Source organism: Lygodium microphyllum, chromosome 1 (genome assembly GCF_053477565.2).
Source record: "Lygodium microphyllum isolate KBCC chromosome 1, Lygodium_microphyllum_v1.1.10, whole genome shotgun sequence".
In the NCBI taxonomy this organism is placed as follows: Eukaryota; Viridiplantae; Streptophyta; class Polypodiopsida; order Schizaeales; family Lygodiaceae; genus Lygodium; species Lygodium microphyllum.
In genome coordinates, this window is record NC_141135.1 from 149,923,409 (window position 1) to 150,067,587 (window position 144,179).

At 41.8% G+C, this 144,179-nt stretch overlaps 1 protein-coding gene across 3 annotated transcripts; it reads right to left on the reverse strand.

Moving 5' to 3' along the window:
- Positions 1-2,332: 2,332 nt before the first annotated feature.
- Positions 2,333-121,208, reverse strand: LOC148041815 (sulfatase and phosphatidylinositolglycan class N domain-containing protein). Of its 3 annotated transcripts, XM_087682741.1 has the most exons (18): positions 120,897-121,207; positions 90,038-90,229; positions 89,063-89,218; positions 88,057-88,350; positions 80,177-80,394; positions 79,848-79,922; positions 79,604-79,670; positions 79,125-79,453; positions 47,972-48,205; positions 46,966-47,153; positions 46,036-46,180; positions 45,830-45,938; positions 10,901-11,003; positions 5,093-5,285; positions 3,940-4,038; positions 3,765-3,823; positions 3,204-3,309; positions 2,343-3,104 (listed from the first exon to the last, which is right to left on the reverse strand). In XM_087682741.1, the coding sequence occupies exons 1-18, from the start codon at positions 121,075-121,077 to the stop codon at positions 2,946-2,948; spliced, it is 2,907 nt and encodes a 968-aa protein (XP_087538867.1). In that variant the 5' UTR covers positions 121,078-121,207; the 3' UTR covers positions 2,343-2,945. The 3 variants fall into 3 exon arrangements, with proteins under 3 accessions (XP_087538876.1, XP_087538884.1, XP_087538867.1); XM_087682750.1 differs by lacking the exon at positions 3,765-3,823 and having other exon boundaries at positions 2,333-3,104; positions 3,204-3,297; positions 120,897-121,208; XM_087682758.1 differs by lacking the exons at positions 90,038-90,229; positions 120,897-121,207 and having other exon boundaries at positions 2,341-3,104; positions 88,057-88,315; positions 89,063-89,213.
- Positions 121,209-144,179: the final 22,971 nt, after the last annotated feature.

The window sequence follows — 144,179 nt, forward strand, 5'->3', positions numbered from 1 at the left end:
TTAGGGAGACCAATGGTCATTCTTTCTTAATAATTTTTTTTCATTTGATTATGGATGCTTTGAATCAAGATATTGTCCATGCTTTTGTTCATAAATTCTTCAAAACACATTCAAGTGGTGCATCTAGACACGAAAACCCTTTTTTCAAATTCCCAAAGTTTATTATCATCGACTAGTTTTCCTTCTAAAAAGAAGGCCCAAGCTATCAAATCCAAACTTCAACATGTGTCCCCAATAAAGCAACTTCAGAGTGTGCTCCAAACTAGTTTTTCTTTTCATATTATAGCCTAACATAGTTATCAAGTTGATGATGGTTGTGTGCATGTCTTCCATGCATGCTTTGTGTCCTTAGAAGGACTTTATTATCCATGGTATAAATTAAGCTATCCATGTATTAGCATGTGCATATTCCAATGTTCCTGACAACCACTTAAATCTCTTTTCTACAACTGTTAGATTATTTGTTAGGGCACAATGGTGTCGGGTTATTCAGAAGAGCTCAATTGAAGGCTTTGGTGTCTATTCATGGAAAAGAGATATTGGGGACGTATTTTTTCTAACTTTTCCTTACCAAAGTACCAATAAAAACTATATGTTGCTTTTATCTATTTGACATCTTCTTTGCTTGTTGGCATCTCAAGCCAAGAAGGTAAAGGGGCGAGCTAACACATGAGGAGACCACCATTATCAATGGAGCCCTGGATCTCATGTTAAAGGTGGTCATCATTAGGGATTAGTGCCTTGATGAAAAAAAATCTATATTAAAGTTTCTAATAATACATTAGTACTATATTACTAGCTCAAATACAAAGCAAATTTGCATTGAAGCTTCTGATAAGGTATGAGCACTCTATGATTGTCTCTCTTTCACTCTTTGATCTATTTTTCACATCTCAAGATAATGATGGGCAATTGGAAGAGTTTAGGATGTTTCCAAGTAAAGATAAAAAGTAAAATGTTGATGCAATAGATTCACAACCAATTGGAAGAGTTTATGATGTTTCGAAGGATTAAAGATGTAAGATATAATATTGCTACAATAGATTCTAAACAATTAAGCCACCATTATGTTATAGTGTAAACAAGCTCAAACTCTTCTCCAATTCTTTACGCCTTGCAGATATGCATGTTCAATCTTATCATTGGCAACAAATAAAGGCCTTCAACATGTCAATTGAAAGGCATATAGAAATAACAAATGTCCAAAGAATAGCAAGGCTCACTAGTGCCCATCCTTAAGGAAAAATAAAATTGTAGAGGAAGTATCAATGGACAACCAAGGACTAACAGTTCATATCCTAAATAAGTAGTGGTATTGATATTAACTATTGTTAAAGAAGTGTTTCAAGCATACAAGTTAAATGAATAGCTTATGACTCATGGTGACTTTAAACAACTATTAAGCTAGATGTCCAAGTTCCATATGCTAGATTTCTTTAGCATGTTCAAAATAAATAGACCATGATATATAACATATGCTATATTATATTAGCAATCAAACATTGAGATATCCATTAGGCTTGTTAAGGAAGCCATGCAATCATGAACATGTATTTTTCTTATTAATGTATTTTGTGTACCTAAAGACATTGTTAAAATAAAAAGATAATTCTCCATGGATCCGCAAAGCCAATGGGCAAGTTTTAGGCAAATTTCTAATGCACATGTCAAATCCCAACTTTGGTCATTGCACACCTATGAACCAATCATGTCACAACTGCCAAAATTACAACTATTGGTAATCAATGTCAAGCATGCAAAGTAATCTAAAGAAACACCAAAACAGGCACAAAGCTTTGGGACCACCAAGTGTCAAACTGTGATCCAAAAGCACTCTAGTTACAATCACCTACAGTTTTCTATTGCTGAATTTACTATTGTGCTGAATTAAGTATTTGCTAAAATGTCATTTGCTGCACTGGATTTTCAACTATCTACCCATTATTGTGATTATCTCAATCAACACAATACGCACAGCCTTGAAACATCCTATTGCATATTTGAATGGGTGGCATGTTTCATTGAAGTTAGATTTGATGATTTCACTTTCTCTAGACCCTTAGTACATCCACATTGAACCCTTCATGAAGCCCCCAGAAAGTTCTATGTTTTGTGAATCACCAAAGGAAAAGAAGCCTTAGATGTATTGCTTACTAAGCTAGTATGCCTGGTTTGCCAATATGCAATTGATAAAACCACTTTGGCAAAGTGCAACTAACAGACTTTGTATTTGTTAAAGATAACTACAGTTTTAGTTAGTTCTTTACATGTGTAGAAAAGCATCTTTTATTGTGGCTATGCTCAAAGAGTACCCTTGCACAACAAATTAAAGCCAAGCATACAAATTAGAATAAATAAGATAAGATGGAATCATTTAATGGCCTCATAACAGTAGATAAAACTCAGATACCAAGCTGAGATACTACTTGGCTGTTACAAGCTCGAGAGTTCTTGAGATAGATGAAGGCATCTAGTCAGATTATTCTTGAAACCTGGTGGGTACATCTGATCTTGTGACACTGGCAATATCTCAGTAAACGTGAACATAGCACTTTGATACCAGTACTCCATAGCAGTACAATATGACCATAAAGAGCGTCACTCACCTGATTGAGGTGGCATAAAAAAGTACTCTGCTACCAGACCAGCATCACTACAAATAAAATCATTCATCGAGCTGGGATGACATGATTTTCTTTTTAAAAGAGCATGTCAAACAGCCACTACACAAGAAAACCTTCCAATCATCAAGAACGAGAAGTCTGCATTAGTTTTGCACAAATGGGATTAAAGAATTTTGTTAAATACACAGAAATCATAATTGCATACAGGGTGCAATGGGCCATTGCTCGCTCAAAAAGCAATTCCTTGCCCAATTCTGCAAGGAACAGTGATCTCAGTTCCTGGTAAAATTGTGATGCCCATTGCAGGTCAAATTTTTGAAGCTATTTTACTTTTAATTGCTCCCTTGGGTAGACAACAATATCCCTTGTGTACACATTGGTAATTGCAAAAAGAAGTAATACAAATACAACTTGGGCACTCATTATGCCAAAGTGGCTGATACTTTGTCCAATCTCCAACCAGCTTCCTGTATTTCGAACCTAAACACAAAACAAAGTAATTACTAACAGGCATCTCTTTAGAGTCTTTTCTATTTAGGAGAAAAAAACCTTCAAGTTTGCAAATGAATTGTTACTTACAAGAAAGAAAAAATGTATTGTCATAACATCGGAGAAGAATATAACAATAAAGTAACAGCCTAGTCTTGGCAGCTGGAGCAGCTTTGTGACCGCACTGAAAGCACACCTGCATTAAAAGTCAAAGTGATTAAGTTTATATCTCAAGGGCATCTCTTTTCTATATTTTTGGCATTTCATATATTTGTGGTTTCTTGTATGTGAACATGATGAGCCTTCATTGTACCCAGATATGCCACAAAATGCATTTACAATTGGGGTCTCTATATCCTATAGCTACTAGCTTGTAGACATAGTGTTGAGGTGATGCATGTAAAGGCTAGCTTCCATACGACAGATTCAGGCTGTGCACTCAGCTTGCACTTCTCAAACTTAGAAGCAAGCTCCTAGCCCATAGACTCCCACTAGATTCACTGGGTACAATATGAGCCATAGATATGTGTTTGTGATATCCATTTATGTGCTTCTAAAAAGGGTTTTTTGACATTGCTGTTTCTGACTTCTTACAAAATATTGAACAGTGTATACTTGCAGAAGGAAAATTGGGCAAAAAGTAACACGTACGTCACAAGGATAAATGGTATTAACAGCTTCCAAAGCAGAAGAGCTGCCATGATGAATGGCTGCCATCAAATCCAAAAAAGAAAAACAAAAGTCACATTACTCTCAACTATAAAGCAATTTGTTAGTATTTAGTATTATATCAACACCATCACAATTGAGTTTTGGTGGTACTTACACTGAAAATAGTAATAAACCTATACACTGATGAAATCTCAAAACTGGCAACACTTGCAACATTCCCCGTCCCAAAAAAAGCAACATTTATCAAGACAATCTGCATAAAAGGAATGGTTTTCATCAGCTTTTCTCAATCAAAATTATCATGCCAGAAATTGTAAACAGCGAATAAAGACTGCCTTCATTCATCATTGAGATTTTGTTTTATCACCCATATTCTTGTGTCTAAAACAGCATACAACTATGAGCAAAGTGGGAATGTACATCAGAGAATCCTCCTGCACATTATGTTGCGATGAACTTCGATTTCCAACAAAGGAAGAAAGCAGAAAGGCAATCATGCAGTTACAGATTTCTTTTGGGGAGTGAGGGTATGATACAACAGGGAAAGGAAGAGGAGAAAAGATGGCTACAGGGGTAACCCTGAAGAAAGGAATGGAGGGAGGGAGGACCCATGTGTGCACTAATTTGTATTCGCACTACTAGTATACATGACAAACATTAGTCACTTCTGAAACTTTCTAGCACTATTTGTGACAGCATTCCTAACATTATGATTATTAGAGTATCAATAAACTCTAGGGGTTCTCAGAAACAATACACCACTGATTTTCATGCATTTATTTGATAGTGTGCTAAATGGTTCTATCATGCAGCCATCATAATGTCCAGTCATACAGTCCAAGGCACTGATATTTGAAGTTTGTACTTTCTGGCCTGTACTTTTTTCTCTTGTTCTTAAATTTTATCAATTGTTTGTGGCCGACCATGCCTTCAATCCTCAAGCACATGCCATGCTGGAACACAATTAGGAAGAAGAACAGACACAAGGAACAGAATCTTCCCAGAAAGTCAGAGGAGCTACAAAACAGAGTTCTACTGGGAAAGGGGCCAGAGACTGTTTCCCACGAACACTACAAGAACCACAAGTAACCCCCTCCTAACAAAGGGAATTCTCTATACTAGTACATAGTAGTCTGAGAGACTTATATACACCAAGTTCTAACCACAAATCCTAACCATGGATTCACTACTTCATGCTTTCTAATTCAAAACGATAATTAAACAACATACTCTATCAGAGAAATGTCATTTTATTGAAGAGATCAAGAAAAGATTCAAGCACAGAAAATGCAGAGTAGAACACTTACAAAGCTTAGTGCCACACGTATATCAGCAAGTCTTAGGGCTCTAAGCCCTTTTGAAGTGGTTTTCAAATCCCAGGACAAAGAGACAAGATTGAAGTCATAAGTGTCCAGAATTGTAGAAGAGTTCAAGGAAGCTTCCACCAAGATCCATGACACTAACACAAGAGCCAGAGCACTATAAAAGAAAGCCTCATACCTGCAATTGCCATAAAAGACGTAAATGAACTACCAATAACCAAGTGGACCCTAACAATCATAAACCAAAGATAGACTTATCAACCAATTGATGTGAAACATTTTATCTGCAGTACTACCCAAAGTCAATTTTTTTCATTTCATTGAGCTGATTCGTGGATTCTTGTCATTCATTTCTACTTTGATGAAAGGCATTAGCTTGTTGACATACGAGGGGTTCATACATAATTAATGACTATCTACTTAATCCTAAGTTTCTACATTAGATTTCCATGTCATATTTCAGAAATCCGCAATACATAAACTTGAAAGTGATGCCACGCACATCCATGTCACTAGAAGAAGCACAAAGGCATAAACAGGTGGTTCTGAAGGGACAAAATGACTAGGCAGTTGAAAGTAATTATTTGTGCCTGTTAGTACTAAGTAGGTGAATGAAAAAGTTAAAAATACTGGACACAGAAACACCGGGTCAAGATTTGGAGAGGGAATGAGGAATTATTCATTGCACAAAACACTTACACTTGATTTGATGCTGCAAAAACTTCCATATGAAGATTGATGAGGTTCACAATCTACATAATGATGGGGCATTGTATGCTGTAGCACCACCTAGACATACAGGACAGACATTATGCATCCAGTGCCAAGTCCTGCAATAAAGGCCTGTGCATACCTTAGTTTTTCAGCTTGGATGGATTACCTTAGTTTTTCAGCTAAGATGGTACTAGAATTTTGTTTCCTGAAAACACATAATAGGCTACCAAATATACACTGGGAGGGATGAAGTACAACATAGCAGGCCATATAACTACGTCAAGGTTCAGCAAGCTTGGTGCTGGGACAGATGATGAGCTCATGGTCAAGTATCACAACCATTATTGTTGCCAATGCCAGCATAATGGTAGCATAGCAATTACATGGTGCAACAGCAAGGTCAGGAGCCTGCCTTGCAGGGAACTAGAGTGCTCACATAGCCAATAAAAATGGGGGCAGTGTACTTGGGAAAGGGTTATGGCCAGAAGCCCGCCTTAGGTAATGGGCCTAATCCTTTTCAAAGTTCTTCAAAGAAGGTTGCGATTTGTATAATCAGATGACCATTAAGCCCTTGCTCCCTCTATCTTTGAGGCCGTAAGGTTACTTAAATCACAGTGATTTTCGATGAGCACTTAAGACTCTTTCACTCCTGTTGCACGCAGTTTTCAAAATTCATTGTGCACTGATCTTGTATCAGGGACTGACATTTTTTGCATTCAAGCATTCATGCTGAACCTCTGCTCTTCCATTATTCCAGAAAAGTTGGGTTGTGTTCTCAAATAGCTAGTGGCAGCGGCAGTGGTTGAATGTGCAAGTCCCCAGAGTTCACTAACAGCAATGAGTTGGAAACATGACAAAATGTATGAGGGAATGTCATCACCCGACAGGCCCATTATCATTGTGCATGTGGATTTGTCTAGACTTCTCACCTTGATCTTCATGTCACCTGCATATTGCTTTCTGAATTGTTTTAATACAACTACCCAATGTGATTTTCAGCTTGAATTTCATCTGTAATTTTCAATGCAAATAGTTCCCACTTTGTTACTATGGATGAGAGATTTTCTTGATCAATAGAAGAGATCGCATAAAATTTTCATGAAACTTCTTCCCCAAACTTGGGGTTTCCCAAAAACTCCCATCAGCAGTTGCTCGTTAAAGATCTTCAACAAATACCACCACAAAACTAACAAGGAAAGCAAACCTTTTCATGCTCTACATTGACATGAATGCCCCACAAAGTTGACATCATGCAGCACCCATGATTAGGTTTGAACATCCATCCTCTAGTGAAGGGACAGATGTACATGGTCAAGCAGTCAGTCACATTTAGTTGAAATAAGGTAGGGGAATACTTGTGGACGATTTGCCACCACTGACCGTAGAAGAATACCTTCCAAAAGCATTAGGAACTAGTTATCACAACCAAAACACACTCCTCCAATACAATTCATGCAGCCTAAATTCTTCCAAAATGAGTAACTGGGCAACTCCTGAGACCTTAGCATTCCACTTGCAAGGAATAAACTGTACTTGTTTACTCAAAGTATGCCTGCAGGGCATAGTACATTTTTTAAATTCGCTCCTCCTTCAGCAATCCCTTTACAAATCTCATGAAAAAGGCATATCCAGATCAGGCAGCATGATAAGATACTGTCCAGTTAAAAAGTAAAACAAACATGATGCTTCACATACCATGGACGTCTTGCTTCATAGTGGCTAAAAAATGCCTTATAAATCATCTCCAAAGCACACCTGTGCAATGATGCCCTCCACCAGGCACATTATAAGCCTCATGTAGAATGGATCTGTACAGTAACCGCAAACAATCCTTGTGATAAAGCAACTCATGAATTTGAAGGTCACAAAGTGCAGTTGGAAGGGGTGCCCTTCTGCAACATGAAAATTTTTGTTGAAGCTGTATCCCCTGCATAAGAGCCCTCAGAGACATAAAGAAATCACTTTTCATGGCATCCAACACACATTGGAAGTTGTTGACAACTTCTCCCATGGGCAGAGGACCAAAAAATTTGCCATTGTGGCATGTCGTGCCAAGATTAAGTACTTCATATGTAGTACAACGTGTGATGATTGATATCCCCCGATACTGAATCCCTTCCCAATAAGATCGTCATGCCTCCAGCCCAAAGCACAGACAACTGCAAGTGACTCCTAACCATAGATAGGCTGCACTTTCCATCCTTTTTAATTCCTTTTTTCATAAGTGGCAAGCCAAAACTTCCTCATTGCACACATTTTAAATAACCAAGAATGAGTTGTTCAATTTTAAAAAGGAGGGAATAAGTGGCTGAATAAATGTTGTCACAGCAATAAAGAAATAGTCCAAGTTTATGGCACTGACTGAATATCAACTTTGTAATGTGAATTTTGCCAACATTAAACTGCAAAAACACGTCTTGCAAAACCTTGACTATCAATGCAGGCTGCGTTTTGCAAAATGTAAATAAGAAGTCTAGGCCAGCAATCACAAAGTGATGCTTTTGTCCCAAAGCTAAGCATGAGAAGATCCTGGTGCATGACCTACAATGAACAAGACAACCAGGAAACAGATAGACAAGAGAGAGTCTGTAGACAAAAACATAGCTTTGTACAACTTCTAAACCTTATGATGGTTGCTAGCCCAGATAAATGGCCTAGCCATAACTCTCAGCTTGCAAAAAAAACCCCATTTCTTGGGAACTCCAAAGAGACTTATCCTGGCTTGCACAGCCAATATCCCAATAACTTTCTGAAACAATAAAATTTAGTTTTCCTACTTAGAATGGCATGCCTTTGGAAAGACAAGCAAGAGAGTTGCAAGATTCATTCTATACAGGGTTGGCATAACTTAAGAGATTTTACAACATATTGTATAATATATCCTGTCTAATTCATGATTCAGAAATCACACTTGCAAACATTTCACTAGAGACAACAATGGAGGGAGCGCCCCCTCAGTGGAGGACAGCTACAGACACATCTCAAACATAGACAGATCTCTTCATCCAAGGATAACGGTCTTCACCTTCAACGTGGAGGAGGATGGCAGCCTCATGAGAGGATTTGGGTGAGCCAGGGGATGCTCTTATTAGAGAATCAGAGTGATGGCTCACTAGGATAGGAGATGGTATTTAGACCTGGATCTGGTGACTTGCATGATGGATGGATAGAGACATTGGGCCCACCAAAGCACACCCCTACAGAGACTTTGATGGGATCCAAGGGAGTGGGTTTGGAGAGATCACTCTCTGAATAGACCCTACGACATGACATTTCCTTTTCTGAATATACTATCAGGTTGGAGAGGATACAGATGAGCAGGATCAGAGCAGTGCCAGATGCTACTCAAAATTAGGACAGACATGGTCCCTCTTTGGCCTTCTTGGCTGACTCTCTCTTCTTGTGGTTAGTAACACACAAGAGCTTGGCAGTCTGCACTTCACTTGAGTACAGCAGGTTCCCTGTGGCTTAGGTTAGATGTGAGCCAGAGGAGACACAGTGACACTACTTGACTACCACAGGCCCTAGGAGTGGAGGAGAGCCCTCAAGGTAGTCATTCATGGTAAAAACTCCAACTTGATGGTGACATGGGGGACAGTACCTTTGGTCATGGATAGAGGCCCTGCTTGCAGATACGAGGATTTGTAAAGAAGCCTGTCCTTCCTCATTTCTGGCAAACTTTTGAGCAGGATTCTCAAGCCAAACTTCTCACAGCCAAATGCTAGCAATGTTGTTTGATACATTTGGGCTGCAAGATGCAGGGATGCTATAAATTTACACAACGTTTCTACTGCAAAGACTCACACTAGCATTTGCACAAAGATTGTCACGCACTCTGCGGGAGATGGGAGAGGCTACAGAGCAACTCTCAGTGCATGAAGAGAAGGAGAGATGCTTTTATTAGCATTAGGGATACGGGCACATTCTTCCATCAAGAGTCACAAATGATCAGATTCCAAACTGTCTGAATTACTGTTCACCCAGCCCTTCTATTAGGCTTCTTTTAGTGTCATGGGAGTTCTTTATAGTACCATTTTGTATCTCTGTATTTACCTCAGGATATTTATTTCAAAGGTAGGTTTTTATAAATAGACCTTTGCCCTTTTTTATAAAAAAAAATTAGACAAACTGAAGGAAGAAGCTATAGACTGAATAAGCCATATTTTCTGCAACTAGGAACCCCATACTACTCTTACAGGTTGACATCAGGTCAAAACTCTTCCCTTGAATGAATGTTTTAAGCTTCTTTTTTGTCAAGTTTGCCATTCAACCAGTGCAAAGTTACATTTAATCTTGTTGCTTCCTCTTCCTAGATGGTACTTCGCTATACAGTCAGTGATGCAATGTATTCGGAAGTACACGAAATCTCAGATGATGTAAGTAAAGCTCTTTCAGAATGAATAGAAATGCACATATAAGGACATTCAGCCTATAAAGCATGCAAAGACTTGGGATAAAGTAAATGCTCCAACCTAACAGTTAGCTTGTGCTCTCCCCCTTGTGGGGCAGGTTTGGATTCCGTTGGCAGCAGTGGCAGGGATATGCCAGTTTTCCCTACCATGACTTGTCGCTCTTGCCCTTTCAAGGAAATTCCATGCAGTGGGCAAAGTAACCAGTGTTATAGCCCATGCTGATCACATGCATGAGTCTCACACCTCTTCCTTGACCCAAGCCAATGTTTGCAAGTGGATAGAACCCTGCCCTTGTGAGTACTCTGTGTGTGAACCAGAGAAAAAGAAGGGCTGCACATCTCTTGGGCTTGAGAACATTGATACCATCACCTTCTCACATATAAAGAGGAGTATGTACAAACGCCAAAGAGGAATCTCTTAAATCAAGTTAGTGACTGTTGTTCATGATCCACAGGGCTAATGTACAAGTTTCATACAGAACTGAAGCCCTTACTTTTAAAAAAAACAATCGTAATATGAGCTTTAATAGATTTTTCAACCATAAATTATAATACTGTGATTTAAATACGGCCAAAAAATTTCAACAAAAAAAAAAAACTCCATTTAATAACTAATACTCAGCATCATTTCAAATCCCTGTAACATAACAAAACCATTCTGCTCTTACCCTATGGAAAGAAGTAAAAATGGAGGAGCAAAGCCTAAAAAGACAGAAGAAAGTCTTCCAAGAAGTCCAGGAGAGGACAAGGTTGGTAGTAGGACAGATATTCCTGCTCGAGACAGTAGAATTGTGATTAGAATAAAGCCAATGTCTGTGAAAACACAAGTTATTAATACAATCTTTGTACAAAATAGCTTTCTCAAAAGAGAGAGATCCTTTCATTTGTTGTAGTGAACTTACACATTGCAGAACAAGGAAGTAACCATATCTGAGACACTCCACAAATTTTACGCTAAGCATTCTCATGTCTGCTAATAAAGCTAGTATTCAGACAACCTAATAAGTTTACCCCATGAAATGCAGAAACCCAGAAGTTGTCTCTGTAACGGCATCAGAAACATTGTATGCAACCAACTTTAAATAGTCAAACAGCAAACACATGTTGGTCATCTTGCAGAAATCTGTCATCAGAAAAAAACACTGCTGGTCTATAACTGAGGAAATATCCTGAAACAAGGATATCAACCACATATCCTCAATACTAGCAGTCCGAAATCAAGGACAAAAACCGGTATCAAGAATGGTTCTCTGTAATATGAAGCATCAAAGCAGAGTTCACCTGTGTCCTCGCTATTTGGCAAACCTCAGAAAATGTGCTCCCAAATTCACAGACTCGATATCAATCAAGCAGTATTCAACATCATTGCAATATGATATCTTTATTCTTAATTCATTTAATCTAGGATAAATTAAGACACACAAATCCACCAAATATGCAAACCATAAGTCAAGAACCAATTGTGAAGTCCATCAGCTTTTATCCCTCACATGCAACTACTTTTTCTGATAATTTTCCTGCAGACCAGGACACAAAAACAACCATATAAATGCCTTGCACAACAGTATATGCTTAATAATCTATCATATGGATGTCTGGTGATTTGGTCCCATGCCTGGCTTCAAGAAGTTTCTTCTATTAGATTAAAAATAGAAGCCTGTAAGAAAAGAGCATGTAAGAAAAGTATGTGTATTGTATATAATCCACATTGAATTGTCCATATTGTCTGAAGTGCACGCTATACAGAAAGACCCAAAAAAAGTTGCTTCTTTCCAATGGGATTCCAAGCAGCTAGAAAGAAGGATCCCGGCAAAAAGAATCCCATTGCAGAAGGAAAACTTCAAAAAATGTGCATGAAGTAAGAGCTTTTTCACTATTGGATATGCATAAGACATTTTGCTGGGATATTGATACTCTGTTTGACCAAGAAGGATATCCTTTTGTAACATAGATCATACATGTTGATGCTTAGTAGACCCCAAGTGCATGCACTCACAATGGGATATCCTTGATGGGGACTTGCTCAAAATTTAAAGTTGTTCACATCAATACGATATGAAAGTGTGTTTCACTTTTAAAGAATGTTTGTTATGAGATGAAGACTACTTTGTGTTGTAAAGGATCTCAGGACTAGCATTATGGTGACTCCCATAATCCACCTTTTTCTGGCCATAGGGGTTTCACCTCCAACATTTCTTTTTCCTCTCATTCATCAAATGTTATCTGTGCTTTTAGGCACACTGATGTTCACCAATTGGCTTACATGTCCATTTATCATCATTTGCACATATGTCCCAACAACCTCCTAATTTTGTCGCACAATGATCAATATACAACTGTTGCAGATGGATAGTAAGCGGCTTGTCACCTTTTAGTGCAAAAAGCCTCTTGAACCAGCTCCATCACAGAGTGACGCTATCTTCACAATTGTGGACCACCTTCAAAAGATGTGTGTACTTGTCCCATGATCACAAGGATCACGATGCTCTGCATATTCCCATGTGTGTGCTGTAGCTGCTGTTAAATGTAGAGGTTTTTTTTTTTGCAAGTAAAATGTGGCTAATTATATTGCTCAAAAGGCTGATTACAACGAAGTGCACGTGCTCAACAGACTAGCTAGAGCTGATGCAAATCACAAATCCATCAAGTATCCAAGCCTCATGTGCCAAAAGCCAAAGGAAATACGACACCCTCCTCCGCCTCTAGCTATCCCATAGATGAAGCCAGAAAGTCCAACGGAAAGCATTTGTAATGCTGTGCTCCGCCCAGTATCAGCTACGCGAAGGTGCCCAATCCATGTCCTCCTGCATCAACGCACGTCTACCAATCCTCGCTATGTACTCCAAGAACCTCATGGCGATCGCAATGGCCAGCCATAGCCACTCTCCAGGGTCCCACTCTAGCTCATCAAGTGGCCTGGTCTCCCATACCCAAAGGCGCCACTCCCAAAACTCCTCCCAGCGCACATAAGGGTCCAGTCGCCAGGTCTTCCCGTGGAGTCCAACCACACGAATCCTTCTCTAAAGGACAACAATCTCCTCATCCTGCTCCCCTCTGTCAAGAAACAACCGCCCCCCATCATGCATGGTGAAGAAAGTCCCATAGGGGGCACTGCCCACTCTACCTACCACCTGTAAGGGGATACGTGCCAGTGAGAATCTAGCAGCCCACACCTCACCAAGCTCCATCGGCTCTCGGATCACGGGGTCTGGCCACTCTTGAGGAATCACCGAGTCAATCTCCCTCCTCCTCACCTCAGCTCCTCGTTGACAACCTGATGCCCGGTGCAACACCTCTTGATTCGCCATCCTGTACACCTCCCACCACGTCTTGATAGTATGAGCAGGGCCAGCCTCCCAACCAGCCCACTGGATGTGGGGGCGCTCACGAATCCGTATCCCGTCCCGATCTCTGACCTGGGGGTTCTAGACCACTGGTTGGCGGTCTATCTCCTCCTGACATCCTAGGGGCCTCTGAACTAGGGCCTTGCAAAGGCCCTGCCACACTCGAAGTAAGTTGCAAAGAAAGAAAGATCTGGGTGGCGTGATCTGGGCACTCGTGAAGATCCATCTCAAGGATGGCCTCCATTCACCGCCAAACCTCGGTTTGCACTCCTGGAGACCCTCTTGTAGGACTTTCCAAGTCTACCCACCTAGTATGAGACCACCGACGATTAGCTTGCCCAAAAGGGCTAGCCTCTAGACCTTTGGATTGATAATCCCAAGCCCTCCCTCAGACTGATGCCCGGATGATGGTTGCCCACGCCACCTTGGCCCAGAAATCCTTGGAACTGTCTAAGCTAGCCCTATAGTTGTCAGGTACGAAAGGTACGATACAGTACGGTACGATAAGATACGGTACTAATTGGTACCTTATGATTTTATAAGGTACGGTACGATATTAGAACGAAAAAAATTAAGCTGATTTTTTAAATTAAAAAACCATAAATAATTAAATGATAGATCATAGAATACATGTTTAAAGTGGAAATAGCCATTTCATTACAAAATAAGATGAATACATGAGGGTGACCATCACGGTTGCATGGGCTACGCAAAGCATGCGATACAACTACAATCTAGTATATCTAATACAAAAAAAAAGAGACCTATGTCACATGAATGATGAATCTATGATGAGGCATCACTATCATCATCATCATCATAACCATCTGAGTACTCATCAAGAGAGTCTGAAGATGACTCCTCGGCATACGATGATGAGACACACTCATACTCATCCTCGCTGATGAGGTTACCATCATCATCAAATGATGGCTCCCTAGGTGGCAACTATGTAGGCAAGGGGGGGATGTCATCATGAGGCACAAGATGTGAGCTACTAGAGCCCCGTCTTACATATGTCTGCAAGCCACTCGAACCACCCCTCCTCGATGATGGAGGGCGTCAAATGACCATGCCCTTGCTACCACCTACTCAAACTCCTCGCCCATGAGCACGCTGACTGCGAGTGTCACGAGTATCTGCTGCTATAAGCTTTCTATAAAGCTCTGCAAAAATCATCTCCTCCTCGTCCACCTCCTTATGTACACTCGAAAGAGTGTCGCCCATCAACTTGAATATATCAACATTCACCTATACAATGCAATGATGCACGTAAGATTGATCATTGTAAATGCTTAAGTCTAAATTGTAAAGTATAAAGTTCAAGTCTAAATTGTAAAATTTTAAAGTTAAAACAACAAATTTTAAATGTTATGATTAAGTGTTTAAACTTTACCTGCTTCGGACTACCCACGCTCATCATAGCCCTCATCATCCGTAAGTTAGTGCGGCAATAGACTAGCCGCTCTAACTGTCGTGTGCTAAGCCGATTGTGAATCTTTGTGCGAATGAGAGAATAGGCACTCCAATTTCTCTCACATGCACCCGAAGAGTAATCCTAGGCAAGGACCCTCATGGCTAAGGGCTGAAGGCTCTCCAGTGCGTATACAAAGTTTTGCAACCAAAATAAAGGCTTCACAAGTGACTCTCTCCTTCAAGTGGGAGAAGCAAAAGCCACAAGCCCTCTCTAATCTGCGTAGCATCCTAGATCCTCTAGCACTACATTGTGGTCATAGTTGTCAGGTACGAAAAGTACAGTACGGTACGGTACAATAAAATACAGTACTAAATGATATCTTAAGATTTTATAAGGTACGGTACGATATTAGTACGAAAAAAAATTCACTTCATTATTTTGAACTATAGATGATAGAACAGATATTTAAAGTCTAAATAGCAATGCTATTGGAGTATATAAGATTAATATTTGAGGGTAACACAGCAAAACCTATATGGCATATGCCGCATGCGCAACATGCGCTACAACTTAAGAGTACATACATAGGAGTGGATACATCATACATGAATGATCATACAAATAAGAGGCATGTATGCTTGAGAGAGAGGTTGAGAGAGAGGGAGAGGCGAGAGAGAGAGATAGAGATGAAATGACATGAGATGCTTTATTAACATCTACAAGAGGCCAAAATGACTTGTGAGACCAACAGTTACCAAACAAACCACCAAAGGTTTTGGTAAAAGATTTATGAATTTTGTTATACTTTTGTTTGGCATTGCTAAGGCTAAAGTAGCTACCGATGGTACATTCACTAATTCGTGTACTCTCAGAAGGTACATTAGGCCAAGCTATCCTCTGGCCTAGTTTTATTAGAAATGTGTACTAATGCTTTGGGTTGGGTGGTACAAAATGAGCTGTGAATAAAGGTAAAATCAATAGGATAAAGCTACTTGATGATTCTCAAATGGTACTGAATTTATTTATTGATGACACTAACATATTGTGAAAAATGATGGGACATCAATTAGAAGCGTATAGAACTGCTTGAATACCTTATGTATGGCCTTTGGCTCTAGGATAAATCATAACAAAACATGTATGAGGAGTCTAATCAAGCTTCCACCCCCTTTCTTGGTTGATCGATCAAGGCTACAAAATCATCACCACAACAACAACAACAACAGTCAACAACCCAAACCACCACCAACAACAACAACCACGCAAAAAAAAGCTTGTTTTTTGGTAAGAATTCGTACGGTACGGTACGGTGCGAACCGTATAGTACGAACCAGTTCGTACTACATACGAGGGCAACTATGATTGTGACCATCAACAGGGACCACACGAGTCAAATAAGCAAGCTGTTCTGAATGGCACTCTCTATCATCCATGACCGCCAATGACTTGTAGGCCGGATGTACCAATGCAGCAAAACCATGGATGGGCTTATGCATCCACGCTCATCTCCTCTCTGCTATCTCTAAAACATGTGTACGCTCTGTCTCTATGATCATTGTACAAGCACGTGTCTCTGCCAATGCCGCTCTAAAGAAGTGAACGAGAAGGCCCATGGTAGACCCCTTGCAATCACTCATACGTAACACCCTATAAAAGGAAGTCACAATAATGACAATAGCACAGACTTTTTGCCAAAACTGCTCATTAAGGAACAAGCACTGCATGGCTTTGGCCTCCTCTATCTCATACTCATCCCACTCATTCCATAGAGTGGACACCACTGTCTAGCGCAAGACGGACCACACCACCTCATAAAGGTGCTCCAGCAATAACCACATGTAAGCAAAGCGAGTTGAAGAAAACTTCTTCAACTCCACTGTACTATGCTCATAATACATCGCAAGCACCTTTACCTTTACCGTGAATAATATGACAATTGATGTAGCTTTGCGGACCACCCTCTTCACCCACTTGAGCTTCCCAATGTCCTCCATGAGCAAGTCCAAACAATGACTTGCACATGGAGTCCACACAATTGTAGGGAACTTGGCCTTAAGCAAACGGCCCATGCACCAACAATTCGATGCATTGTTGGTAACAACTTGCACCACATTTGAGGGGTCCACCTACAACCACAATTTACAAATTACAAGTTATGTATAAATCAAATTTCAATTATGAATCGTTATATTATCATAATGAAAGAAAGTGAAACAAATTTAAAACGCAAATTGCAATGTATATCTCAATGATAGCTTGTCGAACGTGGCGGTAGATGAATGCGCCCGTCGTTTTTCTCCCCCTCTTGCCGGTATCTACGGCCCACAAAAAGTAAGTGCCATGTGGACATAAGATGAGTATGTTGATGATGCTCCGTTTCTTACGATCACTCCATTCGTCAGTGAGAATGGAGCAACCATATTTTATCCATGCGGCCTGAATAGGATCAAGGACTCTATCAATCCTCTCCTCTTCATCAATCTTTCTTGTCCTCATATCCTTGTATGTGACACTAGTCCATCCTTCACATGGACCCACATTAGCAATGGCTTTTACCATCTTCTTCCATTGCTCTTGCTTTACGACATTGAATGCAAGATTGCACCCAATCACCGTGCGTGCAATTTCAATGTCCGCAAGTCGTTGTCTTTCTCTAAGAAAGGCAACCTTAGAGAAAGGCAACCAATCCACCCACATGACCGAGAGCTTGAGAGAGAGACGATTGTCTCTCCGGCACTACATGAGCCTCCACTCTTTGTCTTTTACTGGAGCTGGATGCAGATGTGGAGCCCCCACCAACAATGGTAGAGGCCTCTTCCTCATCGGTTGAAGATACACCACATTGGATACTTCCTCGTTAGTAAGCATAGGAGTTAGTGCCGATAAGCCACTTCTTCCTCCTCTTGTGGATCCCCCTCTCTCATCTTGGCAAGAATCTCCTCCGCAATGTTTTGAGGGATCTCCTTGCATGGAGCAACTTGCCCCCCCGTCTTGGAAAGATGTTGGAGAAGCTAAGTTGCACCACTTGTATAGCGCTTCCTGCAATACTTGCATGTCCAATGGTAGGAGTTGGACTTCTTTGTATCCCTCTCCACATGGATCGCATGCAAACTAAAGGCCTCGTGCTTCTCACGAGTCATGGTGCCGATGACGAATAAAGAGGCTAGAGAGAGAGAGAGAGAGAGAGAGAGAGAGAGATGATCGTGATGGCGCCGCCTGCCCCTGCCGCCCTGCCGACGGTCGTCTGACCTGTCGGCCCTGTCCGTCACGCGTCGCCGTTTCGCCCTACGTTTCCTCCTGCGCCCGTCTGGCCCGTCGGGCGCCTGCTCGTCAGCAGTCGCTGTCGTCCGCGTACCCTGCGGGCTCCGCGCCTGGCTTGCGCCCGTCCGCCCTGCGCGTCAGGGTTTCTGCCCGCGCCTGATCCCTGCCCTGCGCCGTTGCTGCCTCGCCCGTCTTGCAGTCGGACCTGTGCCCTGTTGAACGCCGCCCCTGCCTTGGTTCGTTGCCTGTCCAGCCCTGCCGTCCTCTGCCCCCCCTGTGGTTCGCCCTCTTGCACGTGCCCTGTCAGGGTTGTGCCCTGTCACTCGCGATATTGGGACAGGCTACGCCTGAAGCCGCTTCTCCAGTGCATGTCCTGTTTTGCCTGAGAAGGCGCGAGAGAGAGAGCGAGAGTGAGAGAGACGCTGCCCTCACCCGTCAGCCACCGTGGTGGTTGCCCCAGACTTTTAACGCCTGCAACCTGTCCGTGTGACGTCCTGCGGGTCGTCCTCCGCCGTGTGCACAACCAGCTTATAGGGGTGCAGCTTTCTAACGCAGCCGACACTGATCTGCACTGTCGGTCAGTCCTTCTTCGAGATCAGCTCGTCATACACGATGGCTGGTTTGGATCTGGATTTCATAGACCAAACGGTGGCAGCACTTGGCCCGGACTCTGATGCTGAGGAACCGGAGGATATGGTTCCGTGCACTAAAGAATTGCCCCCGGGTCCTGACATCCAGCCTGCGGGTAAACGTACCAAGCATACCCCGGAAGAGATAGGTGTTACTCCGGATCGTTCCTATGCGCAGGTTGCTTCGGATTCTGTGGACTCTCAGGAGGTGGACTGGGAGCATCTGTTGGAATTTGCCAACACTCTGCTTGGTGAATATGTTCAACATAATCAGGAAGCCTTCTCTGACTCTGCTCCAGACAATGTTCTGGAAGCTACCGTCGACCCAAAAACTGTCCTACGCTCCTTTTCGGTATTTTATGATCGCGCGGTGATACTCTTCTTCACTGGTCGCATCCTGCCGCTTTCCCGTATTCGCCAATGGCTGCAGAGTCTGCTACAAGGGGAATGTGTTGAAGAGATTTTTGTTGGATCCCGAGGTTTTTTTGAGGTCCTCTTGAAAACAGAGACGCACCGTGCTGCTCTCCTGTCTAAACTGCCTTTGTTTCTTTATCGTCGGTTGGTTCATGTGGTTCCATGGCGCCTGATGGCAGATTTCCAGCGCCTCCTGCAACGTGAATGCCCTGTGTGGGTAGAAGTGGAAAATTGTCCGGCTGTTTATTAGCCGCTATTGAAGGATGCTATGGCCGCTGTGGGCACGGTTCTGGTCCCTCCCAGTCTCAGGGCTGTGAATCGCAACCGCTTGTGCATGTTATGGGATACTGCAAGGAAACGGCCTGCTTGGTTACGCCTCAATTGCTCTGGCATGCATCCGTTACACTTTCGTTTGAAATGGAGCAATTTTGCAGACCATTGCTTTTCCTGTGGACAATTGGGGCACTTTATGGCTAAATGCCCAGAGCAACAACACGTTTCAAATGCGGGTCATGTTGCTCCGCCCATGGAAGATATGGTGTGTGATGCTCCGTCGCTGGATACTATCCATCCGCCCCAAGTTCTGGCCAAAGGTAAACAACAGGTTTCGGGTCTGGATTCCCGTGCCACTGATTGGGTTGAAGTACGTGCCAAAAAAGGCAACAGGATTGGTGCTGGCATGGAGAGTACTGTGCCTACTACCTCATAAGATTCCATGCGAACATATATGCGCAGGAAGGAAATGATGTCTTCCGACCGCTCTGCTCTTGCTATGGTTTCTTCAGCTCCCCGTCATGAGCCCGCCAGGAAAATGTATTCGGATCGTCTAAAGGGTCCACCTGCACAGCTGTCTTTTGATACCAGAGGCAACGTCATTACTCCGTGGGACCGTCGTTACCCACGTTCCAACCCCAAGCAAGCAGATATGCCGTCTATTTCCAAATCTGGTCCTCAGAACTCTTTTGCGGTGTTGGCGGATTTCTTGGATGAGGGAGTCCTGGACATTCTCGCCGACAAAGTCAAATCGAGGCAAGCTGTGTCTCGTACCTGATTGTGTTTTGTATACACATGAAAATAGCCACGTGGAATGTGCGAGGAATTTGTTCTCGCCACAAGCAACATGCCATGTGGACTGCATTGTATGAGAATCAGTGGGATGTCCTGTGCGCTGTTGAGCACAAGAGTCACGGTGACGCCGGTAAAGTTGTGGATTGCCATGGCTTTCGTTTGTTCTATGCAGGAACACAGGCCATGCATTATTCGGGTGTGCTCATGATTGTACATGCCAAATACCAGCCTGTTCTTATTAAAAATGATGTTCATGGCCGCTTTTTGGTGGTTGAAATCTTATTCGAAGGGGAAATCCTATGGTTACTTGGCCTCTATGCTCCGAATGATTTGTTATCTCGCCGGGAGCTTTGGCAGACTTTGCAGACTTCCTTGTCACTTGGCAGACGGGGCTTCTTCATGGGGGATTTCAATATGTGTGTTGATTCTTCCCAGTCTACATCGGAGCACTCGATCATGGATGCGCCGGAAAGTCGTATGTGGCAAGAGTTGGCTCTTGCTGTTCTTAAGCAAGATCTTTGGTCTTGGCTACACCCGTCTTCTCCAGGCTTTACTTTCCATTCGGCCCAGTATGCCACAACATGGTCGCGGTTGGACCGTATATATATCATGCAGAATGATGATTTTCTGCCTGAGATGCTCGAAATAAAAGTGTTACAGCAATATGTCTTGTCGGACCATTTCCCTCTGCAGTTCGAGTTGCTTGCACAACCCATTGCCCCTTTCAAGCAATTTCTGGAGAGACTCCCTTTGCGTTTCAACTCGTCCTACTTAAAGCATACAATTTTTCAGGGCTATATGCAGCAATTGCTTGATAGATTCTTCTTGGACTTTTCCTCTCAGGGCACTGCGTCATTTGAAAGATTGCTCTCTAATGTGCAGCGGGTTGCTCGGCAATATGGGATCTATCATGCCTCTCTTTGTCGGCGCCGTCGACAGGCAGCGGAGGACCTGCTGGTTTTAGTTCGCTCCCTGCTGGTGGACACTCCGGATGATGCATTTCTGCTTGCACTGGCCATGCGGGTGGCCGATCTTATTAAAGAATTCCAGTTAAAATCGTATCAACACGCCAAATTGCAACATCTGACAGAGACTTTGCAAGATAGTACATGTCAGACCCATAAGTTCTTTCGAGCTCTCCATACCTCCCCTGCTCGAGAGAATATGACCAGACTCGAGGATGCATAAGGCCACCTTATCCTGGATCCACAAACTATTGTGCATATGTGCAGGAATTATTTCCGTGACCTTCTCGGTTCCGCTTCTCCACCTTCAGCCCAAATTACTCAGGCCCGTTCGGTTTTTTATGACCTGGTCCGTAATCAGCTCCCGCAGGACATGCAAGCTACTCTGGAGTCAGATATTGGTGAAGCAGAGATTATGGATGTCTTGTTACACTTGCCCAAAGATAAAAGTTCGGGTTGGGATGGTCTCACCAATGAGTTCTTTGAAGCCTTTGCTACCCAACTAGCGAAACCATTGCAGGCTTTGTTTCAGCAGGTGTGGGAAACGGGGATCATGCCTCCCTCATGGAAACAAGGACTTATTAAACTGCTTCCAAAAGTTCCTTCGCCATCTAAGTTGACACAGTGGCGCCCCATTTCTTTGATGGGTTCAATGTACAAAATCTTTTCCAAAGTAATGGCGAATCGGCTCCATAAGCATCTCCCTGCCCTTGTGCACCCTCTCCAGTATGGTTTCATTAAGGGCCGAAATATTCTACACAATGTTTTGAATGCCCAATTGGCCATTGATTATGCCCGGCATTCTAATCAGGAGGTGGTACTGATTCAACTGGACCTGGAAAAGGCTTTTGACTATCTGGACTGGTCTTTCGTTGCTGACCTTATGTCTGCTATGGGCTTTGGTGCTCGGATGTCTCGTCTGATCTACACCATTAGTGCTGCGGCGTCTTCGCGAGTCATGCTGAACGGAGGTGTTACTGAGCCATTTGTCCTTGCCCGTTCTGTCAGACAGGGGTGCCCTTTGAGCCCTTTATTCTTTGCCCTTGCGACACATCCAGTTCTTTCCATGTTATCACATATGGCCGCCTCTTCCCAGTTGGCCGAACTGTCGCTTCCTACAGGACAACACTTCATTAGCCAATCCCTGGCGGATGATACTTTTATGATTTTGTGTGCGGACAAGGATAACCTTCGAAAAGCATTGGATGTTTGGGGTCTCTTTGGGCAGGCGTCAGGCCTTCATATCAATGCCCTCAAATCAGCCATTCTAAGCTGCACGGAGTCGGATTTTCAGTCCTTGGACTGGCAGGGTCTGGTTGTTCCTCGAGGTTCCATTGTCAGGCATCTTGGATACCCTTTGGGTGTTGATGTTCCCCCAAAGCAGCTTCTGCAGTGGATTTCTCAGAAAATGGTGGCCAAGTTTATGTATTGGAAGTCTCAGGCCTGGCCTTTTCATGTTCGCCTCAAAGTAGCCCAGATAATTATGTTGCCAATGCTCACATATTTCTTGCCATTGTTGCCTTGGACTCCTACGACTCTGAATGCTCTCACTCAGTCTATTCGCTTCATGCTATGGAAGGACTCATTGCATGCAGGTATTTCCTGGATCTCCTGGTCGCATGCGTGCACCCCCAAACGCATGGGTGGCGGAGCTATTTTAGATGCCCAAACTCACATGCAGGCGCTTCGTTGGTCCCTTTTCCGCACCATGTGCTCGGATGATCATCATCCGTGGGTCGCTATCACCCGTTATTTCCTTGAGGGCCATGGGCTTCAGCATGGCAATACCCAATTCCGGAGTTCTTGGTGGCACGTTCTTAATGCTGATTCGCGGTTTTCCAGTTCTTCTTCATCGCTGCTTACTCATTTGGTGTGTTCCTGGAAACACGTCCTTCAAAAGGCTCAGTGGCACCCAACGGAGGATCGCTTGGCTACTAACTCTTTTCAATTGGAATTATTGGCAGTCTCGCATTTACTTTCGTGGGAAGGTAAACATGAGCTTAGACCACAATTCAACCGGATGGCACGTTTGGGCTTGTCTTCAGTTGCGGATGCCACCCTTGCCAGTCGCAATGTGCTTATATCGTTTCGTACTGCTCGGAGGCTTTTCATGATCCCTCGTGGATATAGGCCTTTATGGGAACAGCTTTTGACGGTGCTCCAGAGCAGACAACCCTTCCCTGCTCTTGCTTCGGATCATCCCTGGCAGGATTGGGACCTACAAGGCCGGCTGCATTTGAGCAAAGCTTCTGCTAACCAAGTGTATCATCTTCTGATTAAAGATAATCAATGGCTAGTTACTAAAGCGAATGCTTTATGGGGATTGCGTAAATCCCGGTCATGGTGGAGGGCAACTGTGATGGAGGGCTGGGTCAACAAGACACCCTTTAAATACAAAGTCTTTCTTTGGAGAGTGATGATTGGGGGTCTTCCGCTTGCTTCGGCTCTTTCCAAGCGACGAATCTCCAATGGCACCTGTTTCTTTTGCACCACTACTATGAAATCCGCCCGCCACCGATTTCTTTCTTGCCCCGTCGCTCAGAAAGTCTGGTTATTTTTGTCGGCCGTTTGGCGAGGGGTGGTTGGTATCACACTGCGCCCCTTTGATTGGGTTTTGGGCCAGCCCAAATACCCTACTCCCGCACAGCCACATATGAAGCTCATGTATCACTTTCTTCGATACTGGGGCTGTTGGCATAACTGGACCATTCGGAATGCTTTTCTGTTTGACTCCACCCATAATGTTCAGCGGCATATTGTGAGGCTGAAGGGCCTCTTGTATTGGCAGTTAGCTCTTCTCCATCATTCTGATTTGCTCTCTACGGAGGACTTCCGTCCTTGGCATATGGCAATTTCCTCCGGATCCTTGCCATGAAATTGTAACTTGTAGTACTTAGCACCTCTTCACATGATGGCTTGGATTGTCGTCATGTATCTTGTAATCAAGTAATCTTGTATTTTTTTCGTAATTAATACAATTACCTTTTACGAAAAAGAGAGAGAGAGAGAGAGAGAGAGAGATGCTTGAGTCTCGACTCTTGAAGCTTGAGTCTTGAAAGTTGAAAGGGAGGGAGACTCGAGAGGCCCAAGGGTTGGGGTAAAGTTGAAAGAGCAAGAATGAGAGAGAGGGAATGGGAGATGAGAATGGCAAATACTTTGATAGGGTGTGGGATAGAGGGGATGGGAGATGAGATTTGAGAATGGCAAATGCTTCGATAGGGTGTGGCAAAGAGGGGATGAGAGGTGAGATTCGAGAATGACAAATCACAAGTCCATTCAAGAATCAAGATCCAAGAGAGGAAGATGAGAATGGTAACTTGTAAGTGCTTGCTGAATCGGTGTGGAAGCATGGAGGAGAGGAGCACCTTTTGTAGATGAGAGAAGGGTCAAAGTTCTAAGTTCAAACAGTCAAAGAGAGAAGGAATCCAAAGAGAGGGCTGCAAGCTGGAAGAAATCCAAAGAGGAGCACCTTTTGCATGGCTGGAATTTGGACAAGGGGTGGGATGAGGAGCACCTTTTGTAGATGAGAGAAGGATCAAAGTTCTAAGTTCAAACAGTCAAAGAGAGAAGGAATCCAAAGAGAGGGCTGCAAACTGGAAGGAATCCAAAGAGGAGCACCTTTTGCATGGCTGGAATTTGGAAAAGGGGTGGGATGAGGTATCCAAGGCTTCCCACCCTCCCAAAAAGTGCAACAGTGCTAAAAATGCGGGACATGAGGGCGCAGGAAACGCGGAATGAGGACGCGCAAGCCAAGTGGCCCAAACAAGCCTATTTTAACGTACGAATTCGTACCGTACAGTACCGTATGGATCATACCGTATAGACTATTCCGTATGTCGTACGGAGGCAACTATGGCTAGCCCAGAGAAAATTCCGCACTAGGCAGAGAAACCGAACCACACAAGATGAGAAGAAGCACCAATAAGAGGCGGTGTACCAAGCTCTCGCTAGGAGGACTTAGTTAACTACCAAGGCTCTGCCCGCTAAGGAAAGGCGGACTATGCTCCAGTAGAACAGCTTCCGCTGCCTAATAGAGTTGAGAACTGGAAGAAACTGTTGGGCAAGAGTGATGTCGAGTCCCACCTGGAACCCTAGATATCGGACACTGTGTCCCTTGCTCACCCATCTAAACCCCAAGTGGACACCCCACTCTGTGCTAGAGTCCGAATTTGTAAAAAAACCAATCGACTTTCCAGTTGACTTTCACTCTAGCTGCACTCATAGTTGTCAGGTACGAAATGTACGGTACCTTACAGTACGATAAAATGCGGTACTAAATGGTACCTTAAGATTTTATAAGATATGGTATGATATTAGTACGAAAAAAAATTTTAACTTCATTATTTTGAACTATAGATGATATAACAAATGTTTAAAGTCTAAATAGCAATGCTATTGGAGTATATAAGATTAATACTTGAGGGTAACATGCCAAAACCTCTATGGCATATGCCGCATGCGCAACATGTGCTACAACTTACAAGTACATACATAGGAGTGGATACATCATACATGAATAATCATACAAATAAGAGGCATGTATGCTTGAGAGACAAGGTTGAGAGAGAGAGAGAGAGAGAGAGATGAAATGATTTTACGAAAAAAAAAGAGAGATGAAATGACATGAGATGCTTTATTAACGTCTAAGGCCAAAATGACTTGTGAGACCAACAGTTACCAAACAAACCACCAAAGGTTTTGGTAAAAGATTTATGAATTTTGTTATGGTTTTGTTTGGCATTGCTAAGGCTAAAGTAGCTACTGATGGTACATTCACTAATTCGTATACTCTCAGAAGGTACATTAGGCCAAGCTATCCTCTGGCCTAGTTTTATTAGCAATGTGTACTAATGCTTTGGGTTGGGTAGTGCAAAATGAGCTGTGAACAAAGGTAAAATCAATAGGATAAAACTACTTGATGATTCTCAAATGGTGCTGAATTTATTTATTGATGACACTAACATATTGTGAAAAATGATGGGACATTAATTAGAAACGTTTGGAACTGCTTGAATACCTTATGTATGGCCTTTGGCTCTAGGATAAATCATAACAAAACATGTAGGAGTCTAATCAAGCTTCCACCCCCTTTCTTGGTTGATCGATCAAGGCTATAAAATCACCACCACCACCACAACAACAGTAGTCAATAACCCAAACCACCACCAACAACAACAACCACGCCAAAAAAAACAAAACAAAAGTGCTTGTTTTTTGGTACCAATTAGTACGGTACGGTACGGTACGAACCGTATAGTACGAATCAGTTTGTACTATGTACGAGTGCAACTATGGCTGCGCTGCAAAATACCTCCAGAGCTCTCACTCTCTCCAACATCAGCTCATTATCCTCTACATAAAGAATAGTATCATCGGCATACTTTGAGTCCAGTAGCTCAGTCTCCTCCCTCACCGAAAGTCGAAGGCCACGTAGCCCGCTCACACGTGAGTGAAGGAAGTAGGGCATCGCCTGCGCAAAGAGTAAGAAAAGATACAGGGCAAGAGGGCAGCCTTGTCGGACAGATCTCTCTAACCAAAACCCCTCCCCCCTCCTGCCATCAATGAGAACCCTGCTAGTGGCCGATCTATAAAGTGCAAAAACCCCACTGATCCATGCTTTGCGGAAGCCCAACCTCGCCATCGTGCCCTCTAAGAAGTCGCAGTCAACCCTGTCATAGGCCTTCTCAAAATCCAAGAGTACTACCAATCCCTGACCACTGTGCTGAGCCCACTCGGTTGCCTCGAAGAACGTGAAGACATTGTCTAGGATGCTCCTATCATGGACAAAACGTGTCTGGGTGTCATGAATGATGTCTGGAAGCACGGGGTGGAGTAGGCTATTGATCATCTTGGCCAGTGACTTATAGGCCACTAACAACAAGATGATCATTCTCCACTAGGACAGTGGAAATCAATCTCCCCCTTTGGGAAGGAGACTAGAAAGACCTACCAATAAACTCCCTAGCATCCGTCCTGAGCTGAAAATCTCCTGAAAGGCCAGTAGTAGGGGGTCCTTCACCACCTCCTAGAAGGTAGTGAAGAAGGCCTTAGAAAGACCATCCTCTCCCAGGCATTTCTACCCATCCTGTACATGGAAGGCCTCAACTAGCTCCTTCTCTGTGAAGGGGTCTAGGAGGGAGTGTCCCATCTCCTCTATGACAAGGGACGGAATGCAATCCCAGACCTGCTATCTACAACGTTGTACTCAAGATGAGACTGCCTCTTGCTGAAAAAGTTGTCTGTAGAAGTCAGTGGCAATCTCCATCGCCTCATCTGGGCTAGAGCGAATTCTCTTGTACTGATCACGGAGCTGCGAATCTGATCTCCTAGGGTGCAAGGCTGATGGACCTAGAAAAACTCCTTGCACATCGTGCCCCCCCATTCACGCCCAAAGGGCCGTTGAGATACGGAAGGAAAACTCAGAGCGCCTGTCCTCAAGACCGGCAAGGGCTGCCCGTGCATGCACCTCCTGCGTGTGGAGAGTGGGATCCCCTGGTGCCTCCTGGAGTAGTCTCTGAGTGGCTGCTAGGTCTTGTCAAAGTGCTCTCTCCTCCTCCCAGCCCTATTGCCTGGCCTGTAAGGCTACCTCTTGGCAGATCCTGCTCGTCAACTTGGCTAAGACCTCTGCAACCTCCTCTACGATTCGGTCTTCCTTGGCCCACTCCCTAGTCCAGAGCTACTCAAACTGCCTCCTTACCTTCTCCCTCCTCCCATAGATCGACTCAAGGATGAGCACCCCCACTCTCCCACATAGAACCGGTCCAACTAATCCAAAAGAGCTCCGCCTAGCTACTTGTATCCCCAAGAGAAGTCCAATGACCTCTCCCTCGTGTGAAAACCTGGGTCTTGCCAAGCACCACATGCTCCTACTGCGAGGAGGAAGACCTCCCATGCCTCTTGCTCCTCCCCTACCATACCACCCTAGTAATCTTTGTCTCTGCCCTGTTGATCCTCTAAGGCCTCCAAGTTATTGAAGTCTCACCCAACAATCCAGGAGGCCTCCAGGTTGTTGAAGTCTCCTTCAACAATCCAAGAGTCCACCTCTAGAAGTCATGCTGCAATCTCCATCCAGAACCTGCTGCGTACCCTAACCTCAGCAGGAGCATAAACATTGATGACTCCAAGGCATGAGTCCCCTAAATCAGTCTTATCCATAGGACCCTCCCTACCACAATCGTCGCGTGGTCTCGCACACAGGCGGTAAGGCTTGAGCCAATAGAGATGCATACGCCTCCACTCTTGCCATGGGCACCAATGCAGTACTCCCAGCACGTGTGTGAGCCGCCTGGAAGTACCTTCACCACCCGATGGGCCTAGGAGGGGATGAGCTTATGCTCCTAAAGAAGTAAGATGTCAATCCGTTTGGCAAGGGCAGACTGCAACTTCTGCCGAACAATCAATTTCCTGGAACCACATGCTCCACTGTAGTGTAGATTGTTCACGTTCCAAGATGCTAGGTGTAGACTCATGGGGAAACCTATGGCTGACCGAACAAGCATCTGTTCGCTGTGAAAGCTGCTAATGAAGAAGAAGAGCTATGGGACATGCAAATGCACTTGGCCACAGGATTGGATGGTGAACTCCATTCCCCCATGGTGCGTGTCGGGCAGACCATGGGGGTGATAGATGCTCCAGGCAGTACAATCGTGGCGTCCATCAGCCAAACTGAGATGCGTGACTCTGTGCACATGTAGAAGTGGACAGCCTATGCGAGGGGCCACTTGATCACATCCATCGATGAGCTCCACTAGGTAGGGGCTCAAAAAATAATACTCAAATGTGGGACCTCGGCTCCAACCCACCAATTAATGTCCATCATGCACCCTGGCAGACCATGGGGGTGATAGATGCTCCAGGCAGTACAATCGTGGCGTCCATCAGCCAAACTGAGATGCGTGACTCTGTGCACATGTAGAAGTGGACAGCCTATGCGAGGGGCCACTTGATCACATCCATCGATGAGCTCCACTAGGTAGGGGCTCAAAAAATAATACTCAAATGTGGGACCTCGGCTCCAACCCACCAATTAATGTCCATCATGCACCCTGGCCACTGTTGGGAGAAGAGTGCTAGCCCTCCTTCACCCATCCATTGGGAGATGTGGTATGCAACCTGGACCCTCAGTTCCTCCTCTATCTATGTCATGGTCTAGTCTCCTGAATGAGAGGTCTGAAAGAAGAAAGCATAGTTTGGTCCATCTCGTGGTGCTAGTAAATGGACCTTGCCGCTCCTTGACTTACGGACCACTAAGATCCCCACCTCTAGAGGTAGTGGAAACTCTCCGCACTCCACAACTCTTAAATAGAATCATGGACCACTACGAGAAACTCCTATGGGAGCAACTACGCTTGTCGAGGGAAAGTGTAACAGGCAGCTGGGCTAGATGAGCTAGTGGCTATGTGGCGGGGGGGGGGGGGGGGGGGGGGGGGGGGGGCAGTTTTGTTGTGCTAAGAAATGCACTTAACCACTTAGACAGCCCCAAAACATGCTTATTTTAGCCGAAACCCTAAAACGGGGAGCGGATCGAGAAAGTCAAGTGGGAGAGGCTCTAGAACCCTAATTTTCTATAAATTGGCAGCCAGCCCTCCACTCTTTCACAATCTCGTTTTTGCAGGTTTCAGGTGTTACTAGCTTGCTGCCCACACCCCGGTCACGGAGGACATCTCAGCCCTTGCTGTCCATCACTGTTCCCTACAGTCTGGCGCCTATTTCCAGCCCTCCACACGCTGATTGCTGTTGTTTATGCCTGGCGACTAACTGCTATTCATCTGCACTGCTATCGTACAGCCTGCCACACCAGCAAACTGCTGCGTTTGGAGGCTCGAACTACCACCCTAACAGTTTTCTCTCTCCTACAGGCTATCCTGACTGCGTTTTTAGTCTTTCTCTCTCCTGTAGGCTCTGTTTTTAGTCTCTATCTCTCCTGCAAGCTACCTTGCCTGCGTTTTTAGTCTTTCTCTCTCCTCACTGCTGTTTGCATCAGATCCAGTTTCTCACTGCTGCATTTGCTGGTGTTCGACATCCGAAGGCTGCCTTGCTGTGATTCGGGATCCGTTTGAAGTATGACACACTCTCCAGCTCATTACCCCTGCCCTGATCCTAGAGATACAAGGGTTCGAGGTTTAGTATTCATTCACTACATATTGTGTTTGCTGCATGAGCATCATATTATTAGTAGTCATATCATTTCATTTATTCACTGTGTTCATTGTCTCTGAGTTACTCTAACCCTAACCCTAACTGTGTTCTTTTTATCAGTTTGTGCTTTGTCGTACAGTTTCTGTTTATGTTTCTGTGTTAGGGTATTTTTCTTTACATGGTATCAGAGCCTGGTACTCTCTGAGAAACCTAGGCCTTTGATCTGAAAGCTCTTTGCAAGAAGCAAGAACAACAGTCGGTTCAAATGACTTTGAACACATTAATACCGATTCAGTCTTCAGATCAGCCTATGCTGAGAACCGAGCGAGAGTGGGCCGATTAGCTTGCTCCACAAAGTTCCAACATGGTGGGAGAAACATCTGAGTACATGGAAGAAAAGATAGACAAGCTAACCTTTGAGGAATATAAACTAATCATAGCCTATCAATAAAAGAAGATTGAGGAGCTCAACCGAAGGATTGCCCTTCAAGAAAAGCTTCTAAATGAAGGTATGCATGGATTTCACTCTTCAAATGTTGCGCGTAAGTCTGATGATGTTGTAGGGCCATCAAGACCTCCATCAGGGATGGGCCCCCCTCTTGGAGAGCAAGATTCAGAGTATGTTTCATTTTTTCAGACTCTTCCGTCCTCTCCGGTGCAAGGTACTTTTGATTCGTCTTTTGTGCCTTCTTCTTTTACCTCTTCTGTTTTACAATATACTGGTAGAGATCATGTGGAAGAAAGAGTCCAGTCTGTTGACTACGGAAAAGGTCCTCTAGAGAACCAATTCTTGTATATTGACACACGACGCGGGGATTATAAGAAAAAGCCAATAACTCTTCTTCTGTCCTTCCTTCTTTTCCGTCTACTTCACATAATCAGAATGAATTTGGTGTTCCTTTCACTTCATTACATGGTGTATCATCATCTTCATAGTTTCATTTTCAATCTTTAAATTATAAAAATGAACAAAAAGAATCTGCACCTCATACACCTCACTTTCAAAACCCACCCATCCCACCACATTCTTCCGCTACTTCACCACTTCCATTTACACCATTTACATTTCCCTTTCAGACATCTCATATCGCACCGCACATCACACCAAGGGGTTATGGAAACATAGGCACATCCTTTAGGATCTCATCCTTCCCTCAGCCAGATGGTGTTCCACCTACCTCATACACACTTTCAGGATCATTGTAACCTGGGTATCCTACTCAGTCTCTCCCGAGTGTGGATCAATTGCCTCCACAGTTTGCCTCCATGGCATTGCCTAGTGGACCTTCTGGTCATAATGTTGTGTCCCAGCCTTACTTTGGACAAGGCTACTGTGTCCCAGTGCCTCCACCTACACCGGCACCTTATGGAAACATTCATGTTCCAGTGCCTCCGTATCAATCGGCACTCATTGGACACTCACAGCCTACTTCTGCCTACCCACCTCTTCCCCCTCCTTATTCTTATCAGACACTCTCAGCTCCACCATCTTTCCCACCATCATCTTACTACACCCACTCGACACCTCATGGTTCTAGCTCATCTTCTGCCAAGAATGCTTTTAATGACAAGACTTGTTTTAACGGGTCAAACTTTACTACTTCGTCGAATTTGATGAGACATGTCCTTGATTCACAGATCCTATGGGATCTAGTGCAGGGATTGGAACCCCAACCCAATCCCGCATTTGTTCCATACGAGCTCGTCCCTTTCATGGAATGCTAGGAATGCCTCCGCTATTATCGAGCTAATGCAGGGCTTATTACCAGAGTTTCATTCTCAGCTTCAGCATTTTGACTTAGCGTCAGAGCGATGGGCACACTTGACTAACCGCTGTGCGGCTCAAGATGGGACCCATCGTATTAATCTTGACCATGAGCTTCAGCTTTTCAAAATCACTGACCGAGATGACTTGAAAGTCAAGTTGGTTGAGTATCGGCGTCTCCTCACTGAATTCTCCACTACGGGGACTCCCAAGTCCTCTGACGATCAAGTCACATTGTTTCTAAATAAACTCCCCTAGAAATACTTCAATTTTGTGGAAGGAATAGTTTCAAAGCCTACCATACCTACATTCTATGAATTTGAGTGTCAGCTGTTGCATTACGCACGGTTGTTCGATCAGTTTCATATGAATTCCTCTTCAGAGGGGGCTCTTCTTGCTCATTCTCAGAAAGGGCAACAAGGGAAGGGCAAACCAAACCAAACCTCCACTCAAAATCAAAATCAAACTTAAAAGCTAAATCAATCTAGGATTCTTAAGAAAACTCCCAGTCACAACTCAAACCTGGGTGGCAGAATGTACCTAAAAAGAATAGGTATTGTCAAATTGTCAAAAGGCTGGCCATTTTGATGACGAGTGTCGATCAAAGACATGAGGCACAGCACCAAAATCTAAGTCTCAGACCCCCGCCCCTCAGTTGGGCAACCCCCAACAAGGGAGACAGGGTGATGGCAAGGGGCAGTTTAAAGGTCAGACTCACACTGCCACCGCATAATCATCTCAGTCGGCAACGTTCTCAACTCCAGAGGGCTTGTCTGACTGGTCTGCAGAGGCCCATATCGTCTCCATAGAGACATCAGATGCGAGTCTCATCCACATCTGTGAGTTGCCTCCCAACGAGGTTACTGCAGAGGCCCACTCGTCACAGCCGAGCACTTCAGCTCCAGTTTGGATTGTGGACACTGGAGCTACATATCACATGACTCCTATAGAGGACATTTTCCGTACCTGAGCCCCTGCAACCGGGCAAGTCCGTGTAGGAAACAACTCCTCGGTCAAGATTCAAGCTCAGGGTTGCGTCAGTTTTACCACTGACAAGGGTCCGGATCTCGCTTCTCTGGACAATGTATATCACGTCCTTCAACTTGGGGTGAACTTGTTACCTGTTCAGCAACTTTGCCGATTGGGGCGAGAAGTTTTCTTTACAGCGACCACAGTCGAGGTCCTTGACTCTTTGACTGGTTTAGTGATTGCTCGCGGTGAGGCACAACCTAATGGCCTATACCACATGGCACACTTTCTAACTGAGCCGACCGCCAAAGGCTCCGTGTTCCATAGCTTCCAGGCCTTAGCCACATCTCGAGAGCCTACGCACAATGAGCGTCTTTGGCATTTTCGCTTAGGGAAACTTGGTTATGACTCACTTTATGAGTTGTCATGCCGTGAGCTAGTTGAGGGCCTTCCACGCTTGAAGCTAGCTTGAGATGTCTGTAAAGCCTATCAGCTCAGGAAGCAGCACCATACCCCATTTCCTCAGCAGTCTACACATAGAGCTGAGGATCCTCTTAGACTGATTCATGTTGATCTTTGTGGGCCGATATCCACTGCTGCTTTGAACGGCGCACTGTACTTCTTTTTGATAGTGAATGATCATTCTCGATACATGTGGGTGTACTTTCTTAAGCATAAGTCAGATGCTTTCACATATTTTTCTGCTTGGGTGCTGCTCGTTCATAACCAGACTGGTCATCGTGTTGGGTATATGAGGAGTGATAGCGATGGTGAGTTTATCTCCCACGAGTTTTCCGAGTTTCTACAGAAGCATGGCATTTCTCGCCAGCTCATCTCTACCAACTCCCCCTCTCAGAATGGAGTCGTAGAGCATAGGAACCGCACAGTCATGGAAATGGCACGCTCTATGCTGTTCGCAGCAGAGCTTCGTGAGCGTCTTTGGGTCGAGGCTGTTAACACTTCGGTGTACATCCTCAACTGGTGCCTGACTGCGGCTCTTCCTCAGAAGACCCCGTGTGAGGCATTTTTTGGCTCTCGGCCTGCTATTTCCTATTTCAGAGTCTTCGGGTGTCGTGCGTACACACACGCCTGATGACAAGATAGGAAAGCTTACTCCCCGAGCTAATCTCCTTATTTTTGTGGGATATTTCTCTGAAGCGAAAGCCTATCATTTGTTTGATCCTCGGACAAACAAGGTGATCGTTAGGCGGGATGTCGTCTTTAACGAGAGGGATATTGCGTAGTCTTCTGCACCAGATTCCGATCCGCTTCCTTCTTCCACATCATCAGAGATCGTGCCTATTGAGCCTGGTCTACTTTCCACTCCTGACATTCCCGCAGTTTCTTCACCTCCCAAACCCCCTTCGCGAGACCCGTTACCTCACTGGTACCAGCAGACCATGCGGGATTCAGGGATCCTACCACCGGATTCCACTCCAAAGGGACCTAGAAGATCTGCCCGGCGTGCTCCTCAAGCATCATTTGCATCGCTGTTTACAGCTGATTACATAGCACATTCTGAGCCAAATACCTGGCAAGAGACTCTTCAGCACCCTCAATGGCGAGAGGCTATGGAAAGGGAGCTAAAGAGTATTGACCGAAATGAGACTTGGACATTGGTGGATCGTCCAAGCCACAAGAAAGTCATCGGGACAAAGTGGATTTTTTTAACAAAGCTAAAAGTTGATGGAACTTAAGACAAGTACAAGGCTCGCCTTATAGTGCAAGGGTTTCGATAGAAGCACAGCATTGATTATGAAGAGGCCTTTGCCCCTACTGCATGGTTGACTTCCTTTAGGTTGCTACTCGCGCTCGCCGCTCACCACGGCTAGCCGATATATCACATGGATGTCAAGAGTGCCTTCCTGAACGGATACTTGGAGGAGGAAGTCTATGTGGAGCAGCCACCGGGCTTTCCCTCAGGGAACCCTAGGGATATGGTATTCCGCTTGCAAAAAGCTCTTTACGGGCTGAAGCAAGCGCCGCGGTCTTGGTTCCATAGAATGGATGAGTTCTTACAGACTCATGGATACCATTCTACCCCTTATGACCCGAACTTATATGTTCGATCCACTCCAGAGGGGATTAGCTATATCCTGCTATATGTTGATGACTTACTCATCACAGGTTCAAATTCTGCTACCATTGCGGAAATTAAGGCTAAGCTTAAAGCTACATTTGAAATGACACACCTTGGTTTGTTGTCTTATTTTTTGGGGATGGAGGTAGTACATTCTGGAGGATGTATTTTTGTGTTACATCAGAAGTACGCACTTCAGCTTGTGGAACAGTACACTTCATATCAGACACGGCCAGTGGCCACGCCTATTGATCCTACTATCCACTTGTCGAAGGATACCCTAGGACAGCCCTTCAATGCACACACCTATCATTCTGTTGTAGGAAAACTTCTTTGGTAATTCACACTAGGCCAGATTTAGCTTACTCAATTAGCATACTCAGTCAGTATTTCACAGCACCTAGGATGTCACATTGGATTGCATGTCTTCGTGTGTTGCGTTATTTGCGGTGTACTTTTTCTTATGGCTTAACATATGGTTTTGCTTTATGTTTGCAAGGATACACTGATTCTGATTGGACAGGAGATCCTCACACCCGGCGTTCCCATAGCCGCTACCTCTTTACCTTGGGCACGACTCCCATTTCTTGGTCCAGCCATAAGCAAGAGACGGTGGTGGCTTCCATGGCCAAGGCTGAGTACCAGGTTCTCTTCAATGGTACCACCGAGGCCATCTATCTGAGGAGTTTACTGGCGGCGCTTCATTTTCCATGTGACTCTCCCACAATTGTCTACTGCAACAACCAGAGTACCATTGCCCTTGTGGGCAATCCGATCATCACATCACGGACACGGCATGTGGGAGTCCACTTCCACTTTTCCAGAGAGTAGGTTGAGCTAGGCACTATTCGCCTAGAGTTTGTGCCTTCATCAGATAATTTTGCAGATATCTTGACCAAAGCGGTCAACTGGCCGGTTCTTCAGTACCTACTACCCAGGATCGGCTTGGGTATATCCTCCCCTACTTCTTCACCTTGACGGGAAGAGGTTGCTTCCCTCTTGCTTTCCCCTCCAGTTTGAGAGGGGGCGGCTCCTACTCTTGATCGTGACAGTGATTATGCTTACAATTTTTTAGACATTACATTCACTTATTCTTTTGTTTGTATTATGGGCATTTGTAACTTCATCCGCACTATCAGGATAATTGTAAAAGGGCACTTGAACAAGTGAACACTTCCCTTGCGAGGGTATTGTCCCAGTGGCACCATTGCATAGCATATTGCATGAGCATGGCATCTTGCATCTCCCTTTGCATTACCCTATGCATTGGCATTATGTTCATGTCAACATGCATCTGTGTGCATTTATCTCTTTTCGGTCTTTTGGAGTGGTTGACTCTAGGATCCACTATATTCGTAGCATAACACATGGCAATTCTCCTAAAGGCGGTTTCCCTACCCTTGCTTGCTTGCTTGCTTTTCTTATCTTACTAAGCCCACCGTTTTTTTTACCTCTCACATATTCAACACATGATTGGCACATACACTCACTTTTATCATCCTTAGGCACTTATCCTCGTAAGTGCAAGGAATTGGCTTGCTAGTTTTGTGAATAACTTGGGTTTAAAACTCTCTTTATCTTTTCCTATCTGTCACTTAATCGGTCGCTGCCCCTATATTACTTTTGTATTTTCAAAGCACTTTTCAAAAAAAAAAAAAACAAAAAAAACAAACAAACAAACAAGTCCATTGTTGATTCCATCCGTCTTTGTAGGCCTTGGTAGGCCCTTGGGCAATCGACGAGCACCCTTGATCGGATGCCCTGACCTCTGGGGTGATCACTTGGGCTCCCTTGGTAAGATATCCATCGCCTCTGTAGTCTTGGTAGGCCACTAGGCAGCCGACGTGCACCTTTTGTCCGATGCCCTAGCTGCTTTGGGGTGGGACACCTTGGGGTAAATTAAAATTTAGGCTAGCCTACTTTTCTCGCCCTATTTTGGGCCTGAGAGGGGCTGTTGTGCTAAGAAATGCACTTAGCCACTTAAACAGCCCCAAAATATGCTTATTTTAGGCTTATTTTAGCCAAAACCCTAAAATGAGGAGCGGATCGAGAAAGTTAAGTGGGAGAGGATCTAGAACCCTAATTTTCTATAAATTGGCAGCCAGCCCTCCACTCTTTCACAACCTCGTTTTTGCAAGTTTCAGGTGTTACCAGGTTGCTGCCCACATCCCGGTCACGGAGGACATCTCAGCCCTTGCTGTCCATCATTGTTCCCTACAGTCTGGCGCCTGTTCCCAGCCCTCCACACGCTAATTGCTACTGTTTCTGCCTGGCGACTAACTGCTGTTTATCTGCACTGCTGTCGTACAGCCTGCCACGCCAACAAACTACTGCGTTTGCAGGCTCAAGTTGCCGCCCTAACAGTTTTCTCTCTCCTGCAGGCTGTCCTGCCTACGTTTTCAGTCTTTCTCCTACAGGCTCCGTTTTTAGTCTTTCTCTCTCTTGCAGGCTGTCTTGCCTGCGCGTTTTTAGTCTCTCTCCTACAAGCTCCGTTTTTAGTCTTTCTCTCTCCTCACTGCTGTCTGCATCAGATCCAGCTTCTCACTGCTACATTTGCTAGTGCTCGACATCCGGAGGCTACCCTGCTGCGATTCGGGATCCATTCGGAGTACGACACTCTCTCCACCTCATTACCCTTGCCCTAATCCTAGAGATACGGGAGTTCGAGGTTCAGTATTCATTCACTGCATAGTGTGTTTGCTGCATGAGCATCATATTATTAGTAGTCATATCATTTCATTTATTCACTGTGTTCATTGTCTCTGAGTTACTCTAACCCTAACCCTAACTGTGTTCTTTTTATCAGTCTGTGCTTTGTCGTACGGTTTCTGTTTATGTTTCTGTGTTAGGGTATTTTTCTTTACGGGGGGGAGAGAAGATATGGGCGTGTGAGGCTCTTCACCCCCTGTTCGAGTAAAATATTAAGTTTGGTTCCATCCATAAAATGGCAAAGATCTTGCCTCAGAATACTTCACCCCTAAAGGCATTGTCTCCCATGGAGATAATTAACATTCCTAGAGAGAATCTTTGGGAACACAATCTCGCATTCTCAGACAGCCTGAAACTTCACCTGCTGCTGGGTTGTGGGTAATTGAAACTTCTCTGAGCTGGTCACAATAGGCATAAATGCAGGGAACACTCATTAGTGAGCAGCAGGGTGGGAATTGGCTGACCGGAAATGGGTATCAAGGTCTTCTGGATAAGGATCCAATGATGTAACAGATTGCTATAATAGGTTCCACTGGGGTAGCTAGCGGTAAGTGCCCACCCCAAACCCAAAGCAAGAAAGTAGGACAAGCCTTAGCCATGTGGCCCAACTCCCATCTTCCAGCAAACATGATTGGCTGTGGAGTTCATATAATGGATTTTAAAGAAACTAAGAGGAAGCACAAATCATTGAATCCCTTTGGTAAAGTGACCACTACTTGAACTGATTAACTATAAATACTATGGGTTGGGATTACTGTATCAAAGACGAAGCTATGTGACTGAGAGAGGGAAAATGTTCAGTATGTGATTCTGGGGATGGAAGGGTGATAGAAAAGCAAATCTCATCCATCAAAGATCCAACTAAGTGACACCAGAAGCTCAATTTAGCAGTTCAGTGCAGGCATCATCCTACACCACAGGCTTACGTTGAAACTTGGTCTAACTTAAAACTGCCACAATGAGCCTTTGGATCTGTGGATTGGACAACATACTCGCCACTTTTTAGTAAAAGAATCTCAAAAATACAAACCCCACCATTTCTATCAGCATAATGTTGGGTATCTCACACGCCTTACTTACGCCTACGCTCATATGGGAGTGTGCGGGTGATCACTAGGACACTGGGGCACTTTTTACTCTCGGTAGGAGAGGTTTTTTCCCCCAGATTATGTGTACTATTTTATATGTGCTTGTGGTGCACACTTACGGGCACTTACTGTGTTCGGGTGTGAACAGCCCCTTATAACCCTAAGGTATAAGGGTTATCATTTGTACTTTCAGCTTACACTCTATTTAGTACTATTGCATTGGGTGTCGTGCTCAACTCTGTCTCTCACTCTCACACTGTCTACTGCACTTCAGCTGCACCTCGATCCTCTCCCATCTGACATTTGGTATCAGAGCTCAGCTCTGAGCTCAGCTTCTGCTTGCAACGTGCAGTCCTGACCGCACTCGAGCCACCTCTGTTCTGCATCTGCCCTGCGCGCAGCTCCAACAGTCGGCGCGCAACACTGCCCTGCCCAGACGCCACCTGTACCTGCACTCGCCCTGCCCAGGCGCTGTCCCTCTGTGCGTCGCCTTTACTCGAGTGTCCGCCTGCAGTTCGCCCGCCACACGATTCGACTGTCCTGAGTCGTTTGTAGTCCACGTCAGCAGCACTAAGTCAAACGACGCCCGCCAGACGACGCAGCCCGTCAGCCCGCCGTTTTGTAAAGTCCACGTCAGCAGCTCGCGATTGTCAAACAGTCCGCTCGTCAACGGACCCGTCACACGCGACTGATCTGCGCCGCCAAACTGCCCGCCAAACTCCACGTTAGCTCTGCTCGCCACCTTAGCCGCCTGACTAACCAGCACACGCCAGTCTGCTTCACGCCCAGGTAACATTTTGAAAATTATTGTTATTCCAGCCCAGAATAAAATTCTGGAAGCGGCGGTTCACAAGCAGTTGGCACAGATCTACTGGAAAAGTAAATTTCATGCAAATTTCTGACTGAATGGTCAGAAATTTTGGGGCTTTTGTGTATTTGGAGGACAGATGCATTTAAACTGCTGATACAGTCACAGACCGACTGTTTTTGACAGAGATTTTGGCAAAATTTTGGGGATTTATTCATAACAGTGTTGCACTGCACTATTTGCACATTGGGAAACGTGCTGTGTCTGTCTGTGACACATTGAATGCACATTTTGGGGCTTTTGTAACAGACATTTGTGACAGAAATTTTGGGCAGAAAATTTTGGGGCTTTTGATGTTTTAGTGCTGCTGAGCACTAATTGCACCTTGGGAAGCGTGCATCAGTGACAGTTTTTTTGACAGAGTACCCTTTGCACATTAATTGCAGACTTGTGTTTGCTGCAATTTCTGGAAATTTGCAGATTTCCAGCTCGTACTGCATTGACATTGCTCTATTGCCTTTTGGGAAATAATGGCAAATCAGGGAGGAGATGTATTCACCTATGTGTCCAAGGAAGACCGATTGGATGGGAACAATTATTCCCTTTGGTCTTTCATGATGAAGAATGTATTAGTGGCAAAAAATTTGTGGGATTATGTCAGTGGAGAGGAAGCACGACCGGGAGTTGTGGCTCCCGCTACTCCTCCAGGAGGACGTGCAAGAGGGCAACCTCAGCCCCCTCCACCTCACCCCGCTCAGCCACTTCCCCCAAGAACTGCAGCTCAGAAAACTTGGGATACACGGGATGCACAGGCTATGTCGCTGATTGCATTGGCAGTTCAGCGTTCTATCATTCCTCATATTCGTTCAGCAGCTTCTTCACAAGAAGCTTGGTTGATATTGGAGCAGATGTTTGCAGGAAAGAATGAGACTCGCATCTCTTTCTTGAAGAAAGAGCTAGAGACTCTAAAGATGAATGAGGGTGATTCTATGCGGGATCATCTCAACAAAATTCAAGACTTGCGGGAGCAACTCATGAATGTGGATGAGTACTACTCAGATGCGCAGCTGATTTCTACGACATTAAATTCACTGCCTCCCTCTTACTTGGCTTTTCATACTGCCTTGAACCTCACTATGAGGATTTCGAAAGAGCCCATCACTTTCATTCAGCTTGTCAGTTTGCTTCTAGAGGAAGAGCAAACTAGACGGAACAGTGGTGTGGATGGTATAGCCTCTGAGCAGGCTTTTATGTCAAGGCAGAAGGGTAAAAACAGCCAAGGGAAAAATGCTTCGCAGAGTTCTGGTAGTAGTAACACTTCACAGACAAGTCAGAAACAGGGGGGCACGCAAGCCAAGAAAGGAAAATGCCATTACTGCAAGAAGCCTGGCCACTACATCACTGAGTGCAGGAAGCGCATCGCCAAAGAGGAGGAGGAGTCAGGGATGTCTGTTTCTGCAGCTCCTTCCACTGCTAGTGAGTCCGCGTCCTTTGTTGCAGACAGGGACTATTGTTTTTACACTTGCAGTTATGATGTCTCTTGGGCTGATAGAGCATTTAGCTCTACAGAAGATGCTGACACTTGGTTCTTTGACAGTGGTGCTTCACGGCATATCACATCTCGTAGAGATTTGTTTGCTTCTCTTGGTGCACCTCCCGTTGGGAAGTCTGTTCAGTGTGCTAATAATGCATCATACCCTGTTCGTGGTATTGGGGAGATTCAGCTTACAGCCATTGATGGCTCTATTCTCCGCCTACAGGATGCTTTGTATGTGCCTGGCATTAAGAAGAATCTGCTTTCCATTTCTTCTATGGCACGTTGTGGTTTGCAGGTCACCTTTGATGATGACCGTTGCATGGTCCGTGACAAGGAACACATGACATTGGTCTTGACAGGTTCTCTGTGTCATGGGTTATATGAGTTGGATGCTCTTTCGGTAGATCAGTCTGCATATTTGACATCCACTCTTACTCCTGCTATGTTAGAGGCAGAGTTATGGCATGCTCGTTTGGGGCATGTAAACTATGGCAGCTTGATGCTATTACAGCGTACTCAGATGTTGGATGGATTACCTCTCTTGGAGAGACCTCCTGAGCATTTATGCGAGGGTTGCATTTTGGGGAAAATGCATCGTTTCTCTTTTCCCCGTGATGTTGCTTTTAGAGCAACAGCCAGATTGCAGCTTGTGCATTCGGATGTTTGTGGGCCCATGCAGACACAGTCATTGGGTGGTTGTTACTATTTTGTAACATTTATTGATGACTTTACACGTTTGTGCTGGGTCTACTGCTTGAAAAAGAAGTCAGAAGTGTATGATGCATTTTTGGCTTTCAGTGCACTTGTGGAAACTCAGTCTGGTTGCAAGATTAAGACTCTCCGTTCGGACCGAGGGGGGGAATACATGTCCTCTATGCTGAATTCTTATTTGCAGCAGAAGGGCATTATCCATCAGTACACTACTGCATATACTCCACAGCAGAATGGGGTAGCAGAGAGGAAAAATCGGTCACTCATGGAGATGGCCAGATGTATGCTGAAGGCAAAGAGTTTGCCTCATAGTTTTTGGATGGAAGCCGTCATGTGCGCTTGCCACATTTTGAACAGATGCCCTACCAAGGCCTTGAAAACCGTCGCACCTTTTGAGACTTGGCACAGCCGCAAACCTTCTGTTGGCCACTTCCGTACTTTTGGGTGTCTTGCATATGCCCATATTCCACAGGTACTTCGAAAGAAGTTGGACAAAAAGGCTGTAAAATGCATCTTTATGGGATATAGCAGCGAAAGCAAAGGCTACAGACTTTATGATCCCGTGACCAAGAAGGTTTTTGTCAGCAGGGATGTTGTATTTGATGAAAAATCAGAATTATCCTTGGTTGGTTTTGATACATATCAGGCTGCCCGTGATGTCTTTGAAGGGCTGCTGCCCATCACATTTGGTGATTCAGCTGGTACTTCAGCAAATGAACCTAATGTTCAGCCAGCTGCTCCTATGGAACATGCAGTAAATCAGCACATTGCTGAAACTGAAATTCAGCAGGAACTTGTACACAGTCAGGAAGCAAGACAGGTACCTAGATGGTACACGCAGACTATGAGAGATAGTCATTTGGAAACACCCTTGGCTGGTCGTACTCGAAGACAAACTCGACTGCATGATTCAGCACATTCCATGGAGTTGGTTATGGCAGCATGTACTCATGATAATGAGGAGCCTGAATGTTTTGAGGATGCACGACATAGTGTGCATTGGATGGCAGCCATGCAAGCTGAATTGGATTCTATTCATAAGAATCATACTTGGGATTTGGTGTCTTTGCCAGTTGGCAAGCGTGCCATTGGTACGAAATGGGTCTACAAATTGAAAAGGAATGCAGATGGATCCATAGATAAGTACAAGGCACGGCTGGTAGCTAAAGGCTACGCACAGAAAAAGGGCATTGACTATGAGGAGACCTTTGCTCCTACCTCCCGTATGACGACCATTCGGTCTATGATTGCCTTGGCTGCACATTTTGGTTGGAAAGTGCATCAGCTGGATATAAAGACTGCATTCTTACATGGGGAACTTCAGGAAGAAGTGTATGTACAGCAGCCCATTGGTTTTGCAGTTGAAGGCTCAGAAAATTTAGTATGCAAGCTGAAAAAAGCTCTATATGGTTTGAAACAAGCTCCATGAGCTTGGTACGCAAAGATAGATGCTTTCTTGCTTAGTCAGGGGTTTGTAAACAGCCCATCTGAGTCTACCCTTTATGTACATAAAGAGGGGGGATCCATGCTGATTTTGTGTCTATATGTAGACGACCTTTTGCTCACTGGAACACGTGCTGATCAGATTTCAGCATTCAAAAATAATTTACAGCAAACTTTTGACATGTCTGACTTGGGTATTTTGCACTATTACTTGGGCATCCAGTTTGTACATGATGCTAGAGGCATTGGATTATGTCAGTCAAGGTACATTGGGCAACTTCTTGAAAAGTTTGGCTTACAGGATTGCAAGCCAGTTTGTACACCCATGGAACCTGGGCTCAAACTGTCATTACATGATGACAGTGATTTGTTTGATATCCATACTTATGCTCCAGCAGTGGGATGTCTCATCTATCTATGCCACACTCGGCCAGACATACAGTTTGCCGTTTCAGTTTTGAGCAGGTACATGCATCAGCCTCGTATGTCGCATTGGCAAGCTGTGAAGCGTGTGTTTCGTTACTTGCAGGGTACTAGAGCTCTTGGATTGCTTTATGCCAAGGGGGGACCACTGCAGTTACATGCTTACAGTGACTCTGATTGGGCTGGTGATTTTGATACTCGTCACTCCACTAGTGGCAATTGTTTCTTTCTTGGCTCGTCATGCATTTCTTGGCTTAGCAAGAAACAATCCACTGTTACCACGTCGTCATGTGAATCTGAGTACAAGGCAGCCTTCACTACTGCAGTTGATACGTATGGCTTAGACGCTTACTTGCTGATTTGGATGTATCTGTTACGGAGCCTACTCCTTTATATACTGACAGTCAAAGTGCCATTGCAGTGGCACGGAACCCTGTGTTTCATGCTCGCACGAAACACATAGAGATTCACTACCACTTTGTCAGAGAGAGGCTACATGCAGGTGATATCAGCCTTGTCTACTGTCCTACCACCAGCAATGTGGCAGACATCTTCACCAAAGCTCTTCCACGAGACAAATTTGAAGCATTTCGCGATGCTTTGAATTTGACGCCCTTAGGTGGCGGATGATCCTTGTACACTTGATCACTCTTCACTCCAGGGGGGTTTGTTGGGTATCTCACACGCCTTACTTACGCCTACGCTCATATGGGAGTGTGCGGGTGATCACTAGGACACTGGGGCACTTTTTACTCTCGGTAGGAGAGGTTTTTTCCCCCAGATTATGTGTACTATTTTATATGTGCTTGTGGTGCACACTTACGGGCACTTACTGTGTTCGGGTGTGAACAGCCCCTTATAACCCTAAGGTATAAGGGTTATCATTTGTACTTTCAGCTTACACTCTATTTAGTACTATTGCATTGGGTGTCGTGCTCAACTCTGTCTCTCACTCTCACACTGTCTACTGCACTTCAGCTGCACCTCGATCCTCTCCCATCTGACACATAAAACATCTTTTGTGAGTCCATGGACTAAAGTTGGGCTAGCTTCTAAGTGATTGGAAGAGCTTTCAACTGTGAGTCAGACATTACCCATGGACTAAAGTTGGGCTAGCTTCTAAGTGATTGGAAGAGCTTTCAAAACTGTGAGTCAGACATTAACCTAGCTATTTCCTAGCAAATGAACCGCAGAGCATCCTGCTGGGAAAAATAACCTTAGCAAGTCCACAGGAAGGCCTGGACACCCAGTAAACTTGCATATTAGTGCCTACAATCCACTCTCAGAGACCTAGTTTTCTAAATGGCCTTCATTCACTAATCTGTAAACAAAACATTGCTGAAAAGAACATCAAAAACGAAGTGTTTGAAGTTGAAGCTTATGTAACTACTCAGTACCTCGATCAACACTTGACCAGAAAGGGAAGTAGATTGCCATAGAACTGTCCCATGTGAAAGTCCTTTTTACAAGAAGTTTAAGAGATATAAGACATGGCTTAGCTAGGCACAGTGAAACAACCATTTAACAAGGATTTATACAAGATGACTTGATCTGCCAGCTAAGGTGATAGGCTTTGTTTAATCCTTCTATTATCTAAGAATGCACACATCTTTCTTCCTTTTTGAAGAATCTGTGTAGAAGGTGAAAATTATTAGCCGTGACTATCAATCTTAAAGAACAATGCTTTCACAAGAAAAAATGATTGTCTGTCTATTTTTAAAGTCTAGATGCAAGCAGATCTCTAGAAGCAACATAGTAGCTGTCAGAGCACACTGCAATCATAAATGCCACAAAAACCTTGTCTACACGTTGCATTTTTGAAACAGACCTGCAAGAAACCAATTCATCAGTTGTATAGATAATGGCAATCCTTTCTTTTGAGAACGCAAAGAAGTGGCAATCCAAACCAGTCCAGTTGACATGAATACCAAAGAAATCTGCATTAAGAGTACAACAGAATTAGGTCCAGTTAGGTAGAAAATACTTTTTAGCTGCAGTTTGCCCAAAAATCCGCACACTAGAATGTGCCAATACCTGAGACAGAAAAAGCCTCCAGGATTTAATTGGTTTGTATAAAGGTCCAGATATTATAGCACGAACAGCTGGATCCGTTGGAAAAGAAAAATCCAACCAATGACTAGCAATTCCTATAGAAAGCACCATGATTCCACTGCCAACTCTGCAATTTCCTCAGCCCACAAAACTTAGCACGTAATTAAACAGAAAATTTAGCAGGTCTCCACTACGAAGACTTCATGCAGAATCACAATGACGAGCAAAGAGAGTTGAGTTTATCATCTGAGATAATGCAGCAAATGCAGAATTGAAGAATCGAATCAGTTAAAATGCATACACTTACTCATTCAGCACCACCTGAAGTGTCTAGGAAACAGAAACATGTGTGTGATTCAACCATCCACACAACTCAAAGATTTTAGCCAAGAAATATATGCATGGCACATGCACTCTATCATGTGGAAAGAGTCTAGCCAGAACCAAGCCTTAAAAAGAGAGATTATCAAATGCCCACATTATATCACATTAACCAAGGATGCCATTAAATAGGTATAGTTGAACTGTATACACCACTAGTGCTAGTTCACATGACCTTACCAAACCACCCGTGTTTTCCAACAACAACAAGGGCAAGTTTTGGTCTTGTTCTAACTCCTTGTAAAACTGAAACTTCATATTCAACAGCCTAAACCTTTTATAGAACCATCTTATCACCAATGGGACTTATTTCATTCAGTCATGCAGATAGAGAAAACTTTTATATCAGCATACTTCAGGTAGCAATTGTCCAACATAAATGCATTATGCTTTCTCAAGACTCTGAAAGTCACAAACTGTTGCAAGAAATAACACGTTTGCTGGCTATAGCCTATTAGGTACATAGCCATTCAGATTAAACAGTAGTTTGTCAAAAACCCCACAAGAAGTCTCAAAGGCTGGGATACTTACACAAAAAGAACATTCTCTGTTATTTGCACTGGCATAAGAGTAAAGCCTGAAAGGAACCAGCACGATGCCCACACAAATGCTGGGACAACAGAAGCACCCCGAGAATTGAGACGAACTACCAATGCACCCATCAACCCTACAACAAGAAAAACCAATGTGTACACCTCCCTTCTGAAGAAGCTGAGAACCTAGTGGGGACAAGAAACAGAGAGTCAACCAAACTACAGTTAATTATTATTGGAACTTAAAGCTTGGATAGCAGATTAAACTCCATTAGACACACCTCCCAGGCTTCCTCTCGTTCATTCAATCTTTCAGGAAACACATGCACTATCTAGTCATCAGCACTTGCAGATTAAGCCTGTAATACCCCATATCATGCTGGCTTTCTGATATCACACATTAGATTATTAAATTTCCCACTGCACAAAAACTAGCCAAGAGATATGTTCACAGTTTTGTAAGACAGCTTTGATATGCTTGTGCTTAAAACCTACAGGCTCAAAGACAACTGTTAAAATAGTCCAGGAGCATAACTAAGTGTTGAAACAGCTAAATATGATCAGGACTCAGAGAACTGTTCTTAGCAATGCCAATAAAGATGTGTAAGAGAAAGGAATGAAAGGGAAGCCAATATTTTTGCATGTGTACTATTAGGGAGTTCAGATTGTCAGAAGGAAGTTCCTCATGCTAGTATAAGTAAAGACTATATCGCACAACCATCCTTGAGCCTGTCTAATGTTTCATGTGTTGCTTCGTATGTCAAACTCAAAGGACGTGCAGCAGAAGAGGATATACTTATCCAGAGGGCAAAGTTGCTATCTATACTTCCATTTGTCACTATCTATACTTTCATTTGTCATCCGTCTTACAGACTGAACCAAACTGTGTTTACAAAGTATGCATCAAAGAGCTCAACAAACAACAGCAGAGTTTGTGCAGGGTTTCTGGAAGTATAACACTTATTATATAACATGATTCATTTTACACCAAGCAAAATGCATACCAGAAGCTCCAATATCATAAAGGATGCACCAAGTGCCACACAAGTTCTTGTTAGAAAGGCCACTTTTGCTGTCCGTGTAGCACCCCAAACACTGGCAAGAATGTTCAAATCACTCAAAATTTCTGTCCAGAGAAGTAAGGCAAGAGCCAAGTAGAAATGATAAAGTACTGGTGCATGTTCTATCAAAAGAACAACTGAGCAGATACCCATCAATACCATTCCAACAATTCGAACCTATTGACAACATACAGACAAAATAAAGACGTTTTAGTTCATGTCTTTCTCCTCTGATTGAAGTGTTGCAGCAGGAAAACAAATATGATGCACACATTCAATCAAAACAAGAGCAGACCACCACATTCAGCTTGAAGAAACTTGCAAAGCACCAGGTTGAGATGTTTATAATGTGGCCTGAACTAAATACACAGTGACCCCATTTGGTCTGGTTTTGACCCCCCCCATTCAGCTCAAAGAAAACTTACAAGACACCAGATTGAGATGTTTACAATGTGGCCTGAACTAAATACACAGTAACCCCATTTGGTCTTATATACAGTAACACAGTGACAACTGTTGCGCTGAAACATGTGCAGGACAACATGACCTTGTGAAAGCTATAAAACCAATTCTTGTTTTAAAGAAAGAAACTTGCCCTCACTTGACAAATGTTCAGATTACTAATGCAGAAAGGAGAAAGGCACAAGTCTCATCTTGTCCATTGAAACAATCCTACTGATTTGACAGCAGATCAGTAGTGCCAGCCCAGGGTCCAACTCAGGTCAATGCCATAACAGGTAAGTTAGATTTTACAATTGCAAGAACTTTTTCACTGTTTTCTTGAAAGAAATAAAAGCTTCTTTCACACCCAGTAAAGTTTAGCCAACTGGTACCCAAAGAATCACACGTACCTGCATTTAACCCTACATTTCTCCAACTCCCTAGTAGTTATATCTACAAACTCACTTTTAAAAGGATGTTAATGAACACGATTCTACCTCTGGTATGGGAATCACTCCTTACAAACCCTTTCATGTCCCACCTTGCTCACTGACCAACATTGGAACTTATTGAGTCCTACTTCTATGATTATTATCAACCTTAATATGGACATGATGCAGATACCATTGCAATCTTTTCTGTTCACAAACCCCATGAACATGCTCTGGTTATTCAATAGGGTGCATGGGTCTTTTGGACTTGCACGCAAACCCCTCAAGAACCCCTAGGCCCTACACAAATCAACAAGCTCTAATCAACAGAAAAAGCTGTAAAATTCAACAAGCTCTAATCAACTCTAATCAACAAAAAAAGGTCAGAGTTCTTTATGGTGAAAATCCCCTACCTTGGACATATTCTTGGTACAAGTGTGGTTAAGGCCATCCTAGAGTTGCTGCCTAATCAAGGTCACACCTGAGCTACTTCATTACCTTCCCATTTACTCTCCAGAAAACCTTTGTTTGCAACAGCTCGGGTGGTGGCATCTCTTTGACAATTTATGGGATTGAAATGCTTCTCTCTAGCTCATAATATCAAGCTTAAAAAACCGTTTCGATGTTGCAAGCATTCAAAATTTGACAAAGTAAATACCCAACACTACAAACTCACATGGGACCACTGCAGTCATAAATCAAGCTTTATGCAAACCACCCTAATTCCATAGAGATGGAAAACAATGTTTATATTCCAAAGACGGCACCCAAAACACAAGAACAGAATATGAACTGTGTCACCAAAATGAGAAAAGAACTTACTGAATTGATTCAAATGGACTCTTAATTCTCATATCCCTAGCTCTTGGAAAGGTGACCATTGCACTAGCAGTGAAGGATTTGACATTGGAGCATGTAGTGGACAAGTGTACAGGCTGTGGTATAAGGCTAGGGCAAAGGAACAATCTACACTGTGAAACTTTCATTACATTGAAAGTTTGCACCTTACAATTGAGTAACATTGAAAGTTTTGCCCAATAAGCAGCTCATTAAGGGCAATTGAGTTATTAACCAAACCTTGAGCTCAAGTTTGGTCCAATGAGCAACTCACTTATGATTAATAATCAAGTTAGTAATTAGCCCTTGATCAAAAACATAGTTGGATTAAGGACCAACTGGTTATTCATTTGGAGATTGATCTTGGCTATTTTGGGCTTTCTCTCTTATTTTTTAGAGCACTCCAAGTTTTGGAGAGTTGTAGCAACACATGGAGGGGCATGCTTGCTCATTTTTCATGATGAATAACAAGAGGAGAGTGTTTTGCAACCATTCCGAGGTGTTGGACAGCCAAGAATCAATCTCTTTTCTTCTCCTTTCTGTCTCTCCAACTGTGCAAACTCTGTTTTACAACAAATCAGAGTTAGGGTTTGCTGTTCACAACAGATCAATGGCTAAGTTTGCAAAAAAAAAAAAAGAGAGGCCATTTTGGGTGTGGAATTGCTTGCTGAGGCATTCCAACCAAAACCCACAAATTGCCCCTTGTTTTGGATCACCAAATTATTGAAGATTCAGGGAACATTAGGAAACATGTACTCGTACACACAAGTCTGATTTTCCAGCCATTGAAGCATTAAATCCAGCATCCAATCTCAAGGCAAATGCATATCAGAGATTAGGGTTTATGGAAAGCAAGTTTATAGGTCTGAAATACTTCAATTTGAGCAATGACTTGTGAAGGTGCATCGGTTAGGGAAAAGCTCTAAGATTGTTGGACAATCGTGGCTAATGCCTCATTCGACAAATTGGATTGGTTTGGGACTCGGATTCATATGAATTCCTCATTGATTGCAATGTAGCAGCAATGAGACACCATGGATGCACTTTTCAATGTCATGTTGGTTAACATTGGAGCGATTGCAGCTTTGTATGCTTAAAGACACATTGGTTTGAGTCTCTAATTGAGACAGAATCAAGCCTCCTTGGTTGAAGGTTGGTGATAGAGACTGAGGACATAGCAATTGGACTAAAATTTGAATTTGGTCCATTGAAGAGCCATACACACGAGGAATCATTAGTAAAAGAGTGTAGGTCTGTGACAACCATTTTGATCGCACAAGCAGGTCACATGTGGTTTGTATAAAGGTTCATCTTCAATATTAAGGAAATACCAAAAGGGGCACTCACCTTGAGGGTCAATCTCGTGTCGTCTACTCTTAGCTCTTAGTTTCTTTGTGTCATTTAATTTCTTTGCTGAATTGAATAGTGTGTGTGCTGTAAGTTCATGTTCACTGCCCTATAGATAAGGACTACAACCCAGTTTCAAGGAACCATTGCAGGGAACATCACCATCTTTTCCTAAGGGGGTGAGTTGTGGTTGTCTCAAGGTGCACATACAAGTTTTGGCTTGCTGTAATTCAGTGTACAGCAGTGAATTTCTGGAGATTCAGCAAAGATGTCTCATAGGAAAAGATGTGACGACAACTCATTATCCTCTACTACGGAGTGGTTAGTGCATGGTGCAGGTTCAATTGAAGGTTATGTCAATGTTAAACAGTAGCACACTAATGCAACTAATACAACACAAGTGAATGTATGTCCTTCTAGTGGAACTTCCAAGTCACCCAAGGAAGACGATACAAATGCAAAGCTTCAGGTTAATTTGATAAAGGCAGTGAATGCATTGTCATAGGTTGCTTCAACACCCAAAAATTTATAATGTAATGCTTGAACCTCAAAAGTCAAAGCACAAGAAGAGGCATTTGCATTCTGGACATGCTAGAAGAGCACATGGGCAGCAGCCGCTATCTGTACCGTTTAATGGTCTCAAGTTCTTTGTGTCATTTATTTTCTTTGCTACATTGAATTGTGTGCACTGTAAGTTTACGTTCACAGCCCTATACATCACCAAATATATGGGCTAGTTTCAAAACATAAGACTGGGATATGTGGCAGCACCACAGCTGAACATAGGGCTGATACACGCATAGCAACACAAGTGCATGATTGTATTAGAGTGTGGAGGCTGGCTACATATGAGCAGCATGATGGTCAATCAGGGACAGCATGTGAAGAAGGGGCAGCTTAACTACCACTTCCAAGAGGGCAAGAGCATTAGCACATGAACAGCCACTAACAGTGATTAGGACCAAAGGCCTTGGGAATCTACATCATGTATGTTGGGTATCAAGCTCGTGTGTGGCTCATAGGCTAAGGAGGGGGAAGCCCATGATGAGAGAGAAAAGAGAAGAAAGAGAGACACCAAGAGACAGAAAGAGAGAGAGAGAGAGAATATCGGCTCCATAAGCATCTCCCTGCCCTTGTGCACCCTCTCCAGTATGGTTTCATTAAGGGCCGAAATATTCTACACAATGTTTTGAATGCCCAATTGGCCATTGATTATGCCAGGCATTCTAATCAAGAGGTAGTATTGATTCAACTGGACCTGGAAAAGGCTTTTGACTATCTGGACTGGTCTTTCGTTGCTGAACTTATGTCTGCTATGGGCTTTGGTGCTCGGATGTCTCGCCTAATCTACACCATTAGTGCTGCGGCGTCTTCGCGAGTCATGCTGAACGGAGGTGTTACTGAGCCATTTGTCCTTGCCCGTTCTGTCAGACAGGGGTGCCCTTTGAGCCCTTTATTCTTTGCCCTTGCGACACATCCAGTTCTTTCCATGTTATCACATATGGCCGCCTCTTCTCAGTTGGCCGGACTGTCGCTTCCTACAGGACAGCACTTCATTAGCCAATCCCTGGCGGATGATACCTTTATGATTTTGTGTGCGGACAAGGACAACCTTCGAAAAGCATTGGATGTTTGGGGTCTCTTTGGTCAGGCATCAAGCCTTCGTATCAATGCGCTCAAATCAGCCATTCTAAGCTGCACGGAGTCGGATTTGCAGTCCTTGGACTGGCAGGGTCTGGTTGTTCCTCGTGGCTCCATTGTCCGGCATCTTGGATACCCTTTGGGTGTTGATGTTCCCCCAAAGCAGCTTCTGCAGTGGATTTCTCAGAAAATGGTGGCTAAGTTTATGTATTGGAAGTCTCAGGCCTGGCCCTTCCATGTTCGCCTCAAAGTAGCCCAGATAATTATGATGCCCATGCTCACATATTTCTTACCATTGTTGCCCTGGACTACTACGACTCTGAATGCTCTTACTCAGTCTATTCGCTTCATGCTATGGAAGGACTCATTGCATGCAGGTATTTCCTGGATCTCGTGGTTGCATGTGTGCACCCCCAAACGCATGGGTGGCGGAGCTATTTTAGATGCCCAAACTCACATGCAGGCACTTCGTTGGTCTCTTTTCCGCGCCATGTGCTCGGATCATCATCCGTGGGTCGCTATAGCCCGTTATTTCCTTGAGGGCCATGGGCTTCTGCATGGCAATACCCAAATCCGGAGTTCTTGGTGGAATGTTCTTAATGCTGATTCGCGGTTCTCTAGTTCTTCTTCATCGCTGCTTACTCATTTGGTATGTTCCTGGAAACACGTCCTTCAAAAGGCTCAGTGGCATCCAACGGAGGATCGCTTGGCTACTAACTCTTTTCAATTGGAATTACTGGCAGCCTCGCGTTTACTTTCGTGGGACGAGAATGAATCTGAGAGAGCTCTTGCACAAAAAGCTGAATAGATTGATGTGATAGATTTTGATGAAAGTACAATGGTTAGAGCCCACAGTAATCAAAAAACACATTTCATCTTGGCACAAATGCGAAACCCCAAGACCAGTGAAATGTTTCATTTCATTTCACGAAACGGGGTCGCAAAACAAAACTTTTAAGGTGAGTTTTTCAATCCAAAATAAAAAAGGTTCTGGGGTACATTTTGTCTCAAACCATCCTACGGCTATCGAGAGACATTCATTCTGAATTGCACAACCCGCCTACTTCGTCTCAACTCTAACCTGTTCAGCCGTATTCCCCATCGCCCACAGCCATGGCCACCTCCTTCATCACTTTGTCCTTCAGCCACCACCTCCTTCATTGCTTTCTCCTTCCTCCTCCAACCACCACCTCCTCCATCACTCTCTCCTCCCACTCCATCGCTTTCTACTTCTCCTCCATCTCTTTTGACTTCTCTTTCTACTCTTTCTCCTCCATTTCTCTCTTTTTCTCTCTTTCTCTTCCAAGTTCTACCTCTTGCCCTTTCTCATTTTTCTACACCTTAAGGCTTCAAAGTTCGAGTTGGATTTTCATGGCTCCTCACTTTTACCTCAAATGTTTGGGAGGATACCTTGTTCGTCCACCACTATGGAACATGCGGAACAAAAATTGTGGTTTCTATGTTTTGTGGAGACACATTGTGGGGGAGTTCTACTCAGCCAAGAGTGCATTTCACATAAACAATGAGCAAGAGTGGACAGGGCTTCAAGAGAGTACCCCAAGGGTATTTTCTTAGCACATGGCAGTACACAAGAAAAATTGGTCGAGTTAGCAGTCACTCTTAAAAAGGCCTTTGACCTTGCAACAAATTGCAGAAAGAATGGGAAGAGGCAAACCGGAATCACTTGAGTGCGGGTGCAAACTCAAGTCAAGATAGATGGAATGATAACAAAGACACTCCAAGCTCTTCCAATATGCCAACAAGTACACAAGCATCACGACCATCCGATTGCGCGATTGGTGTCTCTTTACCAACAGATTCCATTGCTGTTGATCATGAGGTAACATATACACTTGCTAGTACTAGTTCTTCTCTTGCATGTGAGGGTATCTCTCTTATTGGTGAGGACACATCTCTACATACTAGGCCCTCACAAGGCTTGGCTTGCCAATCAAGAAAGAGAGGCACAAAAGGCAATCAAAGCATCTTGCAAGCATGCTTTGCTCCAAGGCTAAAGCAAGAGGCTCAAGAGTCGATTGACTAAGCATAGGTTCTTCTACCAATGCAACTTTGCATTCAACATTGCTCAAGTGCTAGCTTATACTAAGTTCTATAATGCATTGGTTGCCATAGTTGTAGTAGGAGCTACTCGCTTACATCCGTTAAGCTCAGAGTCTCTAAAGACCATTCACTTGAGTTATATTCAAAATGAATTGATTGGATTAAAGTCATATTGGCATCGATATGGCTGTAACATTGTATCCAATGGATGGAGTGATAGGATAAGTGGTAAATTGTACTTACTCAATGCTTTTTTCTAATAATTTTGCATTCTGCTCTTTCTATTTTTAATTTTCAAGTACACAAAATCATTAATTACTAGCTATTGATAACAAGAAGAGGCCGATACTCCCCTCATCGCTCTGCTGCCGAAGTCTCCAGAATATCCACCAAGGCCGACTCAACAGGTGAAGCCAATGGTGACACAATCTCCTCCTCCACTGAGGGTGAAGCCTCAATAGGCAAAGGCTCTGAAGGCACTCAAGCAAGTGCCCAACTGTCACCAAATCTCCAAGAATGGGATACTCAACACCCACCACTACAAATAGAAACTCCAAGAACCAAACATCTCGACCTGTGTACACCTCCCAAGAAGCAAGATCATAAAGTATGTATCCTTGGAACTGCGAGCTATATTCCATAAACACCTATTTCTTAGAAGCCGGCTCAAACTTATCCCTATTCTTCTTCGGGATGTGAACATAGACATCACACCCGAACACCCTAAAATAAGAGACATCCGGCTTCTATCCAAAATAAGCCTCAAAACCGGTCATACCAACCACGATTGAGATAGGGGATCAATTGAGGATGTGGACAATGGTGACCACTACTTTTGCCCAAAGACAATGAGGGTCTGCCAACACTCCATCATATTCCACACCATCTCAATCACACTGTGATTCTTCCACTCCAATATGCCATTCTCCTGAGGGATATTTGTGTTGGCAAACACCTGGTGAATGCCATGATTTGCACAAAAACAAGTTAGCTCTTGGGGGACAAACTCCCCTCCCTTGTGAATATGCACAGTCTTGAGTTCCTTGCCAGACCTATTCTCTTCAAAGATCAACCAATCCTTAAAAATATGAATGCTTTGAACCTCAAGGCCAAGAAAAAAGACCATGTCATCCTGCCAAAATCATCAACAATGAGCATGAAATACAAACTCCCCTTAAGGCACTCCGTCCTCATGGGTCTGTTAGCGATCAGATTCCCTAGCTGTACAGGCGCCTGGTCGGACTGACCAGTCGGACAGCCACGTGGCAGTCCGACCTGTACCGATCAGTCGGCTGCATTTAATGCAGCTGACCTGCTTTTTCTGGGCGCATGCTTTCTGGCTATTTATAGCCGACATTCTGCATAGTTTTCTATACTTCTGTTTGCAGATTACAGGCTGGAGATCGTGCAGACTGCAGCGTACTTCGAGGTGAACAGCAGGTCGCATCGTCGAGGTGGAGACACGCAGTCCCGCACACTGCGCCCGTGTACATATCTGCATATCTTTGTATACAGCACACTTGATACAGCAGATCTTCATCTTCCACTGTCTCTTTCTCTCTCTCTCTTCTCTCTGCGTTCACTCTCTCTCTCAGTCTTGGTCCCACGCTTCCGCATCGCTGCACTCTGACATGGTATCAGAGCAGTGAAGAAGGGCTGACTGAGTGAAGAACCTACCTGAAGAGATTCCATCGCGACACAAGGCTGCATTTCCAGCATTCGAGGGCGAGCGGGAGGGCTGCGCATCAGAACAAAGCTGAAGCGAGCGTGGGCGCGCAGGAAAGGAGTCCAGTTGGTGGATTTGCTGCTGTTTACTGCTGTTTGAAGAGGAGGAAGGCTGAGTTTTCAGCTTTCAAGTGCAGGTTTTACTTTTTTCATCGCCTCCGGCGGGTGAAGAAGGTTCGGGACGCGGAAGAAAGAGCCCTAGCAAGCTGCGTTTTCACAGTCAGAGGGGGCTGCTTTTGCATTTGTGAAGGCATTACAGGTGAAGACGTCTACAGAGATTGACTTAGAGTTCTAGACGATCATGGATCGGAAGGTGCCTGTCTTACTGGCTGTTCCTGCAGATCAAAAGCTCGATGGCGACAGTTACCGCATCTGGCGCGTGATGATGTTGGCCATCCTTGAGTCTTGCGATTTGGCGGAGCTTGTACAGGAGGAGATTGACCGGCCCTCGGTGAGAGATGAGTCCAAACTCTCTTCCAATGCTCGTGCGGAGTTGGCCAAGGCACAATCTCACTGGGACAAACTAAATGCCCGGATTTGTTCTTTTCTTTTTCTGTCTTGTACTACAGCCATGATAGCCCACATAGAGCATTGACGGTGGCTCGGGAGATATGGCTGGAGCTTGACCAGATGTATAACCGGATGACCCTTATGAAGCGGGTTTCTTTGGAGGTGCAGTTGCGAACCTTGTCCGTGAACAAGTCTTCTTCGTTGCGGGAGCACATCAACAAGCTTAGACAGCTTCAGATGCGGGTTCAGAATGCAGGGAAGCCGATTTCCTCCGAAGACATGGCGATCACACTCTTGTCCCACTTGCCGCCACAATTCGGTGCTTTCTACTCCGCCCTTATTGCTTCGAGGCGTGAGTCTACTCTTCGGTGGGAAGAGCTGGTTCCTATGGTCTTGGACCAAGAGGAACAACTGAAGGGACAGCATGCTTCCAAGTCCAAAGCTTTGACAGGTCAAGCCTCTCAAAAGAAGGAGAAGGACCGAAAGAAGGAGGAGGACAACAAGTCAAAGAAGGACAAGGAAAAAGAATCCACATGCCATATTTGTGGTAAGACCGGCCATTGGAAGAAGGATTGCCCTGACAAAGACAAGAAGGACACCAACAAGAAGGACTCGAAGGATTCTGGAGCGGTGGCTGCACCCTCATCAGCTGCGTTTCTTCATCTAGCAGTCATTGAGGACTCTACACCGAAGGCTTCTGATGCTGCGATGACAGCCCCCCAGGCTCAAGAGTGGATCGCTGACAGTGGTGCCTCCCGTCACATGACTTCTTCATCACTTGGTGTTGCCCAGTTGCGACCTTCGCGTGGGCAGATTCTCATCGGAGATAGCTCTTCGATGTCTATTGCAGGACGGGGTGAGATGCAGCTTATTCCAGATGGACGTGGTGGTACTCATACCTCAGAGGTCTTGCATGTGCCAAGTTTAGGGTATCATCTACTTTCGGTTCATAAGATTTGTTCACTTGGACTTTTGGTGGAGTTTGACAGTGATTTGGTGCGAGTCCTTGATCGTGGGTCAAGGAAGGTTCTCTCATCAGGATATGAGGAGAACGGCATCTACAAATTGACGTCTTCTACCGCTCTCCCTACTCTTCTTCTTATCTCTCAGACACAGTCAGAGCTATGGCATACTCGGTTTGGTCACCTCAACTATGATTATCTTCGGAGGGTGTCACGTGGACAGCTTGTTCGAGGGTTGCCGGACATAGTGGTGAGCCAGCAGCCATGCATCTCCTGCATTCGTGGGAAGCAGGATAGGGATGCGATTCCCAACAAAGCTTCGCAGCGGTCTACTTCCCGGATGGAGCTTGTATCTACGGATCTTTGTGGCCCTATGAGGAACGAGTCCTTGAAAGGAAGCTCGTACTTCATGTTGATCGTAGATGACTACAGCAGGATGACTTCGGCCTATTTTTTGGCGTTGAAGTCGAAAGCTTTCTCCCACTTCAAGGATTGGCTTCTCTTTGAGGAGAACCGATCGGGCCGGCGATTAAAGACCTTGCGATCCGACAAGGGTGGTGAATTTGTTTCTAATGAGTTTGCTCGTTTGTGTGCAGATAAAGGCATTCACCAGGAGTTTGCTAACACTAACACTCCTCAAGAAAATGGCATTCTTGAACGGAAGAACCGAAGTGTGATCGAGATAGCGCGCACCATGATGGAGCACTGACAGACACCTCAGTTTCTGTGGGCCGAGGCTGTGGCTACTGCAGTCCACATCCTTAACCGATCCCCCATTTCGGCCATTGATGGGATGACACCTTTTGAGGCTTACTTTGGGACTAAGCCTGATGTTTCTTATTTCAGGGTTTTTGGGTGTGATGCCTATGTTCACATTCCCAAGACTCATCGTGATAAATTTGAAGCAGCTTCTCGAAGAAAGTTGTTTGTTGGCTACAGCTCTCAGTCCCAAGGCTATCGTTTGTATGATCCCGTCAAGCGGGATGTGTACACCAGTCGAGATGTGCGGTTCGTTGAGATTTCGGCCGTAGCAACGGGTGAGAAGCATCCCATTCTTGGAGATCCAGGGGAGAATTGGGCTCCCGAGACAGTTCCTTTGGAGCCAACGCCTTTTGATTCTGATTTTGTTTCCGATACAGAGTCTACTGTTCCACCGGTCACCCCCGAGGAGTTACCACCGGTGGATATCCCAGAGTCTTCAGCTGATGGAGAGAGATGAGAAGAGGTCCGGCCTCCTCCTCGATGGGCTCGTGACACACTCCGAGATTCAGGGATCGAGGGGGTCCCTGAGGAGTGGGGACCGCAGGATGGTTCGCGGCGGTCATGGAGGCACCAGGCACATTCTACGGAGCTTGTTTGCTCTAACTATTGTTTGATGACCCGTGTTATGCAAGATCGAGAGCCCACCTCCGTGAAGGAGGCTTTACAGTCCGCACCATGGAAGAAAGCTATGGAAGCCGAGTTGGAGGCTATTGAGACGAATGGCACTTGGTATCTCGTGCCTCGCCCCTCGAATAAGAAGGTGATTGACGTCAAATGGGTCTTCAAGACCAAGTGCCTTACCGATGGTTCTTTGGACAAGCACAAGGCTCACCTTGTTGCTAAAGGTTTTGCACAGCGCCCAGGGATTGATTGTCATGATACTTTTGCCCCCACTGCTCGTATGGCGACTATTCGAGCTGTTCTTGCCCTGGCTGGCCATAGGAGATGGCTTGTCTACCAGTTGGATGTGAAGTCAGCTTTCCTCAATGGTGATTTGAAGGAGGAGATCTATGTAGAGCAGCCTCTTGGCTTTGGATCTTCAGATGGGCAAGTCTACAGGTTAAAGAAGGCTTTGTATGGCCTCAAGCAGGCTCCCCGTGCATGGAACGAGAAGATTGACTCGTTCCTTCAGTCACAGTTGGGATATCGGCGTTCCAAGGCCGATCCGCAGCTTTATGTACACACTTCCGAGGCTGGTTGTGTGCTTTTTGTGTTGTATGTTGATGATTTGATTGTCACAGGTGATCATGCACAGAAGGTCAAAGAGACGAAGGCAGCTTTACATCAGGCGTTCGAGATGACGGACTTCGGTCTACTCCACTTCTTCTTGGGCCATAAGATTTATCAGTCTCAGAGAGGGATTTTCATCTCTCAACAGAGATATGTATAGGAGCTCTTGGTTTCTTTTGCGATGAAGGATTGTCTGACCATTTCTACTCCTATGGATCCGAACTGGAAGGCCACTTCACATTCAAATTCTCCCTTGGCGGATGCTTCCCGCTACCATCAGTTGATTGGATCATTGATTTGGCTCCTCAACACTCGTGTTGATCTTTGTTTTGTTGTTGGTCTCTTGGCGGGGTTCATGAGTGAACCTCAGACGGTGCATTGGCAAGCTGCTCAGAGGATACTTCGGTTTCAGGGAGGCATCTGACTTAGGGCTTCATTATCCAGCAGGCACAGGTGGTTCAAATCTTGTACTTGCAGGTTGGAGCGACTCGGATTGAGCTGGCGATGTGGACCACAGGCGGTCTACTACAGGCTATTGTTTTACCTTGGGTGCAGGATTATCTCATGGAGTAGCAAGAAGCAGCCCATGGTAGCCCTTTCGTCTATACTGAGGCGGAGTATCAGGCCGCGTCTTCCACCACATGTGAGGCTGTGTGGCTTTGGAGATTGTTGGAGGAGCTTGGCTGCCCCCAGACTCGTCCTACTTTGCTGCAATGCGACAATGAGAGTTGCATTGCCTTGGCACAGAATCATGTTTTCCATGCCCGGACGAAGCACATAGAGATCCAGTACCACTTCATCAGGGAGAAGCTTCTGGATGAGACCATCGCTGTGGAGTACTGCAAGACGGAGGACAATCTTGCAGATTTGTTTACGAAGGCGCTTCCCCAGGCTCTACTTCGGAGACATGCCAGATCCCTCAGGCTTCTGCCCCATCCAAGCTCTGAGAGGGGGTGTTAGCGATCAGATTCCCTGGCCGTACAGACGCCTGGTTGGACTGACCAGTCGGACAGCCACGTGGCAGTCCGACCTGTACCGATCAGTCGGCTGCATTTAATGCAGCCGACCTGCTTTTTCTGGGCGCATGCTTTCTGGCTATTTATAGCCAACATTCTGCACACTTTTCTATACTTCTGTTTGCAGATTACAGGCTGGAGATTGTGCAAACTGCAGTGTACTTCAAGGTGAACAGCAGGTTGCATCGTCGAGGTGGAGACACGCAGTCCCGCGCACTGCGCCCGTGTACATATCTGCATATCTTTGTATACAGCACACTTGATACAGCAGATCTTCATCTTCCACTGTCTCTTTCTCTCTCTCTCTTCTCTCTGCATTCACTCTCTCTCTCAGTCTTGGTCCCATGCTTCCGCATCGCTGCACTCTAACAGGGTCCACAACATAAGACTATTGAAACAAGCTCCAAGGGCCCCTTAGCCCGTCATGAAGCCTTGCTGGGCATTGCATCACTATGCTGCTTGCCACGAATACAAGAGACACATGGTGGTTGGCTCACCCCAATCTCTAGCAATCCACATACCAGTTGACCACAAGCTGCCTTCCGAAGATACCCATAGTTGAGGTGGCCAAACCGAGCACCCCAAAGCTTGATCTAAGCCTTTGAAGAAAAAAGAAAAGAAGAAAAGACAGAAGAACACCCCATCTTGTAGACTCCATTCTCCTCATGTCCTACACAAAGAACCTATCCAGATAAACCATCAAGAACTCGGAAGGAGTCCTTATCAAACTCAACTCTCAAACCAAGAGCATAAATCTTGCTCAGTGAAAGGAGATGACACCCTAGACCACGCACATAGAGCACATCTAATGTGTGAGCACTACCTTGCCCATTCGAAATCACCTGCATATCACCCTTGCCTTAGATGGGGACCAAAGAACTATCACCTATACGGATTTTCCCATGCATCAGACGCATACGAGTAATCCCATCAGAAGGAGTCATGTGACAAGAAGCACCATTGTCCACAATCCACTCATGAGACTGTAGGGCCATCATGACTATATCAAGGGCCATTGGAGGAACATCCTCTATAACCTCCAAATCGAGGAAGGCGACCGATGAAGAAGCAGCCACCGCTCCTAAGTTCTTTATAGTCTTCTCCTTCTTAGTGTCCTTCTTATCCTTGTCAGGTCGATCTTTCTTCCAATGACCTATCTTGCCATAGATGTGACAAGTAGACTCCTTGGCTTTGTCACGTTTGGACTTCTCATCCTTCTTCTTCTTATTGTTATTCTTCCCCTTCTGTTGGGAAGACTAATCGGTGAAAGCCTCCAACTTGGGAGCATTCTCACCTTTGAGTTGTTCCTCTTGGTCCAAGACTATAGAAACCAACTCCTCCCACTTAAGGGTTTTTGTCTGCTCTGAAGCAATCAAGGCGGAGTAGATGCATTGAATCAGGGCGGTAACTACGAAAGAAGAGTTATCACCATGTCCTCTGAGGTAATCGCCTTCCCTACATTCTAGACCAGCATCTGCAATTGCCGAAGCTTATTCACATGCTCCTGCATAGAAAAAGACTTGTTAGGACTCAAAGCCCTCATCTGAACCTCCACAGATACCCGCTTTATCACGATCATTAAACAATGCATTTGATCTAGCTCCAACCATATCTCCCGAGCCACGGTCAAGTACTCGATGTGAGCAATGATGACTGGAGCAAGAAAGAAAGACGAAAGAACAAATGCCGACATTCAATTTGTCCCAACGTGCCTATACCTTCATCAACTCGGCTTTCTCATCTACAAAAACCTTGCAAGCATCATAGGCTATAAGACGGTCTATAGCCTTAGTCACGAGCTCCACCAAATCATAAGACTCTAGTATGGCAAGCATCATTACGCACCAAATGTGGTAATTCTCCCCACCAAGCTTTTGATTTGAAGAAAGAGCCAACAACACAAGGACCTTATGGTCCATAATAGCTTGAAACTAAGCATCAATTTCGATCAACGTAGTAAATGGAATGGCCTACACAAAAACAAGGGTAGACCCCCTCTGACCGCGTGCATGGTGCTTGCTACAGCTTCCACCACTTGTCCTCAAAGAGTTGCACCCCCCGAAGGCAATGGAAACTCAAAATCTGCAACAAAAGGCTGCAAACACGGCCTTTCCTCCTTCACCAACAGCAAGGACCTGCAAAAAACAGCAACTTCACTCCTCCGTGCGTACTTGTTCACCTCAACCTCCAAAGGCTAAAAATGCAAATTTTTATTGCAAAAAATCCTCCCGATCAGGCCTATCCACGATCAACCAGTCCTTCTACACTGCTTTAATACCATCTTAGAGTGCAACGAATACACGGAAACGTATGAACAAGACTAAAAGACAATGAATACAAGAGAAGAGGGAGAGAGAAAAGAGAAAGAAGAACACAGAAAGGTGTAGTCAATAAATGCTGAAATGAAGAGGGTAAATGTACAAGGGCTATCGATGTATATCCTCTAGCAGGATCTCTCTCACCAACACCTCAAAGACTAAGTGATGGGGGCAAGCTGCCACTGGGGCATAAATAGCATGAAACAAAGCAATAAAATAATGCAGACAGCCAGAAAACTAGATAACCTGATCATAAATATTGCCATCTTATCATAAATGAATAAAATAATCAATGATAACCATCTTGGATGCCACGTGGCATAATTGCTTGCTTGATAAGGTGCCCATACACTGTGACTGCTGAAAATGCCCACTAATGGACAAAAAAATGTATAAGTCCCTCTGAGAGAACTAAATGCACCAACTGTATCCTGAGAATGCTAGTCCAAGGGAATCTCTAACACGTTTTTCTATTACAACCCACATTTTTCTATGTCCTCCTCCTTGCACACTCCACCACCACCATCACCACCACCACCACCACCACCACCACCACCACCACCACCACCTCCTCCTCCTCCTCCTCCTCCTCCTCCTCCTCCTCCTCCTCCTCATCCTCCACCTCTTCCATGCACTCCTCCACCTTCCCCTCTACCTTGGGCCTCTCACATTATGTAGTATATGTATGTTGTAGCCTATACATTTTAATTTGCAAGTTATGAATGCTTATTTCTAAATCGGTAGGTGAAATGGATATTTTGGTTTTAGACTTTTGACTTTTGACTCTAAGATCTAGGTTAAATGAACTAATACTATATACGGATCTATTTTTCACTGTCTAAAATTAGAGATATATAATACTTTTAATTATTATAAATAATATTTTTCAAAACGTCAAGGTAGCTAATGAAACGAAATGCAAAACAAAACCTTGAAACCTCGCAACGTGAAACAAGACAAAACATTTCTAGTGACTATGGTTTGCACTCTATGTGGATGAGTCATGTTTATAGGCGACCATGCCCAAATGATCCTGACTAAGAAGGCACTTCATAAGGAGTTTGAGATGATAGATATGGAACTTCTCCACTTCTTTCTAGGCCATGAGATATGGCAAACTAAGAGGGGAATCTTTCTCTCCTAGCAGCAATTTAGATCTTTACTCATATGGATCCAAATTGGAAGACTTCGGCTCATATTGATTCACTGATGGCAGATGCTTCAGTTGATTGGGTCATTGATTTGGCTTCTTAATACTCAAATTGCCTTATGTTTTCTAGTTGGTTTGTTTCTAGCATTCATAAGTGAGCCCAAAAAGGTTCATTTGCAAGTTTCTTTAAGGATTCTACAGTTCCTATAACCAATTTTGGCCTACTATAACCAATTTTGGCCTATTTTATCCAGCACATGTAGGTGGTTCGCCTTTGGTGTTACGAGGCTGGATAGACTCCAATAGGGCTGGTGATGTTGATCACAAATGATTGACGCCACACTATTGTTTGATCATAAGTACTGGTGTTATTTCTTGGAGCGGTAGGTAGCAGCCTACAAATGCTCTTTCTTCAATGGAGTCTAAGTACTAAGCAGTGTCTTCTACCACCTGTGACCACTTGGCTTCAATTGGCTCCAGGGATTGTTAGGTAACCTTGGATGTGAGCAGCCTAGAGCCACCAAACTTCTATGTGACAATTAGAGTTGCATGACTTTGGCACAAAATCCTATATTTCATGCGAGGACAATTGAGACACAATATCACTTCATCTTTGAGAAGATCTTGGACGGCGGACCATTGATATGGAGTATTGTAAGGCAAAGGATAATCTAGCAAATTTGTTCACTAAGGCACTTTCTAATGTCGTTCTTCATCAGCATTCCAAATCCCTAAGCCTTATGTCGCATCCAAGATCTAAGAGCGAGTGTTAGAGATTTGGTCACTTCTAGGACAGGTATCAAGGTAGATTTGGGCACTTCCAACACCATCATTTTTGTACAAGAGCAGGTCAGCAGATTGGCACTTGTGACCAAGGCAGATGGGTAGCAATCTGGGTAGGACAGGCAGTCGGGCAACTGCACAGCAGTTTGGCAGCCAGATGAGTACCACATGGCAACCTGTCTGCAGTCAGCACATTTATTACTGCCGCCGGCAGATTTTCTGCTACAGTCGTCCAGTTTCTTACTGGCCCACCTGCATTCTTTTTGTCCTTTTTTATTGGCTATTTATAGTAGTTTTTGTCCCCCGTCATCATCACTTGATGATTCGTGCAGATTGAGAGATTCTAGCTATTCATACTCTCACGGTCCTTTGTACATATTCCACCCTCTATATTCAGCATTCATTCTCTGCTGTGTTCAGCATTCTTCTGTCTCTTTCTCTCTCTCTCTTCTCTCCATGTTCACTTCTTTCTTTCAGTCCAACCATACACTTCCGAATCGCTGCACTCTAACACTATTTATCAAGGCAAGAGAATAATGTATTTTGCTTGCTCGGCTTAATGGCAATTGTTTCCCTTATGGTTGGAGCATATAGTCATGCACATTGCACACATAGTCTATATTAGGCAAAAATCAGTTTAAGGATCTGAGTCATTGAGGTAGATGTGGATCCAAGGCAAGCTATTAGAAGGAGAGTAGAAGAGATGGTGTTATTGCATTATATAATACATGATGAGAATGCCGAGATGGGAATCTTGAGAGAGAGAAAGAAAGAAAGATGTATTTACATCTCCAAGAAGTTAGAATCCAAAATGGCTTATGAGACAAAGAAATGAGTATTCTCATAGAAATGAGTATTCTAACAATGTCGTCTCGACTTAAGAAAACAATATAAATGAAAAACAATGAAGTATGCTTCTTTTTTTTGCAAGTAAAATGTGGCTAATTATATTACTCAGCAGGCTAAATACAATGAAGTACACATGCTCAACAGACTAGCTAGAGCTGACGCAAATCAAAAATTCATCATGTATACAAGCCTCTCAAGGTGGTTTGAGGGGGATGGGGGCAAGAAGCCATGGAGGGGGGGTGTATCGCCATCTGGGGCTACCCGCCTACATCATGAAGAACAGGGCATGGCCGCCCCAAGTGCGAAGAAAGTGAAAACAGAGTTCCTGACGAAGACTGGCCCTGCACCTAGTCCCACCGGCCGTGGAGGAAGTGGATGATGGAGGTCCAAAGCTCTGCCAAAGTCGCATATACTGAAAGGCACTCCCCGCCAAAAACCTCCTGACAGTGTGCCTTCCAAACGTGCCATCCTGTAAGACTCCCTATGATCTCTCATACCTCTAAGCGCTCTGCTATAGGCTCCAATACTTGGGGGATGGGTAAAGCCTCCAAGCTGACCACTGCGCAAGATCCTGCCTCGATGAGAAAAATCACATCTTGCATCCCAGCCTCATACAAGAGGTGACGGCCCTAGCTAACTACCTGCCAGCAAAAATCCCCCCACGAGATACATCCAAGGCTGGTGCCACATGGCACAGAATACAGTAGGCTCCTCTCCACACGAGCTGTGCCACCTTGCAAGACCACAGGCAGTGCTTCGGAGTTTCCAAATGCTACTGTGGGCAGTGCTTACAACCTCCATCCTATTGCATCTGGGCCAGCCAACTCCCAACAGCCAAACCCCCATGTGCCAGAAGCCAAAGGAAATACGACACCCTCCTCGGCTGCCAACTATCCCACAGGCGACGCCAGAAGGTCGGACGGAAGGCATCCGTGATGCTATGCTCTACCCAATACTTGATGCACGCAGGCACCCAATCCATGGCTTCCTGCATCAATACATATCTACCAATCCTGGCTATATACTCCAAGAACCTTAGAGGCTTCTTGGCGACCGCAGTGGCCGGCCCTAGCCACTCTCCAAGATCCCACTCCAACTCATCAAGTGGCCTGCTCTCCCATATCCAAAGGCGCCACTCCCAAAACTCCTCCCAGGGCACATAAGGGTCCAATCGCCAGGCCTTCCCCTAGAGTTCGACCACACGAATCCTCCTCTAGGAAAGGACAGCAATCTCCTCATCCTACTCTCCTTTGTCAAGAGCCAAACACCCCCCATCCTGCACGGTAAAGAAAATCCCACAAGGGGCACCACCCACTCTACCTGCCACCTATGAGGGGATACCTGCCGGTGAGAATCTAGCAACCCACACCTCCCCAAGCTCCACAAGCTCTCGGATCGGAGGATCTAGCCACTCCTAAGGGATTGCTAAGTCAATCTACCTCCTTCTCAGCTCAGCTCCTCGCTAACATCCTGATGCCTGCTGCAACACCTCCTAATCCACCATCCTGTACACCTCCCTCCACGTCCTAATGAAGTATGCTTATACTTACAATCCTAACGAGGACTAAAAGTATAAGCTACTATCATGTAGAAAATGATCTCTCAATGATCCTTCAACTGACTTAAAGGATCCCACTCTACTCAATAGGGCTCTCTAAAAACATTGTATTCTCCTCAAGGCAAGAATCTTGTCATAGAGGTAGTCCAAGACAGCGAGTCCACTAAGGGGAGGTACTCATCTCTAATGGCGAGCAATGATGGCTCAAATTTGAGTCCATTGAGAGGTGGTATTCGTCTCTAATGGAGAGAGATGATGGCTCGAATTTACTGAGTCCACTCAGAGGACGTACTCCCCTTTGATGGTGAGCAATGATAGTTCGAATCTACCAAAGGTAAAAATGTTGGGCACAACAATGAGGTGGTGGGCATCATGCTCTACGGAGTATGGCTACCTATTCCATTGTAACCCCTTTGACTCATGAATGGTGTGGTAGTGCCACTATAGTGGTAGCATCAACCAAGCCAGCTCTAGCGCTAAAGAGATATCTGAGAACCCTCTGGTTCACTGGCTTTACCTCTGTCCTTATCTTGCTCCTCAAAACTTCTCTATGTGCATCTAAAGATCCAACAAGAACAATCCCAAGCATCTCTGATACCTCCATCATCTTACGGAAAGTATTGAGTTGAAATTTTATTACCCACTAATTACCTCTTTAAAACAACCCCACAATAGTAAATTACCAAAAGTTTCATTAAAAGGGAAGCAATTCTAGAGAGAAACCGTGTCCCACATGCAAAACCCCAATTTAGGAGGATCCTTCTACATCTATAAATAGACAAGCTACCTATCATTCATCTCTATCCTTGTCTTGCAGGTTTCAGATACCATTAGGCCCCTTCCACTAACTGTCCAGCCCCTAGCAACTACTACTACACGGTCTATAACTGTCACCCAACCTCCCACTATTGCCGGTGATCAGCTTCCATCCTCTACATCAAGTCGTTTTGCGTTTTCAGCACTTTTTTTCATCAGCCTCTACTCCAACTGGTGGTTACTGCACTTGAGATCCATTTCCAGTGGATGATACACATCAACACCTCCCACAATCTGCTCCCACAAGAGCCACCATCTATTGGGTAGCTCTACCCTTGAGCATCTTGTACATCCTCTCATTTATAGCATTCATTCATTCACTTCAGAGTTCTCTCTCTTCTCTGTTTGCATTTGTGTGATTTGCATTTTGCATTTTGAGTTTTGCATCCTGCATTTTGTGTTTAGGGTTGGAGTCTTGCATATCACTATCTAAGTCTTTGTGTTTTACTCGTGGTCATACTTCCCATGTTTCGTCAATGCAAACCCCAACATATCTCCATATGCTATCAAAGTCGACGCTCTTGTAAAAAGTATCCTGCAGATATTGTGGAGGCTTGGTTTTGTGCGAGGTACACGAACAACATGTGATTGATTCATAATGTCTTAGACACCTTAGGATCCCAGGGTTTATTATCAAGCTTCTCCATCATTGGAGGCCTTGAGGAGACATTATGGAATCGATGAGGAAGACAACACTCCCCCTTCACCTTCACCTTCTTGTTTTTCTCTTGTTCCAAATTTCAATCACTTGACAAAGGAGTTTGAAGAGTACTTGTGCATCACATATAGTCGAGCTTACACCCCTCCTACTAGCTTTGCTACTACATCTGGACAAGTTGGTGAGACTGATCACATCTCCGACCATGAAGGACATACAACATTTGGGACGACTAACAACCCATCTTTTTCTCCTTGCTAGGCCCAGTGTCAAGTTTGTACAACCCCTTTGAGTCGTATGAATCAAAAATCTCCCCTATTTCTCCCTTCGATGTGCAGGATGCGAATGATGTTCAGTATGTAAACTTCAATAGAGGGGACTCTCGAAGTAGTCATTCTTCATCAAGTATATCTACATTTTCTATTTCATCTAAGCATGTAAACCACTCTTCTCAAATCCCTCCCATCCCACCCTCTTCTAATCCACACCTCAATTTCCTCTTTTCTTCATTCCAACATCTCTATTTGCACTTCACTTCTGCATCGAGCACAGTAGGAGTTGAATCCTCCATCTGCGCTCCTAGCACTTTCTCTTCCTCCACACCATATTCTACCTATCCTCACTTCACTACCTCTTCACGAAGGTTTTGCACACACTGCCAAAGATCGGGTCATATGGACAAGGAGTGTCATACCAAGGCTTCAGGGTCTTTCTCCTAAGAAACCTCAATAGACAGCTACGACCGCCTGCACAACTGCTGGAAAGTCTAGCCTATGCCTCTTGTTGCTGCCCCATCTGCTCCTATGCTAGTGGGCGCTAGGCATGTGACATGCAAAGACAACCTCAAAAATCTATATCTTCCAGTACTCCTGAAGGATTAGCTAATTGATCTGCTAGTCTCTTACCCATTGTACTCTTTGCATCTATTCTTAGGTCAGCCTTTGCACCTCCCTCTAGGACCACTTCTCCATGTTTTCCTTCTTTAGTCTTCCACCACATTCACTCATACACACACACTCATTGCACATCTTTCCTTTAGATTTACTTTTCTATTTTGTTTAGCTTTGCAGCATCTCACTACTCATCTCTATTTTGCAAATCCTGCTTCCTTTTCCAGGGTTTTGTATTTCAATATAAGGCTAACACACAAGTTTGCACTGGTCTTTCCTGGGCTGGAGACATGGGATGCACACTATTCCTTTCGTAGTTTCATCTTCCTAGGAGATTTACTCTTCTACCAGTATGGAGGCTCTCCCTCTCGAGGCAGATGGTGCAACATCTCTCTTAAAGCTATCATGGCGGCGACTTCTACCTTGCTCTTCCGCTCAAGATGCTTTATCCTCATCCTCATCTTCATGGTTCTCAGCAACACATGAAAACCAACATCATCTTTCTCTTTCTCCTTCGGCCTCCACATCCAGGGTTGAGGGGATTTCTACCCTTTCTTGGTATTCTATAGGATTCAGCACTTGTCTTCGACATCGACCTCCCTTCCTTGTTTATAGTTTTCCTTTGCATCGCATAATTCCATCATCTTTGTAAAGGGCACTTGGGCAAGTGAATAATTTTCACTCGAGGGACACTATCCAAGTGGCACTTGTTGCATTTGCATTCTCATCATATAACACATTATTCTATGCATCTCATTGTGCAAAGCACACCTAGGCAGATCCTAAGCTGTCTCCATCGGCGATTTTTTACGACCACACCACCATCCTTCGTCAATCCTTGCCTCATCCTTGACACCCTCCAACAGTTGGGTTACCTTTTTTGTTTTGTGATATGTTGGATCTACCCATCCCTTTTCATTCTCCCTATGGGGCACAATTACTTAAAAGGCCACAAACCATATCTTTTTTTTAAAAAATATGGTGAAATAGATCAAGGAAGCCAAATCTCAAAGGGAGTTTCGTGTGCGAAGGAAACGTGCCAATATCACCACAATTAACATGATCGAGTTGTATCCTCCTTGAACTAAGGGTAATCCAACTACAAAATCCATACTAATGAATTCCCATTTCATTTGAGGAATATCAAGTGGTTGTAGCTTTCCTGGTAGCTTAACTCGTTCAGCTTTTATTCGTTGGCAACTCAAGCATTCGATTACGTATTTAAGTACGTCACTTTTGAGCTTTTCCGAATGATAGCTTTTCCTAACTGCATTGAGAGTTTTGGCATAGCCAGGATGTCCTGAAAATGGGGAATTTGCAAGACTTGGTAGGCCACCAGGCAACCAATGAGCACCCTTTGTCCGATGCCTTGTACTCTCTAAGGTCGTTTGGACTCCCTTCGTAAAATAACCATCACGTTTGTAGTCTTGGTGGGCCACTAGGTAGTTGCCATTCACCCTTTGTTTGATGCCTTGGATAATTTGGGGTGGGATACCTAGGGGTGAAAATGGGCTTGAGCTTTTCTTACAGTCCCCTTCTCATTCGAGTTTTGGGCCTAAGAGGGGGTATTGAGCTTAAAAATTCATTATCCACTGATTAGCTCTTTAAAACAGCCCCAAAACAGTAAATTACCAAGTGTCATTAAATGGAAAGCACTTCTAGAGAGTTTCTATGTCTCACATACAAAACCCTAATTTGGGAGGATCCTTCTACGTCTATAAATAGACAAGCTGCCCACCATTCAGCTTATCCTTGTCTTGCAGGTTTCAACCATTAGCCCTCTTCCACTAGTTATCCAGTCCCCAACGACTACTCCTACATGGTCTACAATTGTCACCCAACCTCCCACTGCTGCTCGTGATCAGCTTACATCCTCTATATCAAGTCTTTTTTTGTGTTTTCAACACTTTTTCTTCATCATTCTCTACTTTGACTGGTGGATACTGCACTCAAGATCCATCTCCGATGGATGATACACATCAATACCTCCCTTGGCCCGCTCTCAAAGAGCCACCGGCTATTGGAGAGCTTTGCCCTTGAGCATTTTATACATTCTTTCTTTCATTTATAGTATTCATTCATTCACTTCAAAGTTCTCTCTCTTCTCTGTTTGTGTTTGTGTGTTTTCAGTTTTACGTTTTAAGTTTTGTGTCATGCGTTTTGCATTTCCAGTTTGAGTTTTGCAAGTTGCTATCTAAGCCTTTGTGTTTCAGTCATGGTTATACTTCAGGTGTTTCCTCAATGCAAACCCTAGCATATCTTCACAAAAAGGCCCAAAACCCTCTTGGAAAAGGTCTCCCTCTTCTTGTAATATGCTTTACATCTACAAAAAAAGTGCTCCCAAACTCATCCTCCTGTTGGCATAATTAACAAATGCATGCATCCTCCAGTGTTTCTATATACCACACTATCTCAATCTTGAGTTGGTGTAATGATGTTTGTATGTGTCCAACAACCCTACTTATCGCATGGCAGAGGTGGACATCCATAAATGTTGTTATCACAATGAATCTCTCTACTACCACGTGTAAGAAATGGCATTGATATTTTAACATCTTCATGCCAAGGGTCTCTAGGAGATGCAACAATGTATAATCTATATTGATCTTCACAATATTTGACCCGATAACTCGATTCCACTCTATACGAGTGAGATCTAAGTATGGGCGATCCAAACTGTATTGCAGTAGCTGTTGAGCTAAAAACACATGAGCTTCATTAAAACAGCCCCAAAACACGACTGACTGATGAATTAAACCCTTTTATTAAAAACAAATGTGTTCCTAGAGAGTGTCTATGTCCCATAAGCATAAACTCTAACTAGAAGGATCCAAACTTTCTATAAATAGGCATGCTTCCCTCCACTCAGCCACAATCTCGTTTTTGCAGCTTGCAAGTGCTAGAGCTTTACTGTCCACACCCCATATGCAGAGGATATTTCAGCCAAAGCTGTCCACCATTCTCTTCTATCATCAGATGCCTACTTCTCAGCCATCCATCAAAGATTTGGACTGTTTCCAGCCATCTCCACAATGCTGATCATCAAGGTGGCTGCTGTCCACACCGTGGAGTTTGCATTTCTGGTGCGTGCTGCCCGAAACCTTGCATTTTGCCAAACCAATTGTCGCTTACAGCTGGCAACCACCCAACTTCTTGCGTTTTGATCGTATTGCTGCTGCCCAGCCTGGTTGCTCCATCCTAGTGCTGTGTTTTGTTGATTGGGACCATCGTTGGGTGCCACATCATCATCTTCTGCTGCATTCACAGTTTTCTGCTAGTCTACTGCCTATCTAACACTGATCCGGCATCCTATTGCTATATTTGCTACTGCCAGACACATTTAGAGGCTGCCTTGCTACATTTCGGATCCATCAAAGTACAACACTATCTCCAGCTCATTGTCCCTACCCCGGTCCTTCAACATGGGAGTTCGAGGGTAAATATTCTTCACTACATAGTATGTTTGCTGCATTGAGCATTGTATTGTATTCAGTATTCATTCATTATTATTCACCATGTTCATTGTCTTTGAGTTACCCTAACCCTAATTGTGTTTCTTCATCAATCTATGCATTTGTCGTATGATTGTCTAGTGTATTCTGAGATAGAGCATTTCTTTACAGTGATGGGAGTGCACCAATCTCTAATCCATGTGTCTTGAACCATGACTACATCTCTGCATACCAACAATGTGTCTCCCCCACTCTCTACTAACTCTCTCAATGAAATCAATGCCAATCGTGGATATAGCTATCCACTACAAGCAAGTTATTGACTGAAATAATGCCTTCGTGAAACAGATGCTATTCCAATCTCTATAAGAAACTCATGGGATACCGATAGTTTGCTCCGTATCATCCAAGCAATCATCATCACTAGTGGCCTCTCAATACTCCTCTATGTCTTCTTGCAAAGACCTAGGCCCCATATTGGGAATCCATACAGCAAGGCTGAGGTAATCAATGTATGAAACGAGCACACTTTAGTCCACGGTTCTTGGAATTGGGCATATGCACATTGTTAGCAAGATTTTCAACTCGTGTGTGAGTTTGTGGATGCTAGATGGGTTGGGCATTTTAGTCTCTATTTTAGGCATTACTTTAGTGATTTTTTGTATGGCATTTGTGGCATTTTATGCCAATTTTCCAGCATTAAATGCTTGCGAACCAGCTGCCATATTTTCATATTTTAGGCCTATTTATTCAAGAGCTCATCCTCCTCATTCAGTCATCATCATTCTTTAGGTGGTCTTCCATTGGAGAGAGGTGCCAATGTTGGTGCCCACACAACCAGAGGCTCACTGTTATACACATCATTCTCGTGTTTGGTATATGGATTTCATTTCCCGAGCAAATCTCTGAGTTCTCTTCCTTTGCAGTGTTCTTTTGTTTTCTTTCTCTTCTGCCTTGTGTTCAGCAGTTTATTTCAGCACTTGTCTATGCTTCCATTGCTGCACCACTTCTGACATGGTATCAGATTGCAAGATCTAGGTTCCTACTGTGATTTTTCCGCTCATTATAGGTCTTTCTCCCCCGGGCTGATCAAGCCTTCGTTTTTCACACCAACAATCAACGTTTTCAGCTTGCGCTTGATTCGAACCTGCAATCGTCAGTTTGTTGTATTAAATGCTCCCTTAGCCTGCATTTTTCATTTTCTGCCCCTAACCATGGCTGGGCGACAATTTCTACACGCCGTTTTTGTTGTTTTTGGCACTTTTTGACTAAGTTTTCCTCAATTTGCAACCAAGTTCATGATGGGTTGTTCTTTGACAAAGAGCGGAATTGGCTCCTCGTCCGAGCTCAAAGACAAGGAATCCATGGTCAAGTATGCTCAGAGGCAATTTTGGTAGGCTTGTCTTGTCTGCTACTGTGAGATATTGTTGACAAACACAAAGATTTGTTATGACTCTTCTCTATTTTCAAGAGCTAATACGATTGACATCAACATCAGGTTCTCTTCGAGGCCCCTTGGTGGTGGCTTGATCACCCACTGCTTGGGTATCCATGGTTCTATGTTGTATGGATTGTGATAAGTCATTATCATTGTATCATTATATTGTATCAGATCACCCATGATCTAAGAGAGAGTGTTAGCAGGATTGTCAACTCGTGTGTGAGTCTGTGCATGCTAGATGAATTGGGCATTTTAGTCTCTATTTTAGGCATTACTTTAGTGATTTTTTGTATGGCATTTGTGGCATTTTATGCCAATTTTCCAGCATTAAATGTTGGCCGACCAGCTGCCATATTGGCATATTTTAGGCCTATTTATTCAGGGGCTCATCCTCCTCATTCAGTCATCATCATTCTTTAGGTGGTCTTCCATTGGAGAGAGGTGCCAATTTTAGCGCCCACACAACCAAAGACTCACTGTTATCCGCACCATTCTTGTGTTTGGTATATGGATTCCATTTCTTGAGCACATCTCTAAGTTCTCTTCCTTTGTAGTGTTCTTTTGTTTTCTTTCTCTTCTGTCTTGTGTGTTCAACAGTTTATTTCAGCACTTGTCTATGCTTCCATTGTTGCACCACTTCTTACACACATTTCCCCTCAAGTGCTCCAAGTGGTGTATAACCTCTATCTAACCTAGCAATTGTTACGTCTCGTAATGAAAACATAGGTCCTGTAAAAGTGACCCCCCTACACATAGGAACTAGCATGCTGAAGAATATCCCCTTCAAGAGTAGATTGATGCCCTACTCTAGTTACCTAAGCTTGTGTGGTATTAAACACCATCACCTTGACCTTCAAAGGTTCACTGCCCATCCGCTATCCATGCAAAATGCTTGCAATATATCCATGTGTCTCTGCAAGCCCTTGGGAGAGTCAATACCACATCATCCACATACAACAAGATGGCATCAAAATCCTTGCAAAGCTTGCACCTAGTCCCCCTAATCTATCCACTGAAAGCTCATTGGCATAAACACCAAATAGAGTAGGTGAAAGAAGCACCCATCCTTAAGGCCCTCCTAGAGCATGTACCCTCCCTTCGCTAACTCATACAAGGCATAAATGTTGTTGCATGAGACTAGCATGGGGCATCATATCAAATGCTTTTCGAAAATCCACAAAGCAACATTAAATCCTCTTCCCATGTCCCTTGCCCTCCTCTATAATAGCTCTAAGGGTGAAAATATAATCGAGTGTAGTGAAACCCCTCTAGAACCTAGTTGCCTATGCATCCTATATCCATGTCTCTCTGCCCCTCTACTAAAGGTCATGTTCAATCATAATTCTCCTATAGTTCTCCAGTGCCATAGGATCCCTACTCTTCAAGAGCGCTACAATAGTATGCTCTACAAGACAAATGGGGCCCCTACGAGGGAGACAAGGGGACTTGCCTTGTGCATCATATAGTTATTTTGCATAATCGTACCATGCCTCTGGTGCTGTGATTAGGGTACTCAACTATCTTTCCTGAAATATCTCCCATGCCCTCTTGCTGTCTTGTGCCAAAAACAACTGGTATATGTCAGCCCCCAATTTAGCCAAATATGCTCACTTCTTTCTTCGCACTAGGCATTGAAAGGTCAATAAAGCTTGCTTATGTGTAGTATCACCTATAGCAATCTCATGCTGCGATTTTGTTCATCCACTACGACACTCATCATCATACCAACTATTTTGTGGAGTCGTCGCACTTTGTGGCAAGGTGCAAGACCCAATAGTATGAGGGAAGGCATGTGTCACTAATGCATGTATAACTTCTCCCAACCTCATCATGATCACATCCAATGGGCAATATGGATCCATAGTATGCAATTCATCATAAACTACACTTTTATATACATGAACTGTCTCCTGCAAAGACTGGTATCTAGGGTATCTAGAAATTGAAATGGCTAGTGAGCTCTTGGTGCCTCCACATGTCATTCTAAAACTCAAATATGCATGATCCGCAGCTAAACCAATAGGTCTGCCTAAGAGGGTAGAGTCAATGATATCCGACATCAAAGAGGTTGACCCCATCAAATAGTCTATTGTACTCCATCCCCCCTTGGGGTTCCAACATGTAAGTCCTCTTGAACTTGGCCATTGTGACATGCCATTAAAGATGACCATCCTATGTGCATCCCCTAATGCAATGAAATGGTTGCCATACTCTCAAACAATTTACTCACACTGAAAATCTCAATGATCCTATCCTCTTCATGTAAATCCTTTTCCATTTACCCTTGAGAAACTTAGTTACAAAAGCATGCATGGTTAGAGAGCTTGTTCCATTGACTCTCCTTCCCTTTTGTTTCTTTTACAATCTCTATGGCTTGTGTAAACTGAGAGGGAGTAGCTTCCAACTCTTGTAAAGATAACCAGCATATCTCAAAAACTTCTTCCTATAAGCAAACTCTACAAGCTTGTACACTTTTGCTCATGGCACTAATCTTTTCAAATATCTTAAATATGAAAAGCTGCATTTTCACTCTATTCATCACCCTAAGGATGATAGGAAGTGCAATTCCCACATTCTCAAAAAGGGCTCTCCAAACTAATCAATAAACCAAGGATTCCTATTACCCACTATAAAGTTAGGCAACCCATAACTCTAAACATTGGAAACCATATATCACGCATTTGAGAAGAGGTAATAGTTCTCCTTGCAAGACGAATTGTGCCATTTCCTTATCCAACCAACATCATTTTCCTTTTGAAAATTTGGTACTTTAATAAGGCTGGAAATTGCTGGAAAATGGATTAGGAAGGCTGCCACTTGGCAAAACTTGCCTGTGCAAGTGGGAACAACGTTGTTGGAGGCTAGAGAATGGTCATTACAGCCTGATGGAGGCTAGGAGAGAGAACAGAGACAGGCTGCAAGCTGCTACAGGGCATTCCAGGCCAATCCCAGCCAGCAGAAGACCATACAAGAGCTGGTGACCTGGCTAGAAGGGCCTACAGCAGCTGGCAATGGCAGTTTGGGCAGGCGACTGCCCATTTTGGGCTCCCAGGCAGCAAGCGACAGCAGCCAATACACTTTGGAACAGGGCAGCAATAATTTGAACAGTTTCCGGTGATGAAACTCTGAAATTTCTCTCTCCACAGCATTCTCTCATTGTCCAGCCATTTCTCATCTTCCCTCAGCAAGTTTCTGCAGTTCACTTGGGCTTTTCTCAACAATATTCTAAAACAATATGACACAAATTGCAATACCTTCTAAAGCAGTTTGAGCTTGTGGTGATAATATTCCAGGTGGCCCAAAAGTCCATGTATTTGGAATACATTGAATTGGTAAAGAGCTGTATGGGAAACTTGGAGCTAATTGCCATGTGATTCTTGCTAGAAAAGACTGACTCTGCTGAATCCAATAAAATTTGAGGAAAGTTCCTGCAGAACTGTCTCAAGGAACAAGAAATAAGGACGCCCGAAGCTAGAAAACAGTGAGGTGTTGTTCAAAGTTCATAGGTGAATAGGAACTAAATATGGTTTTAACTTCAACAATTGGCAGTGGCAAGAGATGGCTCTATCTGAACTTGTGCTGCCTTTTTTATGACCACAAGAGGGTGTGTTTTGCTTTTGCGTTTCGGCATTGGACTGCACAAGGAGGTGCTTATACATATGTTTATAAGAAGAAGAATATAGGTAAGTTTAAACATGTTAATCTCTGTTTTGCTCCCTCGCAGTTGCCTGCAGAGCTCATTATTCTTCAGAACAGCTCCCTCAAAGGGGATTTTTTTAACAGACTTCAGTCAGTCAGGGCTTAACCCTTCTGCCAAACCCTAAAACTCCACACGCTATAATCAGTTCAACCTTTCTCGAAGCAGCACTCATGAATGTGCTAAATTTTGTGCTGAGGTGAGATGATTGCCAGGGGTCCTGCAAAAATTCATGTGACCTAAGCAAAATGAAATCTTAAGAACTTACGAACTGGCAAGGTGTATAAGTCGGTCATCTACAAGTATTTCGATCACTCATTTGGACAATCAGCTATGGAAGCAACAGGGCACATCAAATGTCACCAAACATGGGATCCACCTTGCATGGCATCTGCTTCCTTCTCTAAAGACAACTTCACATAAAAGCATGTCTTTCCAAAAGCCAGATCTGATGATTCTCCTGCAAAAATCCTGGTCTTGTAACCAGCACACTTCACAAAGGAGACAAATTTTCAACTTACAAGTAGTTTCCTTTTTTTTGAAGAGAATGACTCCGGAATTGCCTTCGAATTGTCAGAAATAAAAGAGGTATAGTTTTTGAGAACATATAGGCTTATGTACACCATCCATCCTAAATAGCCCAATGTGATTGTTGTCATCAGGAAAAACCAATCATATGTCTGAAAATAATGGAGGCCCGCAAGTGAGAGACTAATTAGTTCTTGTGCTGAATGTAAAGCAGCCTCATACTGATGCTGATCAATGAGACTCCATATCTTCTCAAGATGCATGTCATAATCAGTCAGGGGGGTGAATGGTTTAAAACCCAAAGATGTGGCATGTTTCATTCCTGTCTGCAAGTTAAGAAAACATATGGCAAGCATCTAAAACTTGTCATTGTACCAAACCAAAGAAAAGGCAATTAACTTAACAAGCAAGGCTAAATTATTACTTCTAAATACAGTGACAATATTGCTGAAGTAAAAAGAGGTCTGGATACGAGATTTTTGAAGGAACTGATTCAGGACTTGTTTTGCATTTGCAAACGCTGCTTCAGCTTTCTCCTCCTGGAACGAACCAAGCAATTTCTGAAGCCATCAGCCAAAGCACTTTTGTGCAGAATGTGAAGACAATCAGTACGCAAAACCTTTTATCCAAAACATCTTCATACTTGTAAGTAGATATTATAAGTTCATGAAAATCCACATGTATAAACACTTATTGAAAAACAAAATTCTTCAAACCTCATTCAGATCTAAATAATCTATTGGCAATGTCCCAACCGAGTTCAATGGGCAGGGGATACCCAATAGGATTGACTGCAGACAACGGAAACAAGAAATTGAGCATTCAATGTTATATAAGTTATATCCACAAACAGAAGGCAAACAAGTATATGCACATTCAAGGCCTACATGTCAAAGCTACATCTTAATCTTCTAGGTTGGGTGCTCAAGGAGGTGCAGAATTTGGCTTAAAAGCACACAAAATGCATACATCTATTAAGCATTTGCTTGAATGGAAGATAGCATGAAATATGGTAGGAAGAGTACTCAGATCAAGAGCCCATCACCATAAGAGGTGCGATATCACCCTGATTGACATCAACACGTTCTAAATCTCCAAGACCCCAGCTAGCAGGTGTAGGTGGGTGATGTTCGTGTTGATCAACAAACACGATTTCATCATCATTATAATCTTCTGGACTTGCAGGACTTGGTTTGCGTACACCAGCTCCCCAAACTACTAAAGGGGTCTCTGTGTTCGCAGGATGACCATCACCATGGCTTCCTAAAAAGAGAAAAGACCAGACGTTAAGAAAGCACTTTCAATCTGCCTCGAGTTAGACATGCAAACCACAAATTTTCAGAGCCATAGGTGCCAGAATCGCTGATCCAACAGAGAAGTTGACACCCCAGAAGCACTCAAACAGATAAATAGATTTTAAAATTCATTTCAGCATTAGTTCTCTTCTGCGCATTCTTGAACCATGTTCTAAGGATCTGAGTGCTATAAATGGTATGAACATGCAAGCCACAGATTTTCAGAGCCATTGGTGCAGAATCCCTGATCAGACAGAGAAATCGCCACCCAAGAAGCACTCAGTGCTCACACTGATTGCTGAAGTTGTCCAAAAAGATTTGCAGCACATTGCAAAGGCTGAAATAAAGTTTAGATTTAATTATAAAGTCTATCAAGCATATTTAGATGAAAATTAAAATCAAAACATATTTTCCCAATCGGTACAAGCTTTTATACGTGTCATGAATGAAGCCCATGCTAGCTGACAGCATAACTTGAAACCCCAACTGGTCACGTGAACTTAAATCTTTTATCCATGTCATCATGTTCATGTTCATGTGAGCATTATTTGAAAGCTCCACTGGTCAATGTTCGTGTGAGCATCCATGACCTTAAATACTCCCTACTCTTGATTATCTTGCTTTACTTCACAGCTTCTCTGATTGTTATCAACCCCTCTATTAGAGCTGCACCAAAACTGTTGTAATCTGTGAATGGCTGCTTCAGCACATTACAGAAGGGCCCAAATTATTTTGTCTTTATCATTGTGAAGGTAGACCAAGGAACTGCTAGGCTTGGAAGAGTTTTCATCACAAAGGATTGAGTTGGTTGCCAAAAGGTGGTACACTATCACCAAAAAGATCATACATTTGTCTCATTCTCTTTGTGTGGGAGAATGCACACTTAGGAGACTCTCTTGTATTGGAATCCCCCAGCTCTGAAGGAAGAGATCACAAGTAGCTGGCCAAAGTCAGCGAAATTGATGCCACTTAAAATGTTTCATTTCAGGTGAAGCATTTCACTAGCCTAACCTAACATTCAATTGGCACCAGCGTCATTGCAAAAACGTGTTTGCACAAAAATATTTTCCAGCTGGTATGTTTTGCTACCGATCACATCCCTAATGAAGCCGACTAACAGCCAAACGAAATCAAACAAAAAATCAGTATATCCTTCAAAGCTTGCTTCAAGTTATCATTTACACTTCAAAAGAAAGAAAGAGACAATTATCCCACAATAGAATCAAGACACCAAAACACCACACTAATCTGGAACATGCGAAACCTCTTCTGAAAAAGTGTTTTCTATCTAGAGCAGTATAGAAGAACAGCTGGCCTATAAGCATAACAGCACAAACAAATTAAGACAATCAAGAATTCCCTACTTTGAAGGTCCCAGCCACAAACTGGATTGCTGCAATTAGAGAATCCGCATCTTTATACTCTGCCCTCAATGTGGCTAACAAAGAGGAGCACTAGGAGTGCAAAAAGTAATCCACGTCTCTATACTCTTACCTCAATGTGGCTAGCAAAAAGAACCACTTGTCAACGCGGATTGGCACTCCACCCATAGCAACAGTAGAAAGATGCAAAAACCCACCAATTATTGTGACTATGTGGCTATAGTGCAAGGCTGTTGTAACTTCTTAAAGGGCGCAATTAATGGATACAGTAAGGTCATTATAAAATGCATCAGGGTCCAGTAAGATAACTAATGGCATGTATAGATGCAAAGAGTTAATTATGCCAACTATATGACACAGTAAGAAAGTTGACCAGTGGCACAGCAAAACACAATCCATGTGGAGTCATCATCAAGCTTGCATTCATATGCTTCGTTTAACTTAAAATTATTTTGTGTGTGCATGCTCGATTTTCTTTTGGATTCCATACTTTGCTGCTTTCTACCAGCATCAGGTACTAAAAATAGACAAAACTATTGCTGTAATCAATGCCATCAGAAAATAACAGAATTCCCAATTAGAATTGGGATTACTGGATATTGTACTCATAGGTTCATCTTTGTTTAAAACAGGTGGTTCAGAAAACTCAACGAAATTCCATGTGTATGCAGCGAAATCAAACTCCAGTGTAAAAAGTGTAACTATTTTTTAAGACTCTACTCTTAGAGCTAGCCACTCTAAGGTACAATTTGAGTTGTCTGTGGGACTCAGATAGCAAGCTCACACCATGTGCATGAAATCAGTATTTACTGCTCCAGATTTGAACTAATAAAATTAGGCTTAAGGAGTTGAAGTTGAACATAGCACCACTCTTTTCTATTATTTGAAACACATTAAAACTTGATGTTATTGGATGCACCCACTCCATGGGGTTCGGGGCTGGCCCCAGCTGGGGGTTCCTAGCAGGGCCAGTGGCTATTAGTGGGTTACGTCTTGTTCATGTCAGTTCGTGCAGAGTCAAACAGCATTTTAGGGTAGTGAGTCAATATATATGAGCAGCTGGCCAGTTATTCAGCACAGACAGTTTGCACACAATGTTTCCAGGATTATTTTACCTTTTCTTGATTTATGACAGCAGGTCAGCCCATTTACAAGTCTGACATGGCTGCAGGTTCACTGTGTTTATTGCCTGCATATGTGGTTGGTCTAATCAGACAGTCTACTAGGTATTCAACCAGTCAATGTGAGGTACTCCAATTAAGATACTCTCTCTCTCTCTCTTTTTTTCGTAAACTCTCTCTCTCTCTCTCTCTCTCTCTCTCTCTCTCTCTCTCATATTCTGCTCTCATAATTCAACATTGAGCATTCATCTTCACAGTCTCTCTCCCTCTTTCTCTTCTTCATTCCATTTTCTGATCAGCTAGTGATCTGATTCCACATTGTGGCACTCTGACATGGTATCAAAGTCGTAGCAGCCTGTTGCAAAGGAGGGCAGACCACAAGGAGTTTCAGGACACAAAGAGGAGCAGTCTTTCAATGTTTGAGTGTGGGCAGGAGGACTGCACATCTATGTGCCTATTCTTAGCTTCCACCTCTTATTAGTGACCAAGATCTACAACTTGGGGCTACACGTGGAGTTTGATGCTAACCCTTTCGAGATCCGAGATTGCCAAACATGTGATGGTGTGTCAAGGATACAAGGAGCATGGCGTCTATAAGTTGAAGAACACAATGGCTTTCTCTCATTATCTCTATTCTTCTCAATCCTAGACCGAGTTCTGGCATGTTGGATCTGGTCACCTCAATCACAAGTACCTTCAAAAGGCAACTTGTGACAAGATGGTTCGTGGCTTACCAAAGGTTGGGGTGAGCCAAACACCCTGTTTATCTTGCATCAAAGCGAAGTTGCAATGAGACTTCATTCCCACTACAGTTGGTGCAGATGGATTTGTGTGGGCCCATGCGACAAGAGTCTCTAAAAGAAAACAAGTATTTCATGCTTATAATTAATGCTTTTAGAAGGATGATAAGGATTTCCGTTTTGCAATTGAAGTCGAAAGTATTCTCCCGGTTTCGCTTTTCATTGATTTTTGAAGAAACACAATCTTGACAGAAGCTAAAGGCAATTATAGCTGACAAGGTGACAAGTTTACCTCCAATGAAATGGCTCAATTTTCTACAGATCAAGGGGTACATGAAGAGTGTGCAGACACCAACACTCTACCATGAAATGGTGTGTGGGAATGTAAAAATCAAAAGGTGGTGGAGATTGCAAGGATCATGTTGAAGCATCGTCAAGTGCTCCGATTCTATGAGCGGAGGCCATAGTGATGGCTGTTCACATCCTCAACAAATCCCCTACTTCAGCAATGGCTGGCATGACACCTTTTGAGGGATATTTTGACAACAAACCCAATGCCTCTTATTTCAAGGTCTTTGGATGTGATGCCTATGTTTACATCCCAAAAAAGGAACAAGGGAAGATGTACTCGAAGACTTTCGTGGGTTACAATTGTCACTTGATGGAGTATCAATATATGATCCAAAGACTCATGACATCTACACCAACAAGGCACTTATAGAGACGGGTGAGGAGCATCCTATTCTTGGAGATACAAACAATAGGTGGCTGCAACTCCTAATGCAACATGAGCCTTTAGAGAATGAGCCTCAGGTGGAGGATGATCCACCGTATCACATTCACACCCGATTGAAATTCAAGACTCGTCTACAAATAGTGAAACAAAAGGAGTCTCGGCCACCTCCAGATATAGGTATTAAGGGTGTCCCAAAGGAGTGGGAGTGGCAAGATTGTCCACAATGATTTTGACGGCTTTAGGTACATTCAACTGAGTGCTTGTACACGAATCACAAGTTAATGACTCATGCCATGGCAAATAGGAAACCAACTTCCATTGGAGAAGCTATGCACCACGACCATTGGCAAAGAGCCATGGAGCATGAACTAGAGACCATCGAGCCAAATGGCACGTGGGAGTTGGTGCCTCGACTAGCCAAATACAAAGTTATTGGACTGAAGTTAGTATTCAAAAAAGGTACCACAACGGCGATTCCTCCAACAAGCACAACACCAGATTGGTGGCCAAGGGTTTTGCTCAGAAACCTGGAGTGGATTTTTTTATATCTTCATCCCTATACCAAAGATGGCAACAATCAAGGCTATTTATGCTTTGGCTAGCCATGGGTATTCACTAATCTATCAGTTAAATGTGAAGTTTGCATTTCTCAATGCAAATATATTTTTGAGACTTAATAGTTCAAGGAAACAAAAAGAAAGACTACTTAAAGCTAATAAATGTTTATAAAAATACGGCAATGGACATGTAACAGAAATGAAGACAAGCTGGGGGCGGGCAAGGCCTCTCTTATTTAATGAGCTCAATTACAATCAATCTAAGAGTTAGGAGGAGTATTTCTCACTTGCACACGATCATGCAAAGGATGAACATGCACACACACATCACATGCATAAATCAACTACGCAATAAAACAATTGATTTCTTTACAAGATAAGAGTAGGAAGAGAGGAAATCGATATTTCTCCAATGTTGACCAAAAGTACGTCGATATGGCTTCCTTCTTGATCTTGTAATGGAAGATAATCTCAAAAAGAAGATATTGTAACGAATTTATAGACCTATTGTCTTATAAAACACCAATGAGAAAAGGGGGAAATTTTTTAGAAGCTTGTGGTGGAGTAAAGGATGATGATAGACATGGTTGGTACCAATTTTCAGCTATCTTTAGTTGCTATACGTCAATTTACAACGAGGAAAACTTATGTAGAATGAGAGCAAATGAACTCTTTTTATAGGAGAAAGAAAGGCATGCAAAGACGGAATGCAGAGTAGCACAAGACAAGTGTCCCCGGCCACATGTCATTAGTTGTGACAAGTGATGGGATACTTGGAAGCTTGTAAGACAAGTGTCCTAACACTTGTCTTTTCTCTAAGGCCTTTCCTTTTCAATTATGAATCGTCAAGAATAGAAACAACCAAATTTAGTAAGAACTATTAAAACACAAACAAACTATTTTGAGAATATCATCCCTATTTTTTAGAACTAGTAGTTTTAAACCAATTTGAGACTCCTAAAATTAAGAGCCTCCATAAATTTAAGGATCCCCTAAAATCTAGAAACCCCTCCCCTTCAATATGATTATCATGTGACATCTCTTTCCAAGTATATTACAAAGACAACGTGGGAATCCTCATATAAATTTTGTATACAAAGATGCATGCATTCTAAACTTTCAGCCTACATATGCACATTGTACAAACTTTTCAAAGGCATTCAATCGGATCATATAGATGAAAGTATGTACTATCTTTCTTCTAACCCACTGCATTGGTTCATTCTAACCTGTGACTAGTAATCAGTGGCCAGCTCTGGTGCACATTTCTAGATATCTTGAAATTACAAAGAAAAAAAATCTAATAGATACTTAACTATGCAGATTTATTAAAGAGGATACAATTTCTCTCATGTTGTGTTGCGACACCCAATCTCTACTTCCACATCTCAAGTGGCTAGACAACTATGTTCAGGCTATATATGGACAACCTCACTGCATCAACAGACCACCACAGATGTATAGAAGACCAAGGATTCACTCAAGGGGGTGTGCGAGATGATAGACATGGGTTGTAATACTTCCTCTTTGCCATGAGATATCATAGAATGAGGAGCAATTTTCCTTTCCTAGCAATGGTCTGTTCAAGAGTTACTGACAACTTTTGGGATGACATCCTCTCAATCAATCTCATCCCTTATGAGTCCCAATTGGAAGGTGATAACAGTTGGAGATTTCAAAAGTTTTGAATGCTTCAAAAGTTGGTGGTTTTCATTGATTTGGCTTATGAATACGAGGCTAGATCTATGCTTTTTAGTTGGTCTTCTTTCAAGGTTTCTGAATGAGCCCAAGAAAACTCATTGGCACACAGTTTGTTTTTCCTGCAAAGTGCACTGGACCTTTGGTGGGTACACATGATCCAAAACTTGTGTTGCACAGACATTATGAGGATTTAATATTTCCCCAAAGTATACCAGATAGAGATTTGTTCTTTATAGCAGATATATGTGTCCAAAATCTTATGTTGCATGAATGGACTGATTCCAATTGGACAAGAGAGGTCGACTAACAAAGGTTGCTATTGCTTCATATTGGGGTCATGTGATGTTTTATGGAGCAGCAAGAAGCAAGCCACAGTGGCCCTTTCGTGCAGCATGTACTACCACATGTGAGGCTATGTGGCTCCATAGACTAGTTGGTGAGATTAGTTGTCCTCAAAGCCATGGTCTATGTAACAACTAGATTTGCCTAGCTATTGCTTGGAACCCAATGGTTCATGCACAAACCAAGTATATAGAGATGCAATACCATCGCAACAGCAACAAGATATCAGATTGTACAGTCACACTGGAGTATTGCAAGAAAACGTAGAAGAATCCATTGATAGCAGGAGCAAGTCTATCACCAGCTCAAGCTAATCCAGAGTTCTCTGCTATCTGTTTCAAGCACACCCAATATTCTCCTAGACAGAGCAGTGGGAGCTAAAGCAGAGCTGTTTCAAGCCTGGGCAGAGCTGTCCAGGGCTGGCCAGAGCTGATCACAGCTGGACAATGTCAAGTTGCTAGGCAGAGCTATTTACAGCAAGGTGAGGTTGTTGTGGGGCTGTCTAAGCAATTCTGAGAGTATTTTTTATCAGTTTTGGTAGGGTTTGAGGCTTATTTGAGAGATGCATCACACTAGAATTTGTTGAATCGAGCTTTTCTGACAAGATCTGGTGTCAGACAGATTGGTCTTCACTCATGTTTGTGGGATCTCAGCTAGTTTGGTTCATTGCACCACTCTTACTAGGAAAAATGCCTTGACAGCATATTTGAGAATGCTAACAATAAAACAAGCTGTTACTGTGCCAATCCTTCTTGCCAAGTTTTCAAATCTGCTGTTGATGAGCTGATTGTATTTATTGTATATTGAAATATGCACATAGCTCAGCAATTGCTTTTGTATGAACAAAATGCACATCCATGTGCACTCATCAAGCTGCTACTACTGAGCATTACAAAGTGCATTGACTGGTTTCTGTAAAGTCACATGATAAAGCTTCACCTTGGAAACAAACCCATGCACCACACTCAGGAGTCAGAATCACTGTATACTTACCAATCACATAATGTAAACTACAAAACTCACACATACAGTCTTCGAATAAGGAACAGACCTTTGTCGCTCATTCCATGATCTGCTGTAAAGATGTATGCTGTACGTTGGTCTGGAAACAATCGCTCAACAAGTTCAACAGTTCTTTGGACTCCATCATCTACTACCTTTACATTGTTTAGATAGACAGTTGAGAATGGCCGATGGGCGTGGCCATTAGTATCACAACCAAGGAGGTGCAGGAAAATGACCAGTTGATCTTTCTGTAATAGCTCATGGGTTTCTGGTTCAGATGAAGACTGATTCAGCAACAAAGAGACCTGTTCGAAAGACCATTCATCAAGAAAAGATGCATCTGCAAATCAGCAACCCTTTCATATCAGTGAAGCGTACATGAACCCATCTCCTAACCAGTTCTTCAATCCATATATGACAGCAACTTGATAATGCTCACAATTCTTGGTCTCTGTCTATTGTGCTACAGAACATAAGCCATTCATATTACTTTATAGCCAACACATATGCATGATGTAGTGACAATTAGTAGTAGACACTGAAACAGATGACAATATAAAAACGACTCGTCTTTGACACATTCGACTTTATGGCCCAACAATCAGAAACACTTACAGGGGTTTATGGATAAAACATGCAAAATCCTTGTGTCCACAGAAACAAAATAACCTGACATGAAAAATGTGCTTGAGTGATCATTCGAATGTCAGACAATAATCATGCCATTAGGAAGCTGCCAGATCCTACCATCAATCCTCTCGAGTGGGTTCATTTGAAATAAGATCTAAGAAGCAGGATCCCAATCCTAGCCCAAGCAAGAATAAAAAACCACATTGAAAGTTGATGTAAATACATCAAGCACAAAATTTTCACTAAAGAAGAACAAGAATATGCAAGCCTCAAGAACGCTTGCAGCTTTCCATGTTACAACATTGACCGCAGTTAGAAGGTTGAATTTGCAGTCACCACATTTATCTGTCTGCATTCATGCTTGTATCTGAAGTCATGTCACTGACATGCACTAAAGAATAAAATATGTCAATCACTGATACCTGTTGCAAAATCCTCATATTCATGGGGATAAGCTTTCCAATGGCTATGAGATAGTTGTCCACAAAACATTGGCACTATATCAGGGCTCCCATAAGCAAAGGTGTGTCTGCTTCTGTTGAAAATAGAATCAAACTCAACCGGGTTTGCTTTCCAACCTGAGTAACAAGAAAAGAATAGCATCCTTAGAATCAGAAACTCCACAAATTTAGTTTCCTTTGGATCTTCAGAGGAAAACTTACAACAATGAGTGCCAATTGGCAAAAGACAGACAGAATTCAGCTTCCAACCAGTGTTCTAGCAGCTACCCATTGAATAAGATCTTCAAACAGTTTGTGCGACTGCTGATTTGGTGAATGCAGATGCAAACGAATAAATACCTACTTACTAGTGCATGACATAATGTGGTACCAGTAACCAACTATTCTGCTTATATGTCTTTGTGCTTCATTGTGCTACTGCTCCAAACTGAAACATACAAATAGGCAGTATGGTTATTGAGCCTAGACACGAGAATTCTTTCTCATATAAAACCTGCACCCACTGGCTCCAGAAAATAGAGCAACTCATAGCTTTAAGTAAGAACCCGATTTGCCCAAATAAAGTCGCAAAGAGAATGGATCACATTGTAATCTACATATCAAAAGAACCATTATGACTTCTGTTTCTTTGTTTATGGCATCAACAACACAAATGAAAGAAAAATGATGCCATGTCTTGATGGTTTGTGTTAAAAAGAACCATGATGAAAATTTCCTTTCTATTTCATTTGTTGCAGCAATGGCACAAAGTCACATCTTTTATATTCTTTTCACCCTATTTACAAAACTTCATGAATGAGTGCAATCAGCATTGAACCGATTTGACTATCACACAAATTATGGATAATATCTACTGCCAAGAAATTTGCCCATCAACAAGTGGGCATCTCATAAGAAACTCAACATGTAAAACTATCAGACTATGTAAGCTTTTACCCTTCGTAACTGCACTTGGGTCCTCATAGAAACCAGCTATGATTGCAACATGACCAGGTCGAGACTCTGTAGGAGGTCGTGCATGAGACACACCCCAGCGCCCTTTACTTCGAATTATCTCTCTCAAGAAAGGAGCCCTATAAACTCCACTAGAATCCTTTTCAAAAAACTTGTCTGCTCGTAGTCCATCAGCTGAATTCAGTAAACAGAAAGGAGTAATTAGCATGCAATGGAAGTAACCCAGTTCTACTTCCTAGATGTCACACAGTTCTACTTACTAGAAGCTTCAATAGAGTTTTCTGAGTTCATAATATGTGCAGGATTCTGTTATTCATGGCAATCAGCATATGATGACTGTATTTAGAGAAACAATAAAATTATAAATGAGGGCTGGCAAAATCTGCAAACCCTTGGTTCTTGTAGATGTGGGTTAGTTCAACAGAAACTTAATGTAAAACCAAGATAGTTTTTAACCATGTGTTTGAATAAAAGTCCAAGCATTGGAAAATTTTCAGAACTAAGCACCCGTTAGAATGAAGTTGTATGCCCCACTATCTGGGTAAACTTGTGCAATCATCCCATATCAACGTGGAGTATGAGTATGTGATCTAGCACAAAAAAGCACAAAGTACTGGCAGAAACAACAAGATGAAGGCTAAATCGCCTCTCAAACATGTGAGCCAGGAGCCATGAACTAGGGCCAAGTGGCTCCACAATCTAGTCCTTGATGTACACACCTGCCTCTACATCTGCATTCAATCCTAGACTTAAGACCTTTGACAAAAAAAACATCATGCTGGGGTATATTCTCAAATGAAGATATTTTAAATTACCCTGAGACCTCCCTATAGATCACACCAAATATTTCTCGCACATTTTGCTATCAATATTGAGCAGAAGCCATACCCAATTAATACAACCAGCTCTTTGTCAGTAAGTCATTTTGTCACAGCCAGTGACAAAAAGGCTCCTATTCCAAGGCATTGTATCACTTCTAAGGGATTTGTTTGGGCACTTTCTGAGTAGGAACATCATAGAATTCTCTTCTCCTATTGCTTTGTTCATCTCCATACCTGATGCATGTTAAATTTGGTGATGTAAAATTGAATGTTTGGAGCCTCACTTTTGGACCTGCAAGTGTCCTGTTGGGGTTTTTCTGATCCAGGTCTGTAACCAATATGAATTAGGGTATGCATGGCTGCCTTTGAGATGCCTGCATGCATGTTTTAGTTGTTTATGGCAGTTACTGCTGTAAATCCAGTCAATGGACAGCACATTGGAATGTATCTAGTGGTCCACAATAGGGTTAAATTGCATGCAACAGCAAAAGACTTAGTTTGGGCATCCCCAAGCACTCAAATCAAGGGGCATATGTAGGACAAGAGTTTCTTCTTTAGAGGAGAGTTGCAGTTCCAGAATAGTGAGGGATTGAGCCTCAATTTGCTGGAATCAAGAAGGAGTTCAGTTGATGGGACTTGGAGGGTTTTCAAGTTCTCAACTTGGTCTTCCAAATTTCAAAGCTTTCCTTGTAACTCATCAATACTACAACGGCTGCCAAGGTTTTGGGGCCAATTGGTTTCAATTTGTCAAAATGTCATGCCTTCTATGTCGCTTCAACTATGACCTCATACCATATCAAAGAGAGAGTAGGGTTTGCAGAAAGAAACGCAGTGTACGGAAAACACTAAGAGAAGAAGAAACTTGGACAAAACAAAAAAGAAGAAGATGAAAGATGAATCACTTAGAGAAGAAGAAACTTGGACAAAACAAAAAAGAAGAAGATAAAAGATGAATCACTTAATCATGCTAAGTGAATCAAACTAATACAATAGAGCCAAAGCTCTGAAGATGATTGCATTGTCTTGACTAATAACTAGGTGACAGCACCTAAAGGAAACCTCACTGCAGAGGGAGCAAAATGCGATCCTCCGACAGTAGGATATCAAAGGTAATGCTGAATGGTGAAGGAAAGGACACCCAGCCATAGCAGGAGAGAAATGCAATCCTCAAAAACTGTCAAAGATGAAAGACATGCTGAAATCTATCTAAGATGATGGCTCCTATCAAGGCTGCTACTAGGCAACCAGCTCGAGAAGAAAACACAAGAATATCTTATGAAGATCTCTCCATGCAAGTGGCTGCAAACAAGCGAGTGTTGGGCAACCCTTTAGGAGTGAAGAAAACACAAAAACGCATGTATTTGATGTAGGGCTGATAAACAGGGTATAACTTGCTGTAGGCAGCCTGAAATTGCTGCAAACGCAAGCGTTGCCCAAACTCTCTCGAGAGGCACCCACTAAAGTCTCTCGGGTGCCTTGGCTCTCTCGAGTGGCACTCACACACTAACAAATTATCTAAATAAAGCCTTTTTGGGGTTGTAAATGGAAACCAAAATAGGAATGAAGGAGAGGAAATGTATAAAATGACTTGGTTTCTCAACACCCCCTCACACCCAAAACGGAGCAAAAAAGAGGAGTGAGGAGAGAGAAGATCCACCCTAAAAGCCGAATATTCCACCAATAAGGTGACTTGTAGTGAAGAACAATAGACATGATGAGCTAATAGTACCCGAAACTCAACCTCAAGGGAGAAGCCACAAGCTTCGTTACTCCATGTTGGAAGATATACAAAGGCCTAGATACCAAGCTATGGTTGAAACATCCAAAGCTTGAACTAGGAAGAACCCGTAGACCCTCAGTATCATTGGGAATCAATGGGAAGGGGGATCAATGGGTGAGATGGCATGGAGATGTCAACCGCCCCAAGAAGGTGAAGGGTTGTCGACAAGGTATGTGAAGAACCACAAGATAAGAAGGGACCCCCCAAAGCTGAAGGAAACCAAATTATTAGATTAATTTTCAATATTTAAATACTAAAAATTAATATTTAATTATGGATAATGATGAAAAAACCATTTGGAAAGGCTACTTCTTGGCAAAAATGCCCATGCAAGACTAAAAAACGTTTTTAGAGGCTAGAGAGAGGCATTTAGTGCATTCAGCCTGCAAGAGAGAGGGAGGAGATGTTGCTGGTCTGATCTGCAACCATTGAAGGATCTTCTAAGGCAACCACAGGTAGAAGAAGACCAATCAACAGTAGGTGACAGCATCTACAAGCTATTGAGACGGGGCAACAGTAGTAAATGACTGATTTTCTTTCATTCTTCGCAAAGAAAGTATGTATTTTCTCTCTCCTCAGCATTCTCTCCCATCTCCCAGCCTTTCTACAACCTTGCTCCGAAGATTATAGCATTGAGATCACCAAAGGCCGAGAAATTTCAGATTCCTCTACTGTAAATCCTAATCTACAGCAAAAATTAAGGTCTACCAATAGCCTTAGAAAGCATGCCAAAAATTGAAAGCTCCAAGACTTAGATTAAATAGGGTCGAAGCCATTTTTAATCAAATTCAAGTAGAGGGACCAACAAATCAATGAATTTGGGGAATTTTCCATCTCCATCAAAGCAGGTGAAGGCCAATTAACTACTCGAATCAAGGGGCAAATCAAATTGAAAACTTGCTGGCTATTTTGAACAACAAGGGGAGTTGGAATACTGAAACAAATTGGAAAAATCCCATTATACATCAACTTCTTCTTCAATTAAGTTAAAGAAATACCAAAAGGGGCGCTTGTTTTGGGGCCAATAGGATATTCTTTGTCCAAGATTATGAGTTAATTTGCATTTCTCATTTTGTAATAAATGTTGCTGCTATAACTAAGTTGTAATCAGGAAAATACCACCCATCCACGCAAGAAAGGCTAGTTTCATGGTTCCATTGCTGGGATACCATCAAATCCTTTGAATTGGTGAATGCCCCATGGAAGGACAGCAAAGGCAAAGAGAAGAAGATATCTTCTATAGCTTCAGGACAGCCACAAGAACCGAAGAAAATACCTATACCTTCTTTGGAAAAGCTCAAAATGCCTATTGAACACAAACAATTGGTACCCGTGGGACAACAAGTACAAATGCATGGCCAACTTGGTAGTGCCAATCTATGGGAACATGGGCAGCAAGGTAATTATGCACATGCAAGCATGGAACAACAAGGATACTTTGGTGTGGTACCATTTTTCATGCTATGGTTGGACAAGCACCGCATACAGGAATGTATGGCTCAAATCCCTATGGTATGCAGCAGCCAATGCATGGCTCACAACACCCAATATATCCAAGTAACGCAAGTGAAATGCCTAATCCCATGTATGGTAGCATAGGTATGATGCTTGGGGCACAAAGCGGGCCATATGGATATGTATCTACACCCCCCGAGACTATTGGAGCACAAGGATTTGGAGCTGGTCATGTAGGAGCATCTAATAGTGCTGGTTATCATGTAAATACAGCAAATGCACCCTTTTTGTAGCAGCCTATTTATGATAACTTGACTCCCATAGGTCTGCCAAAGGACTATAATGAAGGCGGCAAAAGTGTGAAGTTTGAGTCTTTCAATGGTACACAAGATAGGCTACAACTACTTGTTTTTATTCAACAATTTGATACAGCCTACTTTGAAAGCAACTTCATAGAGGCATCTAAGATACGAAAGATAGTCACATTTCTGAAGGGAAATGCATTGCAATGGTGGTCTACACTTCTTATTCAAGGGAAGTCGCCTACCACTTGGGTCCAATTCAAGCAAATGTTTGCTTCAAATTGGTTGACAAGTACCTTTGAAGTAGACATTATGACAACTTGGAATCAATTGAGCTTGGAATCAATTGAATTCCAAAGATTGCAAGAACTCGGATCAATATAATGAGAAGTTTTGGGATGCATTGCTACTAGTTACTTCTTATCACACAATACCCCTCCATGAGCATGTGGAGAAGTATATTTGTGGTTTGCAAAAGGATATTCAGGATTTTTGCATTACGTTCACTATTTCCAGCTTGTCTCAGTTTATGGAAACTGCTACTACAACCGACACATTGCTGTGTGAAAAGGATGCACGATTCCAAGATAGTGATGCCAAGCCACATGTCATTGAGGCCAAGACTGAGAAAAAGGGTAAATCTGAAAATAAAGCTGAAAATCAAGGCAGCTAATCGTCATAGGCATGCTTTGCACTTTGCAAAGGGCGATTATGTATTGCTGCGTTTTGAAAAGGCACGGCTAAAATAGATGAAGGACAAAGGGCGATTGTATCCAAAGTTGTCTATAAGATACTATGGACCATTTCAAGTATTGGAGAGGATCAATGATGCATGCTATAGGCTGAAATTGCCTTGACACTGGCGAATACACAATGCTTTTCATGTGAGCTTGCTTAGGCCTTTTCATGTTGATGTGCCAGAGGATGTATCTGCTGAAATTCAGCCTGAGGTTGAAAAGATCAATGAAATACTGGTACCAGAGCATATTTTGGCACACAAAGAGCAAAAGATCAAAGGTAAGGTTTCTAGAAGGTACTTGGTGAAGTTTCACAATTATTCACCAATGGATGCTAAATGGATGGAGAACAATGACTTATCAAACCATCCTTAGTTGTTCCAGCTTTACCTTGATGCTTTCCAATTAGAAGGTACTTGGTGAAGTTTCACAATTATTCACCAATGGATGCCAAATGGATGGAGAAGAATGACTTACCAAACCATCCTTAGTTCTTCCATCTTTACCTTGATGCTTTCCAATTAGAGCCGACTTTAGTTTGGACTCAATCACGTTCAACAGAGCAAGGGTTCAAAGTATTACCTAATGCTTGTGAGGGAGCTAGCACCTCCGCTCCTCGGTGATGGACAGCTCTAGATGTAGTGGATTTCGGATGCTTTCTGCATACATTCAAGGTCCTATAGCTAATAGTATATTTAAAAAAAAGATCACTATTCAGTGTACTAGTCACTATGTTTGCTATGCAAATGGGTATGGTTTTCTATGCATCTCTGAAATTGTACATTTGCATTGATTAATGATCATCAAGGAGTGATTAACGAATGCTGGTTTCCAATGTATGATCATTAATATTCAGTAGTATTCAACAGGTTTTGCAGACAGCCACATATGTTATGATGCCATTAGCCATGGTTTATGCTTGGTTTATGCTATGCTATGGTTTGGTTTTGCCAAATGAGTTGAGCTCATGAGAAATACACATGTCATGTCACATGATAATCTGCCAATGTTTTTGAGATTCTTTGCGAGTCTTATATTATGTTATGTTGACTGGTAATATTCAGCATGTGTTGGGCATATAGAATGGCTGAGCAGCGATGCGCAATGTTGTGTTAACTATGATGCCTTGTGGAAATTCCAGTCCACTATTTTACTTTCAATGCATCTCGTAGTGCAATCGAGGATGATTGCAAGGATTTTGAGGAAGAGGGTTATCATGAGGACATGTATTTTTCAAACCTCACTTAACATGTGCATTAATTTTTAATCACATGGTTAAGTGAATGTTACACATGTGACGTGTAACTCTCGTTACAGTAAATTTATAAGCCGAGGACCCGAGGAAATCACACGATATCAAATGCAAAAGTAGCTATAAGTTATGCTACACAGGTACATGGTGGTATCTGGTGCCAGTTGTTGTTGGCCTAGATTATTTAATTGGCCAGAAGTGTCAATTGATGACACTAGAGAAGTGGTGTTTAACAGTACCTAATGCCAATATAATGGTCAAAGATAGCACAGAGACACTCAAGAATGGAAGTTTCCTAGCCAATTCAATTATTGGCTAATCAAATTTCTCTTTTGGAAACCAAAATAATTATTAGATTAATTTCAATCTTTAAAAACTGAAAATTAATATTTAATTATGGATAATGTTGGAAAAACCTTTTGCGAAGGCTGCTTCTTGGCAAAAATGCCCATGCAAGACTAAAAAACGTCTTTAGAGGCTAGAGAGAGGCATTTAGTGCATTCAACCTACAGGAGAAAGAGAGGAGATGTTGCTCGTCTGATCTGCAGCCATTGAAGGATATTCTAAGGCAGCCACAGGTAGGAGAAGACCAATCAACAGCAGGTGATAGCATCTACAAGCTGTTGACATAGGGCAACAGTAGTAAATGACTAATTTTCTTCATTTCTTCGCGAAGAAAGTCTGTATTTTCTCTCTCCTTAGCATTCTCTCCCATCTCTCAACCTTGCTCCGAAAATTATAGCATTGAGATCACCAAAGTCTGAGAAATTTCAGATTCCTCTACTGTAAATCCTAATCTACAACAGAAATTAAGGTTTACCGATAGCTCGGTAAACCTTAGGAAGCATGCCAAAAATTGGAAGCTCCAAGACTTAGATTCAACAGGGCTGAAGCTATTTTCAATCAAATTCAAGTGGAGGGACCAGCAAATCAATGAATTTGGGGCATTTTCCATTATTGCCTTGTGCATAAAACTCTGATAGCCGATACAAGACAATCTCTATCACCTAGAACAACGAGGTGCTACAAGGAGTGCCAAGAGCTAGACGCATATACTTATGTGGGGTAGAAAGCAAAGATCAATGACAACAATCTCTGATGCAAAGGCTGTTCTTGCCTCAATAGGGCACCTAGTGGTCCATACTTCCATCTTCTGAGAAGTCATAGCACTTGTGTAACAAACCTATAAAGGGAGGGTGAAAGGAAGAAGATAACAATATCCCATAATGATGCATTGGAAATAAATCATCTAGAATCTAAGAGTATTACCAATCCCACACCTTTCTTCACTTTCTCTAACAAAGAGGATCTTTTAGCTCTCTCCGCATCTTTGCTCTAATACCATATCGAAAGACAGAACGTATGCTCTAATACAATGTCAAGAGAAAACAGGGTTTGCGAAGAGAAACACAGTGTGTACGGCAAACACTAAGACAAAGAAACTCAAAAACACTAAAGAATATGATGATGAATAAAGAATGACGAATACTAAGTTATGGTAAATGAATCATACTAATATCATCATAGTATAGGAGAGTTTCCAAAACAGGGGAAACGAAAACGGTAAAAACCGGAGTTTCAGCCAGCTTTGGAAATGGAGGGGCGAGTTTTGGATTCTACCCTAAAATAAATACATAGGTATCTAAATATATGAATGGCTATATCAATATTTACCCAAATTTCACACAAAACCTCAAGTCTTCATGTCACATGATTGAATTCATGAAGTTTGAAATTGAACATGTTACAACTTATATTAAACATGATCACTACACAATTGGAGAACATAAAATACTTTACCACTTACAAGTGAAGACGCAAAACAACAAAATTAAGACTTAATTTTTAAAACAACAAGATGAATCATGAGTTGTGACTCATGAATCATTTGAAGGCTAGTATCCAAAACCAAGACACATAATAATACTAAGTAAAATCAAGATACATATATCTATCGAGACTCTAGTACTAAGTGTCAACATCAATGATCATGTAATCAAAGAGCTATAGCCTACATGCAGTGTCACATATGCATCTGTGCCAACTAGATTGATGAAACATGGAATCTAGATGATGGATAATGACACTATGACATGTCACACATGCTAGACTCTAAGCATCATCTAAGAATCCCTGCACCATCAATCTCCTCATTGAAGCACTATCTCCCTAACTGAGAGGGTAAACTCTCTCAAATCTCTAACTCATGCTCTAACTCTGGCTCTGGCTCTGGCTTTGCTACACGTATAGCCTGTTAGATATGATCAATGCCCCACCCTCATTAGGTGCTACCAATGATCCATGGTGCTCAAAGTTGTAAGGCCCCCATTATGAGGAGAAGCCAAATGTGAGCCCGGGCATTGGTTGAGTCCTGACTTGTATATCAGATAAGGGCTATGTGACCGGATGGCAAAAAAGGTGACTGTTGTGGGTCTAATCTTTGGGTTAGACGGAGTGGTTAAGCTGGTAGCAACTCGAGGCACATTGCATTGAGTTGCGTGGTAAGGGAGTTAAAAGGGGCCCCTATTGTGGGATCCGGGGGTTGCTTCCGGCTGGGGGGTCCCAGGGGGGCCAGCGGCCCCCCTGGCGGGGGTCCGGGGGCAACGCCCCCGGCCCGATGGTAAAGGGAATATTCCCTGGAATATTCCCTGGCCGACTAGTGAAGGCTCATATGGTAGGTCGGTCAGTAGGCCGACCTAACGACCTTCGCGGGCTATAAAAGCTAAACCTCTTCGCAGCCATCTCACACTCATCTTTCACCCAGTCAGAGTTGTTGTTCCAGCTAGCCTTAAGCTCTTCACCTATCTTCTGTCTAGATCGCCATCTAAGCTTCACTCAGTGGAAGCGCACGGGTGGACAGAGCCATCTTTGTATCAGTTGTTTGAAGTTAAAGAATTTACTGATTCTCCTTTTATCTGTTGTGTACTCTCTATCTCTTTCTCAGATTCTGTTCGCTGCGCCGTGTAATATTTTACATAGCCTTCTTAGTAACGCAAATCTTTGCGTGACTGCTTTCATCCCCCTACAGATGGCTTTATTGAAAAGAAATAGGCATGTAAATAGATGCAATAATAGTGTTGTGAAGATATGCTAGGGTTCGCATTGAGCAAACACGGCATGTACAACCAAGTCTGAAACACAAAGACTTAGACCAAGACAAGTAAAACTCCAACCCTAAACGCGAAATGCAAAACACAAACGCAAAATGCAAAACTCAAACACAGAGAGAAGAAACTCTAAAGCTAATGAATGTTGTAAATGAATGTAAGAGAGTGCAGAGTGCCTAAGGGCGGAGCAATGGAGTGTCAGAGAGTGACACCCACCAAAGACAAATCCCAAGTGCTATGACTACCAAAAATCACAGTGACGTAAGCCGGAAAAAAACACCAAACACTAATCACCGGACAGTTAGAATACCGAGGCGACAACTGTGGATGATACCTAAGCAGTGGGCGGCAATAGAAGGCTGTAAACGCAGCAATGATGCAACCGCCAACAGGAGGAGAATGAGCGCCAGCTGCCACTTGGAGAAGAAAAGGGCCAAACACAAGCTGCAGACTGTCACCTGATGCAAAGGAAGGGTTGCCACTTGTCACCTAGCTGATGGAGTATCGAACGCAAGCGAGGAGACAGTCTGTGGCCTAACAATGTTAGATGGATCAAACACAACAAAGAAGTGAGAACTTGCACAAAAGGGATAAGGCTGAATGGTGGGCAATCTGTCTATTTATAGATATTCAAGAGCGCCCAAAAATTTAAGGCTTTGAGAATGCTAAAACTCTCTCAAACTGCGCACCAAATTTGTGTTTTTCATTAATTAAGCGTGTTTTGGGGCTATTTAAAAATGCTAATTAGATATAAAGCAAGTTTTAGTTCAACATCTCCTCTCAAGATCAAAATTGAGTCTAAAAGGGAAGGCCTGCAATGTTTATCCCAAGACATCCCATCCCAAACCAAGCAAGGTATTGACCAAAGGGTGCACATTAGCTACCCAATTGCCTATCAAGATTATAGAGGCAATGGTTATCTTACCAAGGGAGTCCAAGGAGTCACCCCAGAGACAACAGGGCATTGGACAAAGGGTGCTCATTAGTTGCCCAATGGCCTACCAAGCCCTACAAAGGAAGATATAACCACATTGAAATTGTGTTTTTTTTTTGGATTGATTGATAGTTAATTTATTAGGTAGCGGTCGATTAAGTAACAGTGACCTAAAATACGGAAGTAGGAATGGCACACCCAACTCATTACAAAGAAATACAAGCTTGTCCATCCACTCAAGGATTGTAATGACGAGAAAAAGAAGATGAAGAACCATGTGAAGGAGGGTTGTATGATCCACTAGTAGAAAGGGCTTAGGATCCATCCAATGGTGGTCTACACAATGGGATACATAGTATGCTACATACTGAAGAATGCTCATGCAGCAGGTGCCACTTAGATAGTGTCTCGCGTAGGGAGATTGTTCACTTACCCAAGCATCCTAGTACAAAGATGATGAAATCATACAATACATAGGAGAAGATACAACAAGAGGGGAGAAGGCCGATATCAAAGTCAAGTGCCGAAACCTGTAGAATACCAAGAAGGGTAGGAACCCCCTTTCAACCTGGATATTGATGTCCAAGAAGGAAGAGGAGTCTGAGGATGTCGATCTTCATGTGGTGCCAAGAACCATGTGGATAAAGATGATGAAGCATCCCTACTAAAAAAGCAAGGAGAGAAGGCACCACCATGATAGCATCAAGAGAGATGTTGCATGATCCGCCGCAAGAGGGGAAGCCTTCATGCTGATAGAATAGTAAAACTCCAAGTAGATGGAACCATGTGAGAAATGGCATGCAGCTCTTGTCTCCAGCTCAAGAATGACTGGTATAAACCTGCATGTTAGCCCTACACTAAAATACAAAACCCTGCAAAAGAGATCAAAATCTACAAGCACAAAGGTGAGTAGTGAGATGCTCTAAAATTCAAAATTGAAAGTAAAGGAAAGCAAAGCTAAGTGCAATGCAATGAGTATGTAAGTATACAGCAAAAGTCTAAAAAAGGAAAAGGCTAAGTGTGTGGCCACCATCGCGTATGGCAAGGTGGAAAAGTGATTCTTGAAGGTTTAGTGAATATCCTAAAAATGGATGCGTAAAGTGCAATAAGTGAGCCACACGCAGACCAATCAGCTAAGCCTTCAGGAGTAGTAAAGGATAGAGGCTACTAAGGCTATCCGCATGCCACATGTCCAATAGCCAATGGGGTAGATAAAGCAGATGATACAGCAACCAGAAGCGTAGCCCCACTAGACTAGCCAACTGGAGGCAGTCACAGCAATTTGCTATGGCTTTCTGGGTGGAAGACTTGGCAATGTGTACAAAACCTATTTTTCTTAGGAATTTGCTGCCAAAGGGGTCGTGTTTTTTTAATTCCATCATCTGAGGAAGGAGTGTCACTCTTGTTTTGGCTTATCTTCACATCTTGCGAGTTCTTACAACTATTGGTTTTCCCTCCCGAAGAAGAGGCATCCAACCCTCGCCCCTCTAAACGGATGTGTGTGGAGAACTTCTTGTAAGCTTTTTCGTGCAGCCTCGCATAACACAAAAACTGGCAGTCAAACTTGTAGAAGGTCAACAATCTACGTAGTAAGATAATGTGTTGAATAAAGGCGAGCAACCGCCACTAATCGGCCAACTTGAATTTCAGATCATCCCCTTTCTTAATGGAAAACTTCTCAAGCTCAAAATCAAGATGGATACATAAAGTGCAATCTCAAGCCGCATAGCCATGAATGAGATGACTCCAACGCTCGGATGCAAGGGGAAAATGTTGTAACTAAGAGTGGAATTCAAGAAGCAACCCCTACATTACCTCAACATTGATCGTGGCATTGCAGACTTTCCATTGACCAATAGGATCAGGGTAGGCTAATCGAGGGTCCGATATGGGCTCAATACCAACGATGAGGTCCCAAAGTCCCTGAGATTCAAGCACTTGTTGTATAAAGTTCAACCAAGTGATAAAACTCGATCCGTTAAAACGAGTCTTATTTGTGAAGGCATTCTTAGCCATTGTAACAGAAGTGGTAGTGCTAGGAGATAGAGATGTATAACGGGGGCAAGGTGGATAGGGGTGTATAATGGGGATAAGGTGGAGGAGTGAGGTACACTTGGGAAGAAATCCCAGAGTGGCCACCATGTATACGAGAAGTGTGCACAATGGTTCCAAATGGAGACATGGGTATACTAGGTATGGACACAATAACCACATAAGGAGCCCTAGGTGGAGGAATAGGAACACATGGAGCAGAGGATGAGAATCCCTACATAGGAGTGACCCAAGGAATGTGTGACAACAGTCCATAAGCAGAGGATCGATATCCCAACGTTTGAAAGGTCGTGTGTGTGTGTGTGTGTGTGTTGTGTGTGTTGGGGGGGGGAGGGGGGGGGGGGGGAGGAGTAGTGGTTAGCGGAGGGGATGTCCATCACAACTAGAGAAATGCTGCGCAAGTACTCCTCAAACTCTTCCTCTATAAAATGACCAAAACATATTACATAAAGAAGAAGATGGTTAAGATAAAGGTGTGTCTACCTCCTCCTCTTGACCATAATGCCTTCTCAGAGCCTCCAATGATGGAGAAGCTCGATAGGGCGTCATATGATCCAAAGAAGGTGTTTGAGACATTATAAGTTGGAATCGAGTCACATGTGAGTCACCCACAAAGACTAGCCTCCACAATCACTATAGGATACTCTTTAGAAGAGCACTAGCTCTAATTCGATGTGAAGATATAGTAGGGTTTGAATTGAGGAAACATAGCATGTATGACCAAGACTGAAGCACAAAGACTAAGATAAAGAGAAGCAAAACTCAAACCCTAAATGTAAAACACAAAGACAAACACAGAGAGAAGAAAGAAGTGAATGAATGTTGTAAATGAATGTTAGAGTATACAGAGTGCCCAAGGGCAAAGCAATGGAATGTTAAGTGTGTGTTGGAGCTAAAGGAGTAAGCAGGTGAGTGAGAGCAACAAAGAGAGAGCACGATATGATTTGGGTGTACCAACAAATGTGTTGGTACACAAAGAATAAAATGTATTTATACTTAGGGCACGTAAGGGTGCATTCACTTGTAAAACTAAAATAATACACGTGTACAATACACGGAGGTTAATAAAGGACCTTTATCCCAACAAACTTCCACTTAAAGGTCCAAAGTGAACCTCTAACCAACTCCCACTAGTCGTATGCAATGCTCATGTTGAGCCTTGCTTAGACTTCTAGTGAGAATATCTGCAAGGTTGTCTTGTGTTTTGATCTTAAATAATGTGATTAGACCATCTTCCAAAATTTGTCTGATAAAGTGATATCACACATCTATATGCTTTGTGCATGAATGATACATGGCATTCTTAGCCAGATACACAGCACTCTGGCTATCACCTCCCAGCACTGGAGTACTCATAGATATGCCGAGATCCTCTGCAAGTTTGGTCAACCATATAGCTTCCTTAGAAGCTTCAGTAGCTGATATATATGCAGCTTCAGTTGTACTCAATGCTACAATGTTTTGCAACCTAGAGTACCAAGAAATGGCTCCACCAACAACTATAAAGACAACTACTAGTGGACCTACGAGTGTCCAAGTCACCTACCATGTCTGCATCACAATAACCCTGCAAACTAAGTGCACCCTACCCATAACAAATACTCTTCTTTGTGTATCTTTTAGATATTGAAAAATACACTTGACAACCTCCCAATGTGTTTTGCCAAGATTTGACATAAACTTGTTGACAACTCCCATTGCATGAGCAATGTCTGGACAAGTAGCAAACATAGCATACATGAGAGAGCCACAAGCTGATGCATAAGGGACTTCCTTCATAGCATTGGCTTCCATGCCATCTTTTGGGTTGTTGGTTTTACTAAGCTTAAGATATGGAGGTAAGGGCACCCTAAAGGCTTAGCTTCAACCATGTTAAATATATCCGGTACCTTTTCAATGTACTTCTCTTGAGATAAGAATAGCAATTTTTGCATTTTGTCCCTGTGGACCCTCATGCCCAATATATGCTCTGTATTCCCCAAATCTTTCATGGAGAAAGCTAATTTCAGATGATCTTTGAAAGCACCCAAGCTACTCTTTCTTTTCCCAGCTAGCAACATATCATCCACATACAAAACAAGTATGATGGGATTGCTATCTGTATCCTTTTTCATGTACAAACAATAATCTGCATGGCTGCATGTAAACCCATGAGAGAGCATAAAAGTGTCAAACTTATTGTACCACTGCTGTGGTGCTTGGTTCAGCCCATATAAACTACGTTTTAGTTTACACACCAACTGCTCCTTTCCAGGAACTACAAAGCCCTCGAGCTGTTTCATGTAGATTTCCTCATCAATGTCACCATGTAGAAAAGTTATTTTCACATCCATTTGGTACAACTGTCCAATACAACAATGAGAGCAAAAAGCTCACGTAGAGTGGTCATCTTCACAACAGATGAGAAGACCTCTTGAAAGTGAATCCCTTCCTTCTATGCATACCCTTTGGCAACCAATCTTGCCTAGTACTTGTTTCCCATCAACTGTCTTTACTTTATAAGCCCTTTTTTTTGGAGAGGTTTTCTTCCTTTGGGCAACGACACAAGATCCCAAGTATCATTAGCATACAGAGATTTAATCTCTTCCAACATAGCTAGCTCCCACTTACTGCTGAATTTGCATGATTTGGCCTCTTTATATGTAAGAGGCTCACCCTCATCTATAAGCATCACATAGTGCAAAGAGGGGTCATATCTATGTGGCTACCTTCTTAAGCGTGTAGACCTGCGTACCCAATGATCTACATTTTCAAAAATTGGGTCTACATCAAGAGGTATGTTATTTTCAGCATTTATTGGCTGCTATAAGCCATTTTCAACATGCTGTCCATGCTGTACAGCACCTTCATTTTCATTACCAGCACCTGCATTTTCATAATCAGCAAGTCTATCTTGCTGTCCATGACCTCCTTGTGTTTCTATTTATTGTCCATCATCATCTGGCTCAAAAATAACCGGTTGATCATCAGTTTCAGGCTGTGGTACAGCATCATGAGGCTCATCATTTGAAGTAATAGGTGGCTGCAAATTCTGAAATTTGACCTTTTTCATATCTTCATTAGAGGCTAAACTACTTTTCAACAACTTTCCCTCATTAAACACAACATTACGGCTGGGAACAATTTTCCTGGACTGTGGTAACCACACTCTATTGCCAAATTCACCCTCATCACCATAGCCCATGAAAATGCCTTTGGTGGATTTCGGGTCAAGTTCACTTCTCAGCCCATCTCTAACACGCACAAAAGCATCACAATCAAATATCCGTAAATGGTTATATAAGGCCGATTTGCTAGACCAAACCTCCTCAGGGATGCCATTATTTAAAAACCTATTCGGAGAGCAGTTGCAAATGCGAACCGCAGTTTTAAGTGCCTCTCCCCAAAATTCAGAAGGGAGATTAGCAGTGGACAACATACACCACACTCTTTCACACAAAGTCCTATTGTATCTTTCAGCCACCCCATTTGAAGAAGGGCTGTAAGGAGCTGTAAGCTCCCTCTTGATTCCATGCAAGTCACAAAAAAACTTAAAACTCAGTAGATGTGAACTCACCCCCATTATCAATTCTCAAGCATTTCAGCTTTCTACCTGTGTGAGTGGTCTCAAATGCATGGAAAGTTTTAAAAACAGCAAACACTTCACTTTTCTTTTTCAACAAATAAACCCAAATCTTCCTAAGAACAATCATCAATAAAAGAGATAAAATATGCAACACCACCCAACGATTTCACAAGCATACTACATACATCAAAATGCACCAAGTCCAAGACATTGGACTTACGAGAGACACCAAAGTAAAAGGAATTTTTCATTTGCTTTCCAAACTGACAATCATTACAAAAATCAAGTTTAGAGTCTTTTCCATCAACCCTCTTCAAAGAGGTAAGGACATCAAGTCCTTTTTGGCTCATATGGCCTACTCTCTTATGCCACAACTCCAAATAACAACCAATTTCAGCAACTGCAAGAAACTTGCCATTCAAAGCTTTACAATGCAAACAACACAAAGTGCCCTTCTTGGTTCCTTTTGCAAGCATGGAACCCTTTTTCAATTTCCACAAACCACCACCAAACAGTGTAGTGTAACTATGCAAGTCAAGCTAACCAATAGATTGTAAACTCTTCTTGATGCCAAGCACATATTTGACATCTTTCAACACAAGCTCTTGCCCATTATCCAAAGACAAGTGTACAGTGCCTATCCCATCAATGCTACAAGCATGGCTATTTCCAAGATATACTTTTCCATAACTACCTACATTGAACATAGCAAAACACTCCAAGCAAGGAGTTACATGGAAAGAGGCACTAGAGTCTACAATCCAAGTCTGAGTGACACCATCATCAATTGACAAAAGTGCATCAATCACATCAACCTTGGTAATCTGCATATCCTTCATGTGACATACAAGGGCATCATAATCAACTGCACATAATACATGAGCCTCTGCATCCAAGAGCTCCTCTATGACTACACTGGAGGCCACATTGGCCTTTTCCTTGCCTTTGACTACCTCAGATACATCTATCTTATCCTCTTTCTTCTTTTTATCTCCTGCATTTTCGTCTTTCTTTCTTGTTCCTTCTTGTAGTCCCTGCAATCAAGCTTCTTGTGGCCCTTCCGACCACACTAATAACAAGTAATATCACTATTTTCCTTTGCTCTTGCTTCTGCTTCTCTGTCCAGCATTTGCATTTTTCTTTTCAGCCTTGCCTCTAATATTGTAAGCTGAATTGCCAACTTCTCCATCGGACTTACATCTAATTTCTTCATTCAAGATTGAACCCCTCACACCATCATATGAGAGATTGGGGTTATTACTGAAAGAAACTGCCAAGGTCTCCCAGGAATCAGGTAATGTTATGATCAGAAAGATCGCCCTAAACTTATCATCAAAATCCAAATTAGCATCCTTGAACTGATTTAAAATACCAGTAAATGCACTTAAGTGCTCAGCTACAGGCTTGGACTCATCCAGTCGCATATTCACCAACTTGCACATTAAATGCACCTAATTAACAGGTGTGGTGATCTCATAGGTAGTTTTCAACTTCTTCCATATTGCATAACCAATATCTAAGCCCTTAATGTCTGTCAAAATGTCATCAAACACCTATCTTTATATAAGCCACAGCCTTTTTGTTGACTCTGGCCCAATCTGCATCAAACATTTGTGCGTGTTTATCTTCCTACAAAGCATCCTCACAATCCTTTATGAACAATATGCCCTACATGCGGTCTTTCTAAAGGTCAAAGCTTTGACCATCAAACCGTTTGATTTCCATCAAACTCTTAATGTCAGAACCGGAAGAAGTTGCAGCCATTTTTATCACAAATACAAGCGTAAATGCACTAAACAGCAAGAGCACAAGTTGAACCAGCAAATACATTGTTGTTCTTGCCCAACCAGAAATAAATCTCTACTGTTTTACATAAATCAGCCACCACAAGGGCAAATACTGCAGACATTTACCAAAATCTGCACAAAATTCCAAATTTCCAGGTCCAATAGTGCATAAATGTCGGCCAGTCTGACCCAACTGAGCAAAACTTCATCAATACATGAAAAGCCTCAATTTTTCAGGGTCCAATGTCAAGAAATTTTACTCGAATGAGCAATATTCCAACAAATTTGGCAAAATCCCCAATTTAACTGAGGTCAACACACACAATGTCTGCAATGTCTGACACAAATGTCACTGTCAAGCATAAACAGAATCAAATCTGGAAAAAGCCCCAATTTTTTGGAACCAGATTTGCACAGATCTAAAACATGTGCTTCCACGCATGAACCCCCGTCAAGGAAAGGGGATAAGTGAGATTAAACGAATTTCTGATTAAAAATGGGGAAGGTCATTGACCCGCCCGACCTATCACGTCTGTCGGCCTGCTAGGGCCGACCTGTCACGCGCGCAGTATTGTCGCCTGGTCGCCACAACTCTGTCTCGTGCACAGTGCCTCCCACCTAATCCCCGTCACATGGTCCCTGCGTCCGCTGGATCCCACTGCCCAGTCACATCGCTTGGTTTCGCTGGCACCCGCTGCCCAATCATGAGCACCTGCCGCCTGGTCCACGCCAGGTCGCTCACTTGTCGTTGCCCATCCACCGGCCTGTCAGCCATGCGCTGGTTTCTCTATCGCCTACAACCCTGTCACTGGACCGTTCACTCCCCCGCTGGTCCCAGTCTTGTGACTAATGCCTATGGTCTCAAAAAGCACGCACAACCTGTGCTCTAATACCAATTGTTGAGAGTGTTGCAGCTGAAGAAGTGAGCAAGTGAGTGAAAGCGACAAAGAGAGAGGGAAAGTACGATATGATTTGGGTGTACCAGCAAATGTGTTGGTACACAAAGAATAAAATGTATTTATACTTAGGGCACGTAAGGGTGCATTCACGTGTACAACTAAAATAATACACGTGTACAATACACGAAGGTAAATAAAGGACCTTTATCCCAACATGGAATATCAGAGAGTGGCGTCCACTGAAGACGGATCCCAAGTGCTATGACCACTAGTTGGAGTGATGGAAGGCAAGCAAAAACACCAAACACTGATAATTGAAGGGTCAAAGGACTGAGGCGAAAAGTATGGATGATGCTTGAGCAATGGGTGGCAGCAGAAGGTTGAAAATGCAGCAATGATGGAGCCGCCAATAGAAGGATGAGCACCAGCTACTGCTTGGAGGAAAAAAAGACCAAACGCAGGCTGCACACTTTCGCGTTATGCAAAGTAAGGGCTGCCATTTGTCACCTAGCTGATGGAGTGTCAAATGCAAGCATGAGGAGGCTGTTTGTGGTCTGGCGATGGCACATGGACCAAACGCAACGGAGTGAGAAGTTAGAACTTGCACAAAAGGGATAAGGCTAAATGGTGGGCTTATCTATTTATAGATGTTCAAGGGTGCCCCAAAAAATTAGGGTTTGGGAGACCACTAAAGCTCTCAAACCGTGGACCAAATTAGTGTTTTTTCATTAATTAAGCATGTTTAAGGACTGTTAAAAAATGTTAATCGGCTATAAAACATGTTTTAGCTCATTAAGTGTAATCAAAAGCTGGAATTGAAAGCTTAGAACTAAAATACATTGCCAATCAACCAAAAATTGAAAACATAGATGAGTAAATTTCAAGTTGCCCCCCCCCCCCCCCCCAAAAAAACAAAAACCATTTTTCACCCATCCATCCCAACCCCACCACCAATCCACCAAAAGGGGGAAAAAAAGATTGTTCTAGAAACATGTTTCAAAGTTTTAAAAATGTTCCTGAAATGGTGTTTCCAAAACAGGGATTCAAAACACCATTTTTGGGGTACTATGGATCATACAATGGAGCAGAGCTCGAAGCTGACTCTAATTGTCCTGGCCAATCAAGTAGAAACACCTAGAAGGGATCTGCAGCGTGAAGGGAGTGAGAGACAATCTTTCGGAAAGAGGTGTCGATGACAAGGAAAAGGGTTGCTCTATCGAGGGAGCAAAACATAATCTTTCGAGCAATGGAATGTCAAAATAGACATTGCAAGATGAAAAAGAGCAATAAGAGGGAACGAAATGCAATCCTTATGAGCTATCAAAGATGAAGGATATGCTAAAATCTCTCCGAGATGATGGTTGCTATCAACGCGACAACTAGGCAGCCAATTGGAGAAGAAAGCGCAAGAATATTTTATGAAGATCTCTCGGTGTAAGTTCTTGCAAACATGTGACTGTTGGGCAGCCCTTCAAGGGTGGAAAAACACAAAAACGCAAGTATTTGATACAAGGTTGATAAAGAGAGTGTAACCTACTATGGATGGCCTGAATCTGTTGTAGACAACCTCCATAAAGTGCCTGATGGCTGGAATTTGTTATTTGGGTATTGGGGTGGCAACAAGAGCAGCAAACACATAATAATGATGAAGATGAACTAGTATACCTATCCACGGAGGAGAAAAACCAGCAAACGCAGCAAGACCAATCAAACATGATCTCTAGAGCTGAGAACTAGATTGGTTGTGATGCTAACTGGTGGCAATGTGGGTCTAAGACCTCTAGTGACCCAAATTTTAATTGCCACCACTCTATATCCCTTGCTCTGCAAGTTACCCAACTAAGGGCAAAGTCTAATTCTTGGGGTTAGGTTGTGTGACTCTTACCTTTGATCAACACTCATCATCAAAATGGCTAGCCTTTTGACAATGTTAGCAATACCTATTCTTCTTACGTATATTCTGCCACGCAAGTTTGAGATCATCAAAATGGCTAGCCTTTTGAAAATGTTAGCAATAACTATACTTCTTATGTATATTTTGCCACTCATAGTTTGAGAGCAGACGAGGTGTTCCCTTATGATTCAATTGATTGATTTTACTTTTGGTTTTGATTTCCCTTTTGGTTTTGTTTTTGAGCCTTCTTGCCTTGCTCTAGCTGGCCCTTCTGAAAGGTGGTGACAAGAGCCCCCTCTAAGGAGAATGTGCTATGGAACTACTCAAACTGGATGTAACGTAGTAGATAACACTCAAACTCCTAGAATATGGGCATAGTTGACTATGAAATCACTTTCTAAACAAAGTTGAAATATTTCTTTGAAAGCTCGTTAAGGAACAATGCGGCCTGGTCCTCAAGGGACTTAGGAGCTCCCGTGATGGAAAACTCAACGAGTAAGCGCCGATATTCAGCCAACTTGACCTTAAGGTCATCCCGACCTGTGATCCTAAATTCTTGGAACTCATGGTCAAGATTTATATAGCAAGTCCTATTCTGAGCCGCATGGTGGTCAATCAAGTGTTCCCATCGCTGCAATGCAAGGTCGAAATGTTGTACCTGTCACGAGGACGTGAAAATTTGATGCTTTGCTTATGTTTAATTGACATTTGATTAAAGGATTAATCAAACGTGCAATTAAAAGATGCACATGTGTTGCACATGTGAGGTGTAAACTACTTTTTCACAGTTGAAGGCGGAAGGACCCTGTGAAAAAGATGGATGTCAAAGGAAAAAGTTGTAACAAGTTACACTTGTTCGATTCTAGGTGAATTGTTGTTGGTGCATCCGTTTGGGGCTAGTACAGCAGGGAAGCAACTGATTTTGATTAGTTCTTCGCGACAAATCTCAAAATTTTCTCTCTCTACAGCATTTTCTCATCTCCTTCAGCCTATGCTCAGCCATTCTCAGTAATTCTCAGCCATTCGAAGGAGATCTCAGCCATTTTTGGTGGGCTGATCTGTAATTTCTGCAGTAAACCCTAATTTACAACAGAAATTAGGGTTTAGCAGCCACCTTGGGATCCATGCCAGAGATTGAAGGCTCAAGGGACTGAAATCAGCAAGTGATAATTGAAGATTATCAAGGGAATTCAAGAGCCAACCCATGCCAGCCAAGGGTCAAATTGGAGAAGAAGTCCTGAGTGAATCAAGGGGCAAATGACCCAAAAGGCTTGCTGGTCATTTATGACAGCAAGAGCAATTGGTTAGCCAGAGGAGATTGAAGAATCTCAAGTTATACTCCTTCCAATTGAATGAAAGCTAAAGAAATACCGCAAGGGGCGCCAATTTTGGGGCCAACAAGGTGTCTACTGTCTAAGAATGTTATGGTAAAGTGTATTTTATTTTATGTGCATTTACTTATTGCTGTAATTAACTCTTAAATCAGGTTATCACCACCCTTGCCCGCAGCATATACTGCCCTCTTGCTTCACCGCGAAGGGCGTCTCAACCTGAGACAATGCACTCTTGCACTTTCCGGCTATTCCAAGAAGGAAGGCTGGTTTCAGTACCTATGAATAAAACTCTCGAAGTTATCCTTGCATCAACTCAACAATGGCGAGGCATTTTTGGCCTTCCAAGAATAGACAACCTCATATGAAACAAGGCGAGGGTTTGGTTGGGTCCCAATCCCTATACAATGTCCCACAAATTCTATGAATCTAGGATATCTCTCATAAGCTTTGATAAAGCAGTGTAATTAGACCTGTTAAAACTAGTCTTGTCAATGAATGTATGCTTAGTTGATGAGGAAGAAGAATTGAGGTGTCACACAAAGGGGTAAGATAGGTAGTAAGGAGAATGATGTGGGTAGAGAAAAATAGGTTATGATGGTCCAAAGGTGCCACTAGAGGAGGCACTCGAACTCTATAGCCCTACCCAATTGCATGTTGAGGCACAGGAACATAACCAATCAATCCATTAGGTAGAGCCATCTACAAACTGTGGTACCAACTAATCTACACTCAAGAAAGCTTCAAAGGATATCCCATGCGTAAAGCCCAAAAGTGTGCCACATAGAGGTCGAGCCTCTCCCATAGATGCACTTGCATCACTTGAAAAAGAAAATGTCCTAAAAGATGTGCCTATATTTGAAGAACCCCCAATGTGATGTGAGATATCACTGGTGGTATACGCATAGGAAAGGTGAATGGTGTGAATGGTAATGCAATGAAAGAAATGGATGGGATGGGTGGGAAATTTAATTGAGATAATAATGATATGGGAGTGGATTCATTAAATTGATTTTCTAAATTTAATCTTTGAAATTGAAATAAGGATGAAGATGAAAAAAAAAAAGTTATTTCACCTATTTCAAAATGGCCTTGAGAACCAAAACTTGAAGGAAAAGTAGGAGAAGAAAAACTTATAGAAGGGTTTATAGATTTTATCTTATAAGCACCTCTTCTTGTTCTTACATAAAAATATTGGTCATCATCAAGCCTTACACTGGTGTGAATTAAGTAAACAATACCTTCTTCCTCCTCAGTATCACCAAAATTTAGCAAAGAAGTAGAGACAAGGAAATATGAGTATAAATAGGCATACCTAATATAGGAGTGAATGGAGGGGTAGAAAATGGAGGCTTGTACTCTAGGCTAGTTTCTCCAATGGAATGGCTTGACCCACATGCAGTATCCATCTCTCTTGCAAAATCAGTAGATCTTTGCACTAAATCTAAAGAGGATAACAAAGGTTTACCTTTCAATAGTTGTTGAGCTCAACACATAAGAATGAGATCATACTCAACACAAGCAATCTCATACAATTTGTGGACTCCATGGTAATCCGATGTCCCTCTTTCTGTATTGAATCCTTGCGGAGCAAGCTATGAGACCCAATCCTACTTAAGTCTGTACATGGAGGATTCAAGAGATTGACGTAATGTGAGTGTTTAAAGTCATCTTCCCTCTATAAACCTGTTTCTAATGGCGAGCTCTCCAATCAAAAGCCTAAGTTTCCTCAATAAATACCTAGCTCTAATATCATGTAAAGGAATACTCGTCTACAAATAACAAGCACAACCGTACAGCAAAGTGCAAATTGATAAAGAACACAATTAGGATTAGGGTAACTCAAAGGCATTAAATACTAAAGAAGATAATGAATAACTGAATGTTGAATATATATAATGATCAATGCAACAAACGCACAATGTAAAGGTGAAATATTGACCCTTGAATTCCCATGTCTCTAGAACCAGGACAAAGAGTATGAGCTCGAGAGTGTCGTACTCTTACGGGTCCTGAAACATACAAACAGGCTTTGAATATATCTAGCAGCAATAAATGCAACTGTGTGCAGCTAGATCAGTGACAAACGGGCAGCAAAACAGTAGAATTCTATCAAGAAGGAGCGAGCAATAGCTACAATACCAAAACACAGCAGTAGATGATGACATAGCAAGCTGTACAGCAAGGCAAACAAGTAAATGCAATAGCCAATGATGATGTGAGTGGCAGACGACCCCTACTTAGTAATCACATGCAGATCTTGCTCCTGCAAAAGTAAATGCAGCCAACCAAGCTGCCAAATAGTACAAACAGGTTGGAGAAGGTGGAAGCAGCAAAATGCAGCCAGCCAGCAGGTAGAAGCAGGCTGATCAACACTCGCCAGCAACACAAGAGCTAGATGCAAGTGCCAACTAGTGGACAACAGCTTAAACTAAGATATCCCCCGGACAAAAGGGTGTGGATAGTGGAGATAAGGCGCCAACAATCTACAAAACAAGATAGGCCTAAGCGGCGAGCAGCCTATCTATTTATAGATTTCCTTCCAAATTAGGGTTGGCTTATGTGGCACAATCACACTCTAGGATCGCATTTCTTTTTAAAGAAAGTTTAGTAAATAGTTTTGGGGCTGTAATTAAGAGCTGATAATGCATTTTCAGCTCAGCAGGTGTTGCCAATGTGTGTTCTTAAAAGATGCATGGTAGTTTAAATCTATTTTTAGATTTTGATGAGTTAGTCTCTCTCATAATGATTACTAAAGAAATCAACATGTTAGGTGAATAATCTAAAAGAAATGGTGAATAGGTCCAAGCATTCTACTTATGTTTAGGAAGGGAATGTGATCTTCAAGAGGCTATGGCATGGGACATGCTTGTAGTAACAAACAAAGTAGGTTAAATCAATTGTTTAGTGGCATATAAATATTGGGAGGCTATGGTAATTCTAGGGGCAAGGAGAGCTCTAGTGGAAGAGGTGGATGGTAAAATAGAGGTTTTGATAAGTCTAGTGTTTATCTATCATTATATTGTTGAAGAAAAGGTCATATTGTACCCTATTGTTATAATAAAAAGGATTATATCTACATTCATAAATTGTATCCTATTGTTATAATCAAAAGGATGATATCTACATTCATGAATTGTAGCAAGGGAATTATACATCGTCCTCAAGATAGAATGATGATAAAAATGATTATGTTTTTTTCATGCAACATATGATGAATGTTGTTATAGAAAAGGGGACAAGTGATGATTTATGATATGTTGATTCATGTGCATCTAATCATATGGCCAACCATTCTAAATGGTTTGGAGATATATAGGATTTACATAGTTCAAGATATGTAGAGATGGATCTGATCATTCATGAAAGGAGATAGAACTTATTTATAAGCCAATATGCTTAAAACTTGCAAAGTCAATTACTCTAATCATTGGAAAGTTCAAGCTTCATGTGCAAAGTTATGTGGACATCGAAAATTTATTTATCATGCCTTTGAAGAATGTGACATAGAGATGTTGTGGTGTCATAGAGTATACACTATGCTAGACACTTACAATTGGAAGATAATTTTTGCTCAAAGGAAGAACAAATGTAAACCTTAAATGGAAATCTATCCTTGCTATATTAACTTTTGCCATTTCTTCAAATAATGAAAAGTCATTCTTCTGCTTATTCATTTTTTTCTATTAAAGTTGTGCATTAGACAATAAAGGAATAGATTTCTTACACAAGTATTAATATTAACTTTCTAAGGCGTTCCTTCCTCCAAAAAGGCCTAAAAATCATGCAATAGATCTTTTTTCTGGAAAGCATGCCATCAAATAGATCATCATATAGTGTCAATATAACCCAACAAGAGGAATCATGAGCCAGGTATTAGAAGTGGATGCAACAATGGAAGCATAAACAAATGTTGTAATAAACTGCTGAACACAAGGACCGAAGAGAAAAACACAAAAGAACACTGCAAAAAGAAGAGAACTTAAAAGAATGCTCAAGAAATGGAATCCATATACCAGTGTCATGAGGACGTGTATTTTTAAAACCTCACTTAACATGTGGATTAATTTTTAATCACATGATTAAGTAAATGATGCACATGTGAGGTGCAACTAGGGTTAAAGTAAATTTACGAGCCCGGGATCCGAAGAAATCACGGGATGTCAAAGATAAAAGTTGCTATAAGTTATACCGCACAGGTACTTGGTGGTATCTGGTGCCAGTTGTTGGCCTAGGTCATCCATTTGGCCATAAGTGTCAGTTGGTGACACTAGAAAATTGGTGTTTAATGGTACCTAACGCAAATTTGATGGTCAAAGATGACACAGAGACACTCAGGAATGGAAGTTGCCTAGCCAACTTAATTATTGGCCAGTCAGATTATTTTTCAAGGCACCGAAATAATTATTAGATTAATTTTCAATATTTAAAGGCTGAAAATTAATATTTAATTATAAAAAATGCTAGAAAAACCATTTGGAAAGGCTGCCACTTGTTAAAAATGCCCATGTAAGACTGAAAAACGTCTTTAGAGGCTGAGAAGAGGCATTTTTATAAATTTGGCCTGCAAGAGAGAGGGAGAAGAGGTTGTTGGTCTAATTTGCAGCCATTGGAGAACCTTCTGAGGCAGCCAAGGGCAAAAGAAGACCAATCAACAACAAGAGACAGTATCTACAGCCTGTTAAGGCAAGGCAGCAGAGCAGTAAATGACTGATTTTTTTCAGTTATTTGCATCTACATACTGTTGTGGTAGGGCAACAGCTGCACTTGACTGATTTTCAGACATTCTTCGCCACAAAACTCTGAATTTTCTCTCTCTACAGCTTTCCCTCTCATCTCCCAGTCATTTCACAGTCTTGCTCCGAAGATCTCAGCATTGGGACCCTTGGACACTAAGAAATTGCAAATTTATCTGCTATAAACTCTAGTTTACAACAGAAATTAGGATTTACAAGCAACCTTGGGAAGCATGCCAAAAATTGGAAGCTCCAAGACTTGGATTCAATAAGGCTAAATGTAAACTTTAGCTGAATTCACATGGAGGACTAGCCAGCCATTGAAGTTGGGGCATTTCCATCATCTATGAAGTGGGTGAAAGCCAATTGAGCGTCGGAAACAAGGGGTAAAATAGATTGAAGACTTGCTGCAGATAGCAAGGGGAGTTGAAATACCGAAAGGAATTGGAAGAATCCTATTGTATATCAACTTTTTCTTCAATAAAGCTAAAGAAATACCGAAAGGGGCGCCAAATTTGGGGCCAACCGGGTATGCATTGTCCAGGATCAGTAGGTAAATTTGTATTTTCAGATTTAGATTTATTGTTTGCTGCTATAATTAAGTTGTAATCAGGGATTTACCACCCTATCCGAGGAGAAAGACTGGTTACAACCAGACACAAAAATGACTCATGCTCGTAGACACTAGCACTAGCTCCCTCTCTCCATATAACTTGTAGGTAATGATATGATTGAATGAGGAGGAAGCTTGATACCTAGGAGCAAGTCGGCCAACATTTAATGTTGGTCAGTCAACATAAAATGCCCCAAATAAGTATCATAAATGCCCCGATAAAATTCCCAAATTACCTAGCCATGCCAAGCATAGGTCAGACTCGTTGTCTTCTCATGTGAGCTCAGACTAGGAGCCAATCCAACTATCTTTAAAGTAACAATCCATCATGAACCTGGATGTCAATCCTAGCTCTAAGATTTAAATCTATCAAACTTCGATCGATGCGTTAGGAACATCCCTCTCTGGAACCTACGCACTTGTATACCTATATAGATGAGACTCACTGGTCCCATCTCACCACCCTCTCTATTACACTAGAGTCCTGAGGTATGAACACATCACCTATACTAGAAAGCAAAAGGAAAAGGGGCTACCAAGCCCTTCCCACAGTCTAGAGAAGATGACCTTGTCCGCGCTGTGCCTTGGCCTTGGCCACACGATCCGAGTCGAAGTCTAGGGATGAGGATGACTCCACAGAGGAGTCTAGATCCTACTTCTTCTTCTCCTTCTTCCTTAAAGCCGCTAACTCTTTGCAATCCTTACGCAAATGTCTCTTTTTACCACAGTGATAACACTGGGCCTCACTAGAACCCCCTCTCAGAACTTGTAAGAGTCTCACTAGAACTACCAAACTATAATGGAAGCTTTCCTTGTAAACACAAAGATGTCTCATGCTCAAGGAGCATCGAGGGCATCTATAGAAAACTAATGGATGTCAATGATACCTAAGACTGTAGAGCATTGGCCACTCCATCAAACTCCGAGGGAGCTTGTAGAGCACAATCCCCATTAGATGAGCCTCCAGAAGGGCAAATTGTGTGTGTCAAAGCTAATCATGTACTTGTGTAACACAAAGTTAAAAAGATTCAATAGTGTCCTTAGGCTCGATCTTCATCTGCTTGAGCTATCCATAAAGAGTGACAGCATGCATAGGTAAAGGAGCCTTGTACAAAATCTGAAGCTTCGCCCAAATCACGAGAGAAGTCCTGCATGCGACTCTCATTTCTTCTCTCTCCCTCACCCTCACCCTCACCCTCTTTCTCTCTTTCCCTATTATATATAGTGAGCACAACTTCTTCATAGTTGTCCTCATCAAAATCAACTAGAAGAGGATTAAGATGCTCAGAAGTTCCAAATATAATACACCATAACTGCTTTTGCATAAACCAAGCTTTCATAACAACCCTCTAGGTGAGATAATCAAGGCCATGTCATCAGTGGAAAAGCAAGGGGAAGCCATTGGGAGAGTATAGGAAGAGTTAATAAAGGAAAGAAGAGGAGGAGAGAGAAAATATAGCCAACTAATAGCACAAACTGCACAAAACAAAGTTCACATGCAATGTTGTATCACAAAATCTACAAAAAAACGAGAAGGATTGGCTAGAAGAAGACGGATAGAAGCCAAAAATGTAGTCACCTAGCCTGTAGGAATCCAAGAGGCTGAACATGCAAGAGCCATTGGTAAAAACATCAACAAAAGAGGCATTAAATGCAATTACCAATTGTCAAATGAGTCAGAAAATCAAAAACATAAGCAACAAGATATTAAATGTAGTCAAAACAGCCTGTTGAAGGAGCATAGTAACAAAACATAGATGTCTAATGGCTGAGATAGATCAGAAACTCGTCACCCAACAGCAGCAAACAAGGAGGATCAAAAATCAGCAATAGAAGACCTGTAATCAGCAAAAATCAACACGCAAAATGGAGATCCCAAAATCTGATGTCATGTCAAAAGTGTATATGGCAATGGAAGAATAAACAAATGTTGTAATAAACTGATGAATACAAGGACAAAAGAGAAACACATAAAAGAACACCACAAAGAAGAGAACTCACAAGAATGCTTGAGAAATGGAATCCATATACCAAACACAAGAATGACGCATACAACAGTAAGTCACTAGCTCATAGGCCAAAAGAAGATGAACAAAGGCCAAAAATACTTCGCCTAGCTTGTAGGAACCCAAGAGGCTGAACACATAGAAGTTGTAGGTCAAAACATTGACAAAAGAGACATTAAATGCAATTGCCAGCTGTCAAATGAGTCAAAAAATCAAAAACACAGGCAACAGGGCATTAAATGCGATCAAGATAGCATATAGGAGAAGCACAACAATAAAATACAGATGTTTGATGGCTGAAATCGCCTAGAAACTGGTTGCCCAACAGCAATAGACAAGGAGGATCAGGAATCAGCGATAGAAGGCCTGTAATCGACAACAAAAGTCAACACACAAAATGGAGATCCTAGAGCAAAACACAACAAAACAATGCAAAGAAGAGAACTCAGAAGAATGCTCGAGAAATGGAATCCAATACCAAACATGAGAATGACAAGTACAATAGTGAGTCACTAGCTCATAGGCACTGGCACTCGCTCCCTCTCTCCACAGAGCCTGTAGATGATGATATGGCTGAATGAGGAGGGAGCTTGATATATAAAGGAGAAAACAATGCCAAAATAGGAGCAACTTGGCCAACATAAAATGCCCCAAATAAGCATCATAAACGCCCCAATAAAATGTCCAAAATACCTAGTCATGCCCAACATAGGTCTCACACATGAGCTGTCTAGAGTGCTAACACTAGGTGCATCAGCTTTTTGAAGAAAGGCTGATTCAGCCTAGTTCATGTCTTTCTATTCACATGTGCTCGTGTATTGAGAAAGGATGATCCTTGGCTTGTGTTTATTGATTACAAGGCCTTGACCAAGAACAACATCAAGATCAATTTTCTAATCGAAAGGATCCATGATATTTAGACTAGTTGTGATGCTCACTTCTCTCAACTTAGATTGTTTGTATTAGACTTAAGGATGTGCATAAGACAGACAGCCTTTTGGACAACCTTTGGTTTTTGTGTGTTCTTGGTCATGCCCTTTGTTTTCAAAAATGCTCTTGACACCTCTAGTAGGATGATGGATAGTATTTTAAAAACTTCGTGGGCACATCCTTTAACGATATAGTCGTGCATTCTCACTCAAAGGAGGGGTGAGCGAAAGGAGATGATGAACTCACAACGAATGTGTTGGCCTTTAAGAGTGAATTTTCCTTGGAGGATGTTCACTTTCCAGGCCACATTGTGTCTAAGGATGGTGTGCCCATGGATCCAACATAGGTGGGTGCAATACAAAGGAAATTGCACACTTTCCTAAGGCTAACGGGAAAGCTCACTGCAGATCCTGTATTGGTTTCAGCTCATCTAAGCATGTCTGATGCTCATCTTAGCATATCTGATGTATGATTAACAATCATATAACCAAGGGCAGGCCGAGCTGCAGGTACAAAACTGCAGCGAAAGGTACGATTTGTTGAAGGAGACGTGCCAATACGGTAATCGTGAATGAAGAGTGAGAAGACTCTAACCAAAGCTTCGCGATCTGCATGTAACACTAAGGATGAGGAGTGGTACCTATGAAGAGCACGAGGCGCTTGGCCGGCCCGCGGATTCGAGGTGGGACAGGCTCCATGCCATGGACGATTGGGGTCTTGAAGTAGATGTCGAAGATGCTGAGCATGTACAGAGCATGCAGCAGTACGCCCACGCCTACAATACCAGCTTCCTTCCACTTCCTCTTCTTCTGATGATCCATCAAGCTCTGTGCTCGGGTCGATCGGGCGCTCTCTCTCTCTCTCTATATATATATATATATATAGAGCTAAAGCTGCTCGACGAGGAAAGGCTTCCAGCCGACCGAATCTCCCAGTTCAGGAGCGCATGTTGAAATTTGTCGAGACTTTGGTTCGACTTTAAACCAGGCCTAAAACCTTCGACTCAAGTTTTTGGAGGGATTCTTTTGACTTTTACAGTTTTTTTTATTTTATTTTACATTAAACAATGGTTTTTTTGGGCCATCAGGCATATTGTCTCTCTGATTGGACACCCATTCCAATGGTGTGGAGATTGGTCTCTCCATCAACAAGGTGTTTGAGTACTTATGGGTTTTAATCTTATTCCCTCTCCCAAGGTTTTCTATAGGAGGCTAGCTACACACCAAGTGATCGACGATCAACCCCCACCTAGAGTGTCGGCATGCACTTTTGGAAACTAGGCGCAGACATGGGTGTTATACCTTTACACACCAAATGGACACAGTTTGGAAAAAAATTAAAAAGAATAAACTTACAAAGTAGGTAGGGAGTTCACCTGTTTAGCAGGTAAATAACAGGTCATGTCCTCTCTAGTGTGTAAAGGACTGTGGACGCCCAACTCTTAAATAAGTGTTTTAATTGGTTAAAAGTTTACAAAGTGGGCATCCCTTATTTGGTGTGTAACCAGCTTGAGAGTAAGCTTCTCACTTTGTTAAGGTTCTTTTACATCAGAGTAGGCTTTGTACTTTGAAGGCCATGCTTATAACATGACACTTTTTAATGCCAAAGTAGAATGAGTCCATATTTATAGCACCATATATGCATGTAAAAGCATTGCAACATGTTTTAAGCCTTTTCCAAGCTATCTTATAACAATATGTTTCAGATCTCAATTTACCCAATAAAAAAGTCTAGATTTGATTAAAAAATTCAATCGGTGTCATCAAAGTTTCTCTCTCCTTGGATGGTAGAACCTTTTAGCATGGTTATTTGCTAAAGATAATTCAAACATCAATGTAGCTAAGAAGGACAAAGCAAACAACCTCTCACAAATCAACAACCAATTTGAAAGTTGTTTACTTGAGATTCCACACTTGAACCTTAATACTCCTCAAAGGATCGTCAATTAAGGCTTTAAAGTAATTCGACATAACTAATCTTTGGGTACTTAAGAGTACCCCATGGAATCAACATAACAATGAAATAGTGATTGGATGGGATGAAGAGTAAACTACAGAGAAAAATCTCAAGATGGACAATGACTCTTTTCTGGCTATAGACTTTTGGTCCTAAAAGATTTTTGTCACCACAATATTCAAGTCTAATCAAGCAACATGAAACTTGGTAAAAAAGATGTTCAGAAGTTATTTTTGGTCATATGCAAACAAAAGGTTAACTCAATCTTGCAGAAAGATATCACTTTTGACAAGCCGAAGGGAAGGTAAGGATTTGAAATACTCAAGGATAAATAATGCTTCCTTAATTTATCACTACTCAAATTTGAATAGAGGATAAACATTGGTCAACTGATATCTAAACTATTTAATGATTAAGTTGTAGCTACCAAGTGGCACTTGGTCTCAATTGGGATGGGAGGTTCTACTAGCAATTAAGAATGCAGAAATCACATGCCAAAAGGAATACTTCTATAATGACCAATTGGTGACGGCTCAAGAACATAGAGAAGACCCCTTTTTTATTCAAATTATATGGTTGTCACAATTTGCATTTACCTTCATTGTCATCCCAATCTAGATTAAACCAAATTATTCAATAAATTTTCACTCTAAGGGGCTTTAAAGATGGGAATAGATATGAAAAAGTAACACTAGTCATTGAATACCTCTTTAGGGCATTGTAAGGCATTTTGACCATAAGGGGAGACCATCCTTTAAGTTCTAAAAAACTCAAGATATTGTGGTGTTATAAAAAGCATATCAACTCCTTCTAGAAGAACAATAATCTATTCTGAAAGCTATTGTATAAATGAGAAAAAGCATTCCCACAATCCAAGCTCTATGTGCGTGCGTGCGTGCGTGCGTGCGTGCGTGCGTGCGTGCGTGCGTGTGTGTGTGTGTGTGTGTGTGTGTGTGTGTGTGTGTGTGTGTGTAGGTGGGTGGGTGGGTGGGTGTGGATGTGGGTGTGTGTGTGTGCACGTGCACGTGCGCGTGTGTGTGCGTGTGCGTGTTATCAAAATTATAAGAACATTTATTTAAAAATAAGATGATGCTTTTTTGTTATCGATTTTCAATGTAATTAATAATTTTAATATTATTTTTAGGAAAGATAGTTCACTTTTGAGAGAAGAATTGGCAAAGATAAGCCATGCAAGAAAGAGAAATGTGCGAGTCTATTTTTGGGATGTCTTTTATAGTTTGAGTGCCAAGCGAATAAAATTAAATAAATACATGCATAGGGGATGTGCTTACACATGCATGAGGAAAAAAATTGTACTCAATTGATCTCTTGTGCACTCTTGTCTTTCAACTCTATTCTTTTGCAATCAGTGATTCCATGAATTTTCATCAATTTTGTGCATAGTTATAGTGAATTATTCTATCAACATTGATATAAGAGCACAGTGATTGGTTTGTACGCCACTATCAAGGTCACCATCAAGGTAAAGGCATCCATCAATCGTCAAGGTCTCCTCCATCTTCACCATCAAGCATCAATGAACATTTGCGAGATAAAGCTTTTATACAATACTTACTTACTTTGGAGAGTGTGAGTGGTCCTTTCACTAATTCCAAGGTGAACGAGACCTTCCAAAAGCTTTTCTAGACAAGTCTTCCTCTCCTCAAGCTCATGTACACATTTGAAAAACTAGTCATAAGTAGTTTCTCTACTAAAGGTGGTTTTATCTAAGGAAGGGAGAGAGGCAAATTTGGATATAGACCCTTGTTGCTGTTGCCTTGACATTACCAAAAACACTTTGAATTGAACTTATTGTCCCAATTTAAGCATCATGCTGCTAACATTAGCACATCAATCCAAATAGCAGATGCAAACCTGCATGAATTTCACCACCAATAAACTGGCCATTGTCGACATCACACATACCATAGAAATTTTTACGCTTGGCTTAGTTAGGCCTTGTGTAAAACAAATCTTATTATTATTATTTCTTTTATTGGGCTACATCAACTACTTTTTGTTAGTAAAAGGGAAGGGAGGGGGGGACCATTATATAAACCCCTTTTCCCATTAAGTCCACCATATTAATCCTTAACCACTATTCTTATGGAGAGCATCGATATCGCCTTTTTTAGCACACAAAGAGATATTGTCAAGGCCCTATTTCCATGCAATAGAGGGTTAATAATAACCACTAACCACTACCTTATTCACATGTAGAGAATCTTGTTTCATGAGCTATTTTAAAGGCTATTCATGTGCATCATATTTTTCCTTGTTCACTTGGTTTTAACCACAAAGAGTTATTTGTTAAGAACCTTAACAGCAAGTCGTTCACAAGTTCTTGTTTCCCTCTAATATTTTAAAAAAAGATATTTTTATGTTCCAAAGACTTTTATTGCTCATATGCCCCATTCTTTTGTGGATTTATTCATTGATTGATTTCTATAACAAGACAATTGTCTCTTAAAGATGACAAAGCCCTCTAACATTGAAGAAATGAATACCAAATCTCCTCTTCCAAAGATTATACTTCACTAATGAATCGACATTCTGCATCACAATTTGGCAAAATACAAATCTCAATGTTCAATATAAGAATTTTAATCTGACATATATACCAATGTGGTTATCTTAGTTATTTATAAGTAAACTATGGAGCTAAATTGCCAAGATTGCAAGATATGAGCAAAAGTCAAGAAATATTTTACAAAATTAAAATATTTTTTTAAAACTAGCCTTTCGATGAAAAATAACATTTTTATATAGTAAGTGTTAGAAGCAAAGCAATCAAAGAAAAATTACACGTAAAATTCTTATAAAAACCAACTAATCCAGGAGAAGAAAGAACTTTATGCACATTTTTAGGTAGATTCCATTCATTAATAGTGTGCATTTCTTTGGATCTACACTCATGCCTTTAGCGGAAAGAATATGATCTAGATATTCAATTTAATCTTGAAAGAATAGCAGGGTTAGCATATAGGTGATCAGCTTTTAGCAAATTGAAAACTACTTTTAAATGTTTATTTTTTATTTACTAAAAACCAAGATGTCATTGAAAAAGACAATGATAAAATGTTAATAATCAATAAAGATTATATTCATAACCCTAGTAAAAGTAGTAGGTGCATTCATTAAACCGAAAGGCATAATAATGAATTCATAGTGACTAGATTGTGTGCAAAACAACTACCATCATGTGAACATAATAATAATTCATAGTGACCACTCATGATAACAAAATTTACCTTATACATTGTAGTTCACATGGTGGTAGTTTTTTGAAAAATGAAATCATGTGAACTACTATCATAATGCAAAACAACTACATTTGAATCTTGCACGGTGTCTTGTATCTTTAATAAAGCATGAAGAGATACATGGGTGCCTTGTTTACCTTTAGTTGTTGCCTCTTGATGGTAAGAGTCAATGGTCAAATTTGGAGTATCGTCTAACACTTATTTTATATTGATTTTAACGAGCCTTTCTTTTTTGTTATCATTTATTCTAGTGGATCAAGAATAGGTGTTGTACTCGTGTTAAATGACCATCCCATTGTCTACAAGAGCTGCAAACCAAAACCTTTTGAGTAGAATTATGGCACTTATGTCAAAGAGCTATTAGATGATCCATGCTCTAGATATTTTGAAGCATTATCTTCTTACTTTAGAAGTTTTAATAAAAACATATATGCAAGCCATTAAGCATCTTTTATCTCGGTCATTAATTTCTTATAGCCATATTAAATGAGCTTCCTTTATTTAGAACTTCCATCCTATGAGTTAGTATCAATGACAACGTTCCATGCTAATATTATAACTGATACCCTTAATGACAACGTTCCATGATTTTAGCAATTCAATCTTTTTAATTCTATGATTCTATTTACCCTTTTGATCTTGATTTTTTTGATTTATGATGTTATATGCATGATTCTAACACTACTACTTCCAATTATTATACTTTTGCTGATGGATTTTTTTATTTTCAAAGAGACTGTGTGTATCTCTACCATTTAGAGCTATGGCTATGTAGGAATACATGCACCACCCTATATGGGTCATATGGGTATTCAGTCTACTTTAACTACTTGCAAATAATTTTTCTATTGGCCTAAGTTAAAGCACGATGTAGCTCAGTTTGTATCTAAATGTAATATCTGTCAAAGGGTTAAACAACATAATGACAAAACATTCAATTTTCTCAGGCCTTTATTTGTCCCTACTAATCTGCAGGAACATATTTCGATGGATTCCATTGGTGGTTTACCCACTACTTCAACCCATGACGATATGATTTGAACCATCGTTGATAGATTTAGCAAACAAGCATGTTTTATTCCATGAAAAAATACTTTAACCGCTCCTTAAGCCATTAAACTTTTGATCAACAATATTTTTCCATAGCATGGTTTTCCCCAAATATTTTATCTAGCCATGATCATCACTTTAGTAATAATTTTTGGGTTGCTTTACCTAAAAACTTGGGTTCTAAAATGAATTTCACATCGAATTTCCATCTTGAAAGCAATGGTCAAATTGAGGCTACTAACAACACTATCCCTAGATCTTCTTCGATCTTATACAATCAAGTAACCTAATAATTGAAACTAGCATCTACCTATTTTACAATTCAATTAGGTAATCAATATCATCGATACCTACTCAAATATAAAAACCACTCTTTTGAGAAATCCCAATGGATTCAAAAATAATTTTATGATTCTTTAATTGCTACTTACCATTCGCAATCACATTAAAAGTTTGAAGATCACATAAGCATTGCACTGAGGCAATGGCTTATTAAAATCCATAGTTACATTATTTTCCTTTGGGGGTATGTATAAATTCACTGCATTGAGGTAATACATAAATCTTTTTCTTTTTCGTCCTATTTTAGTGCAAATTCATTGCATTGAGACAACACTAACATGTGATTGGCCGCTCTTACATTTATTTATGGATTATTTTATTCGATTGAGGACAATTGCTTCTTAACCTCCTGGCATGTTATAAAAAATAGAAAAAAATAAGATGATTTGACTTTTTTGTGAATTATTATTTTATTGTTATATACCTTAACTAGACAAGGATTAACATTTTAGATATTATTTTTAAGAGAGATAGTCTACTTTGGAGAAAAGAATTAGGAAAGATGAGTCGCTTAAGGAAGAGAAAGGTATGCACCAATTTTTGGGATGCCTTTTGTATTCTGAGCATTGAGAGAATAAAATTAAATACATGCATGGGGGAAAATTTGTATCCAAGTGGTCTCTCCTACACTTGCATCTCAATTCTATTCTTTTGCAATTAGTAATTTCATGAATTTTCACCAATTTTATGCAAAGCTATGGTGAAATCTTGCAATAGAGAGAGACCACCTGACCTTTTCTAGTCTTGTACTAAATTCAAGATGTAATGGAACAAAGTTAACAAGCTACTCAAGGATGTTCGACTTCACAATGTATTTCCATACAAATAGCTCTTTTGGAGACTTTTCACAAGATATAATTAAGAGTTCTCAAAAATTGTGAAATTGCAATAATAGTAATAGTTCTTAAGTTAATTTGGGCAAAAAGAACCAAAGACTTATTTGGAGGAAAACATATTTGTAAACCTTTACACAATTTTGGAAGCCTACAAAGGTCAAGCTTATAGAGTTGCCTTCAGGACGTTGAATAACTACATTAATTGGATGTCCATAGCTTTTGACCTAATATGATTCATCTTTAATTGAGGTTGTGTATAATTTCAACAATATATTCTCACATACATTGAAAAAAGCTAATATTTATCTTTTTATCCTATAAATACTTCAACTAGAGTTCTATTCTATATAGTTCTACCATGGACTATTTTGTTCTTGAAGGGCCAAATAGCTCAAAGTCCAAGTAGATCTAACCAATGAAGGATTTCCCCTCTCATCTCCCACTCCAGCCCAAGAGCATTTTGAAATGAGCTCTCTCCAAGTCTAGAGGATCACATTTGCTACTTTAGATGTAGTAATTTCCAATTTATAGAGGGGGTGAGGAGCAAATTCACTACTTTGGGTGTAGTAATTTGGAATGAGCTGTCTCCAAGCTTAGGGGACCACATTCACTACTTTGGATGTAGAAATTTCCAATTTATAGAGGGGGTGAGGAGCACCCTATTATTGGATATCTAGGTGTAGTTAGGCCTTGAAGCTAGTGCCTATGGAGCATACGTCCCCTTAACGCTTCATCTACAGATGAGGAGATTGCTTCTCCATTGAATTCCCTACTAGTGGACACTATAGATACTTCAAAAGAGACAAAGCAATGAGGAGAGTATCAACCTCCCCAAATTCAACTTGTGATGATTAGTTCAATCCTAAGTTCACACTATATAAGAATTCTCTCTCCAATGCTTCAATTAAGCATCTTTCAACTTATATTTGCTTATGAAGTATATTATTGTTAATAATAATTAGTACATCATGCTAAGTTGCCTACTTTAGAAATAAGAATCAACAATCAACAAGTACTATATGTCATTTTGAAATATTCATTCCCCTTGCATGAAAACATATCTCACTAACCAACCCCCAAATTACAACCTAATTTCAATCACTATAATTTTTTGTCACAATATGAGCATGATATCCCTATGCTTAAATACTTAGATATGAAAGGCATGAAAAAAATTGATTATGTATTTTGACATGATATACTCTTATTCTTTAAAATGTGCATAACAAGTGGTAGAAGCATGTAAAAAGGGGACACGGAGAGAGAGAGAGAGAGAGAGAGAGAGAGAGAGAGAGAGAGAGAGAGAGAGAGAGAGAGAGAGAGAGAGAGAGAGAGAGAGAGAGAGAGAGAGAGAGAGAGAGAGATGCTCAACATCCTCATGTTCTTTAAGATATGCAAAAATATCACACCCACACACCCACACACACACAAATGTTAATATTAGAGAGAGAGAGAGAGAGAGAGAGAGAGAGAGAGAGAGAGAGAGAGAGAGAGAGAGAGAGAGAGAGAGAGAGAGAGAGAGAGAGAGAGAGAGATGCTCAACATCCTCATGTTCTTTAAGATATGCAAAAATATCACACCCACACACACACACACACACACACACACACACAAATGTTAATATTGAGAGAGAGAGAGAGAGAGAGAGAGAGAGAGAGAGAGAGAGAGAGAGAGAGAGAGAGAGAGAGAGAGAGAGAGAGAGAGAGAGAGAGAGAGTGTGTGTGTGTGTGTGTGTGTGTGTGTGTGAAAATGCTCAAATAAGTCTTGGCCAAATCTTGAAGCCAAAAATGACAAATGTCTATACTTTCCAAAATTTCCCACTATACCCAAAAACTTGTAGATTCACCTCACAAGATATTCATAAACTAGCTTTATGAAAGTGCACAATCTTTCATAATAAATTATAATATTATGTGTATCAGTGGATAAGATATTGGTATGCCAATGTTCTCCTAAGGTTTTGGCAATTTATAAGTCATACTTCTTCTAGTATGAGCCCTTTTCAAATAAACATACATATCAATCAACAAAATGCTTTGTTGATTTATCGTACCCTAAAAAGGGATATGCATAATCTATAGTTTGCTTGTATATCTCTTAATCCATTTGAAGGGAATTGAAGGATGATTAGGCGGAATAGATGTTGATTCCATATATTATGGATTGTATGAAATTTGACGCATTATACCTTGTATATAATGGCTAAGAGATTGTTCTAACCATTTTCCCTATTGAAGCATTCATAGAGCCATTCAACTGGCTTGTATGATGGTAAAGATAACATATAATTAACTATAATGGAAAACTTATCAATCACTTATTTATCCACAATTTAGTATACAAGTATGTATTCATGCATTCAAATTATTGCATCAAAGTGGTTGACATGAAAAAGTGACTATTTAAACTCTATGTTGCAATCATGTATTTTGCAATAGAAGCACCATTGGAATGTTACAATGAACATCATTCACAATCCTAGTGTGCCATTTCTTACTAAGAAATCATGTTACAACACAAGCATCAAGATTTCTAAAAATGAGCATATGCTTAGCAATCCTCACATTGAGTATGTTGAAGAGCTCCACAAAAATAATTATGACTGAGTAGATTATAGTCATGATCTAAAATAGGTTGGTAGAGGTAGTCCTAGCCAATTTGCAATGGTAGCAATTTCAAGTGCCCACAAGTATGGTTATTGTTTAGTAGTTCACTAAATCAAAAATAGAAATTTAAATCTACATCTAGAAGATTTTTTCCCCCCTCTTATTATTGTAGATGGTCCATTAGAGAACCAAAATCATGACTCCTAAAATATACTCAATAGGCTCCCACTCCCAGTAATGAAGTCCTTGAATGTTCCCCTTCCATGATGTCACAAATATATTATTGTTAGTTGTATTTTTTGCCGTCATGGTTGCATGAGGACCTAAATACCCTTGTTAATCTATATGTAAATCCATTGATTTTGCTGATTGACAAAGTGTGATATAAGTAAGGTAAACCCTAATAACTATGGTATTTTGTCCGTAATGATAAATAATCAATGTTTCTAAGGGTCAAATCTAGATATTTGAAACCACAAAAAGTGCACAAGCATATCCTTGCTGACAAGAGCATTTATAATATATTCTTACATCCAAGTATGAAAATGCAAGGAAGAATACATTTTACCTCCCTTCCTCATTTCATGCATCAATAAAGACCTCTTTTCAAGGAACACAAGTAATATTTATGAATACAGAAGGTTTTTTTTTTCAAGAATTGAAAGTCTAAAAACAAAACTTAACAATGTTACATTTTTTTGCTTAATTTCTTCTATTCTCTAAAAGCTGTCCAAATGACCTCTAAAATCTCCTAATGAAAATGAAAGACTAATCTGCATACTAGCCAATGCTTAACACTATGAGATGCATAGATTTTCTTAGCAAAACAAAACCAAGCATTGAATATGGCTGCCTATATAACCACCAAAGTACTCAAATTGGTAGTATATAATTGTGAGCAAAGACTAAATAAAGTTGGCACATGAGCCAATCGACATTATAGCCATACATACTCCTTAGTTGCAAAGAAAGATGTCGCATATATTCAACCTCACAACTTGAGTTGCTATTGTAGGTTGATTCTTGCTGAGACATGAAATGCATGAACCACAAAGAAAAAAAGAGTCCCCACTACACAAGGATCATAAGTTTGCTTAGCAAGGAAACTATGTACTTAAGCATTCAGTATGGACTCTTGTATAAACACTAAAGCAATCGAAGCACTCAAATTGCTACTATATAATAGGTCTAGGTGAAGACTATACAATATTGACATGTGTCAATAGCCATTGTAACCATACATACTCGATAGTTACTAAGAAATATGTTATACACTTAGTTGCTAAGAAAGATGCTATATATTCAACCTCACAACTTGAATGGCTAATGTAGGTTGATTCTTACCAAGACACAAAATACATTAACAACATGAAAAAAAGAGTTCCATTATGCAAAGACCATAAATTTGCTTAACAAGGAAACAATGTACTCCAGCATTGAATATGGCCACTTGCGCAACCACCAAAGCACTTTAATTGATAGTGTGTATGGTTATAGGTGAAGACTAAATAATGTTATCATATACCAATAAACATTATAGGCATACATACTCCACAATCACTAGGAAAGATGTTATATACTCCATAATTACTAAAATAAAATGCCACATTCAACCTTACAACTTGGCTAACTACTATAGGTTGATTCTTACCAATATATGAGATGCATGAACCACCAAGAAAAAAAGAGTTTTCATTATGTGAGGATCATGATTATTATTAGTTTAAGTTTCAATCATAGTAAAGATGGGTTGCCATAAAGGAGAGCATATTTCAAGATGACCTTTAATAGCAAAACACTAATATGTTTGCCAATGTTTAATACTTAGATAATGAATAAATCAATTCAACCAAATAAACATACCATGTGTCCAATTGAGTCATGCACAAGTAAGTTTGACAACCCACAACTTGTTAATAAACCGCAATATTCTGTACCATTATCAAGTAAGGCTTTATGCCAAGTTCCATGCGGTAGAAATAGCTCACAATTACCCATACCAACAAGTTTGATCAACTTCTCAACATAGCAATATCCTAAGGGCCATATACATCCCTACACATGTAAGTATAAAGGACTTGGTATTGTGACATCAAATACTAAAGCATATTGTGACCTCAAATAGTTGGTGTGCAAATTGGCAATCAAAGGAAAAATATTTCCATACATATATCATCTAGAAAAATGTGATGAGTGATGCTTTTCAATGAGCAAAGAAACTTGAGCTTAAAGGGCATACATCATACTACGTGTTGGACTATTTGAGAATTATATGCCAAAACAATAGCACAAGGACTTGGTATTGTGACATCAAATACTAAAGCATCCAATATTGTGATCTTAAATACTTGGTGTGCAAATTGGCAATCAACAGAAAAATATTTCCATACACATATGATCTACAAAAATGTGATGCGTGACGATTTACAATGAGCAAAGCAACTTGATCTTAAAGGGCATACATCATACTATGTATTGGACTATTCTCAAATCAATAAGAGACGAATATACATCCACCTTTTCTAATGAGCAAAATTAAGTGAGGTCATCATTGAAGGCAATTAAATGGACATGCCTATCAATGGAGGGGCTCATCATAAGCATACAAGACTAAGAAGATTCAAGTAACTAAGCCAAACATGTTGTAACTCTATACTAGGAGATGAATCAAAAGTAGAAATGTGCATAACATAATCACATGTAGCGTAGTTTTGCTTCTATATCAAGTTTTTAAATCCTACAATAAAAACTATAGGGCAAGTGAAGTCAAAATGTCATTTATCATATATTGGGAAACACTTGTCTAAAGACTAAACTTTCATGCTGTCCTTTTTAAGTATTGGAATGGAGGTGAGGTTCTTAGAAATATAAAGCTGATAACAAAATTCAAGAGAGAAAATTGTTTTGATTACAACATGTAAAACCTACATTACCAATTTTTCTATACACAAAATACACCATTGGCATAAGTTATTATCTAACCACAATGTACATTTTGGAGAATACTACATAATTCCTTATACAAAGTGAAGTGCTTTAAAGTAGGACTATTAAATAATGAATCGTATCAAAAATAGAATAACAAGATGAATAAGACTTAGTAGGCATAAATGATTATGAATGTATAAGTCTCATCAATTGAATTAGCTTCTTCCTTGCTAGAATTTACAAGGGAATCCAAACCTTGTTGCTTTTTCTTGTTCTCACTAACAATATGCTTCTTACATTGTTTTATCAAATGAATGGGTTTCCAAGAGCAGTTACATCTTTTGTTCTTATTTATATTTTTCTAAATTGATTTAGAAGCTAATGCTTTTACCTTAGCATTAGTACGGGCAACCTTAGTCCTAACTAATTTTTTGCTTTGATGAGATGTGGCGAATGCAAGGCAATGCTAACACAAAGAAATCAGTCTCTATCGGCTCTAGTTTCTTGTTCTTGTAAGAAGACTACTACAACCTCGTTAATAGAAGAAAAACCAACATTATTCTTTGATAACAAGTGCAAAGTAACAAAACCATAATGAGCATAAAGCAAACCCTAAATTGAAATTGAAGCAACAATGTGATCATATCAATGTCCCTTTCATTATTCGTTATTTCATTTGAGGCTACAAATGAACTAATTTGTAGTATAACCTACCCTTTTGATGAGAAATAACAATGCATGTATTTGTGTCCTTGCATCTCAATAAAGTTAATCTTACAAGGACTCACTGGCTAAGAACTAATCGATTGGCCTAAATTTGAAAATGTAGCTCGATTGATGCTAGTTTGCCTCCACAAGAGGAAGCAATAGGTCTAGAACTAGTTTTGTGTGGTCTAGAAAGATTGGATTGTGACTATTTGTCACCACATATATACATCCATAACTTCTTTGCACTTACCTACATGGGATGATTTTCCATCCAAATTATCATCAATGGACAACATGTCAAACAAATATACTTGTTCTTAAACATTATGACTGCAAAAGCCACAAAGTAAACCCCACTTTGCATGCAAGTAACTATCATTGAAACAAGTACAAGTAAAGATAGCAATATTAGGACAACAATTACTTTATACATCAATACCTCACCTCTAAACTTTCAAAGGTAGGCATGAGGTCTAACATGGATAGGCAAGAGACTCAATTACTTGCTAGTTCCTCACCTACAATCCTCATCCAAACTTTGAAAGATAGACACAACTACATAAATATGCAAGGGACTTAATTACTCACCAAAAGGTTCCTCAACTACTAATATTGTGAGGACCTTATGTATGGTATCAAAGTGCACCTTTAGGATTAGAAAACACGATGGCTAGTATCTGATCTATGTGAGTTTCATTGTATGATTATGTTTCTAAACCACTTGTGACCCATATTCTTGCTTCTTAATTTCACTATTTTTTCAAATGTTTGAGTGCAACTTGCTCTTTAAAAAACACGTTTTTCAATGCTTATATGAATCATTCAAAGCCTCAAAAACCCTCATTCTAGTTGCATTCAAATGCATTTTGAGATTGTACTTCCATTACTTTTATGTCAATGATATAATTGTAGCTGTTGATAGTTTTGTTGTTTTCCAATTTATGGAGTTTGTGAGGAACAAGGTTTAGATGGGTAGTGGGTGCTACAACATCAATCAATGTTTTTTGATGGGTCACCTAAGTCATATACACAACACACAATCGCCATTACACATGGTGCTATTCAAGATATACACCCTTGAATGAGAAGTGGTCTTAGATATGCACTCAATATAGCCTTGAATATCATAAAGCCTTGAATATCATAATCTCAAGTTATATTTCATTGTAAATAAATAAACATCTCATGATGGCATCACACATGACTATAATATGGTTGAAAATCCGACAAATGAGCTCACTAATAATTTACACTAGAGAAAAGATCTTGCTAAAGCAACTATTGTTTCCCCTTTAAGAAATGATAAAAAATTGGACAATATGCAAAAGTGTAGATCAAGCATAGATAAGCGCTTCTACAATATTGAGATGAGAAACTTGAAATAGTTCATGCTTTGCCGTTTCAACTCATTGATTATACACAGTCACGGTGGAAAACATTTGGCAATAACAAGAGAGCCACTAAAATATCTCAATCTTGGAACGATATTAAGGAGGTAGTAAAATGATGATACTTGTCCCCTACTTATACTTAGCTGAATCTCGATTTGGAGCAAACAATTTGCAAATATTTGCAACTATAGATGAGGTGCTTCTTTTTTCCAAGGTATAAATGAGCTATTAGACCCACATTTGGACTCTACACAGTGAACATCATTGCAATATGCCCTTACATAAGCCAATTTCTTTGTTGCACCAAGAGTACAGCCAAATAATGAACCTTTACGAAAGGTTTAGGCCTTGTTTCACCATTATATGGCCTTCGGAAGCATAAACAAGCTTATCTAATTCTCTTTCAAACGTGGATTATAAGGTGTATGTTACATATTTGGTTTTGTAAAGTATATGTTAGAATATCTAATTCAGATCAATGTTTGGAAGAATGATGATAATGAATTAAGACTTGGCCACTTACCAAACCACTTACCTTTATATTGAGAAAGGAGGCGAATAGTTTTTATGAATAATATTAGTTGTCTCCTCAAAGGTTTTTGTTCTTCCCTAGTGTACTCTATTTCATGCAAGTTTCTAGGCCTCATGCTCGAAGTGAAGGGAGGAATACAAGAGTTGGTGACAATCGAAGAGGCTCCAAGCTCAGCCGAACACTAGGTTGAAGGCATCAAGAGCAGCAGGGTCGAGTGTGCCGGTTGCCACTTAAGTAGATCAGTGTTTTGACTGTAGGATGTAGTCCGAGAAGCGCAAACTATGTTTGGGGGCACATAGGCTTTGTTCAATCAAAAACCGACAAGAAAATCAGTATTTTGACTGTAGGATATAGTCCAAGAAGCGGAAAGATAGGCTTTGTTTGCTAATGCAGAAGGCTGTGCCACAAGCTGAAACAGCAGGGACAATGGTTGAGGCAGTTGCATGGGTGGTAGCAGCAGTGAGCCTGCAAAACATCGGCAATTAGGGGCATGACAGCAGCATGAAAGGCCACAGCTGCATGTAGGGCAGCAGACAATATTTTTACAGCAGGCACATCCGAACAGCAGTATTTTGATGATGTGGCAGTAGCACGAAAGCTACAGCAGTCTCATCAAAGTCACCTAGAGTTGTAGTGGGTCACAGAGGCCTGCATTTCGGCACAGATAGCAGCAGTAGGAGATGTAAGCAAGTCAACAGGGTAGGTCACCAAGCAGCAAAGCAGTCCCTAAGAATGATGGAGCTGGTATGAATGATGTTGATAATAGTGCTAAGGCACACTGAGGGCACACTCACATAGGGATGAAGTGCGGCTGTCCCCCTTGGCTCGTTTATAGCATTTTGTTTGGCTTTTTTCTTACCAAAATTCAAACAAAAAAAACTGTTTAACTTTACAATCTTGGGGCTGTACTAGAGTCAAATAACTTGGGCAATAATTACATAATTGATTGATACATTTTGGTTTAACTTTTTGCATACAGAAGCAGCAATGCACTGTGAGAGAGAGAATGCAGAGAGACTGAATGCAAAGAACACAAAACCTACATACTGATGATGAAATCACAACTGCATGCAATGCTGCAGATGACAGATTGGAGTCCTGCACATGTGCCAATCTGAGGGCACAAGAGAGGAGAAAGAAGATCTAGCTAGAGAGGATGGAGGTTGGAGAGAGAAGACTGAATTGAGCAGTAAAAGATTATAATCATGACCAAAGGAAAAAGAAAGATACAAATACTTGTTAAGCTAGAAAAGGTGCATTACACATTAAACCTTAATTAGCTCATTTAAACAGTCCAAAAACTTGAACTTTAATCCTAAAAAGAGTTTTTTGTCCCATAAGCAAACTCCCACAGTTTGGTTGGTTCCTCATCTATAAATAGATGATGTGCTTAGTCACTTGGGATCCTTGTTAATGTTGGGTATGGAGTTCGCATGTGACTAGCAGGCTATGGTGGATGGAACTCCATTGGAGAGAGAGAGAGAGAGAGAGAGAGAGAGAGAGAGAGCACTGTTGGGTATGGAGCTTGCATGTGATCAACAGGCTATGGTGGATGGAACTCCATGGAGAGAGAGCTCTTGCAAGTATACACAAACTAAAAGAAAGATTGATAATGATAAATGAGATATATGAGATGACATAAGTGATAGGGCCTAAATATATAGGTTGAGGTAACCACCTACACCTTTCACTCTTATTTAATGCTAAGTGGTGTAAAAGATGTTCACACCTAGACATGTACTTTTACACACAATAATGTGTGTTCACACACATGGATAAATAAATCTAACAAACACCCCTTTGGGTCATGCGTGGTTGAATTTCTGACACAACACATACGAAAAAGGAAAAGGGCAGGTCTTACATCAAAGAGTTGCGAGGCATTGGGCACATGATTAGAAGCCAAATACATGGGTATAGCTTTCGAGATCAACTCTGAGGTCATGCGCAAAGTGGTTAGAATCCCCCCTAAAACATAACTCCTTTGTGAATGAGAAGAAAAGAAAATAGAAAGAAATACAATTCATTTTGGATTGAAATCTAGGCAAAGAAATCCCACACAATCATTTTATAAGCGATGGAAAGATCTTAGCATATGCATGAGCATGGCCAATGTCTAATTCCAACTACATTTTATATTTTAATCTTTAAATTTAATGCTTGTTTAAATTTCAATTTTTACTTTTTTAAAATAAAAATTAGTGTGATAAACCCCCTACCCCCCTTCCCCTCAATGTTAATGTTAAGGACATCATGATCAAGGTCAATCGCTCGCAACGGCGTCGCCAAGCATTGGATGATTGGCGGAGCCATTTTATGCCCGATATCGAAGGTGAGCACTCCACTAGACTTGAATGCTTCGTTGGAGACCTCAACTTAATGGGAAAGGACTCCGATGCGAAAAGCCCCAAATTTTATGGAGGAAATTTGTGAAATTTTGACAAAATTTTAAAATCCCTAATTTCATGTGAATTGCCCTTCAGAATTTCAAAACTTTAATTAAGGAAGATTTTAATCAAAACCTTATCTTTGGTTGATGCTTGGCTGTGAATCATAACAATGGCGTGGGTGTTGGTCAACGCAAGAGATGGACAAACTGACGTGTGACAGGAAGTCGAGCCACATAGGTAGAACAATCGTGACAAGGCAACACACTTGCGACAAGCTTTGGTGGCGGTAGTTTCATGATGGGCACGCGTGGATGTGAAAGCATTGATTGACTTGCGTGCTTCTTTTAGACAGAGGCATAGTGTTCGACTAAACAAGTAGGGGGGGAGGAGGGGATGCCTAGCACTGGACAAGCGAAAATGTGTCAAATTAACACCTGATCAAATCCACAAACGGGAAGGCGACGTCACCAATGTCTGTGCGCACGACACAAAATAGAGTCAATGTAGGTAAGCTAAGCGATCATTAGAGCAGGTGGATTGCAGAAGCTAGTTGTCTCCCTTTTCTTTTTCTTCTTATTCTTCTTCTTGTTATTCAAACATGCAGCACACAACTAGTGGTGAATATGCAAAATGGGCACATGAAGAAAACTAGTAGAATATTGAGCAGTGACAAGCAAACCCGCTTTGATACCACTCTTGGGTATGGAGCTCGCATGTGACAAACAAGCTTGAGAGAGAGAGAGAGAGAGAGAGAGAGAGAGACTCACTCTTACAAATATACACAAGCTAAAAGATAGATTGATAATGATAGATGAGATATGTGAGATGACATTACAAGTAATAGGACCTGAATATATAGGTTCAAGTATCCACCTATATAGACCTTTGACCCTTATTTAATGCTAAGTGATGCAAAAGGTGTTCACACTAGACACACACTTTTACACACAATAATGTGGATAAATAAATCTAACAAGTAATTCAGCCCAGCCTACCCCATCCAGTACACACCACCTTGTAGCTAAAGGGGGTGTGCGCAACAAGAGTGCAATGTGTGCAACAGTAGCGAGTGAGTAAAAACATGAGTAGGGTGTGCACTAGTGTGATATACACAAAGAATAAAAGAATGTATTTATACTTAAAGTACGGTACACTTACACCTGTAAGGGTGTGTTCACATATACAAGTAAATATATACACGAGAAGCATAAGGGCCTTTACACCCAATGACTTTCCACTTAAAGGTCCGGAGTGAACTTTAATCAACTCCCACTAGTCGAATGCAATGCTCATGTTGAGCATTTGCAAGGCTCTCAGTGAGAGCATCTACAAGGTTATCCTATGTTTTGATCTTAGTCAGTATGACTAGACGATCATCCAAAACTTGTCTGATAAAGTGATACCACACATTAATATGTTTAGTACACACATGAAACATGGCATTCTTAGCTAAGCATATAGCACTCTGGCTATCACATCCAAGTACAAGTGTTTTGGTGGGCAGCTCGAAATCCTTGACCAAACGGCCAAGACAAATAGCTTCTTTCAAAGCATCAATGGCTGAAATATATTCAATCAGCCTCAATGGTAGAGAGTGCTACTATCTTTTGAAATCTAGACCACCATGAAACTGTCCCAATGTACCCACTAGTAGACTTGCAAGTATCCAAGTCATGGCCTTATCATAAGTAAGAGGCTCACCAGCATATGTCACCATCACATAATTTATAGAGGGCACAAAACACTCAGGCTATCATCTATGTCTAGTAGACCTTTGCCTCAAAACAGGCTGTGGGGTCTATACATCTTGTGGGGCATCATAGACCTTGGCCAGTGGAGCATGACATACGCCACCATAACATGATATATAGAGGACACAAAATACTCAAGCTGTCATCTATCTCTAGTAACCTCTGCCTCAAAATAACATATGTCACCATAATATAATTTATAGAGGACGCAAAATGCTTAGGCTATCATCTATCTCTAGTAGACCTTCGTCTCAAATAGGCTGTGGGGCATGTACATCCCTGTGGGAAATCATGGACATGGGCCATTGGAGCATGAACCGCTGCTGCAGGTTATCTAGCTAGCTGTACAGTAGTAGAAGGCTTCCCCTAAAATATCACCTTGTGTACCTCAATGGCATGCTCAGGTAGCTTATGCATTTTCTCCTCATGAAAACAACATCATGGCTACGGAATACCTTCTGAGCAGCCAGTGGATCCTATAGGCGATAGCCCATCTCACTTGCATCTTCATAACCAAGAAAGATACATTTCACAAACTTAGGATCCAACTTATTGTTTTTGTCCTTGGAAACGTGATAGAAAGCCTTACAACCAAAGATAGGAAAATGAGCATATGATGAAGGTTTGCCAAACCATACCTCCTCAACGACCTAATAGTCAAGTGCAACACATGGGGACCAATCAATCGAGTGTATGGTAGTAGTAACTACCTAATCCCAAAAATGTTGTGGTAAGCCTACCTGGCTAAGCATTTTACAGAATCACTCTTGAACTGTTCTATTTATGCGCTCGACCATACCCATCTGGGGTGTTGATGTACGGGTTAGTCAACTGATGCTTAATACCCCTCTCGTCACGAAGTTGCTCATCAAAGGCTTTAGAGATATGCTCACCCTCATTATCTAACCTTAGGCGTTTCAGCCTATTTCTAGACTAGTTCTCAACCAAAGTATGCCAACGTTGAAATGTAGGCAAGACATTTGATTTTTGCTTGATGGGTATATCCAGACCTTAGTGTATAGTCATCAATGAAGGTAACGAAATACTTCACGCCACCTAATGACTTGTAGGGCATGGGTCCACATACATCTGAATGAACAAGAGCTGAAGGAGACTTTTAATGCCTATTACGTGTCTGCCTACCATATAAGCAATGATCACAAGACTCAAAACACTTAAGAGTCAAGGGTAAAAGATATTACAACAAATGGGTAAGCATTTTCATTCCTTTCAAAGGCTTGTGCCCAAGGTGACGATGCCAAAGAGATACATATGGAATTGTATCATTGCCAAAACATGGTCAACTGACCTAGATGGCAAACAATACATAGAGAGTGGTCATCTTGATAACAAGTGAAAATACTTCTTGAAAGTCAATCCCCTCTTTCTGTGTAAAACTCTTAGCCGCAAGCCTGGCTTTGTATTTGAGTTTGCCATCTACACACTTGATTTTATAGACCCATTTGTTAGGAATGGTTTTTCTATCTTTGGAGAATGGGACCAAATGGCAAATCCCAAGTACCATTTTGATGCAAAGATTTAATTTCTTTCTGCATAGCTAGCTCCCACCTTTTCTTTAACTCACAACCCTATATCAATCGTCAACATTGTGGCCTGGAGACATGGCGTAGGCTGTACGACCATCACATGTGCACTTCAGGGCCGCGACAACGAATTCATGCGATGCTAGAGTGGATTCTCACCAATAACTGACTATGAGGTGCCACAAAGGACTGTCTTGAAGTGGGGAAGAGATCAACAACAGGAAGCTCAATGAGATATGCCCTAGTTTGAGAGATCCAAGAGCTCAAAGTAGGATAGGTGTAGGTTGGCTATGGCTGCCATGAAAGAAAGAGTGGAATTGGAGTGACGAATGAACTCATGAGCTGACAATGAGCTGACCAGAGGTGAAGAGGAGCTAAGAGAGGAGTTTGATGAGCTTAGCCATGATCAGCATGGATCTGATAGCATGTTGAGAAGTATGGATCTTAAGCATGGCTATGGAGGATGAAAGAACGATACAAGATTGATGATAACATTGACTTAAAGACAATGACTGTCACGCGAGTGAATTAGGTTTCAAGTTGGAAGTTCGGACTCATAAACACAATCTTGTGTTTATAGACAATGACACTGATTGAAAGGACAAAAAGTACAATGACATTGCATTCAAATGATAGGCAAGTACAATGCTTTATAGTCTTTTGGGTAGGTAGCACTTACCATCACTGTGCTTATGGGATTCAGTAAACCTGCATATCCGTATCCCAACTGGTTCATGCAAAGAGGCTACATTGGGTGTGATTGCCTAAATTCTCAACACTATTCTCGGGCAATGGGTCTACATCCAAAGGAATGTCAATAACCTCATTGATTGGCTGCTGAATTACATTTTCAGGCTGCTGTAATTCATTTTCACCATGTTGTTTATGCTGCCCAAGCTTATTTTCAACATCCCTTTGCTACCCATTTTTATCTAGCTCAATAATCATACACTGATCATCAAAACCAGGATCAAACATGACTCAATTTTCAGTGGTGGCTGCTGGCTGTTCAAGTGGCTGATCATGCTAAAATTTCACTTTCTTCTTGTCTAAGTCACTAGATTTGTGTTTTTTAGCAACTTTGATTCATTAAATACCACATCTCGGTTGTCAATTACCTTTTTCATGCTTGGAATCCAAACTCTATAATCCATTTCACCTTCATCTCCATAACCCATGAAAATGCCTCTATTGGATTTTATGTCAAGTTTGGTTCTACTATCAATAGATACACGTACATAACATTCACAACCAAAGATCTGTAAGTGGTCATATGAAGCAAGTTTGCCAGACCAAACCTCTTCGAAACTATCAAGCGCATGATGTGGAGATCTGTTGCAAATATGCACCGTAGTTTTAAGCGCCTCTCCCCAAAACAATTGCAAGAGATTAACTATGGATAGTATGCACTGAATCTTCTCACATAAAGTGCAATTCATCCACTCAGTCACACCATTAGATGACAGACTATAAGGGGCAATGAGCTCCAGTTTAATCCCATTTACATCACAAAACTAATTGAATTCTTTTTATACATACTCTTCCCCATTATTTGTTCTTATGCACTTTAGTTTTAAACCTTTTAAAAATGTCCAATACCTCACTTTTCTACCTAAGCAAGTACACCCATAGCTTTCTAGAGTGGCCAACTTCCTTGATGTCATATGCATAGTTATTCCCTAGGTAAACTTTCACAAGGTGGCCTGATGCATAAGAAGAGAAGCACTCCAAAGACAGAGTTACATGAAACAAAGCACCACTGTCAACAATCAACGATTGTGACAAACCATCATGAACAAACAACAAGGCATCTATCACATCCTTTTTAGTGATACACACGTCTTCTATTGTCACAGTATGTGGATCTGAAGATGCAAACAACAAATCTGTAATATCTTCAGTTCTTGACTCTCTTCAATGATAACCCTAGATACCACATTTTCGTTCTATGTTTCTTTAGGGGTAGAATTGCTATCTTTCTCGTTCTTTTTGCCTTTTGCATTTATTTACTTTTTGTGTTCTTATTCCTTTTAAAAATACCTGCAATTGGGCTTCTTATGCTGTTTACATTCACACTAGTAGCGAGTGGCATCTTGCTCTTTTTCCTTGCTTTTGCTGCAATTTCTATATTTATTTGCAACATATGACTTCTTTTTAGTCCTTTCTCTTATAGATAGGCTGATCCATTGCTGCTCCCACTTGCCTTGCGTCTAGTCTCCTCATTGAGAATAGAACCACATGCACCATCAAACGTCAAGTTGGGATTGTTGCTCAAACAGACAACCAATGCTTTCCATGAATTTGGTAAAGTCATGATCAAGAAGATAGCCATCAACTGGGAAACAAAAGCGGCAAGCCTCCTGTCAGAGTGCAACGGTGCGGAAGCGTAGGACTGAGAGAGAGAGAACGCAGAGAGAAGAGAGAGAAAGAGACAGTGGAAGATGAAGATCTACTGTATAAAGTGTGCTGAATACAAAGATATGCAGATATATACACGGACGCAGTGCACTGGACTGCGTGTCTCCACCTCGACGATGCAACCTGCTGTTCACCTCGAAGTCCGCTGTAGTCTGCACTGTCTCCTGTCTGAAATCTGCGAACAGAGACGGAATCTGCGCGTGCCACC

What these genes read in the sequence shown, in the direction of transcription:
- LOC148041815 (XM_087682741.1), bottom strand. Translation starts at nt 121,077, where the DNA reads ATGGATCATCAGAAGAAGAGGAAGTGGAAGGAAGCTGGTATTGTAGGC. An exon ending in TCATGGAATGAGCGACAAAG is followed by an intron (nt 80,395 to 88,056) that starts GTCTGTTCCTTA and finishes TTCTCTTTTTAG; the next exon opens with GAAGCCATGGTGATGGTCAT. An exon ending in ATACCATTTATCCTTGTGAC is followed by an intron (nt 3,310 to 3,764) that starts GTACGTGTTACT and finishes CTTTTAATGCAG; the next exon opens with GTGTGCTTTCAGTGCGGTCA.